At 39.4% G+C, this 133,310-nt stretch overlaps 3 protein-coding genes across 4 annotated transcripts; 1 reads left to right on the forward strand and 2 right to left on the reverse strand.

Annotated features, from left to right (window-relative positions):
• Positions 1 to 7,644: 7,644 nt before the first annotated feature.
• Positions 7,645 to 9,890, reverse strand: LOC127449175 (cyclin-dependent kinase 5 activator 1-like). Its single transcript, XM_051712418.1, has one exon. It carries the CDS (start codon positions 9,191 to 9,193, stop codon positions 8,258 to 8,260), a length of 936 nt encoding a protein of 311 aa, XP_051568378.1. The 5' UTR covers positions 9,194 to 9,890; the 3' UTR covers positions 7,645 to 8,257.
• A 17,329-nt stretch (positions 9,891 to 27,219) lies between these two features.
• Positions 27,220 to 37,332, forward strand: LOC127449196 (chondroitin sulfate synthase 2-like). 2 transcript variants are annotated; one of them, XM_051712456.1, is made up of 4 exons: positions 27,220 to 27,521; positions 29,163 to 29,730; positions 34,642 to 34,824; positions 35,798 to 37,332. In XM_051712456.1, exons 1-4 carry the CDS (start codon positions 27,220 to 27,222, stop codon positions 37,058 to 37,060), a joined length of 2,316 nt encoding a protein of 771 aa, XP_051568416.1. In that variant the 3' UTR covers positions 37,061 to 37,332. The 2 variants fall into 2 exon arrangements, with proteins under 2 accessions (XP_051568416.1, XP_051568417.1); XM_051712457.1 differs by lacking the exon at positions 34,642 to 34,824.
• A 1,515-nt stretch (positions 37,333 to 38,847) lies between these two features.
• On the reverse strand, positions 38,848 to 89,793 carry LOC127448859 (acid-sensing ion channel 4-B-like). Its single transcript, XM_051711724.1, has 10 exons — positions 88,707 to 89,793; positions 52,831 to 52,975; positions 51,786 to 51,913; positions 42,390 to 42,543; positions 42,042 to 42,095; positions 41,617 to 41,770; positions 41,018 to 41,109; positions 40,741 to 40,820; positions 39,839 to 40,018; positions 38,848 to 39,711 (listed from the first exon to the last, which is right to left on the reverse strand). The coding sequence occupies exons 1-10, from the start codon at positions 89,298 to 89,300 to the stop codon at positions 39,604 to 39,606; spliced, it is 1,689 nt and encodes a 562-aa protein (XP_051567684.1). The 5' UTR covers positions 89,301 to 89,793; the 3' UTR covers positions 38,848 to 39,603.
• Positions 89,794 to 133,310: the final 43,517 nt, after the last annotated feature.

A 133,310-nucleotide genomic window follows, 5' to 3' on the forward strand; every position in this document is an offset into this window, starting at 1 on the left:
CAGAATTTGGTGCAAAGTTCTTTGAAAAGAGAACAGTGGCTTACTTGAATATCACCAGTAGTAATTGCATTTGATCACTGATATGATCAATATCACTAAACTTACCAAGATTGTCAAAAGTAGCTGTTCTTTAATTAAATCTACTGAATTAAGTCAGTTTTCTTTTTATTATGTTTAAATGAAATCATCGAAGCTTCATTGATGACTCGCCCTCGTTCACATTTTCTAACCACTGTGTGGGTGAGTTGTTTTTGTTGCAAAGTCGTGTTAAGGGATGATAATTCCTGTTGCAAAGAAAAAGAAATAACACATCATTGCCCACATTTTTATTTTGCATGGACGCTTGTATCATAAAAAATATCTTCTAAACAATTAAACAAATAAATCACATGAAAGTGAGCAACAGATCTAAGCTTAATTGAACTCCTCTTCACATGGCTTCACACATGTTTAATGTATATATGATATTAATGTTATTTAATAAGAAAAAGGACGATTATTGGAATACTTTGAACAGATCCCATACAGTATTTTATATTCCACATATAATATAATTGCAATGTAGTTCAGTTCCATTTAAAAATAAAATTGTATTACATGCCTTGGCCCATTTGTTATTTTCATACATATTGGATGGATTATGTCTTCTGCATTTAGCTGAGTGTCTCAGAGGAGCTAACTGCATGCACAGAGAGAGTAGAATAATCTCATTGCCAAGATTAGCCTATACTATTATAGCCACAGTACAGAAAATAGACATAAGCCCCCTAGCACTGAAGCCCTCAGACAGATATTAGATAATGTAATATCTCAAACAGTGAATAAGGAGAAAGGTACCATATTAAACACATAATTACTAATGCTGATGACACAGAACATGAAATAAACTGATAAATATTGCTTACCTGAGACTGTATATGTCACCCCAGCTATACTGTATACAGGAGGGCAGCTTAGTATATTATAAAGGATCTACTGTGCAATATAAATGTATTACAATGTCAGTTTGCATCTGAATGTTCTGTCAGTGTTTTGAGAGAGAGAGAGAGAGAGAGAGAGAGAGAGAGAGATAGATAGAGAGTGGGTTAAAACAATCCTGACCTGAGTTAGTATTCTGCTTTCTGTTTGTCATGGTGCTGTAGCTTTGCTTGGTGATTTCACAGGAAATCAGCACGTTAGTTCAGAATGTTTTTCCACCTTAAATCGAACCCAATGAGCCGAATTCCAGACAAGTGCCACCATGAAGCATATATATATCATCCTGAGACCAGAGCGGGACTGCAGTGTGCATTTTCCATTTCCCTTTTTGATTTGTAACTAGTAGCACCAAATAAGCATGCGAAAAAATAAATAAATAAATAAAAAACAAAATTCTAGAGCAAATAGTTTTCCTAAAAATGGATGGCCACATATGTGTACAGTAGGACTAAGTTGTGAAATTTAAAATAATACCAAGCTAAAGTCAGATTTTTTCCAAACTTTTGTTTCCTTGAGTGTTGGTTATTCATGTTTTTAAGGCGTTACAGACATTACAGCTGATTTTCTGTAAAGCTGTTTTGGAACAATGTCTATTGGGAAAAGCACAAATAAAAACTATTCAAATGAAAATGATTTGATTTGATTTGATTTTTTTTTCTTTTTTTTTTTTTTTTTACTTTGGCAAATAAATCTCAATGTTCTCTCTTTGCACTGTCAAACAAACAAGTTATAGCCGGTGCTGAAGCATTTTACCAATCAGAAAATAGCATAAATAATTCTGAATTAATTAATGAAGTATTTATGGAGTGGTGGTGGTGGCGTAGTGGACTAAAGCACAGAACTGGTAAGTAGAAGGTTGCCGATCCCCACAGCCACCACCACTGTGTCCTTGAGCAAGGCACTTAACTCCAGGTTGCTCCGGGGGGGTTGTCCCTGTAATAATGGCACTGTAAGTTGCTTTGGATAAAAGCATCTGCCAAATGCATCAATGTAAATGTAAAATATAATGGTCTGCATCAGTCAATCACTGCCAACCATGTTAAAATAAAATTATACATTATAACTTCTGAATATATGTTCTGATTACCATTGTCCCACGTCTGCCAATCATGTTGAGTGGTCCAAACATAGGAAATCTATAGGATGCTCCCTTGCTCCCTAATTAGTGGATGATTTAACCTCCAGTGTGCTGTCTGTCTGCACTGGTCTCAGAACAGTTCGAAATGCACCTTATTTTCATCCTAATTCCATATAAAGCCTCTGAAAGCAACATTTTTCTGATTTTGGATGAAAATAGCACTATTGTACACTGTTGTATACATTGTATTTAACAGCATGCCATTTCGTAATAAACTGCTCAAATTTTAAAAATGGCATATCGGATGAAACTAGAGACTTATTTTTGACTCAAACTGGCTTCAATAAAAACACTTAATGAGGTTTCTTACCAGATAAAGACAAACTTCGCTGTGATCGGCGCCATGCTGTTTTGTCACATGACTCCATGCTTTGAAAGTTTAACACTTTACTGACAGCACAGGGTTTTCTGAACTGAGATCAGTTGGTTCAAATTCATTTAAATTATGCGTTGTGTATAGCGAAGCCAAAATCCAACATCCACGAATGTGTACACGAGGTCGCACAAGAATTTATATGCTTTTGACGTCACACCCTTTTGATCTCCAACTCGCAAAATACTACATTTGCACAGAAGTAAGTTAAATAATGCAGTTTCGGTCTCTGCACTGTTAGGGTTAGGTATAAGGTTTGGGTTGGAGTATCCTACTGTAATTACTACTCACATGTTTCCGAAAATCGGACTCGCTGTGCCTTTCACGTCACACCCAGTCAAAAAAGTGTTTGTTCATGTTGTCTTGGACATACACTGACAACTAGGGGCATGGATGCAGCATCATTCAAACGCAATAGTTTTCAGTCAAAAATGCCCATGTAGAAAATCACTATTCAGTCAGCCATGAAAGTGAAAGTGAAAGTGTCCAATTACAGGGCAGTTACTGAGATTATGCGAGTAGTTTTTCACCTGAGGGAACCCTTATCATGTCGAATAAAACTGCTTTTATAAGGTTACTGATATGACTTCATCTCATGTGAGTCATCATCTTTATGGCTATACATATGTTTAAAAATTGCAATTAATCTATGTCGGAGTGAAAACTTTTTTAATGCTGAAAAAAGAGTGCACCTTTAAGTAAAAGAACACAGTTTGGTGCTCCATGCTGCAAGACTACTACAAGACATGGCCACTACAAATTACACCCCCTTTCACATAACCAGTGAAATGCTCAAGTCTCACAGCAGTTGGATGGTAGTGGTATGCTAAGCAAATAGGCTAACTGGTTAGTTTGTGGGCTAACTGGAGAAAACAGAACAGAGACATTTTTAATTTCACCATTTATATCTTCAATTTAATAATATGATATGTCACATGTAATTGAAAATGTATTCTTTGTTATAGTTACACAGTTAAAACAATATGAATCATACAGCGGTTGCATAGGAATTTAAAAAAAAGTATTTTGCCCAAATGCCCAATTCCCAATGCACTCTAAGTCCTCATGGTGGAGTAGTGACTCACCTCAATCCGGGTGGTGGAGGAGGAATCTCAGTTGCCTCCACGTCTGAGACCGTCAATCCACGCATCTAATCAAGTGGCTTGTTGAGCACGTTACCGCGGATACATAGCGAGTGTGGTGCTTCACACTATTCTCTGCGGCATCCACGCACAACTCACCATGTGCCCCATTGAGAGCGAGAACCACATTATAGCGACCATGAGGAGGTTACCCCATGTGACTCTACCCTCCCTTGCAACCGTGCCAATTTGGTTGCTTAGAAGACCTGGCTGGAGTCACTCAGCACGCCTTGGATTCGAACTCACGACTCCAGGGATGGGATGCATTGTATTTTAATATTTTTTTCACCCAATGGAATCGTTATATGAGCCAAGAGGGGGCGTGTAGTGTATTGGGTGTTCCTTGAGTGATCAAGTTATCATCCCTATTCCCTTCGAAGACTTTACCATCCTCTCTGAGAGTTTTGGAGGGCTAAAAGGTGTAGGGCTCTAAAATAAGGTTAATTCGCAACTCACTTTTTAAGTCATTTTTATTGGAAATTCTGTTTGAAGCAATCTTACAGCATGACTATCTTAACTGATTTCCCTTCAAAGTGCCCTTCAGAGGGTGATTTATCCCATTTGGGTCATGCATTTGGAGAACTGTGGTGCAAGTGCACGACAGCAGGTCCAGCTTTGGCCACTTGATGAGGCACTTTGGACATTCGAAAAGCATCTACTTACTTTAGCGAGAAGGGTATAGCACCAAACTAGCTGTGGAGGTGTCGCCCCCTTTTGGAGTTGGCGAAACCCCCTTTTTGAGTAACCCCGCCTCCTTCTGGAGAAACCACGCCCTATTTGGGAGATTTCGCCCCCATTTAGAGATCTCCAGCCTGCAGCTATACCTACTTGATTTTATCAGACAAACCATTGTCGTCCTGTCGCCAATTTTAGTGACAGCAACATTATGCATAAGATGGGTATTATCCAGGGAATTTCAGTCGACTTTTTATGCTTCGGAGGTCATAATAGCATTATTTGACTCTGATTAAAACATGAACCAACCATATGCCCTGATACCTGATGTCTGTTGGACAAAGACTGGTTATACATTTGCTGAGTACGAGTTATTTTCCTCACTTTTAACTTGATAAATTGTCCACTGTAAGCCCCTTCAAGTTCAATACACTGAGTAAATGAATTGCCTCAAATAAATTAATGAATGTCTTACTCACAGTGACAATAGAGGTTACCATTGTGGTGATGAGTACAGTCTGAAGTCCACAAAGGTCAGAAACACACTTTTATTGGACCAGTCAAGTTGGTACATCAATTGTTTATCCTGAACCAATCCTGGTTCACTATATTAATTCTATTTTAAACCCAGAATGTATTAAAAGAACCAAATCTGATTTACAAAGTAGTTGCATATGCAAATAAATGTGATTAATTAATTAATTAATTCCTTAAACCAAAGGAAGCTTAAGAAAACTTGAGTTATTTTTTAGTTTTTAAAGACACTACTTGTCTTCAGAAGTGTGAAGTGACTAATCATGACATTTTGAGTAAATGTAACTACAGAACATTTTTAACTAAGTACATAGCACATCAGGGTTTGCAGTGTCAGAGGTTCTCTGCCAATATAAAAATACAATATTTATTTATTTATTTATTTATTTTAGGTGAAAATTGATATGAATGTACAAGGTGTGTATATTGGGTCTTTTAATTAGTCACCCTTTCTCACACCTTCTCTCACTCTCTTCCTGCCTTGTAGGCTATTGTTTTATTGTTATCCTAAATTCAGAATTAATTTGAAACATTTACGTTTAGGCTATCTAGAGCTTTTCAGAGAATGACTGGTCCTGGATAAGGACTGACAGTCATCTCTGATATAAATAGAAAACTGAAAGAAATATTGTGAATTATTAATTTTCGGCTTCGTCCTCTCTGTGTCCCTGGATCTCGCTTCTTGATGGTGCTGGCGTTTCCACGGCAACCGCATTCCTACGGCTGCATCCGTCTGTGGTTGCTAGGCTCAAGCATACTAGTAAGAAAAAAAAAAAAAACGTACATAAACCGCATACTTTACAAGAGAGAGGTTATCTTTTAAGGTTTAAATTATGAATATATTTTCCTAATTCGTGTTTGGTGATGAATTTCGTTCTGCACATCACCTCAAGGGCTTTACTGCTCCCATAGCCCATTAAAATGCATGTCTGCAACCTCTCCTTCTCCAGAGTCAAGAACATTGATTGAATAGGAGGGGCATCTATGCATCTATTTGATTCGGTCAACATGTCGTGTTGTGCGAGATCTCCCCGCAACATCTGTTTATTTGTTTGTTTGTTTTTCAGCCCACGCGCGAACTGGATCATACCCCTTTTCTAATATACAGTAGCCGTTGCCATTGAGACGGAGCGGAATGCGCCGGCAGAATTCCTATGGCCCGGCACGCGGCCGCTGCTCTGCAGCCTTCCGTCACAATAACACTTCTGTCAGACTGCACCAAAATCCAGCCAATCAAATGAGCGACCTCCCGAACCACGTGTTTAATTCACAAATTCTGGGGGTTCTCTCGTTTCAAACCAGGTGCTTCTTTCTCGCTCAATGACTCATGCACCCCCGAGGCCATTTTTACGCTGTCAAGACATATCACTTGAGGACTACCTGTACCGAGAGGAGAAAGTGAACAGTGTCAGTGTCCTATGAACAGTCCAGTGGTGTCAGCATATAAACGTGTTTCAGATTAAACACTACCTATCATTACAAGAACATGTCAGCTCTCTCTCTCTCTCTCTCTCTCTCTCTCTCTCTCTCTCTCTCTCCTTGGAACGGACCATTTTATTAGCCCTTCTGGGGGTATATTACAATTGCACAAGCCTTTATGGGCTTTTTCATTTTTATCCAGATTGTTATCGGATTCTGTAGCAAATCATGCAAATGATTTCCAAGGTAACTGCATTTTAATTTTAAGTGAAGTCTGTATTTTTCCCCCACAGCCTATTGTTTGAACTGGAAGACCAAGTAGAATATTGATTTTTAATTTACTTTAACCTTTGAAACCTGGTGTGTGAGAGTCGTGTCATGGTTTGTCACGTAAAGTTCAAGATCCCATTATATATCACAGAGATAGACTTACTTAATTGTTTACATAGACACATAACTCATGTCTATGTAGGGCTATCTACGTTGTAGAGACATAACCAATATCAATGTAGGCCTACCGACAGTACGTGATACATAATGAAAGTAATGCGGGAAATGAAGGCGAGTTTCAGCACCAAGGCCAGCACCAACGCACGAACATACGCGGGCCCAAAGGAGCCACTGTACATGTCCCTATAGCCCCTGGGTGTCAAGCTCGGTTCCTGGAGGGCCACAGTCCAGCAGAGTTTAACTCCAACCCTAATTAAACACACCTGTAGCAGCTAATCAAGGTCTTCAGGAGTGCTTGAAGATTTCAAGGAGGTATTTTGGAGCAGGGCTGGAACTAAACTCTGCAGGGCTGTGGCCCTCCAGGAACTGAGTTTGACACCCCTGCAGCCTATTTAGGCTTTAAACAGAACTACTTTAACGGACAGTTGATAATCAGGTATCTAATTTTCTGATGTACAGAATGACAGTTAGATTTTTTTACAGCAATACATAACCTGAAAAAGCCTTTGTGAATTTTACCAGTTGATCCCGGGATGGATTGGTGTTGTCACCGTGCTCATCCGAATGATTATCTTGATCAAGCACACAGTATGCAGTCTTTTGCCTGCTCATGGAAATGACGTAGACTCTCCAGTGAACTATACCTACACTGTTGCCTGTGGTGCTTCATGCATTGAAATTCAGCTTTTACGCATGGCCGAGCTCTGTTCAGAAATTGAAAAGCAACTACACATAATTTTAATTAGGCTAAATCAAATGATGTGGTCCATATCTGCATGCAATATTATGCTTTGCCCGCGCCTGGCAGTGTCAGCAAACCCTTGATCATTTAGCTTTGATTGAACAAGCAAAAACACTTCAATCACAAACCGATGCATAGATTGTGCTTCCTCTTTCATCCCCAAAACTATAAAGAAGCGGCAAAGACTCTGAGAGTATTTGTAGTCATGTATTTTCAAATATACAATATAAAACATTACGTTTTATACTATGACAATTGGCACATATATATGACTGTAGAGAATCGTTTTGTTTGTAAAACAGTACATTCAACGTTCAGACAGATAGCATCAAGCGCCACAGGGGACAAGAGGAGAGAGTCTGTTGCAGGCCAGCGCCCTGGACATCTCAGCGTCTGTGAAAACTAATACAAAAATAAGACCTCAACACTGACGCACATGCTAATAATTTACATCTCTCACTGTAGCCCGGCATCAGATATAGCGTTTTTTTTTTTCTTCTTCAAAAAATCCCACAATGATGATACGAGTAGAATACTTTAAGCATGCATTAAGTAAACTATGACGAAACCCCAGATCGCGCGCATGACATTCACTGGGTCATGATGATTGTATTATACACATGTAATAACGAGAACCCCCTCTCATGGAGGTGAGGCAAAACGCCTGTCCGTTGCCAAAAACTAGCAATAGAGTGCAAAACTCTTACACCTTCACCCGTCGGGCCTTACATTCATTTTTAACCCTTAAAAGAAGGGTGTGGAGACGTATCAGAGAGCTTCTCTCTCCTTTCTCAAATTAGCTAAAATTAGCGGTCCAGGTTATTATTCCATCTTCCGTTCGTGTCATTCGAGCCGCCCTCGTTTTTGAGGTCTTGGAACACCTCGGTGAAGAAATGCGGATCGGAGTTGATCTGCAGCATTTTGGCACTCATTTTATCAATGATTCGCAGGGAGCGCTCCCAGAATACCTCCTTGTTGGTCTCCACTAGGAAGGGCTTGAGCGGGTATGAGATCTCGTTGCCCATGTAAGAGTAAGCGAGGTACAGGCAGGTGAGAAAGGTGGCCTGCAGCTCATACTCGCTGGAAATATCCTCGGTCACCGCTTCCCGACAGAGCAGGTAGACGAACACCAAGTTGGCAGGAGTGATAAAACCCTGGTCTTGCCAACCTTGGATGAGCAGCGATCGGTCAACGTTTCGGAACCACAGGATGATCTCATTGGGGCTCAGCTCTTTGAGTTTGTAGCACCTCCGGCACATGAACTCACTCAGGCAGCGAAGGAGCTCTCCAGTGGAGGCTTGGACGATGACTCGTCTCGGGGAGATGATCGAGCGACTGCTTGGTTGCCTTTGGACCGAGAGGAGCTGTTTTCCGTTCTGGGACGCATTCTGGGTTTGATTGGATCGAAGGCTTTTGTCTGGGACGGTAGGAACTGGCACGGCGAGTGGTCCAGGCTTCGTCTTGCGCTCGGAGCCTGAATGAGACTTCTTGAGATTTTCGGTGTTTAGCTGGTCCACGGGGTTACTGATCTGAGATACGGGTGGGTTCGGGTTCACTTTCTTGGCACTCTTCTTCTTGGCCGAGGCGGCGACTAACCGCTTCCACGTCAGTGCCGATATGAGAACCGAATGACGCTTAAGACTCTTCTCCGTCTTGCCGCTAGCTCCGTGCCCCCCATCCGTCTTCTCATCCAGAATCCCACTTTTTCTGGATGTGGGAGAAATAGAGAGCACCGTGCCCATCTTTTCCGCTGAAGACCAACACCCACCGGCCCTCCGGAATGCTCTGTCTCGCCTTTCGTTTCGTTGACTGCCTCGGGAAGGTGCGACTTGAGAATCACAGGTTCACGTCCATTTATGTTTCGCTTGACCACTGGGTATTCAGTGGGGAAAACAGCTGTTGAGTTGAATAGGTTACCGTAGCAAATAATCGAAGCTTGCCTCAGTCACACGCGCGCACCGCTCCTCCACTCCTTCTGCATCCCACTGCGCGCGCAGCCTCAGACAGCGAGAGCAATGGGAAGGACTTGTAAAAAAAAAAAAAAAAAAAAAAAAAACAACTAAAGGTATAGACCTGTAAACCGGGATAAGCCTCCCTCATCTGCCAATCCTGAGGCGATGTGAAGGACTGATGGCTGGTTTCACCAACCAGAGAACCTTGAAAAACATTTACCCACATGTATGAGTGTGTGAAAATAGGTTAGACAGTCTCTTTCTATTTTTATCAAGGGGTTTGGAGTGTATTTCTGGATTTTTCCCAACCACAGTTTTTATACCTAACCTATAGCCTACCCCTAAACCAAGCCCTCACAGAAACCTGTTAATATCAGGAGATTTAACCCTGTAATGCATACCTCGGGTCTTTGGTGACCTGGGACCTCATTTCACCCCATACTTCATCTATTTTTTTGAAGTAACGCTCACACTTCTAGTATTCCTCAACATTTCTCCTCTAAATAATGTCAATGATTAATGCAAAAATAGATGTTTTTATTTTTATTACTGGTGAATTGCCAAAAATGTATAGGGTTATTAGTGACCCAAGATATGTAAAAGTGTCACTTTTGTGTACTCCAATAAATCATATTTTAATGATTATTTCATATCAAGTTAATTGTGACAGGATTTATTTCATTGTTTATTATAAGACAAATGAGTATATTCATACAAATGATTTTTTTTCTGTGACAATGGTGAATGATCAGTATTCCACATGTGCACGCATACATATTTTAAATAAAGGTTCTTTATCAGCATGTATGGTTCCACGAAGAACTTTTAACATCTATGGAACCTTCCCATTGCAAAAAAGTTTCTTAGTAATGCAATGGGAATATGTTCTTTAGACTGGAAAAAGGTTCTTCAAAATGGTTCTTTTAAGAACCTTTCACTGAAAGCTTCTTCGGGGAACCAAAAATAGTTCTTCTATGGCATTGCTGTGAAACGTAGTTTTTGGAACCTTTATTTTTAAGAGTGTACGTGCTATTTCTTACTCAATTTGCTGCTGTGGTTTCAGTGATTGTCTTGATTTATATTTGACCTTGCTATTTGATGAAGAAGCAAGATGGAAGTAAACTATAGCAAGTATAACACATGAACAGTATGATAGTGACATTTTGGTATACTAATGAAATTATGTAAGTTGTGCATTTACTTAGGCTCAATAAGTACCCGAGAAAATATATATGTGTAGCTCAAAGTTGCGTCTCATGAAATGTCAGTGTGGGAGTAAGGAATCCTGTTCTATTTTTGTTGCATCATCACCTCTTTCATAAATGAAAAGTAAAACATCAAACTATATTCTATCATTTCTTTAGTTGTCTTGAAAATGTTTTGAAAATTTGACACTATCTAGGCATTTTGTAGATCCATTTGTGATAGATATGTGTGGCAGGTTGCTAAAGACCCGAGGTATGTAATAATGTTTGGCAAAACACCCATGCATTCAAGGGTTAAATCAAAACACGTTGTAGTTTATTTATGGGCCTTTTTGAGCGAGGGCCACTAAAAACATCTTCTCGACAATGTAAGTGATGACAGTTTTGGCCTTAACAAGTAGCATTACCTGTGTAAGAAAAGTGCAAAAGAAGGAAATCATGTGAGGTGGAGAAGGAAACAGAGATGACGGCAAAGACCCATAACATCACTTTCTCAGTTTTGTCAGATAGTCTTCCCACAGGTATACATTTGTACATATGGAAATATATATAGCCAAGGAGCAAAAAGCAATGAATTGTTTATCATAGTCATATTTTAAATCAAACCATTTCAATGATTAACATCACCCAACATTTCTTTAATAAATAGGTTACCAAACCACAAATAAAAGGTACTTTACTTTAAACACCTATAGGGGTGCAGGTGCATCAGTATAGCCTCAGACACTATTGCAGCATTGAAGGGCCATGCTTATACTCCACCTTGTGGACATTCTTTTGTAGACAAGCATAAGATAAAACATACATTCTTATCTTATAATATCAGCACTGTGAGAAATCTCCCTATTACAGTATAATAAAATGAGCATATTTGCAACAGATATCTAATTAATTAAAAACATGTGCACTTTGTGCTGGAAAATGTAAAATACACTGAAAAAAGTGGTCACCTGCAATTGCATCAAGGATTTTATTATTATTATTATTATTATTTTAACTTGAAAAATAATATGTTTGTTGGTATCCCTATTTTATTAATTTTTTCAGGTAAATTATTCAGATTAAATAAATTAAAGTGAATTAAGATGTTATCACATGAAGTATATTTTTAGGTTATTTAAAAAAAAAAAAACATGTTTTACAGTGTAGTGTAAATAAGTCACGTGTTACAACAAATGTGACCTGCTCCTCACTAAAATAAAAAGGAAAGAAGTTAAAGCTCAATCGACAGCATTTGTGGCATAATGATGATTACCAAAACAATTCATTTCGGCTCATCCCTCCTTTTCTTTAAAAAAAGCAAAAATCGAGGTTCCAGTGAGGCACTTACAATGGAAGTGAATGGGGGCCAATTTTTGGAGGGTTTAAAAACAGAAATATGAAGCTTATAATTTTATGAAAGCACTTACATTACTTCTGTTAAAACTCATGTATTGTTTGAGCTGTATATAAAATTGGCTATAACTTCACACAGAAAAAGTTTGTAAGTGATTTCATCGCACTAAAATCATGTTTACACAAATATCCTTTACGTCTTGTGGCTAAACTTTTGAAACAGTATTTTAACATAAAAACATTGGCCCCATTCACTTCCATTGTAAGTGCCTCACTGTTACCTTGATTTTTGCTTTTTTAAAGAAATGGAGGAACAAGTCAAAATAAATTTTTGTGTTAATCAATATTATGCCACAAATGCTGTCGATTGATCTTAACTTGCACTGAACCCGGAATATTCCTTTAACTGATTTTATCAGCCATCATTTAAATCATTATGTCTTAACAATGGTTTGGAGTCGAATAATTACATCATTAGAAAGTTGAGACTTTTCTTTTTTACTTTAGTATATAAACTCAAATGTGTTTCTGGGTCAAAGTGACTCAAAATGATAGAGCAGGTCATAAATGTTCTAAATCAGTTGTGTACTGAATGCATCCTCAGCTTTGAGAGGCAAATATAAGTCAGTGATTCAGCACCTTGGACAGTACAGATGACAGTTCATTTCCAGAGAAGGAAATAGCCAAAGGTCACAGATTCCTGTCAAGCATGTCAGTTAGAGGATGTTTTTGTCTGAGGTTTCATTCTCATCAGTCTATTCCCAGATGACAAAAAAGGTATGTCTTCTAATAAGAATCAAGAGAAAATCAATATATCTCTTAACGATGGTAATAAACCAGCAGGTGGCAGTATGCAATTTATTTAATTCTGAAAGTTGCCTGACAATCCTTGACTCCCACCTGATTTACAGATACTGTATTTCTCAGTCTTGTTTGCACTAACCAGTGAAGCAAGAGGATGGCAATCACCTGTTTTCACAAATCACTTTGCACAGGAAAGAAAACAAATATGCTCTACCAGCATTTTTAACCCTTTGAGTGGACTTATAGACAGAGGCTGACCTCTTTTCTCACAGAACATTTCTGGCACTGATCTACGCAGCACCAGTGAAACTGACACAGACAGTTTTCCTCATATTCCAGAGTGTGGTCAGCAAAACCTTTGCCACAACACGGGCTGTCACAGGCTTCCGGCCCTGTCTCTGTGATATTACACACTATACAGGCCCCGTGTGCCTTCTGTACCAGCCCTCTGATTGGCCTAGCAGAAGTCAGGCGACTCAGCTGAATAGATGAGAACGTTAGCATCCAGGGGTGGACTATCTGGATTGATGGGAACAAGTGATTTACCATCATTCCCACCCATCACATGGATGGCCGCATGGAAGCTCTGCATGAGGTGGTCACCAACCTGAAGGAAGAGAGGCATCTTCTTCCAGCAGCTGCGGAGAGCGCAGGAACCAGAAAGGCCATGACATTTACACTCCATCCGCATCTGTATCCGTATGGCATTTATATGTGCACACACACAAAAGTCATGACAAAAGAGAAAAGCAAGTATCTAATTAACAGCGGTAATAAAAAAACTCTTTAGAGATCAAGTCCAAACATTCCAAAATTCTAATGTATATCACATTTCTATGAAGATCGTCACTGATTGCCTCAAAATGCTACAATGTCTAAACATGCTTAACATAAACATAGAGAGCACTGAAAGAGAAATATACAGTATGGGTCATTGACAAATACGGCTGAGATGATAGAAATAAGAAATCTTGTGTCAAGTTCATAGAAATGTAATATTTGTGTCCATGTTGGTTTTATAAATTTTGAAAAAGCATTCATAGCATTTTTTTACATGTAATAATAATAATAATAATAATAATTGAATGGCAAAAAAGTCAAGTGGTGTAGTCATCAAGTAAAAGTTATTAAAATACTTTCCTTGCTCATTTAATACACATGAGTGTACATGACTTGATCATTAATTAAAAAAACAAAACCCCTTTTTTAAAACTAATTTTTCAAGGTATATTTTTAAGTCATGAATATCAAGACGTTTACTCAGGCTTACTTCATTTGACCTGAAAACAATTTGCCTTTTCATCAGATATCTTCTGATATTTAAAGTCATGAGGGTCTAAAGGGGTCCTCTATGTTAGAAATGGCATTTTTTATGTATTTTTGAATAACTTGGATCCAGACAGAAATTTTCATCACATCATTGAGCCATTCTTTAAACAAAATGCCAAAATGCAGTGTGTGCCAGGGTAATTCAGTAACTTGTGAACAGTTCCTATTGACCTGTTTCATGTGACGTCACTACATGACCACGCAGCCACGTTTGTGACCAATATTCCATATAGCCTGTGGCGGAATGATCTGCCCCTCTGGCATGTCTTCATCGCCCCGCCTCTTAGGGCCGCCTTTCAGCCAGGCTCACAACAGGAGTTGGGCAGGAGAGCGAGAAGAGGTGCATAATTAATAAGCCTCATTCTGTCAGCGGTGAATGAAGCACACCTGATGGGAATAATGCTTCATCACCGCTGTCTTTAAAAAGCAGAGCGCATTTTTCTCGGGGAGCCGGCTTCAAATCTCCATGTGTGCACACACTGGCATCCTCGCACGCCTAGGACCAGAGCTGGGAGGTTTCAGAGTTGGACGTGCTGCCAGACCCGTTCCTCGGACCCCCAGATGCATTAATGAGTCGCCGGGGGTGAACAGCTCACGTCGCCGCCGACGAGCTAGATGCTGGGCCGCCTTCCCCTCACACCTGCCATGGGCCTGGGAAGACAGGCTGCCAAGGATGCCGCCGCCCCTCATGCCATGGACCCTAGAGGGGAGTGTGAGCGGCCGACGGACCCAGCTCATACCTGGGCCATTCTATGGACACTATCGCGCCCTTCACGGAGCCCCGTCTCACCGCAAGGATGCCAGATTCCCCCTTTATTATGAACACCATTCCCCCTTGGACACTTTATTACCCCTTTTATGGACTTGTTATTTTTATTATTATTTCCAATAAATGCCTCTCCAAGGCTTGACGCCACACCCAGTGTTTCTGTCTCTTGCTCACCCCGCCACAAGCCTCATTGTGCTGCGCTGTGTGATGCGACAAAAACCTTCTTCAGGAGTCAAAAGCAGCTCTTACATTTATAAAACTGTGACTAAATCAGACCAGAAAACAACACAAAAACATTTGTATCTTCTGAATGAGAGATGTTTGCGGTGATGTACCAGTGGGTGTGTGTACTTACAGGTCACATATCAGACTCGCCGGCGAACGGAGATGAATCATAGAGAAAATATCTTTAAATATTTTTAATAGCAAAAGTTCAATTTGGCAATATCTGTGCTGTCTTCAGACCTGTATGAACCTTTCCTGGGACTGGGCATGGAGCAAAAGCCATTTGTGATATTTGATGTGGTTTCTTGGGTGTTTTTCCATTCACAGCCATTGTTTCCTCCTGCTGATGGTCACAAATATGGTGGCTGTGGGGAAAAGTGACGTCACTGAAACAGGTCAATAGTAATGATGTTAAGCTTGCCTGAGTAAGGATACTTAGTTTTAACTGTTGTTGTGGTCAGATATGGAAAATCATTCTGGTATATATAGGCTATTTTATGAGCAATTTTATTTGACCATGTAGCTTTAAAGATTAAAAGTGCAGGATAAAAAAGTGCTTGTTATGACTGCAGTTGGTAACAGAAAGAGAAGTCAGTATGAATATAATTTTTTATTATTTATATGTACCAGCCGTCCTGCCTCATTGTTGTGCCGATCAATGAGAGTCTTGATGTCACTCTTCACTTTTCACTGCCTGATGTCCGTGAACTGCTTTGACTGCACTGATTGAAGTGTATTTGAGGCTGCAGACACAAGTCTGTTTGGATATGTGGGGATATGTGCATTCCTACTAGGACTTATTTAACATACAACAATGACAAACCATGGTTTACAGCAAAACTCAGGCAGCTTCGGCAGGCAAAAGAGGATGCTTACAGAAGTGGGGATAAAATCTTGTACAATCAGGCCAGGAACACACTGAATAAGGAAATCAGAGTGGCTAAAAGAAGCTACTCTGATAAGCTGAAAAACAAGTTTTCAGCTAACGATCCTGCATCAGTGTGGAGTGGCCTGAAAGAATTTACTAACTTTAAGACACCATCCCCCAATACTGTAGGGAACTAACAACTGGCTGAAGACTTGAATGTGTTTTACTGTATATTTGAAAAGCCCAGTCTCACACCCCATACCCGCTCTGACCTTCAATTCACACCAACACCTCCTGCAACCCCCCTCCTCCCTCCTCCTGCTACTCAACCTGCACTTAAAATCTGTGAAGAGAATGTGTGCCAGGGCTTCCAGAAACAAAAGACAAGGAAAGCACAGGGCCCAGACGGTGTTTCACCCACTTGTCTAAAATCCTGTGCTAACCTGCTGGCCCCCATCTTCACAAAGATCTTCAATGATCACTGGAGCAGTGTGAAGTTCCATGCTGCTTCAAAAGGTCCATCATCTTTTCTGTCCCAAAGAAACCCAAAATCACAGGACTTAATGACTACAGACACGTCGCTCTGACGTCTGTGGCCATGAAATCATTTGAAAGGACTGGTGTTGGCCCACCTGAAGGACATCACTGGACCCTTTCTAGATCCCCTGCAATTTACTTATTGAGCAAACAGGTCTGTGGATGATGCAGTCAACATGGAATTGCATCATATCCTGCAACATCTGGACAGACCAGGCACATATGCAAGGATCTTTTTTGTGGACTTCAGTTTGGCTTTCAACACCATCATCCCAGCTATTCCCTGGACTAAATTACACCAACTTTCTATTCCCATGTCTATCTGTCAGTGGATCACCAGCTTTCTTACAGACAGGCAGCAGCTAGTGAGACAGGGGAAATTCACTTCCAGCACATGAACAATCAGCACTGGTGCCCCCCAGTGATGTGTGCTCTCCCCACTACTTCCTGTATACCAATGACTGCCCCGCCAAGGACCCCTCTGTCAAGCTCCTGAAGTTTGCAGATGACACTACTGTCATCGGCCTCATCCAAGATGACAATGAGTCTGTATACAGAAGTGAGGTTAAATGGCTGGCTCACTGGTGCAGTCAAAAAAACCTGTAGCTGAACACACTCAAAACAGTGGAGATGATTGTAGACTTTAGGAGGAACACCTCAATATTGACCCTGCTCACCATTCTGAACAGCACTGTGGCAGCAGTGGAGTCATTCAGGTTCCTGGGCACTACCATCTCACAGGACCTGAAGTGGGAGACACACATTGACTCCACTGTGAAAAAGGCCCAGCAGAGTTTGTACTTCCTTCGCCAGTTGAAGAAGTTCAACCTGCCACTGGCGCTGCTGATACAGTTCTACTCAGCAGTTACTGAGTCTGTCCTCTGCATTTCAGTAACTGTCTGGTTTGGTGCAGCTATGAAATCGGACATCAGCAGACACAAAGAACAGTTTGGACTGCTGAGAGGACTATTGGTTGCCCCCTGCCCTCCCTTGAAGAACTGTACACTTCCAGAGTGAGGAAAGGGGCTTTAAAATCACTCTGGACCCCACTCACCCAGCCCCCTACCTTTTTGAACTGATGCCTTCTGGCTGGTGCTACAGAGCACCGAGCACCAGAACCGTCAAATACAGGAACAGTTTTTCCCTCAGGCTATCCATCTCATGAACAGTTACAACTGCCCCACTGAGCAATAATTTTGTATAATACACAGCTTAGTATATTTATATTTTATCCAACATATCCTACCTCTTTTGCCATACATTCCCTTGCATCTGTATATAGCAGATTGTATCTGTATACTGTACACACACACACACACACACACACACACATATGTGTGTGTATATATAATAGCTATATATTGTCTTATTGTGTATTTCTAAATTTAATATTCACGTTTTATTTTTATTCTATTTTTTGTTATAATCTCTGTCTTGTTGCTGTATTGTTTGTGCACTGGAAGCTTCTGTCACCAAGACAAATTACTTGTATGTGTAAGCATACTTGGCAATAAAGCTAATTCTGATTCTGATTGTGATTTTGATGAGACTTCTCGTAGCCAAAGTCTAAATCATCACCACAGCCCCCCCATTCCCAATGCCTGTCTCGGACAGTTGAAACATGGTTGGGCACCTCCTCTGCTGGGGAGTTGGGGTGAGTTTCAGGGGAACTTTGAAGGGTCACACAGCTGCACTGAGCCAGCTCTCCCTGGCTGCAGGCTTGTGTTACTGCATGCAGCACCTCGGCAGCTGTGATGGCATACACAAACGCAGTTTTGTATCTAGGGAACATTTCATAGAACCTTATGTTATGCAGTCTGTCTGCATCTAAAACCTTACATAATGTCTCATGAATCTGAAAAAGTACGTTGTGTGGTGATCAACTCTTTGTATGTGTGATTATTATCTCTATCCGAACTCTTGTTTCAGTGCTACTCCCTCCTCCCACTTCATAGATCACCTAAATATAGGTAGTCAGCATCAATACTTGCTGAGCTACCCAGGCCCCTAAACTTTGATTTCTGAAAGTGTGAAAGAACTGTTTGAATGTGCCATTACTCTGTTTGGGTGAATACTTGGCCCGTCCATTTCTATTGAAGCCCACCCAAAAGTAATTTCCTGGCTACACCCTTGTACACAAGCGAAACTGATAAACTGCTGAGCTTTGGCATGTCACATCTGGATATAAAAATATTTAATCACAACAGAAGTAATGTTTTTAATGTAATATTTAAGAAGCCTCATCTCAAGTCTCATTCAGACACAAAAATAGATTCACTGTAAGGTCCAAAGCTAATAACAAAAGCACAAGCTCAACTGCTTTCCCCCTTCACTTTCACTTATATTCTGTATTACATTTTCAAGTTATCATGGTCAAAATGATATAGAACAATCATGCCCTCTAATGGCCATGTATATAACTACATAGCCTACTGTAGATGAGGGCATCCATTCAAACCTACCTACTGTATGAAAACATCAGCCCATTTTCCTGAGAATCCCAACCAGAGTATTATAGTCTGAAAGAAATAAGTGTGCCTTTAAAATTCAACAGAACTGTCATTTTGCCAAGTCAGAAAAACCCAGCCAAAGAACACACACACACACACACACACACACACACACACACACACACACACACACACACACACACACTCACATGTTGGTCTACCTATCATTATGAGGACTCTCCATAGACATAATGATTTTTATACTGTACAAACTATAGATTCTGTCCCCTAACCCTAACCCTACCCCTAAACCTAACCCTCACAGAAACCTTTTTGCATTTTTACATTTTCAAAAAAACATAGTTTAGTATGTTTTTTAAGCGATTTAAATTATGGGGACACTAGAAATGTCCTCATAAACCACATTTATAGCATAATACCCTTGAAATTACCAGTTTGTAACCTAAAAAATTGTCCTCGTAAACCACATAAACATGCCCCCCCCCACACACACAACACAACACACACACACACACACACACACACACACACACAAAACAAAACATGTCTTTCTAGGAAATTAGGCAGATCTGAATACTGGGAAATATTAGGCTGTCTTTTGCCTTAAAATGCATCTTCTACCTATTGGGGGTTTCTATCATGGCTTTATGATGAGGACTTATCGTATTGATACTCATCTTGTTGCAGGATCTTGGCCAAGCTTCTGCTCTGGCTAGTGCAGTTCCAGCAACAATTCTGGAACTGATGTTGGCATTCTTGGATGCCCAGCCTGGCACCTTTTGCCATTTCCTGAATTAACTCAGGCTGAGATTGGCACAGGTCAGCATGTCTGCCCACCATAGATCTAGTCCTATGGCAGATTCTCATCACTAAAGGGTTGCCATACACCCTGTGGTGCCAGAGAAATAGGTGCACAGGTAAATACAGACTGAGTGAAGACACTCTAAACAAATCCACACAAAAGACTTAGTTCCAATTGAACACCTGAACCCCTTCTTAGACTAAGTAACTAGGTAAAGTTTTATTCTTGGAAGTGTTAGGTTCAGAATATCAGAAAGCAAGCAGGTCAAGATAATCCCTAAATATTTGCATCCTACAATTTTCAAACAACTTTAATGTGAGTTTGATTTGACATAAACGGAATGGTTCCAAATCATTTACAGTAAATGTGCCATGGAGATTTAGTTTATGTTTATTTAGCTTAGTATTCTTTCTCTCCATCCCTTATTCCTTCATCCCTTTGGAAATAAAGAACCTTTCACACACAACCTACCCTCATAATGCTGAGTCCCTTTAACAAACTAGTTCTTTCACATCTTGCATTGTTTGTCTGTTGTTATTTAAAAGTGCTTGATAAAGCTAAATGCAAAGTCATAAATTCGCACCTTTGTTGTAGCAAGATGCAATCACCTTTATTGGTGTCAGGGTTGTTCTTTAATTACATCAGAACAATATTTTGAGTTCCAATGTCCGGGGGGCCACGGCCACAAATCCCTGTCAAGTCCAAAGTTTGTGAACAAATGTGCAGAAACCCTATCTGACAGTCATTTATATATGTCAAGCCCTACAGCCATTATTTGTTTTGGAAACTGAAATTATACCCATGGATTTATGTGAAACAGAAAACTCGTCTGATTTTGTTTTTGTTGTATTGGCGGTTTCATCAGACCTTAAACTTAGATTAGTGATATGATGTCCAGCTGTTGTTTTTGATATGTTTTTCATAAAGTGTTCCCCTGCTGCCTGTGTTGACCTTGGCAATCCTCTTTGGCCCTATGGCTACATCAGTATCGTATGCTATCAGCCAGAATGTATCTGTTAGAAGTCAAACAGAATGACTTTCATAAGACCGTGCCAAATCTCTTAAATTCTCATCAAATTTCAGGAGCAAAGAAGAATTCAAATTTACTTTGCTGTGTCGTTTTCTTCTTTATAATCTTGTTTTTACATAAAACTCTATAAACTCTATAAATAATAAATTAAATAATATAAAGTTAATCGATGTCTTAGTGAAATGATGGCATGGACTGAGAAGTTCTTCTAAACAATTTCATGCATCTGTCTCTCTTGTTTTGTAAGACAGAAATGCCAGTTTACTGGAGCTTCAAACTGGCAGCTACTAATTTAAATGGTCAGACTGTTAGCTTGGTCTTTAAAGTTAAACTAAAAAGAGGAGTTTCACTGGAATATGTTAATCTTGAGAAATAGATTAGATCTGCAAAATTAAAAAGTATGCTCATTATGAGTGATTTAGTGGGGGAAAACTTCATATATCTGAATCTGAGTTCAGCTACAGAGTATTTATTTGAAATGACGCAGAGGACATATAACACAACAAAACTGTAAACATTATATTCAATATTATAATTTTGAAAAGAACAATTACAGTGCCATAATCAATGACAATTATATCAGAATAAGTTTTGGGTAGCATAAAAAAAAGATGTTCACATTTAAGTTTCATAACAAAATTCCATCTAATTTAATTGAGTACACTTTCATAAAACAAAATGACAAAACCTTAATATTTTAGGTTTTATTCATTTAATTTGGTTAAACATACTGTAATGCATTGTTAGAGTATTTTACTATCATATTGATATATCATATTGCCAAGGACTCCTCTGTCAAGCTCCTGAAGTTTGCAGACGACACCACTGTCATCGGCCTCATCCGAGATGACGATGAGTCTGCATACAGAAGGGAGGTTGAACAGCTGGCTGTCTGGTGCAGTCAAAACAACCTTGAGCTAAACATGCTCAAAACGGTGGAGATGATTGTGGACATCCCAACACGCCAACACTGACCCCCCTCACCATTCTAAACAGCACTATGGCAGCAGTGGAGTCATTCAGGTTCCTGGGCACTACCATCTCACAGGACCTGAAGTGGGAGACACACATTGACTCCACTGTGAAAAAGGCCCAGCAGAGGTTGTATTTCCTTCGCCAGTTGAGGAAATTCAACCTGCCACAGACGCTGCTGCTACAGTTCTACTCGGCAGTCATTGAGTCTGTCCTCTGCACTTCAATAACCGTCTGGTTTGGTTCAGCTACGAAATCAGACATCAGAAGACTACAAAGGACAATTCGGACGGCTGAGAGGATTATTGGTTGCCTCCTGCCCCCCTTCAAGAACTATACACTTCCAGAGTGAGGAAAAAGGCTGGAAAAATCACTCTGGACCCCACTCACCCTGCCCACTACCTTTTTGAACTTTTGCCTTCTGGCCGACGCTTCAGAGCTCTGAGCACCAGAACCGTCAGGCACAGGAACAGTTTTTTCCCCCAGGCTAACCATCTCATGAACAGTTAAAACTGCCCCATTGAGCAATAATTAATGTGCAATACACAGCTTAGTCTTTTCATATTATCCAACACATCCAACCTCTTCTGCCATTACATTCCCTTGCACTGTATATAACAGATTTGTATTTAGATTTGCACTATGTATGTGTGTATGTATGTGTGTGTTTATATATATATATGTACATATATATATATATATATATATATATATATATATATATATATATATATATATATAGTCTATTGTGTATTCTATATATACTTATTCTTTTCAATATTTATCTATTTTTTATTCAATTTTAATTAATTTTTAAAAGTCTTGTTGTTGTATTGTTTGTGCACTGGAAGCTCCTGTCACCAAGACAAATTCCTTGTATGTGTAAGCATACTTGGCAATAAAGCTCATTCAAATTCAGATTCTGAAATTGGTAAATCTTACAAATAGGCTAAAATGTTTTTTTTTTTTGTTGGTTTTTTTTTAGTAAAGAGGTGATGCATAAATGGCTTTTGATCAAAAATGTATTTGTTTGGGGGCCTGGGTAGCCCAGCGAGTGTTGACGCTGATTACAACTGCGAGTTTGAATCCAGGGTGTTCTGAGTGACTCCAGCCAGGTCTCCTAAGCAACCAAATTGACCCAGTTGCTAGGGAGGGTAGAGTCACATGGGGCAACCTCCTCATGGTCGCGATTAATGGTTCTCGCTCTCAATGGGGCGTGTGGTAAGTTGTGCATGGATCAAGAGTAGCATGAGCCTCCACATGCTGTGAGTCTCCGCAGTGTCATGCACAATGAGTCACGTGATAAGATGCGCAGATTGACGGACTCAGAAACGGAGGCAACTGGATTGAGGTGAGTAACCGCACCACTACGAGGACCTACTAAGTAGTGGGAATTGGGCATTCCAAATTGGGGAGAAAGGGGAAATACATTTTTTTATTTGTTTCTGTAATGTTGAAACATGACCATTTTTAACAATGTTGAGCCAGTACACCGTAGGATACTTCTCTGACTACTTGCATCTCTTTTCTGAAAATGGAATCGATAGACATAAAATTACTGCCAACTAAAGCCATATACGTGAACTTCCGCAGTAAATTCGGGATGGACTTCAAAGACACTTAATAATTAATCTTACAGTTCAGTCAATAGTTTAAAACATTGCCCACCAAAAATCTACACATTTTCCTAATTACCACTTGTATTACATATAGCTAACTGAGATTGGCATTATATTCATGCTGTATTGGCAGAGGGGAACTGGCTCCCCCAGCTGAGCCCAGGTTTCTCCCAATGTTTTTATTATTATTATTATTACTTCTATCATTTATTTATTTTTCTCCATTACTAACATCTTGTGGAGATTTGGGTTCCTTGCCATAGTCGCCTTTGGCCTGCTCTTTGGGGGCCTTAAGATAAATAATTTCAAAGATCAATAATTTTGAGGCATGTTTTTCAATTATGTTTTTTTTTTTATGAGGACTATAATAATACATAACAGACAATACAGCATGATTTGCTGTAAAATGTGAAATGTGCTGTACAAATAAAACTGACTAGAAAATAAGCCAATTTTCTTTTTTTGTATTTTTTTTTTTTTGTATATGGATTTACACAAAATGTGTTCCATTTAATTATAATGTATATTATGTAATCAGACACTTTCCATTGCTTGGTCTCAGTAAAGAAACACAATAAAAGCTTTTATGTTGCTACGGCCTTTTAGAGTCCTGCAAATAATTGCAGGTGTGTTGAAGAGGCAGAAGCCTCTACAGTCATGTGATCTGGGCTATCCAAGGGAGGTGGTGGCATAGTGACATTATTTGGTAAAGTCTGCCATACATTCCTTGTTTTTATCCCAGAAACAGTAAACAGCCTCAGTGTTTTTTTTTTTGTTTTTTTTGTAAGCTGTGAATGCACAATGACTGGCTCAGGGCCCCCTACACTATGATGGCTTACTGTGAACATCACAACTGTGAGTCTGGACAATCATCTCTGTCCACTCAGAAAAGTCTCTGACCTTCAAACCAACCCATATTGTTTCAGTCCTTATAATTCAGGTCTTTTTCATTGAACAACTATTGTAGACTTTGGGAGATTTAAGTTTCATACAGTAACATTGGTATTCTTCGTTGTCTAGATATCTAGATATTTCCTTTTAAATGATATAGATATTGTAAAAAGTGACATTTAATATGTAAAAGTATCACATGCAAAGTTCTGTCAAGTTCAACATTGTCAAAACTCAGTATGTGAATGTGTTTACATTGCAAAATGTTAAAGAACATCTATGCATATTTAAAAATGGTATTCAAAGACCTTCCTCCTAAAGGTTATTTTGTTGAATGTAGTCTTTAAAATCCCTTGAAAGCAATCTGGGGCCATTTGGGTCTACCATGCAACAAAGTACTGCCATCTAGTGGGAAAATAAACTACATTGAAAAACAAAAACAAAAAAAAAACAGTGAACTGTTCTTTTTACATTTTCTCAAAAAAAAAAAAAAAATAAATAAATAAATAAAAAACAAAAATAAAAAATAAAATATATATATATATAATATATATATATATATATATATATATATATATATATATATATATATTGTCTAATGAAGTTCATCTTATACCATACCAGGTCCTTATGATGCCACTTGAACCATGGTAGCAGATTATTGCCAGAGGTCAAAGGCAAGTAAGGGATCAGATCAGTGGCGTAGCCAGAAACAAGACATTGGGTGTGCCAAGAACTAAAGCACAATGAAGTGAAATATAATAAGATGATCATTAACAACCATTGCATCAATTTCATTTTGGCTATAATTTGTTTAAGCACTGTGTAGTTTAAGTGACTGAACGGTAACTATCCCTGTTAATATATAAAAATATGAGGCTTAATAATTTGTCCCAAAATCCCCTAGCGTTTAGGTTTTCCATGCTAAAGGCGTTGAAAACAATTTCTAACGATTACCTCCAGGAGTAAATTTCACACTTTGCTTCCTGTGCTACAAGTAAAACACAAAGCCATTGTCCGAATATTCATTGTGTTATAACCACCACATTCAGAGACTAAATGTCTTCTCTGTGACAACCGTGGACCTGCAGGGCACAAAGCTCAGAGGAGTCCATTTTCCTCTTCCAAAGCAGCTGGAGAGCAGTAGAAAGAGAAAACAGATGTGTTGCTCCAGGGGAGAACAGAAATACAGAGAAAGAACTGAGCAGTGATTTTCTTTTAAGCAACATATGAGTGTGCACATTTAAAGTCTAAGTGTAGTATGGTAATTTGATTTGATTAGCTGATTTATGGGAACAATATGTTTTGTGTATACAAAGTATGGCATTACCGTGTTTGTGTATGCTTGAGCTTTTTACCTCACACATCAGTGTGAACAGGAATCAAATGAAAATAAAATGAGGGACTTTCCATGAAAGTTCATTAACCTGGGGATGAAGTAATGGTTTCTTACCTGAATGATATAACAACCATGGAATTGTTAGTTTCTCATGCAAAAATGCCTTGATTCAGTGAGAATGATTTTGATAAATACTCAGCTGGTTTCAAGCTTTTTAAATCAGCAGCTTAATTATTATATTTACATTTCTCTTTGCATCTTAGTGTTTTAGTGTGTGCACACTCCTGGCTTCATACACCCACATCTAGCTGTAAGTGCAGGGTCAGTGATGAATATGTTAATTTTTTAGTTCAAAGTTATTTTGAGAATATTTTTGAGGTCTTGAAGTAAACAAAATATCTAAGTGGTGAAACTGTCCGGAGAGAGAAAAAAATTAATAAAATAAAATAAAATTACATTAATTAAAATAATATACAATTGAATAAAATAAAATAAAATAAAATAAAATCACATTAATTAAAATAATATACAATTGAATAAAATAAAATAAAATAAAATTCAATAAAATAAAATAAAATTACATTAATTAAAATAATATACAATTGAATAAAATAAAATAAAATTCAATAAAATAAAATAAAATAAAATTATATTAATTAAAATAATATACAATTGAATAAAATAAAATAAAATTACATTAAAAGTTGACATTTTAAAAAAGAAAGAATGTTGGTGTAAGTAGCTTGTATGGAACATAAAAAAACATAAAACAGAGAGGACCTCTTTAGACCCTCATAACTAAGTTCTAAAAAAAAAAAAAAAAAAAAAACATTTTTAAATTAATGATTAATTAGAGTCATGTGTTGGCAGTTCAAGGTGAAATATATATTTTAGAGTATTTTCAGGATTTACGCATGAGCAAAATCAAACTGAATTGTTTAATATTTAAAAAAATGTAATTAATAAAAATTGTAATATTTCGTTTTTACATTTTATTTTACAGTATTAAAAATTTTTATTTGATGAAATTTTGTTTTGAAATTTAAATGCGTAAATCTTAACTTCACATTTTCAATGTGATTAAATCATGTTTGTAGAATTTTTGGAGAGCATGTTATTTCAAGAAATGAACAAACATGGACAGAATGATTACAGTTAACTTTACACATGTGTTTTAAACTAAAATTTAAATTTGGAAAGATTTCTCATTTTCATCATCTCGGACAACCAGGTCCACAGTCTCAAACAAAATGATCGCCCTCTAGACAAAGAAAGATCATAAACATCCCAAGCCAAACTGCTTTCCTCGCAATATCCTCGGGGAAACGACCGAACTCGCTTTTTACCGCTAAATTACAGCTGGCATTAATGGTAAGTTTGAAGACGGTACCTCTTCCGTACATTCCTCTATCAATGCAGTTATGAGCGCTTGAGAATTTGCATTGATTGACGTCTGGTTCGTAGAGGGCGGAGTCCGGAGCGATGACACGTCAGAAGACAGCTGAAACGGGTGTCTAGGTGTGCGGAGGGAGAAAGCGCCGTTATTGACGGAACTCCTCAGCATCTCGTCATTGTGCTGCCCCAGCTGAAGAGTGCACAACAGGCAACACGGCTGAAAGCATGAGGATTTCAGTGCTGATGTCTCTCATCAGGGCGACAGGGCCGATTATTGTGGGCATCTCTCTGGGATTCACCCTGAGTCTCCTTAGCGGCACCTGGGTGGGTAAGTCCTGCGACTCTGACGGGATAGGAGCCGCCGACGAGATGCTCATAGAGCAGCCTGAGAGTTTAAAGGGGGCCCGTAAACCTAGTTCGATATTCAGTGGTACCACTGACAACGGAAATATCGAAGAGGATTTTAAGCCCAGAATAGTGCCTTACAACAAGCCCGCACAACAGGGTCCTCCAAAAAAAGTTTTCAGGTTGGTGTACCATGTAGTATAGTTAGTGACTCTATGCATAGCCCATAGAAAGAGCAGTCTGTAGATGTACTTTCAGCATGCACACGAGATTGTAAGTGCTTTGCAAAACTTTAAGGATACAGACAGAACATTTTATTAACAAACCACCAGCATCCCAAGTGGATAGGTTTGATCTATTCTCTTTGTGGCTGTGGAACACTTTGCAAGAGGACTGCTGCTTAACTGTTGAACATTGTTTTATTCACACTTGTAAATGCACATGAATATGCTATATGTAGGAGCAGGGATCCTGAGTCGTGATCTTGCTCCTTGACCTCTCCAGCAGTATGATGTCATTAGGGCACATTAAGCGCGCTGTCAATCACGGATCAGTGTTTCAGTAATCTGAACTACAGTGCGTCCTGAATAGTGACCATAACAAGACAACAGCGTCCTTAAAGAAAACAAGACACGCGTAAACAAATATTGTTACTTATTTACCAAGTGTTAGGCTACTTAATTATTTTACTGATTTACCATGGTAATCAAAGTATTTGACAAAATATCATAGCTAATAAAATTATATAGGCCACAATTAAACCATATTAAATGATTCGAACTGTGTAAGAAGCTTTTGGAATCTTTCTGTTATTTGTGCATATTTAAAACATACTGTAATTATTTTATGTAAAAATACATACTTTACAAAGTTATGATTATTAGTCCCCCTCGTGCCGCCAAATAGCATTCTGAGATGATATTCTTCTTACCACAATTGTACAGAGCGGTTATCTGAGTTACCGTAGACTTTGTCAGTTCGAACCAGTCTGACCGTTCTCCATTGACCTCTCTCATCAACAAGCATTTCTGTCCACAGAACTGCCGCTCACTGGGTGTTTTTTGTTTTTGGCACCGTCCGGAGTAAATTCTAGAGACTGTTGTGTGTGAAAATCCCAGGAGATCAGCAGTTACAGAAATACTCAAACCAGCCCGTCTGGCACCAACAATCAATCTATGCGATTATCTAATCAGCCAATCGTGTGGTAGCAGTGCATTGCATACAATCATTCAGATATGGGTCAGGAGCTTCAGTTAATGTTCACATCAACCATCAGAATGAGGAAATGTGATCTCAGTGATTTGGAGCGTGGCATGATTGTTGGTGCCAGACGGGCTGGTTTGAGTATTTCTGTAACTGCTGATCTCCTGGGATTTTCACGCACAACAGAGCTTAAGTATAATGATAAAAAGCTTTAAAATATCATAGCATAGCATTCTGTACACATCATGTTGACTTTCAAAATAATGATCAAAACATGTTTTCTACAATACAAATTTGTGTTCGGCACCACAAGCATCATCCAATTTAAATGTAAAAGTTTTAAGTAGGTTACCAGAGAACATTATTGTTACTACTTCCACTGTAGGAGTAATGTGAATACTAAAAGAACTTTGCAGTTTGCAGTTTGCAGTTTGCACTTATATTAACATGTTATAGGTAACACAAGTAAGCTGCTTATTTTGAACTGGACGTGCTTGCAGATGTGTGTGGTATGTTATGAATTGTTGGGGCGGTTCATTTGATTAATGCAAACACAGCTTCTGACTTGCAAATCCAACTATTTGCTGTGATTCATATTTCTTTACTCGTTTATTTCTTAGAGCCAAGTATGCCAGCACAGAGCTTGGAATTCGTGAGCGTCTTTTTGCTTCAGTATTTACCTCCAAAACCACCCTGAACACTTTAGCTGTGGCCATCAACCGGACACTCAACCACCACCTGGATGGCCGACTCATCTTCTTCACAGGCACTCGCAATCGCAAACTCCCACATGGAATGTTTGTGGTTGCTCATGGTGATGAGCGTCCAGTCCCAAACATGTTCCACTCTGTCAGATATCTTCTAGAACACCACATCGCTGAGTATGATTGGTTCTACCTTGTTCAGGATTTCACCTATACCCAGCCCGATAGGCTGAAGACCTTAGTAAGCCACCTGAGCATGGACCTTAAACTTTACATGGGCCATCCAGGAGAGTTCATTGGAGGTGAAACACAGGGGAGATATTGCCACAGTGGACCAGGATTTCTACTGTCACGTGCACTACTTCTAAAGCTCCAGCCTTTTTTAGAGCAATGTAGGACTGACATCGTAAGTGTCAGACCTGATGAGTGGCTCGGTCGCTGTATCATTGATTATACTGGCATCAGCTGTGTGGAGGAATATGAGGTAAGGGGTCATAATTAGTAGGGAATTTATAACAAACATTCAGTATTATTAAAATATTATTTTAAGTCCAGTCCTGGAAACACAAATGGCATCAATAGTAAAACAATCAAAATCTTACCAATTATTTTTCTTTTCCATTTTTTTTTATTTCCTTACATTTGTTTCTCTTTTGCTTATTCTGTTCACACATTTTAATGAAGATAACATAATTTACCCACTGTAAATCTCTTTGTAGCAGAAAGTGGCAATAGCAGTGTTGACTGAATGGCTGTACTGTGCACTGTACTTTCTACAGAGTCGTTTCTGCATCTGCGTTGGCACACGAATACAGTTACATTTCTCACATCATGAGATTCCAATTAGCCCCAAGATAAAATAGTATCTATCCCAGGACAAATGTGGCAGAGAGAGAGTTGTGTGTGTGTGTGTGTGTTGGGGGGGGGGGGGTAAGTGCCTGAACTATGTACAGATCATCCTGGCAAACTCTAAAAAACAGGCCTGTGTAAAGTAAACTTTTCATGTAGCTGGTTGGCAATGTTTTTGCTGGTCATAAATGACTACATTTTTCACCTAGGGTCTCAAGTTTCAGCAGGAAACCACATTACCCAAGAGCCCATGCTTTATTCAGAGGGTGTGCTGTTTTATGTTGAAGGGCTCAGTGCAACAGGAGGCCAAATGATCAATAGTTCACAGTATTTTTCAATTCGGAGGCAGGTACACTTACGCACTCAAACAAGGTCACAGTCATGTGAAAATATTCTGCACATGTTCAAATCATGTTTCTCTTAAAATCAGCACCAGAGACAGTAGAGAACAGTGCATGTACTTGTTAAGATGTCATAAGTGTATTAAAGGAATAGTTCACCCAAAAATGAAAATTTGCTGATAATTTACTCACCTTCAGGCCATCCAAGATGTATCTGAGTTTCTTTCTTCATCAAAACAGAATTTAAGATTTTTAGGATTTCATTTCAGGCCTCCTCCTTTAAACAATGCAAGTGAATGTCCTCCATTTTTTTGATGGTCCAAAATGCATATTTAGGGTGCATCAAATTAATCCACACGACTCCAGTCAACAAATAAAGTCCTTCTGAACCCAAACGATTGATTATTTTTAGAAACAAAACAATACTTATATATTTTTTAACTACAAATGTTCGCTTCCTTACATCTCTGTGACGCACGCTCATGAGAGGGATGAAGTAAGCTCGTTGGTAAGGTCACACGTCACGTGGAGGAGGAGGCAGGAAGCGCGTCATTGTTTACAAGCGCAGGAGCGCTGTACAAAAGTTGAATTGCCTTTGCTGTAGATTTGTATTTGTATAAGTGTATTGTTCAAAATGGTCATTTGGCATGTGTATCCTGGATGCTTCAACCTTCAGAAACCCCAAAGAAAATGCATACCGGGAAAAGTATGAGCTTTTCATCGATTGCCTATACATGATCATGAGCGACTGAAGCTCTGGCTTATCGCGCTGAACCTGGATATCAGTACACCCCTACATTCTCTCAAATATTGGAGGGTGTGCAGTGAACATTTTACCCCTGAGGATTTCAGATCATCGAAAGAAAAAACGGTCGACATCTGAATTCATCGGCTGTGCTCGTGCTGTTTTTCCAGTGAACTCAGGTATGTGTGAAAACTTCGTCATTGTCACGCCTCCCTCGGGCCCTACACCTCCCTCAGCGCTCCGCTCCTCATCACCCGATTTCTAATTCACCGCACATGCACTCAATTCACTCGCTCATCACTGCCTGCATAAATAATCTTTCACGCCACTTCACAGTCAAGTGTCACACAAAGGACTCTAGTTTGACTGCGCTGCTCTCACGCAGTATTTATTTACCTGTCTGTATTTGCTCTTGATCTTCGTTGATATATGTTTAGTGCTTACACTGCTGTTTCGTCCCGTTACCTCTTCTTCAGTTTGTGAAGCTTCTCTTCTGTGTGATATCACCTGTACCATTGATCTCACTGTGTAAACCCTGTAAATCTTGTGAATCTCAGTAAACGCTCTCACACTTAGTTTCACTAACTACAACTTTTGTGGCTTGAATTCCTGACAGTCATATAGCTTATATATTTTTGCTAAAGAAAAAGCACAAGTAGATAACGTAACGGCATTGCTCCGAAATAAAGGATGGTTATTTACTGCAGTAAGGTTTTTTTTTTTTTTTTATTATCATTTGGAAATTATTTTATTTTATTTTATATTGTTTTGAAATTGTTTTGGACTGTTTTGGTTTGTTAGTGGCACTTGGTCTGTGGTCTGTGCAAGTTTCTCTTGTAAACAATGATGCGCTTCCAAAAATCATAAATTCTGTTTTGATGAAGAAAGAAACTCAGATACATCTTGGATGGACTGAGGGTGAGTAAATTATCAGCAAATTTTCATTTTTGGGTGAGCTATTCCTTTAAGCAGTGGCATGCACTGTAAGTGGAATGTTTGAGTTGGTGTGTTAAATGTGATTGGACATGGGTGGTGTCTACTGGCTCCTTTGAGGATTATACCCATTATCATTGCTTTGCCATAGTTAGGGTTTGAGTTAGGACCTTTGCACTTTAAATAGACTGATCTGATTGAATGACTCACTCTGTACCACATGTTTTAAACAAAATATATCTTTAAACTAAATTTAGGAAAGAACTTTAAACTGAATTTAGTAATTAATAGTTACTTACTCATTAATTAATTAATACAATATCTTTATTGGAAGGTCAGCACAGAAATGCAAAATCATGATTACTCCAAAGATCCCCAGAGAAACCAGAATCATTGGCTCCCATTAGGTAAGCTGACAGTCACATGCAGGGACATCATATCATTAAATTAGGTTTAGGACAGTCCCTTTCAGTTAGAACAGTTTCGAGATCATTTGCACATTGATGTAAAAGCAGTGACCTAAACATGAAACATCTGTATTTCCAACTGATTTTTACATGTTGTTGGAATACATTAAGCAAGTGAGCCTCCAGATACCAGGATTACTTTACTGGAATTATGTACATGGACTGCTGCTGAGCCACAGAATAAATGACTTCCTGTTCTCAGCATGGCCAGCTGCAGACCTGCTGAAAGTTGTTAAGTTAATTAACATGATTATTACAAGATATTAAACAGCATTACTGCACATTGCAGGGGTCTGCTGACCACAGCTGACCAGAATTAACCCAGAGGTGCTGTCTGTAAAATATTTACATTTAGTGCGAAATGTTGTTAATGTATATTAAAATAAATAAATTAATGTGATTATATTGACATACTATACAGCATATACTGTATTTCTATCTACTGTATATATATATTGAGCCCTATTTTAAGAGCGCTAGCCCTAAGAGCAGCACTATGCTCAGAGTCATAAGTACAAAGTCAATGGGCATGGTCATGAAGTTTTGGTATTTTCATGCCTAGGCGCAAGTGGGTTTGGCGAAATCACACGTGCAACATGTTAATGGGCTGGGTTAAGTGCAATTTAATTGTAAGGCTCTCTTCCGATTATTGCAGCGTCTGTGTCCTATAATATAGTCCATTCCCTCAAGCACCAGCGATATAAACAAAAACAGCAAATTCATTAGAAGTTGGTAATGTAAATGGGCTGACTGTATGCAATGAATTAGAATAATAGAAATATAGACACGCTCCTTTTATATGCTTAAATTGTTATTCTCATCATGATTTGGATGTATGCTCCATTAAACTGTAAGGAATGTAAGTATTATTAATAATTTTCATCTACTTACACACAAGTCATGGCACATAATAATAGTGATAGTATCAGCATGCACTTCACTTCTACCGGTCAATTTTGAACTATTTAATTCATTTATTGAAACACAAAAAAATGAATCCAAAAATATTTCTAAATTCAAATTACACTTAAAACTAAACAAAAATATATTCAAAATAACAAAAAGGTAAAAAAAAAAAAAAAAAAATCATACTAAATCCAAACATTTTATCCTTTGCAACTTCTTTCACTGGCACCTTTGGCATTGACATCACTCTATGACAACAGGTGGAAAAACACCAGTACAATTAGATCATAAATACAATTGTAAATGTAAACTTAATAATAATATATGAAAAATTATCCAAGACCTATGGGTACTTTAACACAAATCTCATAAATTTTGTCTTGTACAAAAACAGACCTGCTTTTGGGGCCTGGGTAGCTCAGCAAGTAAAGAAGTTGACTACCACACCTGGAGTCGCAAGTTCGAATCCAGGGCATGCTGAGTGACTCTAGCCAGGTCTCCTAAGCAACCAAATTGGCCCGGTTGCTAGGGTGGGTAGTCACATTGGGTTAACCTCCTCGTGGTCGCTATAATGTGGTTCTCGCTCTCGGTGGGGCACGTGGTGAGTTGTGTGTGGATGCCGTGGAGAATAGCATGGGCCTCCACACACGCTATGTCTCTGCGGTAATGCGCTCAACAAGTCACGTGATAAGATGCGCGGATTGATGGTCTCAGACGTGGAGGCAACTGAGATCCATCCTTCGCCACCCGGATTGAGGCGAGCCACTACGCCACCACAAGGACTTAGAGTGCATTGGGAATTGGGCATTCCAAATTGGGGAGAAAAATAAAAATTCTTTAATAAAAAAAAAACAAAAAAAAAACAGACCTGCTTTTGAAACATCTAGCGCAATGACCTGTTTCTCAGGAAAATAGCAAATTGTGCTTCATGCCACTTCATTTACATACAATATACCCACAGTTTGTGTGCATACACCCACAGATAGCGCAAACCCTTTCACCCACACCCACTCGTGCTTTGCTCTGGCATGAAAATTGCAATTGAAAATTGCACTTTGTTCGTACTGTAGCTCTGTGCTTTGCGCACTCACGAAAATAGAGCCCAATGTATTTAAATAATTTTCTGATCTAGTTTCAATTTTGGTTTATCTCAGGGGCTGATTTATAATAATTTTGCAATGGAAAATAATATAGACCTTCACAGAATGGGGGATGATGCATTCCAGAATGCTCTCACCGTTTATCCTGTGACCAGTGCAGATCTTATGTACCGTCTGCACAAAAATTTCACGGAAATAGAGCTGCAGAGGACTTATGAGGAGATTGAGAAACTGCAGGTTAGAGTGCACTACACTTCTTATAAAAACATGCAAACATTCACAGAGTTCTTTTTCTCATAAGTTTAGATACCCCTTACAGAACATGGACTATGTTTATCATTTTGTTCAATCAGAGGGATTATAAAAATTGCACACAAAAAATATATATTTTTTATTATTATTTAGTACTGCCCTGATAAAGCTTTTTTATTTTTTATAAAGCTAACATTACATATATTACATAAAGTTGTGTTGCGTCCTTAAGCATCAATGAATGAAAATTGAGGGACCCATATCTGTACACAAAATGTTGTATATACAGATTGATCTCACAGTGAAATCGGAAATAGTAGGATGACTTTTTTTATTATCATTAAAATTGATCTGTGCTTACTGAAATTTGAAACACTGCCCCCAGTGGCCAAAGCAGTAAGTGTTGTTGGGAGTATGGGCATGTGTGAGCTCCATTTTCCAGGTTTAATGTTCAGTGAGGGGCATCAAAAGCGAGTTGTGAAGCAAATTGTTTTTGCCATGTTTCCGTGTGATCATGTTGGCATATAGTGTTTGATGCTCAAGGAGGCAACACACAATATTAAGAACCAAGGCCATGTAAACTTTTGAGCAGGATAATTTGTGTAAATTAATTATTATCCTGTTGTGTGGAATATACTACTATTATACATTTTAAATGCTAAAATGTAGATTTTAGCATTTAAAAATGCTAAAATCTACAGATTCTGCAAGGGATGTGTAAACTTGCGAGAAAAAAAAGGTATGCAAACTTATGAGCACAACTGCATATTACTACTTTAGTACTATGCTATGTAACACTCACGTATAGAATGACATTTTGTTTACAAAAAGCCATCAAAATAACCATTTTATTTTCACCACAGACATTTTGAATGTGTTTTATAATACGTAATAGTATTTTTATTGTGTTAATTAGAACTTTTTTTAACAGTTCATGCATCTTACTTTTTTCCCACAGTCTGAGATAAAGAATGTCAGTGAAGTAGCAGTGGATGGAAACAAGAGCGCTTTGTGGCCCGTCGGCATTCAACCTCCCTTTGAACCCAAGAGCCGCTTTGAGGTATTACGCTGGGACTACTTCACCGAAGAGCATCTGTTCTCCTGCGTGGATGGCGCCCCCAAGTGTCAGCTTAATGGCGCGGATCGTGACGATGTAGCTGATGTCATCAAGGTTGCCCTTGCAGAGCTTAACAAGAAATACAGCCCTGTTGTACAGCTAAGTGCTCCACAGCTGGTGAATGGTTACAGACGTTTTGACCATACACGTGGGATGGAGTACACCCTGGACCTGCAGTTCCAGGCCATGACTGAGTCTGGTCACCAGAAATCTATAGCCCGGCGTGTGCACCTTGTGCGACCCCTCAGCCAGGTAGAGATTATCCCCATGCCTTACGTCACTGAGGGTACGCGGGTACAAGTTCTCCTACCCCTCACCAGTTATGAGTCCCATATAGCGCTGCGCTTCTTAGATCACTTCTCCTCCAATCTGTTTGAGACCGGTGAGAATGCAGTTCTTAACCTGCTGTTCACCTACGAACCTGCTGAGGCCCAGAAAGTGAGTACAAATGATGTCTTTGCAGAGGTCAAGACAAAGGTTGCCGTTGTTGAGCACAGATATCCCAGCGTAAAGGTGTCATGGATAAGCATAAAGACAGAGAGTCCCGGTGTCCTGCGGATCCTGGACATTGTTTCTAGGAAGCACGCCGTGGACACACTCTTCCTTCTGGTCACATCAGACACCGTACTCAACTCGGAATTCTTGAATCGCTGCCGCATGAATGCCATCAGTGGCTTGCAAGCTTTCTTTCCCATCCACTTCCAAGATTTTGATCCCCGCGTAGCTTATCCAGAACAGACGCCCCCGGCCTCACCAGACCTTGTCAGGGAGGCAGGTCATTTTGACCGCTACACTTTTGAGGAAGCATGCTTCTACAACTCGGACTACATGACGTCGCGCACACGGATGCCTAGGGATCTGCAGGAGAATGAGGAGTTGCTGGAGAGCTTGGACCTTTATGATGTGTTTGTGCAGTACTCGGGACTGCACGTCTTCCGTGCTGTCGAGCCTGCTTTGCGTCAGGCATATCGCAACCGTACTTGTGATCCACGACTAAATGAGGATGTGTTCCACCGATGTCTCCAGAGCACTTTGGAGGGCCGGGGGTCGCGTTCCCAGCTGGCCATGCTAATATTTGAACAAGAGCAAGGCAATAGCACCTGAGGAGCTTCACAAGTATAAACAGTGGGGTACCTCTTAACTGTAGATTGTCTAAATGCTAGCAGTATTACTTCTCTTCAACATCTAACAAGCAGTTTTCTAGTAAAAGAAGACTGATTAGCCAAGAGTTATGTTTGACTATGAAGGGTGGAAGATCTAAAGAAGTATTCTGAGACCTTGAAGTGTCTGAAGTCACATCTATTCAATGAGCAATTGATTCACTAACTGTTAATGCACTAAAGAAATCTAATTTTCATCTCTCTTCTCATTTGTACTTTTTGGAGCAATTTTTGAACTTTTGTATTGCGGCATCTGTCATTTTGCTGCATCCTAAGGATGAATTGCTTTTTGGGGATGTATTCCTCATTTGTAAATGTAATGTTGGAGTTTGTGGCGGAGGTTGGAAAGAGAATGTGAATCAAAATGTTCAGAAGTTATAGTGAAAGGATTTGTTTAGCATCTTTTATTGTGGCAGCAGCTAAGGGAACAGAGGATAATGTATGTTTACAAGATAACTGGACAGTTCAGAAAGGGCAAATGTATCAAAGTATTTCCATAATTTCTTTTGCATTATTCCAGTTTTCTGAATCCGCCCGTGTTAGAAATGCATTCCAGTCTTCCACCCACACCTCATTTTCTGGTTAGCTGTGGCTGACTGAGGCAACCTAACTACTATATTGTCCATGTACAAATCCGTGCCTTTAAATCTGCCCCTTCACAGTGAAATTCATCTCAGCTATGCAACTAACCTATAAAATGAACATAAAAACCCTTTTTGTTCCCCTGTCTTGCACATGAACCAAAGCATGAATATTTATAATGTCATATGATGTCACGTTTTGGTGGTTAGTTTGTTTTTCTTTTCTTCATCAAAACCTGTTTGTTAGCAGAATACCAGGTGTTGAGCTCTGTGGATCTGAAATGCTGTAATGAGATTACAGAGTTAGTGCATTGCACTGCAGATGTTTACTGTACGCACCAGGCTGCCGTTAACAGAAACGATTACAGATAACGATCTTTAGAGGCTCAAATTCTATTTTTGTTGAAAGTCTGTCAATATATGTGAGGGTCATTTTTTATCTATTGTTATTATTATTATTATTATGTATGGTCGCAACTCATTCACCACAACTTCTGTTATACATGCAATGAATTGTTTTATCCATGTGATCCTTAGATAAAAACAACATTTATTTACCAAATACTTTGACTGTATTTGTTTATCTTGAATTACATAATTCAATATGACAACTCTACCCTTGAATGTCCACCATTATGGATCCACCAGTGACCAGACTGTGCTTCAGTTGTTGTTGTTGTTCAAGTATGATGCCCATTAGGTGGCAGTAAAAGCAGTTTTTTTTTTCCCTCAATGCAACATTGTCCTCATGAACAAGGTTTATCTGTGGTAATTCGCAATTACATTAATCAAGACATGCAATTGTATATATATATATATATATATATATATATATATATATATATATATATATATATATATATATATATATATTATAATTAATTAGATTAGATTAATTAATTAGATTAATGTAATTGCACATTTCCATTTAGAAACAATATAAACTCATGGCAGTTTAAGGTTTTTCATTTTCAGCTGCAGTTACTGTGTTCTGGTCCATTACAGACTGAACTTTCTGATTTGTGACAAGATGGAAATGATGGTAAAATATATTCAGCGAATGTTTCTACAATTTTCAGTTTTCCTTTTCTATTTGAATGTGTTTCACTTTTAAATGTTAATACAAAAGAGATCGTTTAATAGTGTTTTTTATTTCCTTTGTAATTTTTACTAGAGCTGTTTTTCAGTGAACAGCTCTAGTGTGTTTTTTTTTTTTCACATTTCAAACCTTAAGACAGACTGCTCTGTTTTAAGGACTACAGCACAACTGAAAAGTTACATAAGACTGAACAGAACATAACACCTACTCACAGAGAGACGAGTGGCATATTTTAGCTGTTCTCCTACAGAGAAGTCTCATTACGTTCTTAAGAAATGTAAAAAGGTGAAATGGTGAAAGCACTGCACATTACCACAGGGAGAAACCAACTTTTACTGCACTGGAGAGCATTTGCTTCAACTCTCTGTTGATCCTAACAACTTTCATTCAGTTGCTATTTGAACGTCATTGAAAAGGGAAAGTTTTAATTAGATTTGTGCGGTGAAGTGTTTTCTTCTTGATCTCTCAAAGTCCATAGTAGGTCCATCCAGACAAAAACAAAAAAACAAAAAACAATGTCATCATAAAAAACAACAAATGTGCATATGAAAAACACATTGTGTGTTTTTTTCCTCTGGTACAGACATGAAACAATGAAAACAGTTTCCACTGATATGGTGTGACTGGTTTGAACTGGTTTCACATGAGGTCCTGGATTAGACTTTGGCTGTAGCTTTTATTAGTGAACAAAGTAAATAAAATGATGTATATTTTAGGTGTATGAGGTCCAATTTAGGATCCCAATTTCAAGTTCAGTGATTTGAAAAAAATACAATAAAAATAGATGCATAGAGGAAGATGAATCCCTTAGCAAGCAAAGTCCTGCTGTACGACTGGTTGTGCGTTATGATGGTTTGGTAGTATTGAAGTTGGATGTGCACTGTGTGGTTGAGCCATTTTTATATCATTAGCTGCCTGTTGACAAAAAAACACATGATATGGATTTTTTGGGTACATCAATTATAAGGTGTGGGGTGCATAAACCAAAAAAAAAAAAAAAATCAATTTTCAGCAAGTCATTGCTTCAGTTTCTATGACTCACCTTAACTTTGACATCTTCAAATCTGACTGTAGCTATAGTTCCAGCAGCCAGCTGAGCTCTCAGGTTCTGTTCTCGAAGGTTCTTTGTTCTCTGGATCTGCTCTTGGATCAAGTTCCGTTGGTTCTGATGTTTCTGGCTTTTATTTGGTTTCAGTAGTCGCTTGATTTTGTATTTAACCACCTAGAAAAGTAAAGATCAAATTCAGAATGAAAGAACAAAAGACATTATTTAGATAGTTGATTAATAATGTGTCAATGGGCTTTTTATATCATTCACATTTATGCATTTGGCAGACATTTTTATCCAAAGCAACTTACAGTGCCCTAATTACAGGGACAATCCCCCTGGAGCAACCTGGATTTAAGTGCCTTGCCCAAGGACACAATGGTGGTGGCTGTGGGGATTGAACCAACAACCTTTTGCTTACCAGTTCACCACTCCACACCATATCAACATCAATATTTTCAATTAAAATGTATATGAATGCATAAGGGAAATTGTGCATCTTAGATCCTGTAACTGGTCACTGGTTAATTTTTTCCACACCTTTTTTACCTTTACAAGTTCATTTTGAATGATCCTGACCAGGTACAAATATAGTCTATCAATTACAGCGTTTGGTAGTTTTGGACTGCAGAATTGTATTAGCTAATCAGATTACAAATATCAATTACTTGTTATTAGATTACTTTTTAAACGTGCATAATCCGATTTTTTGTTACTTTTTATGGATTACATGATTACATAATGACATTGCCATTTTAATACTCATAAAATGTGATTTATCAAAACATGCAATAAGGAATACAAAAGTAATCATATTGCCTTATAAAAGAACTTGCATATTGCTGTTTTTAAATATTTTTAGAAGGAGCATAGCACTTCACACTGCATGAAAATACCTCATAGATATAGTCAAATATTTCCAGTATAGTAAGGATACTGGCTCCAATGAAGAGCCCCATTTGTCCACCGATGTCTCCTGGAAATGTAAATCAAAAAGAGGCAGCATAAAAGAGAGAGTGAAGTCTGCGTTTCACAGACAGTACTGTAAATTGATTGTCTAATATTATTCCTGTCATTAGTAAACCTTAGTACTTCTTTGAAAAGGTGGATATGTTACACTGTATGAATAGCTGTAGTATGAATGGTTGCAGTGTGTGGTGATTACAAGAGTACCTAACAGTCCAGCAATGTCGTACGCTTTCTTCTGTTCTATTGTCTCATAGTTAAGGGCCTCAAAGAAAATATCCAATATGAGAAAGTTGTCTCTGCAAGTTCATAAGATGTAACAATGAAAAGTTTAATGAACATGTTAAAATCTCATGCAGGCCAACAGTATGGAATGAGCCCATTATTATTTGTATAATGGAAAAAAAGGATTAGCACCAAATATGGTCAAGAAAATAATTAGTGAAATATCAGAATGCAATTTTAGTGGAAGCTATTAAAATGGCTTCTCCCCTTTTATTAAGCCAGTGAATGGAGGATCACAATTAAATTTTTCATCCCATTATATAACTGACCGAATAGAGCCTGGAGTTTGGACAATAGGAATTCTGTAATAATTATAAGAAAAGACTGAATAGAATTTAGGAGTGAAGCAGATTTTGTAAATGTGCTGTGCAGGTATCCTAGCATATTTTTGTTTCTTTGGAAACAAAAGTGCAGAGTTTACTTTCTCTTTGGTCTGTGCTGTAGGTAAATACATAATGATGTTCAAATATGTTCAACGGCACACAAAAAAGTGAGTGTATGCCTTTATGCATGAGATTTACCTGATGTATTCCTCAGATTTCTGGTATTTGCGAGAAAGGTATCGAGCAGAGCCCCTGCTGGGGATTTTGACCATAGAGAGCTCTTTTCCATACCGAGTCATATTACATGGTGTCTCACAGGGACATAAGTCACCTGTGCTCTTCTGTAGTAAAGCTGGAGAGGTGTACAGGAAATACGGATGACTTATACTTGGTGAGGAAAGTACTGAAATGAATGGTGATGTGGTTATCAATATACACGGATCGATAACCAAGCTCTCAGTGTCATTCAATAGTTGTAAAATGCATGAAGTTGCTTTTAAAACCTCAATTAAGTCAAATCAATAGAGTCATCAAAGATCACCATTTAAGAAAACATAGGATCTTAGCATTTACAGTGAATGGACTGAAGTAATGTGTTAAGGACTCTTCTTAGAGGATCTTACCTAATGCTTTGTCAACACACTTGATTTTACTGGGTGTGCAGAAATCAGCATCACCTGTAGAGATACTTGACTTGTGAAAATTGAACCAACACATCAGTATGATGGCTTGTAGATTATTTACAGAAATGTGCTCCAAAAAGCATAAGAATACTAATTTCCAAGAAACCCACAATGAAACGGTGAATGATGGTATACATCTGATGGTTTTCTGTGAACACCCGACAATGTGACAGCAGCTGTATTTTACAGGTGGTGTGACAAGTACCGACATGGCGCATTTGTTCATTCGGGTACTGTACATATGGTTTTTATGACAAAAATCATACTTTCAATCTACAACACACGCACCTGGCATGTGCACCATCCTGCAGTTACACTCTCTCTGCACCTGTGTGCTCTCACAGTGCAGTCTGCAAGCGCTGATGCTGTAGGTGTCATATCCTGGGATCACAGGCTCAGACGAAGTCCGACAGTTTCCCCACGGCTGTGGCAGGTACGTTAGCTAGAAAGACATCAGAGATTTAGAGAAAGTCTGAGTGTCTCTGCTTATTTGTGTGCCAGTGTGCAACCTATGGCTCTTATATAATTAGCACTTGAGTTGATTTTCTAAAATGAAATACTTTGCCCATGCAGTCTCAAAAAGAAAAAGAATGATTGGCTATGGAACAAAATCCAGGCCCAATTACAGTGCTTTTAATTGTATACCTGTCGGTACCAGACATTTCTACTTTATGTAAATTAGGTCATAATTCATAACTTCTTAAAAGGGTCATGACATGAGGAATCAAATTTTCCTTGATTTCCTTGACCATTGTATTATCAAAACATACTGTAAGTTTCCGAACTGCAAACTTCCTCCTTAACAGAAAAAGAGCATTTATTTAAACCAGGCTCCAGAAACGGGTACATCTGCAAATACAAATACATCTGCATATCTTCAGCAAGACATCAATGCCTATTTTTCATCATTGCACTCTTGGACCCACCCACTGGAGCTTACTGCTCAGTTTCAGGTGAAGAGGAGAGAGGGCCTGTGATGCGAGATTCATCCAAAGGGGACTTACACAGGACACCTTCATGTGCCTATCTGGATTTAAATGTTTTCTACGTGCCGCTTTTAAAAGACGCATTGTCAAGTTATAAATAAAAAAATGTAAAAAGTTCCTTGCTGTTTTGAAGGCGTCCTGGACCGTTTTTGCACCCCTCTGTGCTATTTTTAATTGTTAGTCTTTTGTAAACATGCACTATATGGATGACTTTGATAGTTTTGATGCGTTTTCCGGCGATGTGCGCCGTGTTTTAAGAGTGGTACAAGTGCAACTTTTAAACACAAGTCTCATTCTGCTGCTGCCACTGACTGGGAGAAAATTGCTGTTCCTGTGTGTAAACAAACATGGAATATGTGAGATGTGAAGACCAGCATCTCTGCTTTGGCCTGTTGAAGCACCTAGCATCACCATGGATTGTATTAAGTTAGCATTTTCAGAACATTTCAGCATGGATTGTATGTTCCCTATCTGTCACTCACTCGATGTTGTGTCAATGTAGTGACACTAGGGGTCACTCTTGGGAGCTGTTTGAAAAAAGGCCAATGAGAATTGGTGAGTGGAATTTGCATGCCACTCCCCGGGACATACGGGTATAAAAGGAGCTGGTATGCAACCACTCATTCAGATTTTCTCTTTGGAGCCGAGCGGTTCTATTCATTGAAGCTGAATTCATCTGCGAAGTTCATTCACCTCATCTGCTGGTTTCTATGGCGCATTTCGGCGACTTCTACCCCTCTGCACCCGTGGAGTGCAGAGAACGCTCCTGGGCGCTTCGGCAGAAACAACTAAAAGTGTATATTCTAAAAAAAAAAAGAGTATATTTTCTTTCTAAAAGAGCGGCACACACGGAACATCTTTTTAAAGATGCCTTTCCGTCTGTGTGTTATTCCTGGTTGTGGTCGATATCTCTGTGCTTCTGATGGCCACGATCGCTGTCTTACGTGTCTGGGCACTTCCCACGCGGAGACATCGTTCGTGGATGGGTCTTGTCCTCACTGAGAGAACATAACCATGGCAACGCTGTGGTCGCGGCTTGCATTCGTAAGAAAGCAAGCCACCCCAGCGGCTCCCCACCTCGGTCCTTCTACCTACGGGTATGAGGCCATGCCGGTTAGCACTGGGGGTGATTTGGGGACCTCAATGGTACCACCTCCAACGGGTATCCCCCCACGGCCTCCCATTCCCAAACATGCTCACTTGCTCTGGTCAGGCTCGTCTCAGGGCGAGTTCGACATCTCGTTCGGAGCCCGGGAAGAAGACAAGTTATCGAGCGCAGCATCGGAGAGCGGGCTCATCCAGTTGGACACAGAGGCTTCGACTGGGCTTCCTCCTTTGGGAGTGGTCGCCCAGTCCCAGGCTGACGCGGAAATGACGGACATGCTTTCCCGGGGGGCCGCGAGCGTCAGGCTAGAGTGGTTTTCTTGTTCTCTGGGTCACATGTTCGGTGTGCACGGCCGTCGTCACGACCACCGTCCACCGACCCATCTTTGCAGGTATGGCGCCCCAGCGGCGGTCCACCCGCCTCTGTGTGCCCAGCTGTGGCACAAACACGCCCACGCTGGATTTGGTCCGGTAGACTATGGGGATGAGACTCCTCCTCCCCCCTCCTCGGCCAATCTTATGGTGGGCGGCAGGAGCCAGGTAAGTGCTTAGATGTCCCTGGACTCAGCATGGCCACAGGGCTCGAATCCACTCGATGTGGCACCTCGAGCTCTGCCCCGCAGCTAGGCCCCATCCGCCGGTACGTCCGACATGATCATTCCCTTTGTCCCCCTCGCCCGGAGTTTGGACGCGTGGCTCACGCTTTCCAACCCGTCGCGGTGTCTGAGCCGGACCGTCCAACTCGGCTACGTGATTCAGTTCACCAGGCACCCGCCCAGGTTCAGCGCCGTCCGCTTCACGTCGGTGAAGGACGAGAACACCGCTACCTTGCGTGTGGAGATCGCTACCCTTCTGTGCAAGGGCGCGATAGAGCCTGTCCCTCCAGCCGAGATGAAGAAAGGGTTCTACAGCACTTATTTCATCGTACCGAAGAAAGGCAGTGGGTTGCGACCAATCCTGGACCTGCGAGTACCGAACAGGGCTTTGCACAGACTCCTGTTCAAGATGCTGACACAAAAATGCATTCTAGCGAGCGTCCGGTATCAAGATTGGTTCGCAGCGGTAGACCTGAAGGAAGTGTACTTTCATGTCTCGGTCTTACCTCGACACAGACCCTTCCTGTGGTTTGCCTTCGAAGGCCAGGTGTACCAGTACAAGGTCCTCCCCTTCGGCCTGTCCCTGTCCTCTCGCATCTTTACGATGGTCGCAGAGGCTGTCCTTGCCCCGCTAAGGGAAGTGGGCATCTGCATCCTCAACTATCTCGATGACTGGCTAATCCTAGCTCACTCTTGAGAGTTGCTGTGCGCACACAGGGACCTCGTGCTCCGGCACCTCAGCCGACTGGGGCTTCGGGTCAACTGGGAAAAGAGCAAGCTCTCCCGGTTCAGAGCATCTCTTTTCTTGGTCTGGAGTTGGACTCAGTCTCGATGACAGCGCGCTTCACGAACGAGCATGCACAGTCAGTGCTGAACTGTCTGAAGGCGTTCAGATGGAGAGCAGCGGTTCCACTGAAACTTTTTCAGAGGCTCCTGAGGCATATGGCATCCTCAGTGGTGGCCACACAACTTGGGTTGATGCATATGAGACCGCTTCAGCACTGGCTTCAGACTCGAGTCCCAAGATTGGCATGGCGCCACGGGACACATCACGTGGCCATCACACCGATCTGTTGCCGCCTCTTCAGCCCTTGGACCGACCTTGCATTTCTATGGGCAGGGGTTTCCCTAGAGCAGGTCTCCAGGCATGTCGTGGTTACAACAGATGCCTCCAAGACGGGCTGGGGTGCCGTATGCAATGGGAACACAGCCACCGGCTCCTGGACTGGCCCGCGGCTACGTTGGCACATCAATGCCTAGAGTTGTTGGCAGTACTGCTCGACCTGCGGAGGTTTCGGCCATTGATCCAGGGCAAGCATGTGTTGGTCCGGATGGACAACACAGCATTGGTAGTGTACATCATCCGCCAAGGTGGTCTACACTCCCATTGAGTGTCACAACTTGCACGCCGTCTCCTCCTCTTGAGTCAGCAGAGCCTCAAGTCGCTACGAGCCACTCACATCCCGGGCGACCTCAACACTGCAACGGACGTGCTGTCACAGTACCCTCAGGGGAGAGTGGAGACTCCACCCTCAGGTGGTCCACCTGATTTGTAGTCGATTCGGTTGAGCACAGGTAGACCTGTTTGCTTCCTGGGATTCCTCCCACTTCCCGCTTTGGTACGCCCTGACCAAGGCATCCCTCGGTATAGATGAGCTGGCACACAGCTGGCCTCCTGGACTACACAAATACGCATTTCCCCCAGTCAACAGACCCTGTGCAAGGTCAGGGAGGATGAGGAGCAGATCATCCTAGTAGCACCCTACTGGCCCACCCAGACATTGTTCTCGTGACAGCCCCCCCCCCCTGGCGAATTCCCCTGAGGTAGGACCTTCTTTCTCAGGGATGGGGCACCATCTGGCATCCATGACCAGACCTCTGGAATTTCCATGTCTGGCCCCTAGATGGGATGCGGAAGACCTAAGTGGATTACCACCCGCGGTGGTAGACACGATCACTCAGGCTAGGGCTCCTTCTATGAGGCACCTGTACGCCTTGAAGTGGTGTCTGTTCGCTAAGTGGTGTTCTTCCCAACGCGAAGACCCCCAGAGTTGTGCAGTCGGATCGGTGCTTTCCTTCCTGCAGGAGAGGCTGGAGGGGCGGCTGTCCCCCTCCACCCTGAAGGTGTATGTAGCTGCTATTTCGGCGCATCACGATGCAGTAGATGGTAAGTATTTGGGGAAGCACGACTTGATCATCAGGTGCCTGAGAGGCGCTAGGAGGTTGAATCCCTCCAGACCGCGCCTCGTCCCCTCATGGAACGAGTCCTTCAGGGTCTACAGGGAGCTCCTTTTGAGCCCTTGGAGTCAGCTGAGCTTAAGGCACTCTCTTTGAAGACTGCCCTCCTGACTGCGCTCACTTCCATCAACAGGGTAGGGGACCTGCAGGCGTTCTCTGTCAGCAAATCATGCCTGGAGTTTGGTCCGGGTTACTCTCACGTGATCCTGAGACCCCGACCGGGCTATGTGTCCAAGGTTCCCACGACTCCTTTTAGGGATCAGGTGGTGAACCTTCAAGCGCTGCTCAAGGAGGAGGCAGACCCAGCCTTGGCGTTGCTGTGTCCAGTGCGAGCTTTACGCATCTATTTGGATCACACGCAGAGCCTTAGAAGCTCCGAGCAGCTCTTTGTTTGCTTTGGTGGACAGCGGAAAGGAAGCGCTGTCTCCAAACAGAGGACCGTCCACTGGGTCATCGACACCATCACGATGGCATATCAGGCTCAGGACGTGCCACCCCCTGCGGGGTTACGAGCCCACTCCACCAGGAGTGTGGGCCCTGGCCAGTGGCGTCTCTTTGGCAGACATCTGCAGAGCAGCGGGCTGGGCAACACACAACACCTCTGCGAGGTTCTACAATCTCCGGGTTGAGCCGGTCTCGTCCCGTGTATTGGCAGGCACGAGCAGGTAAGTTACGGGACAACTTTCCGGGTGTACCGCTTGTGCATAACACCTTTCCCTCCCTTGAGGTGAAGACGTGCACTCTTGACTCCCAGTCGTATTCACAGACTGTGATCCCTGGATGACTTTCCTCCTTAGCCCTCTGGCAGCTGAGTTTGCGGAGAAACTCGCTGACCGGCCCAGTACGTGCGCTAATGAGCCCCTGTACTGAGGTAGGTGCTCCATATGTGCTGGTTCCCCAAAAGCGACCCCATATGATATCTTCCGCAAAATTGTTTCCCTGACGGCAAACTGCGTCTTCCTTGGACAGAGGCCACTCTGCCCCAGTCACCATGGTCTGTAGAAACTCCTCCCCCTTCGGGTAGGTCCTACCATGAGAACTCTCCACATGACATACTTCCGACAAGACTCGGTAAGACCATATGACGTATTCCACTCAAAATACACCCCCCCCCCCCTTTTTGGGTGGGATGTGGGCTCCACGGTGTCTTCCCTTTGGGATGGACACCCCCCGACGCAGACACTTATGGCTCCCAGTCAGTTAACAAATTCCACACTTTTTGGGGAGAAAATAGAGGGAAAAGAGGCCTCGGCTGGGCTAGCCTGTCCCTATAGTTGGGCAGTCGACTTGTTCCTGATGGACCGTTCAATGCTCATAAGAGCGTTGGGGGAGGTTACGTGACAGCCTGGTGCGCTGGCTACGAGACACACAGCAGTCTGCCCGTCACACACCGCCAGATCACGCAACACAGTTCAGCTAGTTGTGGCATTTTGTATAGGGACCCCTAGTGTCACTACATCGACACAACGTCGAGTGAATGACAGATAGGGAATGTCCTGGTTACTTTCGTAACCTCCGTTCCCTGATGGAGGGAACGAGATGTTGTGTCCCTCTTGCCACAACGCTGAACTACCCGCTGAAATGGCCGGGACCTGGTCTCGGCTCCTCAGCACAAAACCTGAATGAGTGGTTGCATACCAGCTCCTTTTATACCTGTATGTCCGGGGGAGTGGCATGCAAATTCCACTCGCCAATTCTCATTGGCCTTTTTTCAAAAAAGCAGAGGTGTTTGGGGCTCCCAAGTGTGACCCCTAGTGTCACTACATCGACACAACGTCTCATTCCCTCCATCAGGGAACGGAGGTTACGAAAGTAACCAGGACGTTTTTGGGCTCATATCAGCATGGATTGCTTGAAGACTTATAGGGCCAGAGAGCTTAAAACCGAGTGTTTCAGACAGAGGGCCAGAGACAAGATAAAAAATTATTATATATTACTAATTTATGACTGTTTTGGTGCAAAAATTAAATTCCAGAGTATAGAACTGGGTTGAATTCAGTGCTGGTTTTCAGACTACAACGGCTTTTTGCTAAACATGATAAACATGATAAATTCTCAAGATGGTGCCACTGATGGCCACCTTGGTGTGCAGCTCTCCAATTATTTTGTTGTTTTTGTTTGTTTGTCCTGTGTTTAGTAATTTTTCCCAATCAGTTTTACCAGGGACGATCTGCTGAACATTTGGCAGCACATACCAGACAATCTTTTCCCGGTTTTGGACTATTCAGACTTTTGCTGGACATTTTAGTCAGAGGCTCAGCTGTGTTGTTAAAGCACGCTATGAGATGCAAGCGAGGAAATTGAGCCGGCACACTGGTCACGTTTTGACAGTGGGGCTTTCGAACAGCACTGCCCAGTATTCATCTAGCAAATCTCCACTCTCTCCCTAGCAAAACGGCCAAACTACATCTCCTCACCCATACAAACAAGGACAAACTCTACTGCATTGTGCTTCACAGAAACCTGGCTGAGTGAAGCCATTGCATTGTGCATTGTGAAGTGCATTACAGCTTCCAGCTGTTGAGAGCAGATTGCATTGTGGAGTTAACTGGAAACAAGAGAGGTGGTGGAACATGTTTTACATCAATGAAAGTTGGTGTACAGATGTAACAACATTAAAGAAGGTGTGCTGTCCTAATTTGGAAGCGCTCTTTATCAACTGTAAGCCTTTCTACTCGCTGTGGGAGTTTTCCTCGTTTATTCTGGTGAGAGTTTGTATTCCTCAACAAGCGTGTGTGAGTGCAGCGCTGCAACAGCTGGCTGATCAGATCACAGACACAGAGCAACAATACCCACACTCACTAATTATTATTCTCTCCAATTTTAAAATACAGACAGCACATTACATGCCCCACCAGAGACAGAAATATACTGGATCACTGCTACACAAAATTAAAGGATGCATATCACTCTGTCCCTAGATCAGCTTTGGGAATCTCTGATAACTGTCTGGTTCAGCTTCTTCCAACCTACAGGCAGAAACTAAAATAAGCTAAACCAGTAGTAAAGACTGTAAAAAGATGGACCAATGAAGCACATCTGGAACTACAAGCCTGCTTTGATTACATTGATTAGAGTGTTTTTGAAGCTGCAGACACCAATCTGGATGAGCTCACAGATACTGTAACATCATATATCAGTTTCTGTGGGATATGTGCATTCCTACTAGGACTTATTTAACGTTCAACAATGACAAATCATGGTTTACAGCAAAACTCAGACAGCTTCGTCATGCCAAAGAGGATGCTTACAGAAGCGGGGATAAAATCTTGTATAATCAGGCCAAAAACACACAAAGGAAATTAAAGTTGCTAAAAGAAGCTACTCTAAGAAGCTGAAAAACAAGTTTTCAGCTAACGACCCTGCATCAGTGTGGAGAGGCCTGAAAGACATTCCTAAATTCATGACGCCATCCCCCAACTCTGTAGGTAATTAACAGCTGGCTAACAACCTGAATGTGTTTTACTGTAGATTTACTGTAGTTTTACTGTTCCAAAGAAACCCAAGATCGAAGGACTTAATGACTACAGACCTGTCACTCTGAGGTCTGTGGTCATGAAGTCATTTGAGTGACTGGTGTTGGCCCACCAGAAGGACATCACTGGACCCTTTCTGGATCCCCTTCAATTTGCTTAAGAGCAAACAGATCTGTGGATGATGCAGTCAACATGGGATTGCATCATATCCTGCAACATCTGGACAGACCAGGGACATATGCAAGGATCCTTTTTGTGGACTTCAGTTCGGCTTTCAACACCATCATCCCAGCTATCCTATGGACTAAATTAACCCAGCTCTCTGTTCTCATGTCTCTCTGTCAGTGGATCATCAGCTTTCTGATGGAGAGGCAGCAGCAAGTGAGACTGGAATTCACTTCCAGCACATGTACAATCAGCACTGGTGCCCCCCAGGGATGTGTGCTCTCCCCTCTACTCTTCTCCCTGTATACCAATAACTGCACCGCCAAGGACCCCTCTGTCAATCTCCTGAAGTTTGCAGATGACACTTCTGTCATCAGCCTCATCCAAGATGACGATGTGTCTGCATACAGAAGGGAGGTTGAACAGCTGGCTCACTGGTGCAGTCATAACAACCTGGAGTTCAACATGCTCAAAAAAGTGGAGATGACTGTGGACTTGTGGACTGAGGAGGAACACCCCAACATTGACACCGCTCACCATTCTAAACATCACTAGAGTGGAGTCATTCAGGTTCCTGGGCACTACCATCTCACAGGACCTTAAGTGGGAGACCCACATTATTATCTCTGTCCTGTTGCTGTATTGTTTGTGCACTGGAAGCTTCTGTCACCAAGAAAAATTCCTTGTATGTGTAAGCATACTTGGCAATAAAGCTCATTCTGATTCTGATTCACTCTGATTCTGGTTCTGAAACATGGTGCCTATGCCACAGGTTGGACATCAAAAACAAAGTGTCTCGTAACCAAATGTCATGATATCAGTCCTGCTTCATAGACACCATATTTGTTGCGGAGGTGAAGATTTTCAGTGAACAGTGCCTTAAATTGTGATCTGTTTATTACACAAAGCTATCCTATGGCTTTAGAACATTCCGAAAATAGTGCAGAAGTCATATGGACTACATTTATGGTGCTTTTACAGTGCTTTTTTGTCCTTTTGGAGCTTGACAGCCATCTTCTAAAAAAAATAAAAAATACAACATAAAGATTTGGAACAACAAGAGGGTGAGTAAATGATAACATGATTTTCATTTTTGGGTTAACTGTTCTTTAAACCTACCCTCTGTTCCTGACAGGAAACAAATGTCTGGAATCCCGGAGAGACCCCAAAGCCCAGCTGGTGGATGTACGGAGGTTCATCCTGACTATGGATCTGAACACGAATACCTGCCTCCAGAGTCGTCTCATCTGAAAGGTAAGAACATACAGATCAAAGTTACCTTGCGAAGTGGGTTAAAATGATATCTGACAGACATAGCATTTGCTTGTACTCAGAGGTTGCGCTATAAATAATCATCATCCGTTACTCTGATGGACTCTGTTATCCTGATTTCCCACATATTTAAATAAACTTATGTCATTCCATTTGCGCACTGGATGTACATTTGGTATTGTCCTGATATAGCCATTATTAACTTTAATTTTCAGTACTTAAAAGGCAATTAGGTAAAGACTATTTTACCTACGGTAGAAGCAGCTTACCTTAAAATGTAATTCATCTAACACATATGGTTTGTCATTTATGCTTTAACAGTGATAATTTGGGCCTGTATTATAGGTTTAAATGTTTTTATTTCCATTTTTTTCATGCCATCCATTTAAAAAAAAATAAACGTAACCTCTGCTAGCACTTTTAAAGATAATAATCTCACATGAATCTTAAAGGTGCGCTCAGTATTCCCTCTCCACCCCCCTCTTTACTCCTATAGAAATGAATTATAATTTAGGAACATATGTTTAAAATCATGACCACTCATATGAGATAAAAACTAACCTTATAAAAGCTGTTTACATATAGAGGGTCTCCATGTTAGGATCTCATGACCAGCCGAATACTACTAGCGTAATCTCAGTGACTGTTTTGTTTTTGGACACTTTCACTTGTGGATTAAATTAATCATGGCTGACTGTGAGTAGTACATGTCTACAATTGTACATGTAACAATTGGCATTTGCATTTGAATGATGCTGCATCCATGCCCCTAGGTGTCAGTGAAAGTCCAAGAAGACTGCAATATCGACCAGCACAACATACACAAAGTGCATTGCACCTTTAATTAGCTGTTAATGTGTTTATAAGGAGCCATACATGCAGTTTCACTCACTGGTTTCTCTCCAAATTGGCAGATATTCATCTTGTTCAATATCCAGCATCAATTCCAGACCGTTTCCTGTGCCGCCCTGCCTTACTCGCTTGGGTGAAGTCTTATTGCCATTAAATGTGTAACATTTTCCATACCGCGTATAAACCTGTAGACCACAAACACAACCATGTATGAGAAGAGAATGCTTTTTGTTCTTCAGGAATATTTGATCTTTTGAAATAGCTTCATGTTTTTTTTTTTTTTTTAGATAAATACAAACAAAACAGACATTAATAATGCAAAATCTATCCAGTATAGCAGGCAAGGTTTGTTTTAAGTTGAGCAATGCATAAAACATTACCTCTGGATCTGGAATGATCATACTCTCTTTTTGACTGATGTTTAACAGCCCATTAGGAATACTGTATATAACCCCTTAAAATTGTTGTGCTTTACTATTTACAAAATGAGTCTTCATTTTAGTGAATATTATACTAAGTCACACTAGACAAGGAAGGTTCATCAAGACAAATGTTAAATGTTGGCATGTCAAAGCCTTAACTAGAAGTGTAAAAAGTTTAGGGTGATCTGAGTAGTTGCCAGGGCATGTTATGCAGTTGCTAGGGGATGGATGGACATATAGATAGATAGATCTCTATCTATCTATATTTACTTCTATATAGCTATTTCCTGTTGGGTGAGACTCGTGTTTGCAATTGCATGTGACACATGCTTGTGCAATCACCTTTGTATGTCAGTGACCTTTGTTTGAGTCTAACATTTGTTTGTGTGTGACCCGTGTCTGGCAGATAATTATGTGCATCTGTAGTAATCCACAGTGAGACAGAGTGGATTAAAGCTCAGGACCTAGTAAAGACAGCAGGGAGACAGAATTTTGACCTACATTAATGTTCTACCCTTGCCTTACCCTTTTTTTTTTTTTTGGAGGGACGAAGTGAGATATTCTTATTCAGTGGTCAGATCCAAAGTTGAGTATGTAATACGTATCTGCCAGTTCTTGACATCTCCTTTTCTTTGACAAGCTGATTACAGCTGATTTACTCCCATGGATTTCATTATACAGTAGCTCCTCCGCAGGGCTTATTCAAAGACAGGAAAGAGAGCTCACCCCAAGGTTTAATGTAAAGGTCAGGGAAAGTCTTCTGTACTGAAATAAGGCCTCATACAAAAAAAAAAAAAAAAAAAAAAGACATTGTATGTTATATATATTGTATGTAAAAGTTAGTCTGGGTCCAAATGGAAAGTTAAGCTGGCACCTCACTAGCAGACTCCAAAAACTTGATTTTGGCCGAGGATGTTGCATTTTGCATTTTCTTCATGGTTCGGTTCACTTTCACAAGGTAATATTTCAAAACGGACCAAAACTGTGTTAATAAAAGTCACATGTGAGCAAACTGTCCCCTCATTGGTCAGAATGTCTGTGCGCTGTTCCGGAATTTAGCTCATACATCGAGATACTGTACCTGTTAAAATGATATACCTGTAAAAATGTGTCACCGGGTAAAAATCTGCATAGCATGCATTGCATGGTAATGCAAAACTTCATGGTACAGAATGTGCGCATCAGAGGTTGTGCTGCAAATAAACATTATCCGATACAAGGATGGGTATAAGTTGTAAAATTTCCATCATGGTTATTTTTTATCCGTTATTAGTTGCTTTTGCATTATTTCTGCATTGAAAGTGCCTGTTCTCATTGTAACAGTGCTCTCTCTCTCTCTTTCTCTCTCTCTCTCTCTCTCCCTCTCGCGCATGCACACAAACACACACAAACTTGCACACACACATGCACACAGAAGCCACGTTTTTATCTGTAAAAAAGTGTCTGTTCTGCCGCTATCCAAATGAGAGATGCAATCATGCTAAACGATTATTAAATAACTGGCAATTTAAACGTGCAACTACATTTAATATAGGCTATATCTGCGTTTTCATGATGAATTGCAATGACGAGCTGACATACAGATTTCTTCTGCGCAGATCCATGTGGTATGTTCCTGGTTTTATAGGGATATTGTTTGGTTCATTGGCCCGTTGGTTCAAATTGCATTCTCACCACAAGCAAACTGGCCCCGAGTTCGTTATTTTGGTGCAGATCCGAGTGCAATTGCCATGTTCATATATGCCTATACGGACTGAAACCAAGAGATAAAACGCACCAGGTTCTAAAACAAATGCTGCCATCAAGCAAGGTTTGAAAACTCCCGGAAGCAATTCATGGAGTAACTTTGCGAAAGTGCCTGATTGTGTATTTATCCCCTCGAGGCTTGCCGAGGAATGTGTATGTCTATATGAAGCTTTCATTGAGTAAAGAAATTACGTTCAATACAAATAGACTGTTGACTATTTCTAATGTCATTTTAGTGTAGGAAAAAAGGCAGGAAAAACGCTTGGTGACAGAATCACTATGCATTACTAATGCGTTTGTGAAGATATACAGCTGATGAAAATGTTCAGGGATGCGTTTCCCAAAAGCATCGTAAGCCTAAGTAGATCGTAGAAACCATTGGGCCGAAACGCATCTTAATACCAGGTGTAAACTGGGTCACAGTCTCCAGTTACCTTGATCAGTTTTTGCAAGGCGGAGGATTTTGGCTAGTGAAAATGCTGAGTGGCAAGTGGGCTTGGAACACTTCTAGCCATAGTTTAAACCCTGTGTGTGATATTCAGAGATTGTTACATTCCTAAATTAAGCATGCATAGCTGCAGAAGTGTGGTTATGAAAAACAACATGCCTCATGTCTGATGTTAGTAACACAGAGATTAATCTAATTGCACATTTCATGAGTAATCTGCTAGAGGTTATGTGAGAATGTATTCCAGAGAGAAGAATTCCAAAGCTGAAAGTACGTAGAGGGGGAGAGAGAGAGAGAGAGAGAGAGAGAGAGAGAGAGAGAGAGAGAAAGTGTGCTTATACATTAGATTAAGAAAGAGAAAGCATAACAGTGTGTTCTTACACTAATTCTCTCTGACAATTGATGTGTGTAGACAGTGTAATCTTTAATTGTGCCTGTGGTAATGTTTGTTACTGTTACTGAGCTATTTTCCTTTTGGTTGTGTGTGCTGTAGACGATAAATACATATCACAACACAGTGGCATAACTTGGATCTTGCGGTCCCCAGTGCAAAGAAACTGTTGGGTTGATCGTTTTTCATCACCCCTCGGGCCCACGGTCATTTTTATGGTTTCTTTTGGTCGACTGTTGCGGGCCCCCTCTCACCCAGTGCCCAAGGGCTGCTGCCCACATTGCCCTCCCTCTAGTTATGCCCCTGTCACAACATAAACATCTCACTACACACTTAATTTTCTTTTCAAAAACATTGGTGTAACAGTAAAAGGATGGCATGGAGGAGGCGGGAACTGGCTGAACAGTCAAGAGACTCAATATAAAACAAAAATAAATAAACACAGACACACATGCAACGCGGCCACGTGTGTCTCTCTCTCTCTCTCAAACTGGTGCCTCTGGCTTGACTTTATCCCCCTCCCGGCTGATTAGCCCGATCCAGGGCCGACCGAGTATCCTCAAGGCAGGTCTTCCCCACCTTTTGGAGCCCTGGGAGAGATGAGGGGAGGGAAAGGGGAGAGGGAAAGAGCGAGGCGGAGCAACAGAGAGAGAGAGAGAAAACCATACATTCCCCTGCTGAATAGACCAGCATTCTGGTCTAAGCTGGTCTTTTCAGGGTCAGTACTATTTATGCATTTAATTTGAACATAAAATCATGAAGTATTGTTTATTACTGTTGATTCAAATGTGAGAGACCCCCTCATCCATATAGATGTAGATGTAGACATATTTAATGAATGTGTTGTGACAGTATATATCTTGTTTCCCTGCTTATTTGTTCCAAAAGCAGGAGGGTCTACATGTGGATTCTTTATGCCGCTATGTGTGCATTACCCATGGGGCACCACTGCTGCCTAGCTTTCCTCAGGCTTTTTACTGATTTCTGATTTCTCCTGTTTTTAATTAATGCCTCACTTTCAGTAATACAAATTTCTGTTTTGTTTTTATTATTATGCCATTTCATTTACGTTTTGCATTATTGCAGAAAAAAGAGGCTATAAGATGATGTTGTTTAGCCAGTCACAGAATTATCTGTGCTTTAAAAATGCAAGATTTACTCTAGATCAGGGGTTTTGAAATTGGGTGAAAGTGAGCCTCCCTCTAGCCTTCTGAACAGAATCCTGCTCAGTCAAAAAACTAAACGAAGTATTCTCAACAGCCCTATAACCAAAGAGCCAACAAAATCAGATATAGAACGAAATCAGCATGATGGACAGCTCTATTTTCTGATCACTGAACAGATAACCCTCGACAGTCAAATAACTAAACTGGAAACATGTTCATTAACAGCCACAGGCTACTAATGTTATCTCAATTGAATAAGAGCCATTCTGGAAATTTTAGGCTACTTAAGCCAATTCAACTTTGAAAACATCAACATCAGACATCAAACAACATCAGCACGATGGACAGCACTGTTTTGTCACAGTATCAAATGTGTAAAAATCACTTTAAAAAAAAAAAAAAAAATCTGATTGCCGATTTTGCCTCTTCATTTTCATCGCCCCTACATCAGTGGGAACAATGAGTCTGACTTTTTGATGCGCACAGGTGATCGATGCGGGGCTGCACGGTAGAAAGGAATAAACGTAAATCGTCCTCCACCTGCAGCCTTGATCAGTATTTGCTTTTAAGCAGGGTCAAAGTGGAAAACCCGCACTCACATAAGTAAGTGGAAGTGAAGGGAATCTGCCTCCTCTCCTGTAGACTTTTGTATTGTAGACACTACAAAGCGATCTATTTTGCAACACGCATATGCATAACACGCACTTTAACACGCAAGCTAGCAGAACAGATGTGTACAGACGTGAACCGTTATGTTTTTTTTCCCCACGCTGCACCTCCCCTGGGGCTCTCTGGTGCCCCCCAGGGGAGGCGCGCCTCACCAATTGAAAACCTCTGCTCTAGATGTTACCATTTAATACTATACTATATATATATTTATATACATATATATATATATATATATATATATATATATATATATATATATATATATATATATATAAAGAAATAGGATAGTAGGACAGAGTCATTTAAATGAAATATTGCCTTGAAGGATCCTGCCATGATATTTATGTAAGGAAATGGCAATTGAAATGACATCTTCATATAGCACAGTGCACATATACTCCTGAAACAAATAAACACACGTCCACAAGCATGCAGTCTTGCAGCCTTGCCCTGGGTTTTCTGCTCCAGTGACCTGAACCACTGTAATGAAATGGTAGTTCTGTTCCACGTTCTCTGAAACCCTTCACAGACACTGATACGTTCACCAACCGCATGAGTGCCCTCAGATTTGTGGAGACAGACACTTCATTGAGCCATGTAAACCTACACAAAATAAAAGCATCTTTCTTTCCCTATTTCACCTTAATACAACATACTGTATGTGTGTCAGGATGCCAGAGGGGGCCCATAAAATACCATTCACAGGCGCCAGGCAATTGGTTATGCGCACTGAGGTACAGACCTAATTTATCTTGATGAAAATGCGGATGTGCAATTAAAGTGTAAATTTGTGAGTGCTCATGGCCATGCTGTAGGTTTGTGGTGTAATTTCATGTGTGTGTTGTCGGTGTTTATGCTTAATTGATCTGGGTCCCCACTGAGAGATGTTCAATGAGAATGTTTCTGTAGATTTAACTAGGCCTATGTGATTAAAGATTGTTTTATCTAATGTTCACCATTAGACTAAAAGCTTGAATGTCTCTCTGATGGAAAAGCTGCAGAGGGAGGCAACACGGCCATGTAAACACAAAATGAAACTATCCCCACACGCAAACCATCATTCCTTTACACATACTGCATGTGCGCTCATGTGTGTTTCCGCTACTTTTGGCCTTGTGGACTTTTAGAAATGAAACTTTATAAACTCACTAGTTCATGTAATTTGTCTATTAACAATGTCTTGCAATGGATATACATGCACCATGGGAGAATTCAGCCTTTTTTTTTTCTTTTTTTTTTTCATGAAAAAGTGTCATTTCCATCATATCTCAAATCATCACTTAATTTTGTCTTTTTGGTGGAAATGGTTTTGAAACTGACATTTTAAATATTTTTGGAATAAAATGACTAACTCTTTTGTCTTTCTGAGGCTAAATCATTTCACTTTTTATGTACCATAAATACAATTAAATGATATTTGGAGAACTTTTGCAGAATTTGACAAAATGACACTGATTTATAGGAAATTACGTACAATAAAAATATTCTTTTCATGAATGACATTTACCTTGATTTTTTTTTTTTCTTTCCACATCACGTCTCATACTTAAAGGAAAATTCTGGGTTCAATACAAGTTAAGCTCTATCAACAGCATTTGTGGCATAATGTTGATTACCACAAAATATTAATTCAACATGTCCCTACTTTTCTTTAAAAAAGACAAAAATCGAGGTCACAGTGAGGCAATGGAAGCCAATGAATGGGGCCAATTTAAAAGGTTTTAAAGCTGAAATGTGAAGCTTAAAATTACATAAAAGCACTTTCATGAATTATTCTGGTAAAAGGGTTGTATTATTTGAGCTGTAAAGTTGTTTAAATTGTTGTTTTTATGGTCATTTTGGGGTTTTAGTGTTTACGGTGTTAAGTTGTCATGGCAACGAAGTTGTAAAATTGGCTATAATGTTACATAAAAGGTTAGCAAGAGATTTTATCACACTAAAAACATGTTAACACGCATATTGTTAACATAATGGGGCTATATTTTTGAAACAGTGAGAATTTTAACGTTTACAGATTGGCCCCCATTCACTTCCATTGTAAGTGCCTCACTGCAACTTCGATTTTTGCATTTTTTAAAGAACAGGATTGTCAAGTCTAAATCCTAAACTCATTTATACCCTGTATATTTTGTTTATACAGTCTATATTGTATATTGCACTCAGCATATTGACACTTACTATTTAATATTAATAATAATAACATATTTGTCTGTCTCTTTCTTCTGCGCTAAAGCTTCTATACTACTCTAGCTACTCTTGGAAGTTGGCAGTACTTCAGACATTATTGAAAATTTGTATAACAAATTGCCTGTTATGTTCCACATTTGTAAGTTGCTTTGAATTAAAGTTTCAGCTAAATGACTAAATTGAGTCTATTAAAAAATATTATGTCAATCAGCTCCAATCCGATCCTGTCCTGTTCTACTGTGATCCCATAACAGGACCACTTTACCTAAATAGACAGAATAAATTTCCTGTGTTTTAACAACATAGAAGAACAGGATAGCTGGGGAAAACAGTAATAGCATGTTAATAACTAAGTAATTACTTAGTTACTAATTTATTGTAAAATTGTGGGAGGATGACAATTCGATTGGTGTTTTGCCTCTCTGAAACGTGGGTTCACATTTAAGGTTATGAGTGAAGTCATAAGGACAAACAGAAATAAACTTTGCACATTGCATCAAAAGGTTTTTCTGTTTGAAGTTGTTTCTTAAAAGTAAACTCTAAAACACACCATTAATTAAGCCTTCTGGCCCCATTCTGCCTGAGTGGGTCGGTCAGTCATGTTCTGTCCATCACACACATCATTATGTGTGTGTCTTGATATCTGTATGAGTGTGTGTTTGTGTGTTTGCACACACTAAGTAAACCAACATTGACTTGTTTCATTTTCACCAGTGTGAATGTCTGAAGCTGAAGGTTATATGGAATCTAACCATCACTCTCTCTACCTCACGCTGAGGATAATCAATGCACAAAATCACACTTAATGATCGCTTGATTGATCCCCCGCTGAGGTTAGAACCTCTCTGTCTCTCTGGCATCCTGGCTGCTCTATGCACTGTGTACAGAATGTTTGCCTTATGCACAATATGTGGTTTATATATTATAACAGCTTCAGAAATAATTTTGTTTAATGAAGCTCTAGTCAAATCTGGTTTATATATTTATATACAGTATAACAGTTAGTGTCCGAACCCCACCAGAGGACATACACAGTTTTTAAAAGTGTACTTTCTTTTAATTATAAAAGACATTCTTATTCTCAGTTTGGCTATCACATAGCAATAGTACGTACAAGCCATTTTTACAAGCCATTCATTCGTATCTGTATAACTAAGATACTAACTAAACCTATAAATCACTTTCATTTGGATGTGCAAGATTAAAAATGTATCAAATTATATACAGTATGCTGCATCACAGAGCAATCGCTTTTCTCTCTGCTCATTTGGAGTGGATAAGGACTTTGCTGTGCTGTGAACTTGTCATGTGGACTATTATGGAGTAAAACATTGAGTAGGCCGATACACACATGCACGCACATGCACACACAAACAGAATTTAAGAATTGGCCTTCAAGGAAGTAATCACATTTGCATAATCAGTGACGAGTGCTATTCGGAGGTTACGTTTTGAACCCTGACATTACATTTTTACTACACTGATAGTTAGGTTTAGGTTTGGGGTTTGAGTTGGGGAGTACAGTTTATAAAATATGCATTCAACTTCAATGTTTTACATTCTTTACAGCTGAAAATAACTCACTTTTGGTGCCCCTCTGTGGACATTTCATCCAGAAAACGGAGCTCACACGTACCCATATGCCCAACAGCACTTACCTCTTTGGCCACTGGGGGCAGTGTTTCAAATTTCGGTAAGCACAGACCGATTTTAGAAAACTCAAACTACTGTTTCCAGTTTCACAGTGAGATCAGTCTGAAATTAGAGCATTCATGAGAAAGTATTCTTCTAAATATCAATAAAAGGAAAGGTAATTCATTATATTGAATGAAAAATCAAATGTGATATTAAAATTCATTATATGAAAGTCTGTCCATTTTAATTCTAGTTACTTAAATTCAAATTACAATTACAATTGCGTCCTGTTTGCTACTTCAATTATAATTCAGGAATTGACCCTTCGCTAAGGGCCCCCCCCCCCCAACATAATTATATGAAATTTTTTGTAAGAGAAATTGTTAAATTACACAGTAATTTGATTAAAAACTGTGGAGACTGTGAATCAGAATCAAGGCAAACGATTATTACGGTCACTAGAAAAGAGAAAAACTTCATTTAATAGCGATTACACATCTAATAACATTAGCGTAAGTGAACAGAGCTGCTCGTAACATCTCATACACTCATTTTGATGCTGTGAACTATTTATTTGGCAAGACACTGAATCCCAAGTTGCTCCCAATGGCAGGCTAGCGCCTTGCATGGCAGCTCTGCCGTCATTGGTGTGTGAGTGTGTGCGTGAATGGGTGAACGTGTCACAGTGTAAAGCGCTTTGGAACCACTAAGGTTAAAAAAGCGTTATATATGTGCCGACCATTTACCATTTATTTACTATCGCTTTAACTATGACTTGAATCGATAAATGAATTAATGTTCAGTTATTAGCTATAATTTACCTTGGAGATAATGTAGGTGTCGTTGCAGATGTTATACTGTATGTTCATTTGTGAATGAGGCCTGACACAGTTTAATCCAGAACATGCTCTTCTCCAGATTTATTTAAATATTATTTAAAAAAAAAGAAGAAAGAAAAACACTGCGGGTCTCCTCTCCGTGTAACTCTATTACAAATGACCCGGCAAAAAACATGTTTTAAATTTTTTTGATTATTTTGATAAAATCGCATTTAAAAGTACTCAAACACACATTGCTTCCGTAAGCTGTCATTGGAAAATAGCAAACACGTGTCAGAGTAATGGCGGCAGGGCAAAAGTTGCTAAGACAGGATTGGTCAGAAGCACTTTTAAGGTGGGATTTAGCGAAGGGTCAATTTAAATGGATTTTAAAGAAATATTCTAGGTTCAATACAAGTTAAGCTTACAGTGCATCCGGAAAGTATTCACAGCGCTTTACTTTTTCCACATTTTGTTATGTTACAGCCTTATTCCAAAATGGATTAAATTCATTATTTTCCTCAAAATTCCACAAACAATACCCCATAATGACAACGTGAAAAAAGTTTGTTTGAAATCTTTGCAAATTTATTAAAAATAAAAAATGAAAAAAATCACATGTACATAAGTATTCACAGCCTTTGCTCAATACTTTGTTGAAGCACCTTTGGCACCAATTACAGCTCGAGTCTTTTTGAGTATGATGCTACAAGCTTGGCGCACCTATTTTTGGGCAGTTTCTCCCATTCTTCTTTGCAGGACCTCTCAAGCTCCATCAGGTTGGATGGGGAGCGTCGGTGCACAGCCATTTTCAGATCTCTCCAGAGATGTTCAATCGGGTTCAAGTCTGGGCTCTGGCTGGGCCACTCAAGGACATTCACAGAGTTGTCCCGGAGCCACTCCTTTGTTATCTTGGCGGTGTGCTTAGGGTCGTTGTCCTGTTGGAAGATGAACCTTCGCCCCAGTCTGAGATCCAGAGCGCTCTGGAGCAGGTTTTCATCAAGGATGTCTCTGTACATTGTTGCATTCATCTTTCCCTCGATCCTGATTAGTCTCCCAGTTCCTGCCGCTGAAAAACATCCCCGCAGCATGATGCTGCCACCACCATGCTTCACTGTAGGGATGGTGTTGGCCAGGTGATGAGCGGTGCCTTGTTTCCTCCAGACATGACACTTGCCATTCAGGCCAAAGAATTCAATCTTTGTTTCTCATGGTCTGAGAGTCCTTCAGGTGCCTTTTGGCAAACTCTAGGTGGGCTGTCATGTGCTTTTACTGAGGAGTGGCTTCCGTCTGGCCACTCTACAATACAGGCCTGATTGGTGGAGTGCTGCAGAGATGATTGTTCTTCTGGAAGGTTCTCCTCTCTCCACAGAGAAATGCTGGATCCAAACTTCTTCCATTTGCAGATGATGGAGGCCACTGTGCTCATTGGGACCTTCAATGCTGCAGAAATTTTTCTGTACCCTTCCCCAGATCTGTGCCTCGACACAATCCTGTCTCGGAGGTCTACAGACAATTCCTTGGACTTCATGGCTTGGTTTGTGCTCTGACATGCATTGTTAACTGTGGGACCTTATATAGACAGGTGTGTGCCTTTCCAAATCGTGTCCAATCAACTGAATTTACCACAGGTGGAGTCCAATCAAGTTGTAGAAACATCTCAAGGATGATCAGTGGAAACAGGATGCACTTGAGCTCAATTTTGAGTGTCATGGCAAAGGCTGTGAATACTTATGTACATGTGATTTTTTTCGTTTTTTATTTTTAATAAATTTGCAAAGATTTCAAACAAACTTCTTTCACATTGTCATTATGGGGTATTGTTTGTAGAATTTTGAGGAAAATAATGAATTTAATCCATTTTGGAATAAGACTGTAACATAACAAAATGTGGAAAAAGTGAAGCGCTGTGAATACTTTCCGGATGCACTGTAATTGACAGCATTTTGGGCATAATGTTGATTACAACAAAAAAGTATTTTCAACTTGACAAATATCAAGGTTACAGTGAGGCACTTACAATGGAGCCAATCCATAAACGTTAAAATACTAACTCTTTTAAAATTATAGCCACAAGATGTACATTATATGCTCCTTAACTAGATTTTAGTGTGTCAAAATCACTTACTAACCTTTTCTGTGTAAATTTATATCCAATTTTACAACTTTGTTGCCATGTTGACGTTACACTGTAAACCTTAAAACGTCTATAAAAATCAACGATTTAAACAACTTTAAAGCTCAAATAAAACATACATTTTAACAGAAGATACAAAATTCACATTTTTGTCTTTAAACCCTCCAAAAAGTGGCCCCATTGACCTCCATTCTAAGTGCCTCACTATAACATCGATTTTTGGCTTTTTTTAAAGAATACAAGTGATGAGTCTAAATAATTTGTTGTGCTAATCAACATTATGCCACAAATGCTGTCAGATGAGCTTTACTTGTACTGAACCAGGAATATTCCTTCACAGGGCATTCTCGATTCAATGCTGAATGGTTTGCAATCCTCAGAGTGTCATTATGGTGAATTCTAAATCACAATCAATAAAAAGCAACATAAAACAACTGTGACGTTTTAGCAGCAAACTCCTTAAATTGAGTCTAAAACATAATCAAACATCTCATCAACATCCGATGCATATTTGCCAGATTGCTAATGAGAGTCAATTGTGTGTGTGAGCATGCAAATACAGTCTAGCCAAGTAAAGTTCATGATGGGTTCGAATAGCTTTGTGTGTTCTTGGTTTTTTTTTCTTCAGAAAGTGTATTCTCATCTTGCCTCAGGCAGTGTAAGACATCCAAACTCAGTGGCAGATGTTGCATCAGAGCTGGAGGACAAGGCTATGGCTCAGTTTTTTAATTTTCTATAACAGTCGGAAACAGGTCTTGACAAATAAATTTTTTTTTTTTTTTTTTTTTAAGATGGCACCAGTAGCAGTCCTAATGACATGACCAGAGAAAAAATATATATATATATATTTTTTTACAACTTAGTAGTTCTGTATTTGACATATAATGTGTTAGTCTTGGGGTTAGGGTTTTCATTTTGCATGTAAGGGGAAACATTATCAAATAGGAAGTCAGCATGTTGCTTCCGAATGTTCCAGTACCCTGACATTGGCCCCATTATGCTGAGTTACTCACAAGCAACATCTCCCATCAGACATTCTTGCATCAGTTCTAGTGTATTCATCTTCTCTTGTGACATGACTGATAGCTTGTTGCATCAGCAGCATAGGACAGCTGGGATCTCATCCTGTGTTGAAACCAGGAACTGATCACGTTATGCACGTTTGTGTGATTCGGAGAATCCATTTTCTCTCTAACATAAAATTTTTACTCCACTCATGGTTAGGTTTAGGGTTGGGGTTTGGGTTTAGAGGTATAGGTAATAAAATATTAATTCTTCTTCACTGTTTTACATAATTTACAGTTTAAAACAACTCACTTTTGGCACTCCTCTGTAGGCATTTCACCCAGAAACTCAAGCTAACATGTTTCTTTGCCTATAAAAACACTTCCTGCTTCGACCACTGAGGGCAGTGCTTCGAATTTTGGTTTGCAAAGTTTAGCTCAGTCTACAAGAGAACCCAGGTTCAAATCTTGATCTAACATCTAATTGTTTTTTTTTTTTTAATAAACCAAGCACAATTGCAACTGAAATTGACAGCCAGTGTATTTTTTCTCTATGTCAGCTCTCTAAAATCCTTTTGTGTTTTCAACGGGAGAAGAGTCAAATAAGTTTGAAGCGACATGAGTGTGAGTTGATAACGACAGAATCTTCAGTTTAAAGCAAATGATCTGCTAAAGGTGTGACTGAATTGGACTGACCGAATGTAGACATGTTAACGTGTGATTTCTGCCACAGCGTTCTAATCATACAATTTAATGTTCAAATGCAATTGTTTTGCAAGTTGCATTCAGAATCGACTTGGCTCATAAATCTGAGGGGAAATTGGCTTGACGCATCAGCTCACACAAGCACAACTGTTTAAACCTTTTAGTTTGAAAGATAAAATCGAAGATTTGAAAGTTTTGTTTTATTTATGGCAGGCTCTATTTAGATATGTTTAATTGCATTCTGAACCATGCTCAGAGATTTGTTCATCTGCAGTTTGAGATGTACAAAAACACCTCAGTGTCTCATTTTGAAACCATCTGGATATTATTCTCTCTCTTTCACTTTTTCATGCTCTCTCAGTGTGTCTCTCTCTCTGCCTGTCCTTATAATGACCTCTCACTGGGACAGCCATTACACATTTATCCATCTCTGTTTGTTGTTTACTCATAGGTTTTTTTTTCTTTTCTTTTCCTGGGCACAAAGATCAGCGATCATCTCATCTGTCAGTCTCAGTTCTCATTCCAGCAAACCTTTCATTAAAGAGATAATGTCTCATCGATTGACACAAAGGTTAGACCTAACGTTGTGTCAGTTACATCTCAGTGCTTACCAAACACACACACACACACAGAGAGAGAGAGAGAGAGAGAGAGAGAGAGAGAGTGAGAGAGAGAGAGAGAACACAGATACTGCGGCAGACCAGGATCAGTAAAAACAACATTCTGCTCATGTATTGTACCTATTGGGACCAGCCATTCGGGACACTGTACTGACATCACAGAGAATAAACCTAGGGTAAAAAAAATGTCAGCAATTCTGACACAGCCATTGAAAGGAGGGGAAATTAAATATGGACTGACCACATGAATCACAACAGGGACATTAAAGAGATGCTCTACCGTGCTTTTAAACAAAGAAGCATAAAAGTTCCACATTTACAGTTTTATGGGGACACCAGAGAGCTTTGCAACACGAGCAGAGTTATAATACCAAGTTTTACCAATCAGAATCCAGCTACAGGGGTGAAATCATATCATTGCTTTTCCCAAATGTTCATGTACTCTAAAATTGATAATAATTTGCTGATTTACTGACAAGTGCCATCTCCTATCAGACATTTTAGCATCAATTCAAACTTCATTGTTCCCTTCAGCACTACTGCTAGCACATTGCGTGAGCAATCTCTGAGACACGGGTTCTGGTCCCATGAAAACCAGTAAGTAATCACATTCACGTAAACAATGGTGCACATAATGCGGAGGTTTGAATTTCACTCTAAAATTATATTTTTACTTCACTGAGGGTTAGGTTTAGGGTTGGGGTTTTGGTATCGGGGTAATAATATATGCATTCCTGTTGCCTGAATTACATCTTTTACAACTAAAAATACAACTCGCTTTTTGCGCCACCCTGTGTACATTTCAACTCAACAACACTTCCAGCTTCAGCCACTGGGGGCAGTGATTGAAATTTCGGTAAGCACAGATCGATTTCAGCAGCAGAATTTTCGGCCTCCTGTCAACAAATTAACAGTGTGATCAGTCTAGCTGAGCTGACTGTAGAAGTTGTAAGTCTCTGTGTAAAAATATAAAGTATTTACAGGACAAAAAGTACAAAGTAAAATTTCACATCTGGTTTATAATTTTATTTGCATTCATGTAAATATGAAATCATCTGAATGAGCAGGATCTTTTGGTTAACTAGATAAATCCACACAAACATTGTATATACATTTTCATAAAAATAAATAAATAAATAAATAAATAAAAATAGGTAATGTCGTGGCTGACCAGATGGGGAGGGTTGTAAGTACTTTTACTGGGCCTACAATAATTGCAAAAATTAATTTGATTACCACTATAAAATCCAAACTGATTAAAATGTTTTTGATTGGTGTTACAATCCACCCTAGTAGTAGGGTTAGTACTCTTTGTACTAATTTACAAGTTTAGGGATACGTATAGATTTCTTAACTAATCTGTAGCAGATAAAAATGAGAATATTATATCTAAGTTTGAGCATTAACACATATCACATAGGACAAAACACACACATACACACTCACACACACAGAAAGAGAGAGAGAGAGAGAGAGAAAGAGAGAGAGAGTTACAGACATAAAAAAATTTTTTTTAATTTACAACACTTCCCAGTCTCTCCTATATATAGAAAATAACTTAAAAGAGAGCTCTGAGACCCAATGTCTTTTTCAGAATTCCAAACATTAAAACTCCCTGAATTTGTTCTGATCTGAAAATGATTTCCTTCAGCAATTTAAAACCTGTCTGAACAAGAACGCTTTCAACAACATATCAGGCAGCAGATCAAAGCATCCAGTGACAGTGTGAAATCTTTTGTGTTTGTGTCGTACATAATAAGTCTGCTTGGTGACAGGTCATTTCTGTGTAATTATGACAACTGTGGTTGGTTACAGCCATTTGGGTGACAGAGGATGTCAGCGTGCCACAGCACCCAAACTACCACATCGGTGATATAATGGGTTATTTACACTGCTATCTTAGAGAGGAAAAAGATTGCAAAATAGGCATAGAAAAACAGCAGAAAGACAGGAGCATGAAAAAGAGAAAGTGAAGCCTCGGAAACACAGAGAGAGAGAGAGTAAAAGACGAGTAAACATTTTCCAGAGAAATGTGATATTAAAGCAATCTTGCCATAACACTTAGTCGATTAATTACTCTCAGTCACAAACACACCGGCACAGTCAGGCTTATCACACTAAAGAAATATGGAGCAAAAATAATTTAGTAAAAAGGGGTCTGTACAGTCACAAAAACAGAATTCCAATCAGTTTGTAGTTTAAGCCTTACGTGATTGGAGCAGTGTTGGGTGTAATCTGATTAAAAAGTAATTAGTGAATGTAATCTAATTAAAGTGAAAAAGTAGTGTAACGTTACGTTTTAAATCAGATTACATTTACTGACTTAAAATTACGTTAATTACTTTTAAGTACATTGTTTGGGTTACACATTTCTAAAATAGTATTATGTAGAATTTAAAACATGAATTACGTTCTGTAGTGAGGAGGAGGGTGGCCCATTCGGGCTAATCAGCCGAGGAGAGTGATAAAGACGAGCCGGATGCACCGATTCGGGAGAGAGAGAGCCACATGCAGCTGCCATATGTGTGTTGATGTTTGTGTGTATTTGTTTAAGTTTTCATTAAATATTACTTTGATGGTTTGTCCGGTTCCTGCCTCCTTCTTGTCCGACCTTTAACAATTACATGTTCATGTGCACATCTGTTTTATGTTGTGACAGCTGAAGGGTGTACGCCCACTAATGAGTCATTATGAGGGAGAAACGTGTGGTGCCGAGTGTGTGACTTGCATGCAACAATGAACAAGGAGGAAATATGGTAACACTTTACAATAAGGTTCCATTAGTTAACACATTAGGTATCATGAATGAACAAGTTTCAAGTGTCAAGTTTTCTTGTCATTCCAGCCATTATACGAGTATATAGTGGAACGAAATGCTGATTTACCAGGTCTGCAGTGCACAATTACAGACAAAACAAGGCACACTTCACAAACATAATAAACAATAAACAAGAGCTTAAGAAACAAACAAAACAATACGTTTTTTTAAAAAAAAAAATTTTTTTTACAGCATTTATTAATATTAGTTAATGTTAGTTCATAAAATTACAATTGTTCATTGTTAGTTGATATTTGTTCATAGTGCATTAAAGGGGTCAGTAAATGGAAAATAAAACTGTCCTTGATATTTAGACATATAAGAGGCAACTAAAAACATACTGTAAATTTCAGAACTCAAAACTTCCTCCCCAGTCTAAAAAAATCATTTTTAGTTCCACCCTGCTGAAACATCTCATTTTGAAACCGTGTGTTCGTGACCTCATGAGACATTGCTCAGTTGTATTTACACGCCCCACAACACATGTCATCACACCCTTGACCTCGCCCACTGGTGTTCAGTTTGTATCGTAAACAGAGAGGGAGAGAGACAGGCATAGTGTGACCAAGTGTTCTTGAACACCAAATGAGACCCATCTGGACTATTTTGAAGTTTTTTGTGCATATAACATGCACAAGACAGACATCTTTGACCATTGTCATGTTTATCACGCCACTTTTAAAAGACGCAGTGTCAATTACAACTCAGAAAAAGAGAATCCATTCGGCTTCATTCAGCTGCTCTGCGTCTTTCTGTTCTTGCATCCATTTGCGCTATTTTTAATTGTTGGTGCATGTAAATAAGCACTAGCTGGACGTCTTTGAATGTTTGGATGCGTTTCTGGCGATCTGCGCCTCAGTGCATCTATGTATGTGCGTCACCATGCTATGGACTGTGTTTGTGCGGCTAATATCAGCGTGGACTGCTTGTGAACCAGTCATAATACGATTCAAGCTTTGCAAAGGAACTGCTATTGAAGAATGGGGCAGTTAAAACACTTAGACTTGACAGCGAAACCGTGAGTAAACCATTTAATTCATCAATATTTCAAATGTCATGACTGTTTGATAGTTATGGTGCTGATGTGCTTGAGTGAAGTTTAAAATATTCGGATGCAATGTGTTAGATGTGCTTTGTGTGTAAACCCTGAAATTTAGTTTTATAATGTTGTGGAGAGCTTGTTTATTCTCTTCCGATTGAGTTTCAAATATAGCTGAATTTGAGGGGCTGCACGATGTTAGCCAATCAGAACAGTGGGTGTTTACAGTGAAGTTTAAAGGAGACCCTGTAGCCAAAATCGAGCGTTACAGTCAAAGGGCCAGTAACAGGGTGGAAAATGATCATTTATTACTAAACTATGACAGTTTTTGTGCAGAAATATTACTGACATTATCAGTGGACCTCAGGAAGATAATAAAATTATATATATATATAAAATAACAACATTTCATGACCCCTTTAACTAATGCAAACAAGTACAACTTTTGATTTTACAATTAATGGTAACTCTTTACAATAAGGTTCCATTTGTTATCATTAGTTAACAACAAAAATTAATATGAACTATGAAAAATACTTATTAAGTATTTATTAATATTAGTTCATGTTAATTGCAGCATATACTAATACATTTTTTAAATCAAAAGTTGCATTAGTTAACATTAGTTAATACAATATGTACTAGCATGAACTAACAATGAACAATTGTATTTGTATTAATTAACATTAACAAAGATTAATAAATGCTGTAAAAAAAAATATATTGTTAACAAATGGATCCTTATTGTAAAGTGTTTCCAGAAATATAGACATTATTTTAAAACCACTGAACAAAAAAATCTAAACCTTTTTTGAGAAGCGTTTTAAAAGTAAAGTAATTAGAAATGTGATTACTTTTTCAATTAAGTAATCAGTAAAGTAAGCTGATTAAAATGTTATAGAAGTAATTTGTAGTGGATTACTTTTATATTAACTTACCCAACATTGGATTGAATTTAGTGATTGTCATGCAAGTGACAAATGATTGGATGTTTTACTACATGTTAATAAATCATGTTCTACAATTAACAATATTAATTTTAAGCCAGTTCTATTTAGAGCCTTGATCATCGTGGTTACATATCTTTTCTGATATTTTTGATGTTGATAGCTTTGGAGAACAAACAGATAAGTGTGATTGGGTGATATTCATCTAACAAGTTTTGATATATCTGTCATTACAGAGTATTTTCTAGTGTGTGGGTTAAATGTTTGCACATGCTTCATCAAACAAGCAATCAGAATGGAGAAGCATAAAATTTGTTCTTTCAGGCAGTTAGTGAGTGCATTCAGACTGTTTACACAGAGAATGTCAATACATCACATAACACACACACACACACTTTTTCGTTTCTGTCAATATTTCTTATAATGCAATGTGCCAAAGAATGTCTTGAACATTGTCTTACAGAATAAAATCTTTGTACACTAGAGATATTGGAACATGATTAGACATTAATTAAATGCCATTTGAAAGTGGTTGTATTAGGAGCCTAGTGATTTTCTTTAATCTCAAGCAGCCATTGATAGGGATGTGATTAGTATTATAAGCCATCTAAAGGCAGTAGTAGAGTTCATCAGCTTCATCTCTCGCACTCTTCCTTTCTTTCTATCTATCCATCTCTTCCTTTTCCCCCTTCTTGATGCCCCCCAATTTGCATGTTGCTGAGTTATCAGAAATGTTGCATTCATACTAAAGCAACTTCAAACACGCAAATGATTTAAGTGCAAGCCCAGAATGTAATCTCTAAATCCTGTTACTATACTTAAAGTTGTCAGGAATGAAGAAAACCATGCAGCAGACATCATAATGCAATTCCAACGATATAAGTGGGGATATACTGTTGCCTTATGTTGCCCTAAATTAGAGACGCTCATATAGGGATGAAAAAAAAAAAAAACACACACATTTTGTGAATATAAGTGCTTAATCTCAAGTGCTATAATCATTATATAGTTCTGTATATTTTTGTCATGATATATTTCCACAACCGTACTCACAATGGGATGAAATGACAATGACCACTATGTGATCTCAATTATGCTTCTATTAAAGCCATACTGCAGGCATTTTGCTAAACTGACCTGTGTTTAACCTCTCATGGATTTGTGCTTTATTGTCCTTTATTGCTCCATCTCTCTGGATCGGTTTTTAGTTATCATGTCACTATCAAATTTAAACCTCTCTTTCTGAAGATACAGCCCATTGCATGCAAATGGTTTGTAATGGCTATTGGTAGATAGCCTGCAGGTGTTTGTTCATGTATGAGGAACTAAATAAAATCTCCCTGCAGAGAATGTGTCTTTAGTGTCATTTTAATGTGTGTGGGTTTTGTATTTTTATGTTGTTTAACAGTTCTAATGATATAGCAAATATTGTGAAGATTTTTTTTTCGTAATTTTAACAGAAAGGAATGTAAAAATGCTACAGTAAAAAACTGTTAATTGCTTAACTGATAGTTACCTTACCATGTACAGTGAAACATTATGTTAAGACAATACATGGAGTTTTATGGCAAAATAATAAAAAGACATATGTTTTTAGAAATAGAAAGTACAATTTACCTTATAGTTAACAATGAAAATGCATATTATATTTAACAAAACAATACATGTTCTATTATGGTAAACTATTGTTAAAATTTCGGTGATAAACAACAATTGGGCATTCCTAAAAGTCCCTTTGTGACCCATCACTTATGATTATATTTTATTATAATATTTATGTTTCTTCTGGTATCAGTTATGAACAATGGAGTGTTTGTTACATTTTATAAACTGTATACTGTATAAAAACCTAGAGCACGCCTCTCTTGGTGAAGCCAGCTTCTATCACCTCATGTGCACACACTAGCATCATCACAGGTCCAGGAACAGAGCTGGGAGGGTACCGGTCGAGTGAAGACAGGCCACCACAGAACCTATGAGGAGAGCGTGTTCGGCCTTCGGATCCCCCTTTATTTTTTCGAAATTACTATTTGCACCCTGGTGTAAATAGCATCTGCCACACAGTGCAGCTATTTGCACCCCAATAGTCTTGTGAAATCACAGGTATATAGAACAAACTAGACAATATGTGTCGCTGCAGTAGCGTGGGGTGTAAATACAGTGTAAATGTGTAGTGTTGTCCTAGCGACCGCTGTTCGAATCCATGTTTTGTCCCACTCTTTTTCCCATCCGATTTCCTGTTTTCACTCTTAATATTTCCTTTAATACTACTTAAAATAATAGATAAAAATGAATATAGATGTTGATTTAATCACCATGATTTGGTCACGGTGAATGGCGGGGAGTGCAAAGAAGGGTTTGATCCGGAGGCGGGGATCAAAGCATATTAGCATCATTATGAAAAAATAAATAAACAAATTGCAGATTTTTGATAACTTTGCAAATTTATTAAAAAGAAAAAACTGAAATATCACAATGACATAAGTATTCAGACCCTTAACTCAGTACTTAGTTGAAGCACCTTTGGCAGTGATTACAGCCTCAAGTCTTTTTGGGTATGATGCAACAAGCTTTGCACACCTGGATTTGGGAATTTTTTGCCATTCTTATCTGAAGATCCTCTCAAGCTCTGTCATGTTGGATGGGGACCGTCAGTGGACAGCCATTTTCAGGTCTCTCCAGAGATGTTCGATTGGGTTCAAGTCTGGGCTCTGGCTGAGCCACTCAAGGACATTCACAGAGTTGTCCCTAAGCCACTCTTATGTTGTCTTTGCTGTGTGCTTAGGGTCATTGTCCTGTTGGAAGGTGAACCTTCGGCCCATTCTGAGGTCCTGAGCGCTCTGGACCAGGTTTTCATTAAGGATATCTCTGTATTTTGCTGCGTTCAGCTTTCCTTCAACCCTGACCAGTCCCCCAGTCCCTGCCGCTGAAAAACACCCCCACAGTATGATGCTACCACCATCTTCACCGTTGGGATGGTATTGCGCAGGTGATGAGCGGTGCCTGATTTCCTCCAGACATGACGCTTGGAATTGAGGCCAAACAGTTCAATCTTCATTTCATCAGACCAGAGAATCTTGTTTCTCACAGTCTGAGAGTCCTTCAGGTGCTTTTTTATGTGTCTTGCACTGAGGAGAGGCTTCCGTCTGGCCACTCTGCCATAAAGCCGAGATCGGTGGAGCGTTGCAGTGATGGTTGTCCTTCTGCAAGTTTCTCCACACACCATCTCTCAGACCATTGGGTTCTTGGTCACCTCTCTTACCAAGGCCCTTCTCCCCCGATTGCTCAGTTTGGTCTGAATACTTATGTCAGTGTGATATTTCAGTTTTTTCTTTTTAATAAATTTGCAAAGTTATCAAAAATCTGGTTTATGCTTTGTCATTATCGGGTATGAAGTGCAGATTGATGTGGAAAAAATAATTTAAAGCATTTTAGCATAAGGCTGCAACATAACAAAATCTGAAAAAAATGATGGGGTCTAAATACTTTCTGAAAGCACTGTATGTATATATATATATATATATATATATATATATATATATATATATATATATATATACACACACACACACACACACACACACACATTATGTGCAACATCTGTATAATCTACTAACATCTAAAAAAATATATTGTACCATCTCAGCAGCAGAAAGCTCTGATGAATGTTTCTCATGAGTTTTACTAATCTATGCCATTCTTCAGTGGAAAATCAAACATGCAAAATTATTATTGAGCTAAAGGATGGATGGAAAAGGGAGAACTGATCCACTGACCTCAACTGGGCTTGTTTATTCTTGTTCCCCCAAGGTCGTTGTGTGTGGTCATTATTTACAGCAATGTTTAATGCTGACTTCCTTGTATGCCAAAAATAGTAATTGCATTTATCTCTGACAAAGCAGTCTCTGCACCAGAACCACGGGCTGCTTCAAATATTTCAACCAGTTTGATTTGAATGGAAATGGAATGGAAATGCAAATGGGAACTGTTTCCTGAGTGACACTGTATAAGCAAACTGGTTTACATATAATAATGTTTGACTACTAATGTAATTATAAAGCATGCAATTATTGTTGAGTGCATGAAATGTGAAGTGTATCTGTAGTAGGGGGAAACTGTCAGACGTTTTCACCTCTCTACTAATTAAAAGGGGCAATTAAAGAGATGTACATAGCTCCTGATGGACATGAATACTGGAGTATTTCAGTACACAGTAACATCTGTTTCAGGAGACTGAAACAACTTCTATGTGACAATTATTGGTGTACTATGGATTTTCAAGTCTCATGGTCAAGAGAACCCTAAAGACTAAGACTACATTGTAGTTATTTTTCCATTTAAACTTGGAAATACACAGAAATGTATTAAAAGTGACTTAAGTTACTAAAAATGTCCTTGTTTCAGACAAGATGCTCTCTGGAACATTCTCAAATCCAACATAATCACACAGGAAATCATCATGTTGCTTCAGAATATTCATGTATCCTGATATCGAACCCATTCTACCAAATTACAGTTTTCCCTCAGCTTCAACCATTGGGGCAATGCTTTGAATTTTGGTAATCAAAAACCGATTTCAGCAACAGAACTTTCAACATACAGTCACTGAATTCACAGTTTGATCCATGCCAGCTTTTTAAAATGTTTTGACTGACAGTGAACAGTTATTAGCCGTTCTTTGAACAGACATCATGATTATGCTTTAGCAGTGCCAGAAGGATTGCTGAAAGAATGATAAACACTGCACAAACTCTCTTATTGCTCAGCTCGTGGTCATAAACCTTACCATGGTAACCTATTTTGGTGCTGGAACAAAATAATAATTTAAAAGCTCTCTAATTGCTTTATACTATAAGATGGACAACTAGACTTGTCAATTTCTGTGAGAGAACCATATAAAAAGAACAGTATTATGGTCACTGAAGACAGGAGATGGATAAACTTCCAAGTAACTGAGTGTTTATGCATGTAGATAGACGTCCATATCTAGAAACTTTTCTGAATATTGATCTGAAAAGGTTTTGGATGATTCAATGAGTATCAAGGAACATGAACATTTAGTCAGCACCGGATACTTTGCCTGTAAATTACTGTATAGTATTAAAACTAAATAAAAACTAAAAACCTTAACAAAAACCCTTACAAAAGTTTTTTTTTTTCTTTTTGTAATTTCTGACTAGATTCACATTTAAGAATGCTCTAATTTAATGCTTTATTGGCACAATGTGAATTGCTTTTATTCATATATTCATATTTTGATTTACAATCGAGATGAATACCTTTCAGAAGCTGATAATAACTGCAGTCAAAAAGGAAAGGAAGAAAGCAAGGACTGCAGTGATTCTTCAGAGAACAAAATAAAGTATATTGGAAGAAATTGCCATGCTTAATTGACCAAAACAGTAAAGATTCTTCACTGTGATTATTTACAAATATCTTCACACCGAGCATATTCTTGGGTGATAACACAGCATTCGGGAAACCTTAGAGACAGTAAGCCAAAAAAAAAAATAATAATAATAACACACACACACATACACACATGTTTTTACATGATGGGCAGTCAAATTTTAAATAGATGAGAGGCATGGTGCAGCAAAGTGGAAGCTCACTCAGATAATGGCACAGCAATCTTAGCAAATGGTTGTAGCGGCCTGGGTAGCTCAGTGGTAAAAGATGCTGGCTACCACTCCTGGAGTCTCTAGTTCGAATCCCAGGGTGTGCTGAGTGACTCCAGCCAGGTCTCCTAAGCAACCAAATTGGCCTGGTTCCCAGGGAGGGTGGAGTCACATGGGGTAACCTCCTTGTAGTTGCTATAATGTGGTTTGTTCTCGGTGGGGTGTGTGGTGAGTTGAGCATGGATGCTGCAGTGGATGGTGTGAAGCCTCCACACACCCTACGTCTCTGTGGCAACATGCTCAACAAGCCATGCGATAAGATGCGTGGGTTGATGGTCTCAGATGTGGAGGCAGCTGGGATTTGTTCTCTGCCACCCGGATTAAGGCGAATCACTACATGACCATGAGGACTTAAAAGTGCATTGGGAACTGAGCATTCCAAGTTGGGTAAAAAAAACAAAACAAATGGATTTAGGGACAATGTGCTGTCTATTTCACACACAAAAATTGGAAAACAAAACTTTTAATACGGTTGTGCTTGAGGATGTCCTGCTTACTTGCTACCAAATAACACAAGCAAAAGTACTTGTGCTCAGTGGAACATTGAGAATAAATAGATTAAAGATATGTTGATTTGTATGGCTTGTGTCCATTTTTTAGCACTAAAAATCCATTTTGACATAAAATGCCTTTCTGCTAGTGTGCATTCAGCCCCTTCCAACCCTTCAGTGAAGGGGTGATTAAAATTTGGAAACAATATTCAATATTCAATATTCAAATTATGAAACATTCCCCCCTTAAAAAATAAACATTTATACAATAATACAAAACAATACAGTAATGTACAACTAAATAGCCAATCACAACTGCTTATTATATAAATTTTTTTTGCTGTGGTCTCAAAGAAAGTGATGATTGGCAGCAAATTAATAATTGCAGGTTCTTGCTGTCATCACAGGTTCTTTCGTGAATCAAACGGTCAAAGAGATCAAGAAAATAATATGTTTGGAATGAAACTTGACAGTAAAAATGTACCAGTTCTTGCCGGCAGGAGAAAGTACACCACCATTAACCTTATCTGACTCAGTTTAATTTTTGGTAAAATGTCTTGGGTAATTCTCGATGTTAATGATAACTGATATTACTGATATACTCACTTTGAAACTGGAAACATTTTCAGAAAAATTAACAGAATGCTTGAAATAGGTCTTTGACAAAAAATGTGTAAACTAATAAAGATTTGCAAGGTACAACATACAGGCTTTTTCTTTTTTTCATTGTATTGACTGAAACTGAATTTAATAGAAATTGTCAAACCAATGACATTAGAGGGTATGTGTTCATTTCTTCTAGAAAATTAAACAAATTGAATCTTCCCACAATATATTTGCCCCATATCAAACATTTTTGTTTAGAAACATTTGACAACATTTATGAAGCAAAGTTGGAAATAAACTATACTTTGAAGAAATAAACGCAAGCATCAATTAAACATGCAATTCAATTAAGTATAGGCCCTATGTTAAAAAAAATGCTAATATACTGTATGTTAGTTATTAAGGTTACTTTCACTCATTTAAGTATTAGTTCTTTTTTTCATTAGTTAATTGTTTTATTTCACTTCAATCAAAATGTAGTCACTTCACTTTGCCTAAAGAAAAACAAAACATTTGGATGTATTTTACGCATGATTTACACATCTTCAGAAGCAGGGGTACATTTTGTTCATATCAAAGAACATTTTGAAAATGTCAGCAGCTCCTCACCGCAGGCAAAATCACATCCACTCGCTCAACCTGCGAGAAAAAAAAAACCCCCCACTGCAGGATCTACTCTGCACCCCTCTTAAGTCCCTTAAAGGCAAGTCAGGTTACTAGGCAGCCATATTATAACACCTCCTGGTAACTATTTTCTAGCCATGCAGGTACAGCTCCTATTTACCAACAATTCCCAAACTGTTGGGCAAGATTACGTTTAAATGACATATTTCAAATAATCAACGAAATCTGACAACATTGGTAACGTAAATTGTGCTTCTTTAGCTCAAATAATGAAAAGGGAAAAAAATTGCCCAAATAATGCACATGCACGCTCAAGTAAACTGACAGGCAGTGTTGTAATATTCGAGATCGGTCTTGGTCTTGAGACTACTTTTTGAAGTTCTCAGCCTTGTCTCGGAATCGACCACATTTTTACTCCGTCTTGTCTTGGTTTCAGACAAAGAGGACTCAGGATTTTATTTCAAGACCAGTCAAGACAACAAGATATCATTAAATCGCCTGTGCATTGTCTGATTTATTTGTTAACATCATTACTGTGATTTGATGTAAAACGTCCTGCTTCAAATGCAAGCAATAACATGACTCATTTCTAATTTGAAATTTGTGTTATTGTTAACGGCTGTCGCCCCTCCCCACCCTCCTTCACATGCACTCCAAGAAATTGAATGCGGGAGACAGTAGATGAAATTGTGGCTGTCTGAGAGATGTCAGCCAAATCTTCTGTAATACAATTTGGCTACCTAAACCAGGGTTTCCCAACCACTGTGCCCACTCTAGTGTGCCGTGAAAGATTATCAGGTGTGCAATGGAAAATGATCAAAGTCCTCAAAATAAATAAATACAGTTTTTTCCCGGTATTTTAATGAAGGCATATAGACGGTAGAAGAGTTTTAATGTTGCCAATTCAGTATATTTTCCATTAAAAAGTATTTTATGCAACCAGTTTAAATATTTTGTCCATCATAACATTACTGCTCCAACAAACTCTAGTCCGCTGTCAAACGCAACTCCTCACATGCCCATAAAATGATGCTTCATCATCACACTTGTAGTAAAATCATCCAGTAAGTGAACCGAATGAATGAATAGAATACAACAGGTGTATTGTTTTACTCACAGACTAAAAACTGTTTATTTGTGCACAGCATAGAGTTACAGATGTTATGAACAGATGTGGCTTACTTGTCATGTTTCTCTGCTAGAATATGAGAAACTGTTACATACGATTACTAAGGGCAAATTCTCCTGTTTTAAAGAAGTCCAAAAACATGTGATACGATGTGTAGATTCTGAGGTACTATAATCTACATGGAGCACATTTGACATCTGAACCTGTGAATGGAGGCCGGGCAGCTGCTCTCGGGTCCTTGCCAGATCCAACCTCTGTCAGTGAGACTTATGTGTTTTTATTCTCTATCAACAACACGATTTTGACCCGGTGCGACTTATAGTCAGGTACGACTTTATTTCCGGAAAATACAATAAATAAGAAAATCATTTGACTTAATTTAAAAGAACAAATCTACAAATTGATAAAGGCACAAATTTTTTGGTTTTCCATAATACAATTAGCACTCTTGGCATCTGTGACCTCATTATACAGCGTCCCTATGTTACTTGTGTTTTTTTGCATAGCCGAATTTCAAACATTACGAGTTCAAGCTACTAAGACAGACAGAAAACATGGACAAGTTCTTGAAAAGGAAAACAGTCGACGATGGTTATGTGGGATAGTGGTGTGCCATGGGATTTTTTTAATCATAAAAAGTATGCCGTGGTAGAAAAAAGGTTGGGAAACACTGACCTAAACCACAAAGAGTTCATCTGCAGAAAAGCGTCCAAAAGAAAACACACAGCAGTATGTAAATTCTGTAATGCAGTGCTTACCGAGACGGCTGGGACCACGTCAAACTTTTATCAGCACTTAGAAAGGAAGCATAAAGAAAGGTTAGCTAGCTAACGTTAGCAATCTGCCTCTTGCTGCATTCCATTCAACTCGGAAAGTCAGATTTTCCCAACTTCCTACTGGGTAAAGTGCAACGGAACAGCATTTGAAGTCATAATTACAACTTTGAAAGTCGTGCAGAAATTTTAAACTCCGAATTCACCGAGATGCAGGTGCGTGACGTCACACAATCTTGTTGGCACCCAGAATGATGTACAAAATAAGTGATAAACATTCACTTTTATTAAATAATATCGATAAATTAGTCAAAGTTCCTACATTACATGATATTAAAGCTTGTTTAACAAACGATAGCAGAGTAGCAGGTAAATTATACCCTCTTTTGATAATCGTACACCTGTAGAACAAATGCTAGCGTTGCAGATTGTTTCTAAATTGAGTTGCTAGGAGACATCTTTGGTGACAGTCAAACACCTGCTAAGCTAACAGGAGCATTGCAGTTTTGTTTCCTTTAACGCCATCTTCCGATCATATGGAATTGGAATGCCTTTAGTCGGAGATCATTTAATGTTTTATAGGGCATTCAGTTGCTTTCCAGCTATTGTATATAAAGTTACATCAATGTTAGCTAATGTTAACTCCGACATAAATGCTACACGCAGTGGTAATGCTCCCTCACTTGGGTGAGAGAACTGGAGATGTGACAGCAGAGAGTAGAGACCAAGTAATGCGCCTCCACTTAAATAGGCTGCTTTTCTTATGTTTGGCATTCTTTGTTCTATTTTTTGGATTTACATAGCTATGTGGTTAGCAAATTGCACACATTTATACAAGGCTTGTTGCTGGTTTAAAAACAACAAAAAAACATATTATATTGTTTAAGAAAAGACAGAGAAAAGTGGAGACTTATGTACTGAATAATTGTTTGATATATTCTGTACTTAATAATGGTTTCTAGGTGAAGAGTCATCAAGAAAACCAGATGCGATGCTTGTACAAAAAATTTATTGTTTTAGGTGGATGGTAAAACTTGGAAAAGTAGTGTTAAATAAAGATGGTTAAGTTGATTTCAGCTCCTTAGTGTTTGTTTGTATTTGTTTGATCATAGAAAACAAAGGAAAATTCACACACATAAAATGCACCTCTGCAATGCCTTTTGATTATTTTATCAAGACATTTCTCATGGTACACTGACACACACACACACACACACACACACATATGGCAACAAAAGTGGTGAATGAAGAGGAATCATCATTTGTTTTCTGTGGGTGTTTTTATGGGAATGTGGATCTTTGAGATCATTTGAGGAGTGCCTATGGTTTGCATGTTCCACATTTTACCGTAAGTGTGTCACGCAGTGTGGGACTTGCACTGGTCTGGTCTTGGTCTTGACTCGGTCTTGCCCTGCCTTGGTCTTGGTCTTGACATGGTCTCAACCCCTCAAAGTCTTGGTCTTGGTCTCAGTTTAGGTGGTCTTGACTACAACACTGCTGAAAGGTGATGCCTCTGTTAAAAATATTATTGGCTTTTTAAAGTGTAAACAAGTGTAAATAGGATTTTCATTCCTATAGCCACCATATTTAACATTACAATTTCTCCCATTCATATATGACCCTTCTCATAATGTCTTTGACGGCTCTCACGCCACAAACACAGACAAGTGGAGCAGAAACAGTGAAGCATGCTTGTATTGTTATACTGATTATGGAACAACGCTTAGCCAAACAGCTTCACTGACTGGAACTAACCATTGTATAATGATATTTAAAATAAATTTGACTTATTAAATTCACAATTAAATTTGTAAAAGATCAGAAAGATAAAATCTGCTAGTGGCTAGTGATCAAAAAGCATGTAATGTTAAACAACGTAATGTTAATAGATTCGAGTAGAAAAAGAGATAAACTACACACATTTAAGAAATAGTAAGCCAATAAGTGTCAAAACTGTCCACCAAGTGACAAATGCAAGCAAAAACAGGATTAATGAGGAGTGAATAAAACAGAGCTACTGGACAGTAGGCTTTAGGACTTGCAACATAATACAAGGTTTAAATCCAACATAAGAACAATAGCTTTACCCTCGACTGTATCAGAATCAGAATCAAAATGAGCTTTATTGCCAAGTATGCTTACAAGGAATTTGTCATGGTGTCAGAAGCTTCCAGTGCAAGAGATTGCAATGTATATACAGTACATACATACATACAAACATATACATTTAAACATATATACATATAGTGACATCAAATAAATAAATAAATAATACGATATAACAGATAAAAAAAAGAGAAATATACAATAGCGCAATAATGTTGTTAGAATATTTTATATACAGATATACATTTATGTGCAGGTGAAGTAATGTATTGAAGAAGAGGTAGGATATGTTAAAGTATATAAATGAAATATGGATATAAGTAGGAATGGATGGATTGAATATTGCACATGGTTGTATTGACCAAATGAAAGTATTTAGGGATAGTTTGAACTGTTCATGAGGTGGATGGCCTGAGGGAAAAAACTGTTCCTGTTCCTGGCTGTTTTGGTGCTCAGTGCTCTGTAGCGCCGGCCAGAGGACAACAGTTCGAAGAGGAATTGTGCTGGGTGAATGGGGTCAAGAGTGATTTTACCAGTCCTTTTCATCACTCTGGATGTGTACAGTTCTAGCAGGGTGGGTAGGGGGGTGCCAATAATCCTCTGAGCAGTCTGAACTATCCTTTGAAGTCTTCTGATGTCTGACTTGGTAGCTGAACCAAACCAGACAGTTATAGAAATGCAGAGGACAGACTCATTGACTACTGATAAGAATTGTATCAGCAGTGCCTGTGGCAGGTTGAACTTCCTTAACTGGTGAAGGAAGTACAACCTCTGCTGGGCCTTTTCAAAATGGAGTCAATGTGGGTCTCCCACTTCAGGTTGTGTGAGATGGTAGTGCCCAGGAACATGAATGACTGCACTGCTGCCACAGTGCTGTTCAGAATGTTGAGCGGGGTTAATGTTGGGGTGTTCCTCCTAAAGTCCACTATCATCTCCACTGTTTTAAGTGTGTTGAGCTCCAGGTTGCTTTGACTACACCAGATGGCCAACTGTCCAACCTCCCTTCTATATGCAGACTCGTCATCATCTTGGATGAGGCCGATGACTGTAGTGTTGTCTGTGAACTTCAGGAGCTTAACAGAGGGGTCGTTGGCAGTGCAGTTATTTGTGTAGAAGGAGAAGAGTAGTGGGGAGAGCACACATCCATGTCATGTACAAAACATGTACAATCAGCCAATGCTGATTGTACATGTGGAGGTGAATTTCTCATTTCTCACTAGCTGCTGCCTGTCTGTCAGAAAGCTGGTGATCCACTGACAGATATATGTGGGAACAGAGAGCTGGGTTAATGTAGTCCATAGGAGAGTGGGGCTGATGGTGTTAAAAGCCGAACTGAAGTCAACAAATTGTATCCTTGCATAAGTCCCTGGTCTATCTAGATGTTGAAGTATGTAAAGCAGTCCCATATTGACTGCATCATCCACAGACCTGTTTGCTCTATAAGCAAATTGAAGGGGATCCAGAAAGGGTTCAGTGATGTCCTTCAGGTGGGCCAACACCAGTCACTCAAATGACTTCATGACCACAGACGTCAGAGCGATGGGTCTGTAGTCATTAAGTCCTTTGATCTTGGGTTTCTTTGGGACAGGGATGATTGTGGAGTGTTTAAAGCAGCAGGGAACTTCACACTGCTCCAGTGATCTGTTGAAGATCTGTGTAAAGATGGGGGCCAGCTGGTCAGCACAGGATTTTAGACAAGTGGGTGAAACTCCATTTGGGCCCTGTGCTTTTCTTGTCTTCTGTTTCCGGAAGACCCGGCACACATCACCTTCACAAATCTTAAGTGCTCGTGGAGTAGCAGGAGAGGGGAGGACGGTGGTGGCAGGAGGTGTAAATGTTTGTGTGCTGTGAAGGTCAGAGTGGGTGTGGGGTGTGAGACTGGGCTTTTCAAATCCACAGTAAAAGACATACAGGTCATTAGCCAGTAGCTGATTCCCTACAATGTTGGGGGATGGTGTCTTGTAGTTGGTAAAGTCTTTCAGGCCTCTCCACACTGATGCAGGGTCGTTAGCTGAAAACTGATTTTTCCGCTTTTCAGAATAGCTTCTTTTTGCCACTCTAATATGTCAGTCTGTATTTAGCCTGATTGTACAAGATTTTATCCCCAATTCTGTAAGCATCCTCTTTGGCCTGACGAAGCTGCCTGAGTTTTGCTGTAAACCATGTCCTCACAGAAACTGATATATGATGTCACAGTATCTGTGAACTCATCCAGGTCTTTGGCTGCAGCTTCAAAAACACTCCAATCAGTACAGTCAAAGCAGGCTTGTAGTTCCAGCTCTGCTTCATTAGTCCACAATTTTACAGTCTTTACTACAGGTTTAGCTGATTTTAATTCTGCCTGCAGGATGGAAGAAGATGAACCAGACAGTGATCAGAGAGTCCTAATGCTGCACGTGGGACAAAGCGATATGCACCTTTTATTGTTGTGTAGCAATGATCCAGTTTATTTCTGTCTCTGATGGGGCATGTAATGTGCTGTCTGTATTTGGGCAGGTCACGTGTGAGATTTGCCCTGTTAAAATCTCCAAGAACAATAATAAGTGAGTCTGGGTGTTGTTGCTCTGTGTCTGTGATCTGATCAGCCAGCTGTTGCACCACTGCATTCACACATGCGTGTGGAGGAATATAAACACTCACAAGAATACACAAGGAAAACTCCCACGGCAAGTAGAAAGGCTTACAGTTTATGAAGAGCGCCTCTAAATTAGGACAGCACATCTTCTTCAGCATTGTTACATCTGTACACCAACATTCTTTGACGTAAAAACATGTTCCACCGCCTCTCGTTTTCCCCATTAATGCCACAGTGCAATCCGCTCTGAATGGCTGGAAGCCAAGATGTAATGCGCTGTCCGGGATGGCTTCACTCAGCCAGGTTTCCATGAAGCACAATGCAGCAGAATTTCCAAGTCCTTATTTTTGCGGGTGAGGAGAAATAATTTGTCCATTTTGTTAGGAAGAGAGTGGAGAATCGCTAAATGGATGCTTGGCAGCGCGGTTCGAAAGCCACACTGCCGGAGTTTGACCAGCGTGCCGGCTCGCTTCCCACATTTGAGTCTTTTAACGCCCTTGTACAACACCGCAGCTCCTCCGATTAAAATATCCAACAGAACGTCTGAATAATCAAAAACCGGCAAAAGATTGTCTGCTGTGTTCTGCCGAATATTCAGCAGCTCGTCTCTGGTAAAACTGATCGGAAATAAATTACTAAACACAGGACAAACAAACAAAAACAGCAAAAGAACTGGAGAGCTCCATACCGAGGTGGCCATCTGCTGCTCCATCTTAGATGTCAAATTATTACTTAGATGTAATAATAAACATAAATAAAATTAATGAGATACAAATGGTCTGCTGAGTACAAGCATACAACATTTTGACTTTTACCTCTGTAGAAAATTTACCATCAGATTTTTTTTCTTTTGTTGTCGTTGTATCATGGCTGTTAAAAAATTAAAATTCCAGTTGTTTTAGATAACTATTTGTACATGTTCACTAAAGGCAGACTAATCTGAAACAGATCTGGAGTTGGTTGTATTTCTTTGGCAGTGAGTTTACTTTAGCTCTGCTGAATGCTAACAGGAAAATGCTTGTTTCGTAGGGGCAAGTTACAATGTCAATCACTGCCAAACAAAATGTCAGCAGTATGCACAAAACTGCAGTAATTTGCACAAAACCATATGCCAAAAGAGAGCACAGACACACCACAGACCACCTTATGAAAGCAGTGGAAATTCATAATTCATAGACCATGGGGCAAAATCGACACTAGTAAACATTTTTGTAATTAGGATAAGACATGAGACTAAAAAGAGTGAAGAAGGGAACTGAGAATATAAAAGGAGTATATCAGTTATATGGTGTGGGCTCAAACCCGAGAAAGAACTGATATCCTTGATAAGAGTTTCATAAGGTCTGTCACAGAACATCTTTCTTATCTAACTCTCTTTAGACTACTAGAAGGAGCCCTAAGAGGAAATTACTGACTGAAATTACAACAATAACAAGCATTACACCATCCTGATGAGCCAAAAAATGTCTAAGGTAGGAGGGGAAACTTTCTTTGGAGAGTTGAGAATGTGTCTCTTTAAGGCTGATTGGGCTAATGCAGGAATCATGTTGCTTGTCCATCTCCTGAATTTTTCATCCATTCCCTGGCAAAAATAAGACTCAGCATCAGATGGAATAGACTATGATGTCACAGGAAGAGAACGGGATGGAGAGAAATATGGCAGGTCTGAGAGAATGCTCAAATTGAGATGGCAAAAAAACTGCATGTTCAGTTGTCTGTTACCTCTTTATGGCATCTATGACCAGGGTTGGGGAGTAACGGAATACATGTAACGGGATTACGCATTTAAAATACAAAATATAAGTAACTGTACTGGGTAGCTCAGTAGTAAAATACGCTGGCTACCACCCCTGGAGTTTGCTAGTTTGCTAGTTCAAATCCCAGGGCGTGCTGAGTGACTCCAGCCAGGTCTCCTAAGCAACCAAATTGGCCAGGTTGCTAGGGAGGGTAGAGTCACATGGGGTAAACTCCTTGTGGCCGCTATAATGTGGTTCATTCTCAGTGGGGCATGTGGTGAGTTGAGTGTGGTTGCTGTGGTGGGTGGCGTGAAGCCTCCACACACGCTATGTCTCTGTGGTGATGCGCTCAACAAACCACATGATAAGATGTGCAGGTTGATGATCTCAGACACAGAGGCAACTGGGATTTGTCCTCCGCCACCCGGACTGAGGCGAATCACTATGCGACCACAAGTACTTAAACGCACATTGGGAATTGGGATTACTGCAGAGATTACTTTGCATTTTATTGTCATTTGTTTCATTTAATATTTAGTCCTTTCAGATGGAAAAATCTATACATATAAATGATGCGATCCAAAGTGCATTTGAACAGCGGTGAAACACTTTCTTATGATGTGTTACATTCATACAAGCAGACATAGAAGTAAGTTTGAAGTAAGTTTGGAGCAGAAGAAATAGAAATAAACCTTGTGTAAATTGTCAGCTTTACGCTAAGCTAAAATGCTATTTCTAGCCATTTTACATGCACGTTACCAGACACGATCATATTTTGTTATCAAGAAAATTCACGTTAGATCATAATTTCTTTTTTCTAGTAAGATCTTTGATATTAGGGCAAAAATCATATTCTTGATAATAATTTTTGTATTGATTTCCTGTGAAAATATCTAAAAATCCTTAAAACAAGATCAGTTTGATTTATCTTGTTTTAGAAACAACACTGCATAAGATATTTCGGTTTTTCAGAGAATGTATTTTTAACATGTGTATTTTGTCTTACTGTACTGAGTTTTTATAGTCAAAACAAGTGAAAAAATCTACCAGTGCTGAAGAAGTAATCCAAAGTATTTAGAATACGTTACTGACCTTAAGTAATATAACAGAATACATTATAAATTACATTTTACAGCATTTATTCTGTAATCTGTAGTGGAATACATTGCAAAAGTAACCCTCCCAACACTGTCTATGACACAGATAGATAAGGCTTCATTTCCTCTTTCCACAAAAACCTTTAAGCTTTTATCTGTCTCTCATTAAGTTTCATACTGGAGGTATTGTGCTTAGAGTCATCAAACAAAGAGAGCAATGCAAATAGAAAAATTTTCCAAGCAGCAAATACACAATCATATCTTTCTTTGGTAGGAGTTGCCTTGTGTTTTGTAGCCAATCAAAGCTGACCAAAACCCTTGACAACCAACCGCAGCCTGTGCTACTCACCACGCTGAAGTCTTCGGTTGAGCAGTTCTGCCCGCTGAAGTTGCAGCTTTTCAGCATATCCTCCAGCTGGTGGCCAGTCCGCTGGAAAATGTCTAGCATGTCAGGGGGTGGGTACTGGAGCTCACTTGGCCGGTGTCCTTTACGGCTCTTGGGTGGCAGGCCGGTGAGGTTAGCCAAGTGGTAGATGTCCGCATCAGTGAGGGCAGAGAAGCGGAATCGGTTGACATTACAGAGCGTGACGGCTGGGAAGGTGAGCTCACGGCGGGTCTCTTCCCTCACTGTCGTCAGATGGTGGTGCTCTAGATAGGTTGCCGTGCTCCATGTTGCTTGGTACAGGAAGAGACTGAGAGATGCCAACAGGGCCAGTGCCCAGAGGGTCTGTCTCAAACCCATGCGCCCTGAACCCGAGGTCCCCAACACCCGAGCCAGACCATGTAATGAGGAGGAGCTTGCGAAGGATGCCAGATCAGCCATGCCCCCTCTTTGCCGCTGAAGGCTGTCATCTAGCACGCCTGTCCGGTCTGCTTCCGTTGGGGCCACGTTGTCTTCGTCACCCTCAGCAAACTTGATTTTGCAGACAAATTCGATGGGCATGTGGGTGGCCAGGGCTGTGTGTGTGTAGAGCCCTTTACAGACTGCTCTGGTCTCTCTTGCTGATCTCTTTCTGAGGCTTCGCTCTTTTCCTTTCCACCAGCTGTTATATCACACTGGAGCTGTTAAAACATTTTGATAGAGCACTTCTTAAACCTGTTCTTCTCTTTGATTTTCTCTCTCAGACCAAGCTGTGTACTGTCCTATTTATAAGAAATTTTGCTTTTATCAGTTTCAACTGGTATCAGTTTCCTCATCTCATTTCTATTTCATTCTTTTAATACTATTTCTTTACACACTTTTTCTACTCTTTCCCAGCACTCTGTCTGTCCTATCTCCACACAGTACTTTTTCCTCAGGTGCTCTTTCTCATCTATCTTTTCTTCTTGTCTATCCTTTGAATCCACTCTCTTCTTCTTTTCCCGTTGGTCTGAGCTGTGGTCTAATGCTGCTGTTGGAGATGCAGAGTGCAGATGTTGAGAGGAGAGGAAGGAGGTGCTTCGTTCAGCATGTTGGTGCCCCAGGATGTGCCAGAGAGTCCAGAGAGAGTAGAAGCATGTGCTGTGCTGAGAGAGACAGAAACACATGTGAGTTCCACAGCTCTCCTCAGCTGCTCACTGCCAGCTGACGTAGCTGCTGCTCAAACTCCTCTCACACACTCAGGGAAAGAGAGTGAGAGAGACAGAGAAAGAGAGAGAGAGAAAGAGAGAGAGAGAGAGAGTTTATATGAAAGATAGGGAGTAAGGATGCTGCCCTCTCTACAGTGCATGCCTTACAAGAGAGAGGAAGGGAGGAGAGAGAAGTGGAAGGAAAAATATTTAATATTACACGAGAGGAGAAGGCAGGGTTTATTTCCCCCTCAGTGGAGAAGAGCCCCTCCTCCAACCCAAACCAGAGCTTTTATTTCTCTCACAGCAGCAGGTTGTTACATGCACTTACAGCGGTCGCTCACTGTCTCCACCACTGTCACAAGCTCTCTCTCTCTCTTTCTCTCTCTCTCTCTCTCTCTCTCTCTCTACCTCGCTCTCTCTTTTCCTTTCTCTCTCTTTCTTTTTCCTTTTCATCTCTCTTTTGCCCTGCAGGTGTTAAAGAATGCAGGTGACTATGTATGGAAAGATTTATACTGTGGTGTTTGAAGGTCTGAGACCAAAATGAAAATCTGGGATTTTGATTTTCCTTTTAACCTGAAAATTATCTGAATATTTTACAAATTTTATTACATAAAATGAAAAACAATTGTTTAAGAGTCTACACTTTTTCTAGGTAATTAATTAAATAAGTACATTTGTGACAATATTACAGTAATAGTTTCCTTGCTTCCATTGAAGCATACGAGATGCTCTATAGAACATTCTGAAATCATTCTGGGAGAACATTGCTCAAACTTGTGGAGTCCATGCCAGTTCAAGTGCATGCTGACATTAAATAAAAAGGGGAATATTCCAAAAATGGGAGATCGGGGCTAGTCACACTTTTCACTTGAGTGAATATTGCTCAGGGTAGGTTTTATTCAGGTCATTGTACTCCAAATTGAAACGTTTTTGTAAACTGTCGCCAAATTGCATTCTTCAATAAGCAAACTGCAACCAGATGTCCAACACACAAAGTTGTTTTGATCATGTTGAAAATTACTACCTAGCACCAGTGGGTGCCTTTTTAAAAAAATATGGCATCTAGGCATAGGCGAACTAGGCGATCATCTAGGGCTCTACCTGCTGGGGGGGCGCAAAAGAGGAGACACGCACCCCATGCATCTCCCTCACTCCCCATCCTCCAACAGAGGCACCAATGGGGATCTTGCCTAGGGCACCAGAATTGTCTGAAATTGCCCTGTGCATGCACATATATGAGCAAGTCTTGCCAAGTTGCATATTGTAGTTTGTTCCAATCTCCATACATTTGTTTTGTGTTGTAGTGTTAAAGAGTAACAATGTGTGACTAATGACGGTGTTAATGAAGACTGAGAGCATTGTAACGAGTGTAGGGCGACTCCTGAAGATCAATCTCCCTCCCTGCTGGAAAAGAGAGAGACTGACAGAACATTGATTAGACAGATGCATGAACAAGTGATTAAGGAGTAGTGGGACAGCACACATACACACAACCATGCTCAGCTGCATACACTCAGTCCCTTTGGAAAAAGTCTTCATCGTGAGCACAATATACATGTTCTTCATTGTTGTTTGAACTGAAGCACATTAGATAACATAACACAAGGAGAAATTCAATATTCATCAACACAATAAATGAAAAGTACTTTAAATTCAAGGCTGCCTAACAGACACAGAGTGCGCCCAGTATGGATGCTTTCTGTGTATGTAGTGCATTATCATACTGTGATAAAAAAAAGGCTTTCAAACAGGGTTGACATGACGTCTGGCCACATCTATCCACTAAAAGAAAATCCTTTGGAAAGTGCCTAACATGTTTTGTTCAGTTTTGTACTACAAAAATAAATGGCTTTTCCATTGATCAGACTCATCCACCTCAACAGAGAAAATAGAAGAAAATTGGAGGGCACTGGGGTGCTGCTTACTGATCATCAGTCTTTCAAAAGCAAGTTTGAGTTTTGAACAGAATTGGTTCTGTGAATTATAAAGTAATTTAGTCAGGCAGCATTTCATTCAAGAAAAACAATGAGGTGGGTCTCAGAGGTGAATTGTTGAGCTTTTCTCGGACTTTGAACATAAAAACAACTCAGTCAACTGAACTCAACCTTGTTGACTTTTTTTTTGATAAAAAAAAAAAAAAAGCTGAGAAGTCCCTCATCTACTCTGGACACGAAATCACTCGAGACGTCCCAAAGCCTCAGTCGTGACAGACCCGAACACAGAATATCCATCTCATATTTATGAAAACATCTAAGAGCAGTGAAAAGAGAAGAGAAGTGGTCCTTCATTTGTCCTCACAGTGTAGGGAATGTTATGCGGTGCACCATAGCATTGAAAAATGCAATAACGTGTAGCAAAGTCTTGACACACCAGGAGAATATCTTTGACTCGCACCAAACATTTTATGAATTCTTAATCACACCCCAGGTAACAACATTGACAGTGATCCACTCAACCCTCTCCAAACAAACACACATTTGTACACACACACACATAGATTGAGAAAGATTTAAGGTGAAAGTAAGTGCTGCTTGAGTTCTCCTCCAAGCTGCTCTGATAGCGCCCCACTTCTGACTTCTTTCCATGCATCAGCCACTCTAAGGCACTCTGAGTGACAGAGGATAAGTTTAAAATGCCTCTCACACATGATTTACTCTTCGATGACTGTCCCTGAATGCCTGTTCTCAAACATATTTGGTAAATTCACTGTGAGTGAGTGCTTCAAATTTCGTCTGTGATCTTCTCTTTGTCCTCCTTGTATCTGTTCTTCCTTCCCAACAAAAAATAAAACAAGAAGTTCATTTTATTGACCAGCATTATTAGGGGTATTATTATTATTTGACATCTGATTTTTTATCCGACAGAGAGATGTGCTGTCCTAGACTAGAGAACAGTGCTATTCGTGGTGAATGCCTGTGCTTTTCTGAGCAAGTACACTTGCTAAGTATAGCTGCAATGTGTGTATTTGAACAAACAAATCCAGGACTAGAGCATTAGAAATTAAATGGATTGGCAAAAGAACTGCTAAACAGGCCCAGCTCCAGCTCTTAGGTTGGCCATAGGACTTTCCAGGTGGGCCAGCCAGTCGGAGAGGTGGGTCTGGGTGTGGTTGTCAAGGTGGGCTAAGTTCATGATTGGATGGGCCAGGCCCACCCAGGCCGCCCTGTGGAGCCGGGCCTTCTGCGTTCGCGAAGCAGAGGTCATCATAGTTGGGTACGCAACTATGGCTGTGTCGAGGTGTATGTGTTTTCACAGTCCTTAAAAGTTTTGCCGGCATTAACATTTGTAGACACCGCATCGTCCAAATGAATTCATCAACAGTTACAGTAAATCAAAACTCAACAAAGGTTCCAAGTTGTTTTTCAAGGGTACTCTGCATGACTACGAAGGTAAGTCGATAAAAATGAATTATTGTTGAGACGTTGAGTGTTAAATCAATAGGCACTGATTTATTTATTAAAAGAGTAATCTACAAATCTTTGGCATAAATTGCAAAAAAGAGGGTACAGTGAAAAAATCTGTGAGTAGAACTTGGTGAAACTAATACCTGATGATGGGAGACGCAGGATGTGAAGGAGTGGAGAGACCCATGTCCTGCTCCATCTGACTTCTAACCCTGTCAAACACACACTTTCGTGTTGGTTGTGATGTGTAATCATTCCATTGAAACCATGACAGTACAGCTCAGATTTCAAAGCATTTCACAGTTTCACCTGTGAGCGTCTGCTGTAAATCCTCATCTTGAAAATGCTGTCCACAGACAAAAGTGCTTTCTCATTTAATAACAAAGTTCTCCTAAGCGTTTAATTGCTTGAACCCACAAGCTCGTACAAAGTTTAGCATCTTTTGGAAATTAATGAAAAGACAAATCCAGACGTTTTCTTTTAGAATTTGTGCAAATAGGAACACTGTAGTGACACTGGTTATTCCTATTCTTCTCGATTGTCGCCGTAGTTTACCCAGCTATGATGACTTCTGCTTCGCAAGTGCGAAAGTATGAAAAGGGTCCATCCTTATTCATTTTTTTTAAACGAAGATGGCAAAATCCTATCCCCCTTGGACCCCAAGAAATTTGTCAATCCAAAACAGACTAAATTATGGTGAAAATAACTTGTTCTAGATAACCATATTTGTCTATAGCATAGAGTATCATTAAAAGTTCTTTCATCCTATAGAATTGCAGTGTGTTCTGTTGGGATAGGCTTCTATGGGGGATAAAATTTGCACTGTGCCGGCCTAATTGAACCCCTGGAAAAATTATTTATAGGCTTGGGATTGATACTTATTTCATGCATCAATAATCAGAAAATGTTCTAGATGTCAATTAATTTATTTCTGAATTTTTTAGGAATAAATAAGGCTAATCATCACATCATTAAGCATTAAAACCTCTTCATGCTTATTTCTCAACACAACTTTGTTAAAATATAAGCGGCAGGGTAACATAAAGGGGGCTACACACCGGACTTGTCAGGTGGACAACATGGTGCTTTCTAATATTAAAAACAATTATTTTCTATGAAGGATCACACACCTCCGCTACCACTGTGTATACAGTATGTATCATTCATATAGCCCACAAAATGTATTTTCTGTTACAAGCATGTATTGTTATGATTTGACAGCTTGAATAAAACCTATTCAAGGCTACACAGAGAGAAACTGCAAAATGAATGTCGCCATTTCTAATCGTTCAGTTTGCTCAGTTACACCAGTGTCATACACTAACCTGCAAACTCATCAACGTCACTTTGTTCATTCTTGAAAAAGTACCAAATCCTTTGTAACTTTTGTGTGTATTTTGACTAGTTTCAAAACTTTGGATTACCACCCGCACCGCATTGGCATGTGCTTTAATACTAACCACAGTAAATGTTATATCACCCCCTTGTGGTCTCCCAAAGCTATTACGCCAGACTACATTAAACGCAGTGTTGGGGAGTAACGAAATACATGTAACAGGATTATGTATTTAAAATACAAAATATAAGTAACTGTATTCCACTACAGTTACAATTTAAATCATTGGTAATTAGAATACAGTTACATTCAAAAAGTATTTAGATTACTGAAGAGATTACTTTGCATTTTATTGTCATTTGTTTCCTTTAATATTTAGTCCTTTCAGATGGAAAACATTTATACATATAAATGATGTGATCCAAAGTGCATTTGAACAGCGGTGAAACACTTTCTTATGATGTGTTACATTCATACGAGCAGACAGAGAAGTAAGTTTGAAGTAAGTTTGGAGCAGAAGAAATAGAAATAAACCTTGTGTAAATTGTCAGCTTTACGCTAAGCTAAAATGCTATTTCTAGACATTTTACATGCACATGTTACCAGACACAATCATATTATTTTATCAAGAAAATTCACGTTGGATCATAATTTCTTTTTTTCTAGTAAGATCTTTGATATTAGGGCAAAAACTGTATTCTTGATAATAATTTTTGTATTGTTTCCCTGTAAAAATATCAAAAAATCCTTAAAACAAGATCAATTTGATTGATTTGTTTTAGAAACAACACTGCATAAGATATTTCGGTTTTTCAGAGAATGTATTTTTAACATGTGTATTTTGTCTTACTGTACTGAGTTTTTATAGTCAAAACAAGTGAAAAAATCTACCAGTGCTGAAGAAGTAATCCAAAGTATTTAGATTACATTACTGACCTTGAGTAATCTAACGGAATACGTTACAAATTACATTTTACAGCATGTATTCTGTAATCTGTAGTGGAATACATTTCAAAAGTAACCCTCACAACCCTGATCAAATGGATGGCCAACTGACAGCAAGTTTGAAAGCACACAAATTAGGCTTCTAATTTAAATGTCGGCTAATGTTAATATATCTACTCCTCAAAAACATACTGAAAAATAACGTGCCAATCAATACTCAATGTATCGATTTTGGATGACATTTCTCATCATTAGTGACAGTCAGCAAGAAAGTGCTCAAATCAAGTCAAGTGTGTTAACCTCTAAAAAGGCTAAAAGGGGGAATTTGGTTAATTTGGTTGATTTTTTTCTCCATCCCAAGCTAGTTAACATGTTAACATTACCATATTCTAGCTGGGTTGTCATTTGATTGAGATTTTCATTTTTTATTTATTTATTTATTTTGTCTGGAGTGTCAAAAGTGCAAAAAATGTCCCAGATTTAATTCACCTATTTGAAATCAGTTTACCCATCAACACCCATTGTGACATCTACCATCTCATCTGTAATCTGAATGTGATATGTGATCTCACTCTTTGCTTTCTTTTTACTTCTTTGCTTTTTCATCATGAAGAACAGTGAGATGAGTCAGAGGGAAAGAACATCAGGAAAGAGATGAGTGGGAGAGGAACTGAATGTGTGGATTATGAAAAGAATGAATGAGTATGGAGAAGAGCAGCATGATATCTCCTGCTGTGTAGTGCACAAAATGTTTGAGTGTATCGTGGTCCTATCTATTAGAGTGTGATTTACAAAACACATACATAGGCTACAGTGCAGCTAGACAGATGTCTTTGGTGTTGGAAAGAACTTGACTTCCTTTTTGCATTACCTAGGGTATTTTGAGGGGGTTGCAATCACTTTGAGCAACTGAGACAACTGACACAGTTAATGCAGTGAGAAGAAGATTCTCATGTCTCCTGGGAGAGAATATAAGTTACTATCAATCACGCCTGAGATATACAACAAAGCAGGAAAACTTCCTCTGAAACTCTGGATTTATACTTGTACCTGTTATCTATAACTGCTCCCTGCTCTTTTCCAGGTGTCTAGGTGTGAGATCAGACATCAGGTGTAGTGAGATGAAGGATGCCTACTGCATGCTGGTCTCACTGAATACTAGAGTAGGAAGCCGCAGTACAGATCGAGTGTAGTTCATGTGCACTTAGCAAACATACTTATCACCAAGAGGAGCTAATTAATCTTGAGGTGTGTGAAAGTGTTTGGGGCGAATTTACAGAACAGTTGCACCACTTTTGTGTGCATTATTTCAGTGCAAAAAAAATTAAATAAAAAATAAACCCAGTTCCTTATTCACTAACCACCTACAATCCAGTTTAATCAGGTACTAAATACATTGAAATAACACTTTACTTTAAAAAAAATAAGTTACTGTCATTTATTTGCAGAACAAAATGTAGCACTATTTGCCTGGTGCAATTAATGTTACACTATGAAGCCATTCACGGCAATCCCATTTTTGGGTTTGTCAGCACTGTTTTTCAATGTATACATGCACTAGACAGACGTCTTTGACCGTTATGTAGTGTCTTGCTGTTTTTTTTTTGTTTGTTTTTTTTTTTCAGTCTTGCACAGGAACTGCATGTTTTTCTTTTTTTTTTTTTTTTTGCCACAAGTTTGAATGCAGACTAAATAAATGATAAAAGGTAAAAATCAACATATCATACACACTTAAAAAAATAAAAAACCATTCTATATGACTGCCACAGTCAGAGTGATGGAAAACAAACTGTCTGTCTAATTTGGGAATCAATCTTGTTCTTTCCACACCCAGGAGAAAGACGGTTCATTAGATCACCCCATGCCACTCAAAAATGGGTTGTTTCATATTTATGCAAATGCTTTCTGTTTATCGGACTGCCTCAGGCACCATGTCTAAATGAGATGATGAATGCCATTATTGATGTTCGCAATGCAGGAAAAAATAAAGAGGTGTGGGAAAAAAACACCTGAATATTAACTGGGGAAAAAAATTGTGGACCAATTTAGCTCTTAACACACTTCTAGCCTGTCAGTATAAGAGAGCACACTGAAATACAATGAGATGTTTTATTTTCTTAAATTAGGCATTTTTACAAACAATCAAAATACATACGATTTTATAACAATAGCAATTGAGTCATCCTTAAACTGTATCGTAATCTTTTAAAGATTTTTGATTAAAATGTATCTTCTTCCTTTCTCTTTTCTATAACACAGATAACCCAGGTGGACAGTTGCCTGAACATGCCGTGTGTATATTTTGGGCAGTCTTTGCTCACACTCATCAAAATTGGTCAGAGTTTGTTTGCAGCTCCCCATGCAACTATATCTGTGCCTGTGGAACCCCTACATCTTTCGGCACCTTTTGGAAACCATCAAATCATCTTCTGTGTGAGAAGATAACAGAGGAAGATGAGAAAGATGACTTGGCCACACAAATGCAAATTTGATTTATAAAAGCCTTTGCTTTTCCCTGGGGTGTATTGTCAGTTAAAATGTATTCCCCCTGCCCATCTATCTGTCTATCTCCTTTCAGCCTGTGCATAGCCTCTCCAAACATAATTTGTGTGGACACAACAGCCATTTGAGGACACTTGACTTTGGACAAGGTTGATGGTGAAATTGTATTTTGCAATGGTCTACTGAAGTAAAATAATTTTTGGCCTTGGGCATACCCTAATGCAAGAACTGTAAAGCATTTTGTTGAATGAAAAGCTTTTTATTGTATTCTCAGTGATTGGACATCTCTTAACAAAGACAGGGCCACAGAAAACATCAACCTGAACATATTTTTTTTCAAGGTCATCCTGAAAGTTTGTTTAATTAAATCTGTCTCACATATCCACCTATTTGTGCATTTAAGGGTTGACAGTCCCTCAGTGAATAATATTCATCTTCAGAACTATGCACTACATACGTATCTTTCACCCATTTACTTGTCTTTTAAAACTTGTTGTGTCTGCTTATTAGTGTAAATGTTCAGTATCTCAAGAGGAACTGTTCAGGTCTGCGTTTCCCAAAATCATCGTAAGCCTAAGTAGATCGTAGAAACCATCGGTGCCAATAGTCTCTATGATCAACTTAGTCTTGCGATTCTTTTGGGATGCACAGCCCAGAAAGTTGTAATACAAATGGTATAGATAATCGGATAATAAGCATGTATGACATTGGCATGAATAGTAAATCCGCCTCTGATATAAAGCTGTTGTTAGCACTGCCAGGACCCAGAGGAAGCAATAGAAGGTAATGGAGGACATAATGACACACACCTGCACACTAACAGGCACCCAGTTGCAACTTCTCACATCTTTATAACATTCCATCCCCACCTCTATAGCTTATTATGTGCTGCAGACAACTTGTGCTGTAAATTGCAAGTTATTAAGTCATCTTCAAGTCAGCGAATGGTCATGATGAGGCAAGCATATGTGCAGAGAGACTGTTTCCAGATCTGTGACCTCTGTAAAACCTCTGTATACTATATACTCCCAGCATCCTCTCTTGTAATGACTTTGACACAGGGTTCAGATATATACAAAGCGAACCTTGAATAACACAAGCTCAAGCACTTCATCTCTGTCAAACACATAAAGACAAACCACGCACAGCAATTGTGAAATCCAGACAATAAACAATAATGTGCTGGTCCATTTCAATAGTACTACAATGGTTACAGAGGCAAGTTCATCAAACAAGGCTCAATTAAGCACAAAAAAGTAGTTGAAACACCAGAAAATTGAGATAACAAAAATATATATATTTACATTTCATTTAGCAGATGCTTTTATCCAAAGTGACTTATAAATGAGGAACACATGAGGCAATAATATGTGAGGTGCTGCAATACAAAGATCCAAAACTGCTCAGGGAAGTACAAACTCGACCAGAAATGAAGATGAGAGGCAACAGTGAAAGAATAGTTTAAAGGGGTCAGGCGAAGTTTCAAGTCATAATGAAGTAAACAAATTAAGTCATAATATAGTATTACGTTACCATTTTTCACCCTGTTTCTAGCTCTCTTTCTGAAACGCTCTGTTTCTGTGTACTTCTCCTTAAAGACACGCCTACTGTTATGATTGGGTAACATGATCTCCCAGCTTCAATATGCATCCCGTGTCAGGAAATATGGGATGTTCTCCAGGTGGGGAATTTCCCTTGAATGATTTGTCGGTTGACTGGGAAACGAGGTAGGGGGTTTACCTCGATAAATTCACCTCCTATTTAAGGGAAAATGGGCATCCTGATGTGTTCATTTTGGACAAAATCCAGGACGTCAAAGCTAATTCGAGACGGATGAGAAATCAGACATCTTTACTATCATATTCTTCACCATTGTTTTTTTGTTGTGAGCCATGCAATGTGTTCTTCTACCCAATTTAAATATTTCAATTTCAAATCAATATTACGTGAGGAATAACTGTATGTATTTTTTTTGGGTAAGTACCCATGTAATAAGTACGATCTGCTCCCCGTTGTAGTCCTAATCATGATTTATTTTGCAATAAAAATGGGTGACTGTACAATTCCTTTTCCTCATTCCTATAAGATCTGAGGAGCTTGGAAACCGAAGATGATTAAGAGAAATTAACACGAGAGGCCCCAGTAATTCCTCAAAGGTTATAAATTACGGACTCTGCCAAGAGGACGCCAGTCTAGCAAAACGAAGCGTTAATGAGCTAAGAGTCCCAAAAAAGCTCAGAAAAAATTATCTGTGGATTGTCAACTGTCTACGAACAAAGAACAACACTGATAGCATCTCGACCATCGGCTGAAAAAAATCCCCACTCAGAACAAAGATATTCTTTGTTCTTCGATACAACCAATTTGCTACACTTAAAATTTAGACTAATAAAGGAGCATAAGACATTTCCTGTGGACCATCTTTAAACCATCACATGCTAAAACTCATTGTCCAAGACAGAGAGATTGAACAGACACACACTAAATCTGAAACTTTGAACTGTTTTTAGTTGGACACAAACGTTAAAAAATGTTTTTATCATCTCTACAAAGGCACAAAATGAACTTTCTTGTGTTTTACAATGCATATACAGATACGATGAACTTTGACAAAATCACGAGAGTGGTTTGTTTTTTTTTGGGGGGGGGGGGGTATTTTTCCCCCTTTTTCTCCCAATTTGGAATGCCCAATTCCCAATGCGCTCTAAGTCCTCGTGGTCGCATAGTGATTCGCCTCAGTCCGAGTGGCGGAGGACGAATCCCAGTTGCCTCCGTGTCTGAGACAGTCAACCCGTGCATCTTATCACATGGCTTGTTGAGCACATTGCCACGGAGACATAGCATGTGTGGAGGCTTCACGCCATCCACCGGGGCAACCACGCACAATTCACCATGCACCCCACCGAGAACAAACCACATTATAGCAACCACGAGGAGGTTACCCCATGTGACTCTACCCTCCCTAGCAACCGGGCCAATTTGGTTGCTTAGGAGACCTGGCTGGAGTCAGTCAGCATGCCCTGGGATTCGAACTAGCGAACTAGCGAACTCCAGGGGTGGTAGCCAGCATATTTTACCACTGAGCTACCCAGGCCCCCTCACGAGAGTGATTTTGATCACACGGACTGGGAGATGTTCCGGTCCGCCTCTGATGACGACATCGAGCTTTACGCTGATAGCGTAATGTGTTTCATCAGAACGTGCGTAGAAGACGTGGTTCCGACCAGAACAATATGGATTTATCCGAATCAGAAACCTTGGATTAATAGCGATGTTCACGCGGCACTTAATATGCGGGCCTCCGCTTTTAATTCCGGGAACGCGGAGGAGCATAAACAAGCCAGTTATGCCCTCCGAAAAACTATCAGAACCGCAAAACGCCAGTACAGGAACAAGATTGAAGGACAGTTTAACACCACCAACTCTAGAAGCATGTGGCAGGGAATTAACATCATCACGGACTTTAAAGGGTATAAAAACTCCGCCATGAACACCGCTGCCTCTCTCCCGGATGAGCTAAATACTTTTTATGCTCGTTTCGAGGGAAATAACACCGCCCTCGTGGAGAGAGCTCTCGCGGCTGAAGCTACAGAGGTTAGTTCACTCTCCGTCTCTGTAGCGGATGTAACCCGATCCTTCCGACGGGTGAATATCCGCAAAGCCGCGGGCCCAGACGGCATTCCGGGCCGCGTCATCAAAGCGTGCGTGAACCAGCTGGATGGTGTTTTTACGGACATTTTCAACCTTTCCCTCTCTTCGTCTGTAGTCCCCACATGCTTTAAAACATCCACCATTGTGCCTGTTCCAAAACAATCAAAAATAACTTGCTTAAATGACTGGCGTCCTGTTGCTCTGACCCCCATCATCAGCAAATGCTTTGAGAGACTAATCAGAGATTACATCTGCTCTGTGCTGCCTCTCTCTCTTGACCCGCTGCAGTTTGCTTACCGCAACAACCACTCCACTGATGATGCCATTGCATCTACAATACACACTGCTCTCTCCCACCTGGAAAAAAGAACACTTATGTGAGAATGCTGTATGTAGACTACAGCTCAGCATTCAACACTATAGTGCCCTCCAAGCTAGATGAGAAACTCCGGGCTCTGGGCTTAAACAGCTCGCTGTGCAGCTGGATCCTGGACTTCCTGTCAAGCAGACGCCAGGTGGTTAGAATAGGCAGCAACATCTCCTCCTCACTGACCCTCAACACTGGAGCCCCACAGGACTGTGTTCTCAGCCCACTCCTGTATTCCCTGTACACACATGACTGTGTGGCAACACATAGCTCCAATGCCATCAAGTTCGCTGATGACACGACGGTGGTAGGTCTGATCACTGACAATGATGAAGCAGCCTACAGAGAGGAGGTGCACACTCTGACACACTGGTGTCGGGAGCACAACTTCTCCCTCAACGTCAGTAAGACAAAGGAGCTTATGGTGGACTTCAGAAGAAAAGACAGAGAACACAGTCCCATCACCATCAATGGAGCACCAGTGGAGAGAGTCAGCAGCTTCACGTTCCTGGGTGTCCACATCACTGAGGAACTCACATGGTCCATCCACACTGAAGTCGTTGTGAAGAAGGCTCATCAGCGCCTCTTCTTCCTGAGACGGCTGAGGAAGTTTGGAATGAACCGCCACATCCTCACACGGTTCTACACCTGCACTGTAGAGAGCATCCTGACTGGCTGCATCTCCGCCTGGTACGGCAATAGCACCACCCACAACCGCAAAGCACTGCAAAGGGTGGTGTGAACTGCCAGACACATCATCGGAGGTGAGCTTCCCTCCCTCCAGGAAATATATACAAGGCGGTGTGTGAAAAAAGCTCGGAGGATCATCAGAGACTCCAGCCACCCGAGCCATGGGCTGTTCTCACTGCTACCATCAGGCAGGCGGTATCGCAGCATCAGGACCCGCACCAGCCGACTTCATGACAGCTACTTCCCCAAAGCAATCAGTCTTTTGAACTCTTGATCTCCCACGATCAATTACATCAGCACTGCACTTTATTAATCTTATATCTCACACCGGACTGTCATAAATTATATTATTATTATATTATATTCTCTCTTAACAACTTACTATCAACCGACAGCCTGAATGTCAATACAGTACAATACTGTACATTTTATATATACTATATATACTTTTTTATATATTTTTATTTTTATTTTTTATTTTTATTGAATAATGTGTATCTATATTGTGTGCATTGTATACTGTACAGTGTATGTTATTATTTGTATATTGTTGAGTGTAATTATGTGTATAACAGATGTTTAATTGTGCTGTGTTAATTTGATGTTATTGTAAATTGGTATATGTCTCATCACTGTCACAACTGCTATGTTGATTGGAACTGCACCCAAGAATTTCACACACCATTGCACTTGTGTATATGGCTGTGTGACAATAAAGTGATTTGATTTGATTTGATTTGAGAGTAATTTTATCATCATTTTACACACACAATGCACAGCCCATTTTTCTAAACCAAAAATTGACAAATTCATCTTACCCAAATGAATATAACCTGACTGTAATGACTTGTAATCACTGTTATAACCGACAAATTTGAGCATTGTTGTTTTTATCTTGTTTTATTCATGTTATATCAATAGTAAGGTAAACATTTATTGTAAGCGCTTCATGCGTTCTATCGTTGAATTTCATTTTGCATGTCTCGATTACAAGTGAATGTTGTTTTCTGATATACCTTAGTTAAAATGCAGGATTAAGCATTGCACTACTACTTATTTATTTAATTACCTTGAGATAAGAGGTGATCATGTGACATAGCTCAAGACACCTTTGGGTGCGGCCAACCTCAACTGCACAAAACCTCCCCACTTCGAACAAACACTATTCTTTCGTTCTCTGTTCTTGGTTCTTTGTTGTTCTTCTTCTTGGGAAAAGGGCAGAGGCCTGGCTCTTCTCTTCGGAAAAGTTCCAGCGAGAAGAGTTCTCATGATACCATGTTAGTTTCCAAGGGAAGCTCCCTTGAGACCACAAGGCCCTCGCGGAATCCTCGTTCTCTATGTCCGTGAAGTATCTAGAATGTAGTCGCAAGTTGCAAACTTCGTCTGCATCCTCCGAGGCTCTGCTGGTCTTTCCATCATCAATCCAGCTTCATCAGAACTTCAAGATCATTGAACCAAACAAAGTTCCACAAGCCAAACCAAAGGATGTCAAGGACTTCAATGCCAAACAATGTAACGTAAGTACAAGTACCTCCAAACTTTCGCTGAAAGAGCTGGTGTTTCTTTAATATAATTTGAGTAACCCGATCTCAAATCATGCCATACTAATGAAGTATTGATGTTCTTAAGGCAATGTCTATAGGCTCATACATATTCACTTTTCCTGTTACAGACCATTCCCATTAATTATCTGTCAAAAATCATTCATTAAAATATTTTTATGTTTTGTCTGTGTGTTAGTTTAGTTTATGTTGAGAGAGGTTGACTGTGATATATTCTGATTAAATAATTCTTCACTTGAATCTTAAGATCTGTGCTCCGTGCTCAAACAATATTTCAACATATTTGTGATATTATTTTCATGGCCATGAGAATAGTATTACTCTAAAAAGTTAACAGATATGTCAAATCTACTCCATGCTGGCCACAGGTTGATCAGATATAAACCTTAATTCTTTCAGTATTTCCCGAATTAATCATAATTCCCTTCTTGATACAACGAGTTTTGGACTCGAGTCGCATGACTTGGACTTGACTTGGACTCGAGTCACAAATTTGATAACTTGTGACCTGACTCAACGTAATCAAAGAAGGCTTGCGACTCGACTTAGACAACAATGACTTGCGACTTGACTAGGACTCCTAGGATGAGGAGCCCTCTGACTTGGAAAGGAAATACCTTCTAAAACCAAAGATCAGAGTTGTACATTTAAAAATGTGCAGCAAATCAAAGATTCATTTCCCCAGTAAACAATTCATTTGATTTTCAAATCCGCATTTCCATGCTCCACATTCAGCCAATCACACAATCAACCAATCAACTTCCACGAGAGTAGGACCAAGTTTGAAAATCGCGCATTCAAGGACGACACAGCCAAAATGATAACACAAGTAATATAATTTGGATATTAAGAATACAATATTGAAGGCAACAAAAGGATTGCAACATGTAGAACCTGTGGTTGAAAAATTACAGACATTTTATCAACAACGTCCAATTTTGTGAGGCATCTGAAAACCCACAGACAAAGGTATGTTGAGATTGGTAACTGTTACAAGTCAGCTTTGGTTCGGTAGCATTTAACTTATCATGTTAGCTAGGTTAGCTAGCTAGCTAATGGGACAAAAGGCCTATATTGAATTTCGATATATTGCGAACCAAAAATAATTATGCACCATATCGAGGCAAAACTCGATGTTTCAAAATTTGCGACAAACATTAAAATCTTTCTATTGCTTGGTTTTACCCTTACTGCGCTTTTTTCTACACTGTTTACAGGGTTTGCACGAGGTGCTTTAAGTTAGCTTTTGGGAATCTAAGTACTTGAATACCTGGAAAATTGCAGTTTTTGTTGAAAAGTGCTTAAGATTAAAACAGAACATGTCTTCCGTGTAATGTGTGTCCATCAAAGATGAGATCCCGCACTCCAATTTCATTGAATAATGTGTATTTTAATATCCTTTCTGTTCATTATGGTCAGATAAAAAAGTAAAAAGAAATATTAATTTTAATCACAAATAGCATGACTGCGCTAAAAAAGAGAGAGACTTCTCTCTTTTTGTAATATAAACTGGGACACCTGCGTGAGTCTGTGAGATGCTCGGTGCTCTCTTAAAGTGACAGTGCCATTTTTGCACGTGTTTAAGGAATATTCCAGGTTCAATACAAGTTAAGCTCAGTCGACAGCATATGTGGCATAATGTTGATTAACATGTAGCCTGTAGGCTGCAAATAACCACACTGGACAGAAAAATATATTTTTGGGGTTTTCTTCTGACGGCTGTTTATTAAAAACACAGCGGTCGATGGGGCTGTATTGAAAAAGGGGATCAAACAAAATATAAAAAATGATATAAAATGTGTTTTCGTACTTATTTTGAGAATGAAAAATGGTCAAATGAAAAACGGAAATGAAAAAAGGTTCAATGAAATACAACAAATGAAATACGATAGAGGCTAATGTCAAAAGAAAATATAAACAAGGCATTAATCTACCCATATGCTTCAGCATACATCACCTTAATACATGCTTCTATCATTCACATCATTTTATGCATTTAACACATGCTGAAACACAGGCTTTAAGGACATAGTTCAAAACAATAAAATTCTCATTACACATGTGTTCACATATAACACATATTACAGTTATTCACTAAACTGGAAAACACTCTGGGCTACAAATCATTAAATAAGATATGATTAATACCAAGTACACATACCCAGTTCTCACATGTATGCACCAGAACGTGGTCAAACTCCACACATGCAATCCATATGCATCCTTCAAAAATAACCCATAACAAATGCTACATTTTACATATGACTCTTGTGAACACATATTTAATGCAATATAACAACATTTTGTGTAGAATTTAATATTTACCCAAAGAATTCTCAATTGAAAAACAAAACCAGGAGCTCTCCTGCACAATGTATAGTCTCACGTCTCTAACCAGCACGCGTGTGTAACACAGCGAGCGTCGCAAACTCAGGTGTCGCAAAGCTCCGGTCTTAAAGGGGCCACGTCCAATTTATGACCAGAGTTAAATTACATGAAATTTTTCCACTTGTCTACAAACACAGAAATGTTTTTTATTTTTATTTTTTCATTCTTTTCTTTAAAAAAAAAAAAAAAAAATCTGGGTTTCAGTAAAAGGGGAGCAATTTTAAAATCACTTACTAAACTTTTCTGTGTAAAGTTATAGCCAATTTTACAACTTAAAACCTAAAACCCTAAAATGACTGTAAAGATGACAATTTAAACAACTTTACAGCTCAAATAATACATGAATTGTAACAGAAGGATTTATGTAAGTGTTTTTATAAATTATAAACTTGTCATTTCTACCTTTTAAACCCTCAAAAAATTGGCCAGATTACCTTCCATTGTAAGTGCCTCACTGTAACCTCAATTTCTGCTTCTTTTTTTTTAAAGAAAAGGATGGACGAGTCGACATGAATTTTTACGGTAATCAACATTATGCCACGATTTCAAAACAAGTCATTTTAGCAGAGTGGAAACATTAAACGCTCTTTTTGGACTGAAAAATAAGTTTTGAGTTCTAAACTTACACTGTTTTTATTGTACAAAATGTCAAGGAAAATGTGATTCCTCACGACATGACCCTTTGAAAGAATTTGTTCTTAAAAGGAGTTTTAAGAAAAGTGCATTAACAAGATTGAGTCAAGTGCTTACGTCTTTAGACTCTCTTTTATCTGATGTGCCACTTGTGAACATCTACTCAAAAATGTCTCTGTTATTCCCAAGCATAATTTTTGCAAAAGATGCAGCTCTTGCTCTGTTATTACGTTAAAAAAGAAGGAATGATAGACAGATTGAAAGAAGGAAGCGAGTACCATGTAAGGGAAAGTATGGAAGATGTTGTTAAGCTGTTACATTGAGCAGAATAAGCTATAGTCATTTATGCTCGGTTTTATATTTAAAGCACTTTGTGCTACATTTCATCTGGTCATCTTGACATCAGAGTTGTCAGTTTCTATTTTTTTGCTTCATCCTTCAAAAGTGTTTAAAAAATGTAGATAATGTCTCATGTACAACCACCAGCCAAAATTTCTTTCATAGGGTCATGTGTGTGTCAATAAAAATGATACTGTTCTTTGACTTTTCCATGTTTTTTTGTTTGGCCATTATTTTGAATTACATAATATTTCTTCTATTTAATATGAAAATGTTCATTCATACATGGTTGCTTCATTTTAGTTCTACTTATTAAATTATATATCATAAAAAAGTGCTGATGTTTCCTAAAAGTTGTGCTGATACGCTTATTTTCAAATGATATCACATATTCTTAAAAACGTAATACATGCTCTAAAAAAAAATCACATATTCTTATCACAAATTCTTAAAAATACTTTAAACTGTCATATTGTGAAGAGGCTGATGAGAGTTAGAATGTGCCCCCCCCCCTCCCCCCCCCCGAAACATACACTCTCCAGATCGCCCTGAAACTACTTACAGTATATATTTGTATATACTGTATCTGAATATTTAGCAAAAACATGAAATATTTTGTTTCTGTACTTGCAATCAACAACTTCAAATCAATAGGTTTATCTGTTCCATCGTTTTCATTAAAATACTTCATTCACAGTGCTTCATGGGATTATAGTTAATTCCCTCATTAAAGATGTTAAGTACACAGTCTTGTACCTTTGTCTTTTTGTCTGATTTGTTTTGCTTCAGATCAAAGTTTATAATGTTGTGATTCATCTCAGAGCTGGCTGGTTTGGTTCATGTTGGTTGTTTTATGCAGTACTTTATGAAATCCCTATGGAAAAAAATAATGGGAAATAACACTTCCGGAACCATGACGGCTAATGCAGTGGTAAGGTACTGTTGTGCTCTATTGCAAAAGTAATGGCATATAATGGCATAATAGCAAAAATCATGTGCAACTCAAGCCACTGGTTGAGCCATTGTTGCTATGTCTAACTCGTCGGGATCCTCAAACAAACAGAGTTTTTATAGTGCCACAGAACAACAGTATTTTTACTTTGCAGGGGAATCAAATTTAACATGCAAAAATTACATACATCAACTTAATCGGTTCTCACTGCAGCCAATTATGAGAATAACATGTCTGAGAAAATCATGCTTAGAAAAGAGAGAGGGAAGAATCAGACACTCTTGATCTAATTTGACCTCTTCTCTCTCTTTCTCTGTTTGAATATTCAGTGTTTCTGTTGGATGGCAGTGCTTCAGTACAGGGTCATTGACTAAAACAGACACCCAGTTTTCACAGCACGCTGTTCTGACAGTTAAGTAGTCACTGTGGGGAGAACACCATTGATTTTCTGTCACAGAAACACACAAACAGCATCATCTCAACAACCTGATGACTGATGGACACTCTCAAGTGCCCAAAGGCTGGTGTGCAAAATTATACACCTGTACACACACACTTACAAACACACACACAAGGGTACATACACAGAAATGCATGTGGCCATATTATGATTTCTGATTTACCATTTTCTCCTGTTACTGCAAACTCTGTCGTGAGGAAGATTCCTTTGTCTACTGAAAACCTCTGAAACACCAAACATATGATAATTTGACATTTTATGCCTGCAATGCAAACTGATCTATATTGACCTTTGCCATGAAATGTTACGCAAATATGGGCACAACCAGACCATCCATATCAATGAAACTGTAGATTCAATTAATTAATTTTCTCATGAATGAGAAGAGATCTTAACCTGAGATTAAATTGTGTAGCTTTTGCCCCTCAAAGCAAATTAAAGGCTGTTAAAACGCTTAATAGCTTGCAATCACCTTCATAAATTGCCTATGGGCAAAGGCAACGTGCCAAGATACTTTGATTGAATTATTCTGAAGATTACACTTTTGTTTTAGGGAGCACCTTGAAAAACAAATGGTTGCTTAAGGTAAAAAGAAGTTGTTGGAATAAATGATCAGATACAGGGTGGATGGAAAAAAGGTTAACACATATTTCATATTCAGTACAGTAGGGTTCAATAGTCTGAGACCATACATAGAGTACGTCAGAAATTTTCGTATTTGGTATGTCCCATTTTTGCCTTAATGAGAGCACGCACTTTAGCTGGCATGGATTCAAAGCCTGACGATCCATGTTATCCCAGCATGATTTGAGAATGTTCCAAAAAGCATCTTGGTTTCAGTGGAAGCAAGGAACTCTGACCTTTGGTTCAAAGGATTTACCATGATAAATGTCCAAACTTGCTTAGTGACTTGAAATAGTGCATCTTCATTTGACGTTATATTCTGCGTTTTTTTTTTTTTTTTTTTTAAATAATTGTTTAACATTTTTCAATACCCTATAACTTTTTTTATTTTTTGGTGTAAAAGAAAAAAGTGATCTCTCTCTTGGACCCCATTGTATGTATTTGAATAAAGTGGACATGGTCTAAGCTGCCAATGAACAACCCTTTGATTGTTGGCATGCTTTTCAAAGCAGTTACTGGTATATTTTGATATCAATGGCTGTGGCTCGTTTCGAATGTTGCGTGCTAGGTAAGACGCATCCTTTGAAGGCTGCAGTATACCGAGTGTCCTCCTTTATACAAACTTTGTTTAAACGAGACAGCCTTCGTAGGACAAACGGAAACGGAACGTAACATGGTTGCTATGACAGCACGCCACGCTTTAACAAGCGCGAGCGCTTTGAGTGAGAAGGGAACAAAGTCCCTTTAGAAGGGAATGTATGAGGTACATTTTAGGAGAGTTATAATGATGTAAAGAGATTTTACAGGTGTACTTTTAGTCTAACACTTTATTTTAATTATATATTAATATAATTATACATATTATATACTCTGCACCCATCTACTGAGGTACTTCAACTTGGGAATTAACATTCCTTGCATTTGAATATCATATTTACGGGCAAACTGGCGTCATTTGGTCCGTTGAAGCAAAGAATTGTGGGTTGTGAGTGCCCACGAAGGATACACCTCATGCATCCTCCAATTCTAGCAATATTACTGAAGATTTATCATTTGGAGACATTAAAGCTGAACAATGTAAGATTTTTTTGGTTAAAAATGAACATGTTGCCATTAGTGATTGAGCACATAAAAAATTAGTGTTCAAAACAATGTCCTTACCTTACCCGATTCACTACAGTAAGCCTATACAAATTATTTGTATTTTGAGCTGTCGGGTCGGATTTGGCGAGAAATCGCTGGATTATGTCGTTCATCCTTACATCATTACGGCACGTCTGTAAACATAGAGAAGAAGAACCGGCTATCATGTGTTCCGGCAGGAAGAACTTCACACTTCAGTTCAGTCAAACTCACACAGTTCAGGACAGCATCGCTGCAGTCAGGGTGGATGTATATCTTCTATCCATTTGGTGAAGTTGTTTGCCTGCACTACAAGTGTAAAATTCATTCATTCATTCAAAATATGAAAATAAGAGTGTTTTTTTATCTTCATCAAAGCAAGTAATATTTCAGTTTTAAAAATTTAAAGCTACACTCTCTAAGATTTTTTTGTTAGAAATGAAAAAAAAAATCATTAATGATCAAGTACACCAACAATTCGTCTTCCAAACCATGTATTTGCAATATCCCTATTCACTATGGTAAGCCTATAACTATTATTTATATTTTAGAGCTGTTGGGACGGATTTTGCGGGAAATTTCAGAGTTCCGTCAAGTCATCCGTGCATGTTGGCGTCATGTCCGTAAATAAAGAAAAGAAGATCTGGAGCTACTACAGCATGTGTATGTGCGGTGATAGGTGTGGTAGTAGTTTGAAGCTGAAAGCTTGTATTCACAACACATGAGCAACACTGACCATGGATCATTCAAAAAGTTAACCCTCTGGGGAATCACCCTTTTTCAAAATAAAGAAACCTCAAACCAAGAAGAGTCTGCAAGCAAAAAAGGAAAGCGACAGAGCCCGTAATAAAACACAAAACAGCATCGGCTTGGCTTTTTCAGAGGTGGTGACCACTCCGAGATCTGAAAGGATTTAAAACCGACCCAGAGATGGAGGTATTCTCACTCGACAGGTAAGATATTTTATTAGACCAATAGTTAGCCAGGAAGCTCTCTTTGCGCAGTAGTTTGTTAGATAACGTTAGCCACTCTAATGAGGCATTTTATTATGGATTGTGGTACTGCAGTGCTTGATTTCATTTTCAAGGAAGGACAATCGAATAAAAAAAATTTATGGTGGTAACAATGCCAATCTCTATACCAGTGTAACAAGGTTAAAATGGGAAAGGAGGAGGCAGGAACCAGCTGAACGGTCAAAATAATATTTAATGAAACAAAAAGACACACAACACAAACGCACACATGGCAGCTGCGTGTGGCTCTCTCTCTCTCAAACTGCCACATCCCGCTGCACTTATCCCTCTCCTCGGCTGATTAGCCTGATTGGGGGCCGGGTGTGCATAGTCACGGCCCGGCCCCACCCTCCTCCTCGTCACAGCCAGTTACAACCTTGGCCTATTTGCCTGCTAGCTAAGTTATAATTTCCACCCTTTGCACCGTTTCCACAGTTTGACTTTATCTGACATGACCAGTAATCTTTATGTCTAATGTCATCGTTGCCTAACTTTTGTAACGTTATTTATTTTGAAATTTATTTTGTTTTCAGTAAGTCAAAACAGCAGCGGAAGATATGCTACTTACTTGCTAATGAGACATATTTTTTGGATATCTGTCTTTTTCTTCCTTTCGTTATTTACTTATTTCATTTTTTGAGGGGAGGGGGCTAGTTTTGTTGTTGTTAGTGACATTCGCTCTGACAAGTTGATCATCTGTATGCATGGTTATAGAAAATTCCTCAAACCATCAGATTCATCCATGCAGGAGAGCAGAGCCAAAGCCTGACTGACGTAATTACCATAGCAAAGTTCTTCCACAAGTAACTTGCAGTTCTACGTTTAAACCGCTAGAGGGCCAAAAGTTACATAGTGTAGCTTTAATTGTATAACATAATATCAGCATGAAAATCGCACCTTATGACTCCGGCTCTGAATATCTCCCAGTCATGATCACACACAGGCAATGTCCAGGTAAGCTCAAATCATGAGATTCATCCACAATGAAGAGCAGTGCTGAAACACGACTGATGTAAAGTGTTCTTCTGCAAATTGCTAGCAGTTTTACATTTCAACCACAGATGTTGCTAGAGAGCACAAAGTTACGTAGTGCAGACATCAAGTTGCACTTCATTGTGGTTGCTCACCCACAACGCTCAACCCAAAAGCTTTTTTCCTTGACTGGCTGACATTCCTCCACACCTTCACAAACATTCAAAGTGGTAGTAAAGATACATGGGGGGAGGGGACATGTTGTACTTACTATCAGTTATTTTTTAAAACAACAGCTCCAAGGTCTTTGAGGTATTTGATTTCTGCTCTAAAATCACTCTATCGTACAGAGGCTGCAACCTAGTCTCATAGAATGAACCTTACTATAAATAAATTTTTGCGTGTTTTACATGCCGCATTCTACTTTTCGCTGCAGTTTCGCTCCTGGTGAAACTAACACTACAGGCACTACAATAACGTTGTTTTATTCACTATCACACAAATCACGAATACAACGGCAGATTATGACTTTATAAACACTTATTTTTGACACTATTACTCACACACTGCTATTTTATGATATTGAAACACTTTTACTATAACGCATCATATGAAAAACAAGACATTTTAACGTGATTCCAACATGATTCGTGACAACGTGGCTCAAGCCCAGCCAAACACAGAAGCTGGCACGCGAGATGAAAGAGTCATTGAAGCTACACGAAATGACATGGCTGCTTCAGAAAATGTGCTTTTCACATCTCATTTGCGACCAAACACTATTGGTTAGGTGTTGGTTTAGGGCAGGGGTTGGCAACCTTTTTGACATGGAGAGACATTTTTTTTTCCTGGTCAATGGCTGTGCCGAAGCATCTTGATGTGATCCTTCCTCATGATCACGCAGCATTTTTTTATCAGCCGAATGGGAGACTAAACACTATTAAAGTGGGCGAGACTTGCGCTACGCATGCAAGCCATTCGTGCATCACAAGCCGATCAACTATTTTGAAATTTTCTGTGAATCACACCTACAAAATCCTAAAACTTTATTTCCAGGTTTAATTTATATTTTGAATAGACTTGAAAAGATTTTTGAACCCCATGATGTGGGTTTATGTTTTCTCTTTTAATCGTTTAATGTCATTTTGAGTGTGACCGTGGTTCAAGGAGGGTGTACCTGTATGCTGGGTTGGAAAGCTCAAGGATTAATATTTCTGTTTTCCTTATTACATCACGTGTGAATGCAAAAAGAAACAAATGAAACACGGAATGTAGGCTGTCATCTGCACAGCCTGACCGAATTAAAGCGGGCACGTTTACTTGCGCGATTAACTGAAAGTGAAACGCTGCTGGCTCGTGATGTGTGAATGGCTTGCACGCGCTGTACGAGTCTGTTGGGTATACTGCAGTCTCATCACATTTTAACTTTTTGTTTAGCCTCCCATTCAGCTCATGAAAACATGCTGTATGGTTATGAGGAAGGATTACATCAAGATGTAGATTGGAATGCTGGTGCAGAATTTATATAATAAAATAGTCAACACCTCTCTCGCCGTTGCTGCCGTGCCAGTTATTACCCCTGATTATGCGTGCCATAGGTTGCGACCCCTGGTTTAGGGTAAGGTTGTGTGTTTTGTTCACCTCTTATTTATCTTTTACGACACTAAATGGTTTACGCAAAAGTGTTAGGTTTGAGCATTACATTTTACTCATTAAAATATCCATCAAAAATTCATCTTAAAAACCTCATCTGATTACAACATCATTTGACTCGCTTTTGGCACCTCCTGCTGGAAATTTTACTGGGAAACTGCAGTCAAACGTATAATACAGCACGTAATTTTGGTTTGCAAAAATGTTGCCATGGTCATGTAAATTTCATGAGATCAGGCTGTGAATATTGGAGGCCTTTTTAAAAACTTTCTGAGGAAGTTTGAGTAGGAAATTACCTTAAAATGCCCTTGGTCCAATTCAACCCAAATACTAATGAGATTAAAATTTTTAAATAGAAAAAAGAACGTAATCATGTCACAATAAGCAGCAAATTGCACAATGAAAACAGGCATTTAATTAGTGATTATGATTGCTGGGGTGATGAAGGCCAAACACCAGCGGCTAATTACAGAGGGAAAGGAGTCCTGCAGCACTGCACAACAGGAGAGTTTCACAAACCACATGGAGATAACAACAAAAATCACAATATGCAGATCAGAAGGAGATTACCCTAATTAAAAGTGATTTAAAAGTTTTTTTTATTAATAATGTGTTGATTAAGTACAGAAAAGAAACTCAGCGACTCTCAAAGGTTTTTTATGAGGCAGAACTGACCATTGTATGGACCGTTTGATTTAAGCTGAGTACCTATTTTAAAGTCGGCATGAAATGAAAATTCACCCTATCTATTTTCTAAATGCATGTTATTGATCTTATTGTGAACGATTCATCCCTGCATATGTTTATATACATATATATATATATATATATATATATATATATATATATATATATATATATATATATATTTGACCTCATAATCTTTAATCAAATATAATAACTCGGTGAAACGACAGACTTCTCTCTGGTGATGTACAGGTATGCAGGACTTCTCCAATCATTTAGTCCGCTTAAACCCTGCCCCTTTCTTATAAATACCACAACCTTGTGTAGAGTTGAACGAAGTGTCAATCGCATGTTGGTGAAGATGGCAAGGTGTATTTACGTCTGAACTATCGTTCCTTAACCCAAACTTCCTTGGAATTTCACGCCTGAATTGCTGAGGAGATCACTAATGAATACAATGCTTCGGATGCCTCTGGAGTTTATTTATATTTTTGAATGCAGTTATCTTGGGATGCACAGCACGGGTAAGTGTTTATTTTTTCCTTTAATTTAGTGTATTGTGATTCAAAACATTAAAATATAGTTATCTTTTACTCACTCGTTTTTTAACTTCTACAGCCTCTTCGTAAGCAAAGACCTCTATGTGCTCGTGCATTTATGTTGTCAGTTTGATCATAAATATGTTGAGATCGCTGCTCAATTTCACTGATAACCGTCTCTGACTCGAGTAGCATGGTGGTAGGGGTGTGTGTGTCCACTCAAACTCACATTCAGATCTGCCTCCGTTCCGCTATGCAACGCCCATATTTTCACAATACAATCAACAACCCATGGATAAACTCCAATCCCCGCCCCATAATTTTTCTTGTTCGATAAGCTGTTTACCTTTGCTAAGAAAATTATTTATATATTTTTGAGGGGGCACCAGTGGCATTAGAGCTGCACAATTCTGGATGAATTGAGAATCACAATTTGTTTGCATGGGCAGACATACTCATGTGAGCCTTTGAAGTAGCTAGCTGAAATCAAACAGCGCATGGGTACCGAACTGAGTCAGAGCTTGATACTTGCAGTATTTTTTTGTATTGGTAGCTCTTGAAATATTGAACTGAGCAGAGATTTCATGGCACCCTTAGCGAGTTGTTGCGGCACCCTGCAGTTTGGAACCACTGCGCTAGACTAACGTCTTTGGCCGTTGCGTATCCTAGTTTATTCAGTACCACGTTTTTTAGATGCCATATCAACTTAAAAAGAACTTCACCCTTTAAAAGTGCATCTTAAAATTTTATTTGACCACCTTACAAAGGCATGCCACGGGAACATTTATATACGTAGCTGAATCGTTGTCATTTAGGAATAAGATTGCATGGGTGTCTGATTCGAGATCGCGATCTTTTACAATTAATCGTACAGCTCTAAGTGGCATTAATACATCAATGGCACATTAATGCACAGGCTTATGTGGGCTGAAGCTTAGAGGCCCCTTAAATTCCAGGGGGGCCCTATTCGCGGTGTCCGCCACCCTATTCTCCCCCACCGACTTTCACAGGAGGAGTGCATCTAAACGCGTTTAGCAGGAGACACTGATATAAACACGAAGACCATGCACAGCAAAGAAAGCCGTCCCTGTAGCGCATTGTGGTGTTCTATAGATAGCCTCTAGAGGGAGCTCTCAGCTAGAGAGACTGGCAGAAAACACGGAAGGGTAAAGAGAAGGCGTTGATGTCATGCACATGTGGAAGTAAAGAGAGTGAATTGTTCTAAACTGTAGTTGTTGCCTGTTTTCTTTATTAAATGAACCACGCCAAATATTGGCGATGAGGTTGTCTCTGAGCTTGAGCCAACCTACTCTGTTCCTGCAATCGCCTATAGAACTATAGAGTAAAGGCAGTGCGATATCGCAGCAACACGGACCTTCCAAAACCACACGTGGACTTACCTGCTGCCGATGTGGATCCTAGCAACACACAGCTAACTTTCTTGGATGTCCTGCTAAGGATACGGTGTGCAGGAGCTGTAACAAAAAAGGACATTATCCAAAGGTATGTCGGGGAAGCAAACTGGTGAGTGAGATTACGGTGCCAGAAGTGACCGTGTTGAACATTGAACATACAGCACGTGACTGTGGAAAAATAATGTGTTCGGTACAGATAAGTGTCAACACAGGAAAAAAAATGTGAGGTTGAGATAATGATAGATATGGGCTCAGCGGTGTCCATATTTCCCATGTCCATTTACACTGAGTCATTCAATCAAACTCCGCTCTCACCACTGCAGCTCAGTTTAGTTCGTTTTGGGGGAGATGCAATTCAAGTTAAGGGATGTCTCAATGCAACCGTTTCATTCGGTGACCATAGTACTGTTATGGATCTTTACATTGTGCAACGAGAATCAGCTATGTTACGCAAAGACTTGTTTAATGGACTATGTTTACAACTATGTGATGGCTGTGTCAGCTCAACCCCATGTGCAAACACAGTCTCAACTGTAACTTTGGGACAAGACAACATGCTTGGGTGTGCAATAGGGTTTGTACACCATGTGAAAATCCATCCTGAGGTCCACCCAGAAACTGAGGTGGTTACTGTTCGTGGTACGCGACGATGTGTCCGAGGAACTACAGAATCTAGTACAACAAGATGTAATAGAGCCTGTAGATGCTTCCGAGTGGGTCTCTCCAATAGTAGTTACCAGAAAAAAAAGTTTTTGGAAGAAAAATTAGGTTGTGTGGACATACGTGAACCAAATAAAGCAGTGGTAGTGGACAGTTTTCCTCTTCCACACATGGAGGAGATGTTTGCAAAACTGTGTGGAGCAACATTGTTCTCTACGTTAGACCTTGCATGCTGCACAAGTACAGTCGTAATTTAACAACATTCATTACACATGATGGACTTTTCCACTTTAAAAGGGTTCCATATGGACTGGCTTCAGCCCCAAGCTGCTTTCAGAGGATGATGTCTAAAATCCTTAAGGATCAGCCGGGAGTCTAGTGCTACCTGGATGACATCATGGTGGCAGGAGTGGCAAAAGGGGAACATGACAGGAACCTGAAATCAGTCTTACAGCATATAGACAAGTCTGGGCTCAAACTGAACATGTCAAAGTGCCACATTAGATAATCTGAACTGTCATTACTGGGACACACACTGTCTGCAAAGGGACTACAGCCTGATGCTTTGCATATCTCGGCGGTGGCAGAAGCACCACCACCCGCTGATGAGGTCAGTCTTTGTTCGTTTCTGGGCCTTACGTCATGGTTTTCTAAGTTCATACCAAAATATGCCACTGTGGTGGAGCCACTGCGCCACTTATTATGAAGCTCTAATTCATTCACATGGACACCTGAGGCTCAGGAGAGTTTTGAGACAGTAAAAGAACTGATTGTGAACAGTGCTGCCCTAACACTTTTTAACCCAGATCTGCCTACGATTGTCACTACTGATGCATCAGATTATGGAATAGGATCTCCCTAATTTGGAATGCCCAATTCCCAATGTGCTCTATGTCCTTGTGGTGGCGTAGAGTGACTCGCCTCAATCCGGGTGGAGGAGGATGAATCTCAGTTGCCTCCGCGTTTGAGACGTCAATCCACGCATCTTATTACATGGCTTGTTGAGCGCGTTACCGCGGAGACCTAGCATGTGTGGAGGCTTCACGCTTTTTTCTGCGGTATCCATGCACATCTCACTATGCGGCCCACCAAGAGCAAGAACCACATTATAGCAACCACGAGGAGGTTAACCCAATGTGACTCTACCCACCCTAGCAACCGGGCCAATTGGTTGCTTAGGAAGCCTGACAGGAGGCACGCCCTGGATTCAAAGTTGCGACTCCAGGTGTGGTAGTCAGCATCTTTACTTGCTGAGCTACCCAGGCCCCCCGGAATGGGAGGTGTTTTGACTCAGTTGCATGCAGACAAAACAGAGAGAACAGTAGCATTTGCATCACGCACACTCACTACAGCAGAAAGAAAATATTCTACTGTGGAGAAAGAAGCATTAGCATGCGTGTGGGCAACGGAGAAATGGAGGACGTATTTGTGGGGACGACATTTCATGCTACAGATGGATCATAGCCCGCTGACCACCCTTTTGTCATCCAAAAGCCAAGGCAGAGCAGGTATGCACATAGCAAGATGGTCAGCTAGGCTAATGGCATTCACATACGACATTCAGTATAAGCCAGGATGCGAAAATGTGACCGCATACTGTTTGTCTCGCCTACCATTGTAGGTTTTCCAGTCTAGTCTGGAAAATTATGTTGAGGTGGTTGCACTCACCTCCACCCTCACTGCAGTAACAGGGGCTGAGTTCAAAGCTGCATGCATGTCGTGTCCAGTTCAAACTAAGCCGCATGAAGTACTTACTTCCAGATGGCCCAAGTCTTCAAAAACACTGAACTATGCCTTACAACCACACTTTCAAATACGATATGAATGGTCTCTTCAAGATGGCTGCATGGTAAGAGGTACCAACCGCCTCATAGTACCAGAAAGCTGTCAGCCTAAATTCATATTGCTCGCTTATGACACACATCAGGGCATAGTGAAAACAAAAAGGAGTCTGACAGAAATTTACTGGTGCCCTGACATGGATTAGAAACAGCTGTCAAATCATGCGTCACATGCCAATTACATGACAAGTCAGCTGTCACACATAGAACACCACTACAGCCGGTGCCATACCCTACAAGTACTTGGGAAAAGTGGGCTTGAATATAATGGGCCCTTTTGATGCAGCACCTGTGGATTGCCATTTTGTGATCACACTTGTAGACTATTACAGCAAATGGCCTGAGATTACATTTGTTTCACATGCTACCACTCATACTGTGATACAGTTCCTGTCAACTGTGTTTAGTAGGGAGGGAAATCCTAAAGAATGGATTTCTGACAATGGAGTACAGTTAACTTCACACAACTTCAAACTGTTCCTACAGGATAGAGGAACTGTGCCCAGGAGAGCATCTGTGTATTACCGAAGAGCAAATGGGGAAGTTGAAAGGTTCAATCACAGCTTAAAGGACAGCTTACAGTCAGCTTCACTAGAAGGAAAAGCATGGAAGGAGTTTACAAAAGACTTTTTGCAAGCATACTGTGCAACTCCGCACTCCACTACACAGTGCACTCCAGCTGAACTTCTCCATGGTAGACCAAAATGAATATCGCTGGTCTTCACTTGTCATTTGACTACGTACCACCTTCACCTCAGGAGCTTGCTTCAAGAGTGAGAGAAAACAGGCGAAAAGTAAACAGTACACTGACAGGAAGCGCGGAGCCCAGCATGTTTCTTTTCAGTGTGGGTCCTATGTTCAGGTAAAGAGATCAGATATTTTGCCAAAGACTCAGTCTTAGTTTGTAAAATCTCTAAAGGTCTTAGTTGGGTAGGAAAGGACTGTACACTTACAAACTGTCAGATGGGTGGTGCTGGAACGCGTCTCATCTGGCACCTGCACTCATATGAGGTGAGAGGGATGAGTCCTATGAACTACCGCTGTTGGATTCGCTGTTGATTTCATGCGCCTTACAGTGCAGTGTGTAGAAAACATTGACTTGTTCTGTGGGTATTGTTCTGTGATTATTAAGTTGTATACCCGAGAATTATGTAATCTTATAATATAATAAGATTGTTTGTTATTCATAAGGTTATGGACATCTAGTCATGCTGTTGGTAAGAGTCAAAGAAATGCTGTCGATAAGATGGTTCGAGTAAATATTGATTCATGCTTTACAGTACAGTTATAAGTTGCTGTTATAATGTTAACAATTAATTTGGGTTAATAACGTAGCCTATTATTACTTATGAGGTACGTTACTACAGGTAGATTTGCCCTAAAGAGAGAGGGAAATGTGGTGTTCTATAGATAGCCTCTAGAGGGAGCTCTCAGCTAGTGAGACTGGCAGAAAACACAGTAGGGTAAAGAGAAGGAGTTGATGTCATGCACATGTGGAAGTAAAGTGAGTGAATTGTTCTAAGTTGTAGTTGTTGCTTGTTTTCTTTATTAAATGAACAACACCACATGCATGTTCATAGAATAACAGTCCGCGCACCATTTTTTACACATACACACACACACACACACAAAATACACAAGTTACATTCAAAATCTACTTGGGTAAACAAATCTGAGGGGGCATGTGGCCAACTGACTGGGTGTTTATCTTTTGCAATAAATAAATGTTTCAATTAAAGCTAGTGTCAACACATGAGTTTTTGCATGTTTGGGAATGTTATTGACTGGTTTGGGTCAACTTGCTCACCGTCAGCACTATTTTCAGCCAACACAGCATTCAGAACTGCTAATGCTATAGCATTTTTTCCCTGATTGAATGGTGATTCATTATGCATCATTAAATATATGCTCTGCATGCATAGCAGAGCACTCTCAAGAGTGTTTCATTTCTGGCTGGTTACCTCACACCACTGGTCAAAGGTCATTACAACTACTGTACTAAGAACATTACAGATTAAAAAAAACAGTTTCAACCTCCTTGGCAATATTTATGTGTTTCCTTTATTTCTCAGGTATCAGTTTTCAAACTACATAAAACTTGCATTGAACAGGTTTCATTCCAATGTCTATGCATTTATTTAATATAAAGCGTTAATATAGAGTATTGTGCAAGTCTTAGGTGCATTATATTTTTCACAAAAAGATTTGTCTTAAAACAGATAATATATATATTCTGCGTATAGTTGTATCAGTAGAAAATATCAATTTTAGATTTCAACATTCCTATTGCAAATAGAATTAGAACAAATAAGAAGAAGAACAAGGTGCCCTACAACAGATGGTATGGCCTCCACAGAGCCCGGATCTCAACATCATTGAGTCAGTCTGGGATTATATGAAGAGACAGAAGCAACTGAGACAGCCTAAATAGATAGAAGAACTGAGAAACATTTATTTTGGATGTGTCCTACTTGCAATGTGCTAAGAACAAAAGAGTGAGCTACATAACACTAAGAGCATTTGGAGTATACCGTGGATTCACTGACTGGGCAAAAAGTAAGTTACTTTAATAGCCAAATAACAAAAGTGTTAAATTTACATATTTCCGAGCTCTCTATCAACTTTCATTGTTGAAACATAAAATTACAAGTTACTTGCGGAGGAACATTGTTTTCATTATATGTCTGTTGTGTTTCAGTACTGCTCTTCTGCACAAATTAATCTGGTGATTTGAGATATACTGTACCTATTGTTGCCTGTGCCATATTAGAGTGGATCTGACTAGCTACACCTAGTGTCACTGATAGTAAGAAGAAAGTTTTCTCAGAAACATTTCTCATAATCTAGAACTCTGCAATAAATTGAATGGCATCTATGCTAATACTATTCTATTTGTTGCCTTGTTTTAACCTCAGTATTCATATTCCTGCTTGGTGTTGGACTCCACTGCTACGTGTCGCTGAGTGATGATGACTAAATGCAGCCTGTGCCAGCCAGACTTTACTACAGTCTATTACGATGGACTTCAGAGGATGAACTGATGCCAACTCCAACTGTAAGACATGGGATACTTCATATGCCACTGCCTTGTACTTAGGATAGACCTCACTGAAATGACCTGCTCATTGAACTGTGATGCACCTCATTGATCTCTGCCTGCATCACCTTGGTCTAATGATGGACTACACTCTTATAATGGAATACATAGACTATCATGTAATTGCCAACAAAAGCCTTCATCAGCCAAATAAGAAAGGACAATTGCATCAGTGTGAACTTCTGCAGTTAATCCAGGATGAACTTTAAAGACATTAGTCATTAATCTTACAGTTCTTACAAAATCTTTGTTTAAACACTGGCCCTTAACACCCACAGTGAGTCTGGTTTCTCCCAAGGATATTTTTCTCCATTAATCAACATCTTATGGAGTTTTGTGTTCCTTGCTACAGTCGCATTCAGCTTGCTCACTGGGGTTCTAAATACAATTATTATTTAACTATTTAATTATTTATTTTTATACACAATTTACAATTACACAATGATAACTCTAAGACTTTATAGATATTACAGTTTCATTTTCTGTTCATACATGATTTTCTGTGAAGCTGCTTTGAAACGATGTGTGTCGTGAAAAGCGCTATACAAATAAAAATGACTTGAAAGTTCTACAAGATCTACGTGCAAAAAAAAAAAGAGAAAAAAAAAGTGGTCTGAGCAAGTAAGAAGCAGACCTTTATTTTATTCTGAAGGTCTGCTTCTGCCGCCAGACCTTCATTTATTGTTTACGGATGTAAACACGCAATGACAAATGACGGAAACCTAACATTTCTCGCCAAATCGAAACTGACAGCTCTTATTGTAAAATCATTATTTGTAGGTTTACCGTAAAGTGACTCAGGTATGTCAAGAAGGTGGTTTTGTTCAATTCTAACAAAAAATAAAATTAAACAGGAAATCCTTTGTAATCCACCAATCAGAGATCACAGAATCCCAGCGATGGAAAAAAGTGACCACCCGCCTGCTCCCAGGCGCGTAATTCAACCACTGTTGATTCATTTTAATGTTCTGTTAATGTTTTGTACCATAAAACACGATTCCACTGTTTTTCTTTCCATCTCAGATGAGACCGAGCCCAGAGAAGGCGCCGGCATTTCTGGACAGTGTTGATGTAGGGCTTCTGCTTTGCATAAAAAAGTCTTAAAGGTGCACTCCTGAGAAACATTGTTTATATTCGAACTCAACTGCCAAAACAAACACACCCCTCCCTTCAGTGGTCCTTTGGAAGCTCCGCCCTCGACTTATCATAATCCTTCTTTTTTAGTTTATATTCATCTGACCTTTTTCTCTTGGTCTGTTTCTCAGCCATTTGTCCTCCTTGGAGTTTAGAAAGTTCACATTAGCCAGATTTGCCGTCGCTCTTCTAATGAATTTCCCGCTCGCTCTGCCCCCACCCCCTATCGTGTGCATGCGCAAGAACCACCCCCTGTTGTTGACTGGCTGGAGTAGTGTTGTGTGGATCGGTCCAATCCACTTTGTTTTTGTCCCATTTACAGAGCGAGGGAATTACTGAGTGCACCTTTAACTTGCATCTATGGATGCAGCGGCGGTATTCCCAAGCCCATGTCATTAAAACAGTGACAGCTGAGTGATTGGAGATTGCGCATTCAGAAGTGGTTTTCGCCTTTACACACTGAGAAAGGATTCCTTAAATCCTTTAACTATATTGTGCACTGTAGAGGGTCAAATGCCCAAAATCCTAAGCAATTTGTCTTTGGGGAACATTGTTCTCAAAGTGCTGAATTATGAGCCTCTACCCATCCTTGCTCTTGAAGGACTCAGCTTTTTTGGAGCGTGTTGCAATTGTCTGGTTTGAAATTAGTGTATATTAAAAAAAATAATAATAATAATTCACAAGGTAAAACATAAAATGTGTATTTGTAATGCTTTCAGTATTGGGTGAATAGTATTTTCAAATCACTCCCTTTTGTTTTTATTTGCATTTTCCATAATGTCCCAACTTTTTTGGAATTGGGGTTATACATTGACAAATGAGCTGTTAATCATTATATAACATTGTAGGAAGGAAAAAAACATTTGTAGTTAAAAGGTGCAAGGCCATATATGAATGAAAGCTCAATAACATTTGTAAGTATTTGAATTTACATTAACTAATGATCTGTTGTTCAGCATTATGTAATGTTAGTTGAATTCATTAGTAAACATTGACAAGTGCATTATCTCATATTTCTAGCTATTTGAATGTACAGTATATTAACTAATGATCTGTTAAGCATGATATAATATTTGTTAATGATTTATTAATGAAAGTTATTATAAAGTGTTACCAAGTTTGGGAAGGTAGAGTTTACACTGCACAGTAATATTTTTGTCCTGTGTCTTCTTTAAAGTGAAATGATTTTTGTAAATGATCAAATCAAAATGGTCAAATCCTAAAAGTGAGACTGCTCCATCTTCAGTGGGATTTTAGCCACCAGGTTAGTGGCTAGCATCAGGTCTGTGTGTGCAATTCCACAACCCTCCCCTCTCCTCCCCTCTCTTCTGAAAACATCTGAAGGCTTACTGAATGTATACCAAACATATATCTGATTTAGAATGAAAAAGAAAAATTTAGGATTAAAAAAGGAATTAAGATCAATAAATTAGGAACAATTTACTGTAAATGTAATTTAATCTAATTACAGGTACTTGATTTTTGTAATCTGATAACATAATCCAGATTACAAGTAATCCGTTACTGCCCAGAACTGCTGATGATGACAATGTAATTGCATGATGACATAAAACAACAACATTTTTTTTTTTTTTTTTTTTTAACCAGTTCATTGTGGTTCAACAGCCAATGGAAATAGAGCATGTGGGGTGATGAAACTCAAGAAACAGAGATGGACAAACACTCAAAGTGGAGCTAATTTTTAAAGTCACGCACCTCCAGCTCACACTGCAGTCTCTAGAGGCCATACTGGCCGCGTCTTTCCACCCAAGGCCGCACCCAAACGCATTTGGCCCATGTTTTTACCGATTCGAAACATAGAGGAGCAGCAACTGTATCAGCAATGCTCCTGTACATGTTCGTTTACATCTGTCACGTGTCTCCTAGAATGGGGAGGAGCGTGTTTTTATTTGTAGCCATTTACAAAATCGGTAAGTGCATCGCACCTAGTATTTTTAGAACCTGTTCAGATTTTAAAAATCGTGTAGTGTGTTTCAGCCTTTAGGACATAGCATAATTATGCTGAATCGTGGCTGCGACCAACTGAATTGGCACATGTGAAATTACAATAAACACTCTTTTTCATAAAACTTAATTGCAAATCATGTGCATCCAATGATCTGCACACGATAATGATATACCATAAATCATAGTGTTAATTTCTTAAAAAATTGTGTTTTACTGTAATAACAGCTAGCATCCTAAAAGTGATTTAGAAGTTGAAGTTTGTGCACTTTTAAGATGATCAGCTGAAATGACATTTCCACAGGCAGCTGAGAGCATTTCAGGGTTCAAGGCCCTTGTCAGCAAAGTTAAAACAATCTGTCTATTTACAGTTAGTTAGCTTTTTTTTATCTTTACTTGACAGTAAAATAAAGTGGAGCTGCATAACAAACTTCAATGGACCACAGTGGAACACATTTTGGAAAATTGCACTGTTCCTATGTATTTATTTATTTTTAACTGAACTGATGTATATCAGGGGCAGCAGATGGATAAAAAAAAGTAACAAATGTAAAGTTTTGTTTTCACATCCATATGTTTTAATATAAGCTCAGTTAGTAAAACTAAAAGCAGCCATTCATTGCCCAAATTTGTCAGCCAATTTGTGTCTTTCTCTTTATTAAAAGCCTTCTGTTCGTGTAAAAGCTCAGAACATACAGAGACAGGTGAGGCATGAAAAAACAGATTGTAGGAATCTCAAACTATCAGGATCAACTAAACAACCTGATCTGCTCTCACAGATTTTACGAGGGTACGTTTGGTCTTATTCTACAAGCTTTCCGCTTCATGTTGTTTTCATTTATGAAAATGTAAGTGCAAATGTAAATTAGTTTGTTTCTCAGACAATCCTGCTTTCTACCATCCCATCTCCCTCTCTCTCAGCATCTGATGAGGGCTGCAGACCTTTCCAAACAATCGCTGCTCTCAGGATTTAATTTAACGACAGGATTTTCAGGATTTCCTTTAGCTTAAATGTTTTCTGCCGGGTGAGATCATACGATTAGCAAAGTGACAGTTGGGCTCTTTAAACAGAAGTATGTAGATGATTCAGAATTTCAAGAATTATTCCTCTGCTTCTTAATAATTCTTTGAGTCCATTAAGAGGATTTTATTGTGGTGGAAAAGAACTTTGGGGTTGAAGATTATTCTGAAGATGCCAGGTCTGTGAAGTGGAGTGTTATAATGTGTTCAGAGTGCAGACTCTTTGGGCTTTTTACTTAACACAGATTGCTGTTCACAGTCTGCAACACAAGCACAAGATAAGCCTACATGCTAAATGTCCGATATGCATGCATGACTATATAGTCCTGTGTAACGGGTAAGGGATGGGCAAGGAGGAGGCGGGAATTGGCAGAACAGTCAACGTAAACTTGAATGACAGACATAAATTAAAACAACATAAAATAAACATAAACACACATAAACAGCACGGCCACGTGTGTGTCTCTTTCTCTCTCAAACTGCCGTCTCCGGCTCCCCTTTATCTCTCTCCCCCGCTGATTAGGTGACTCAGCGCCGGCCGTGCCCACGCCCTCCTCGCTCATTCAAAGGGAAATAACTTGATGCTCACTCTGGATAGTGTGTATATTTGGTGCTAAAGAATGTATTACTGATTGGTTATGTGTGCAAATTGGAAGATATTATTGAATAATTGATAAACCACAAGCGAAGGTCTCAGGAATGTCACTAATTTGTGCATCTTGTTTTGTTTACACTGCAGAAAAAATCAGATTTTTCCTCAAATCCGATTTTTTGAGTGACTGTTCAAACTGCAAGTTATATGGGGCCAGATCAGAAATTACGACGTCTCGTACGGGACACCTTTTATCTTGGGGTCCTATATTTTAGCAGAGAGCGAAACATCCCGTATTGAAGGCTTTGTGTCCCGTATTAAAGCATAAAAAGGTTGGACGGTGAGACGAGGACCCACATCCTGTGATGAAACGCTTAAAATGCTCAAGTGTCCCGTATCACGTGACATTCGATACTTTATTGCGTTGTGGTTTCTCACAATCGGTATGGGTTACTGCACCTTAGCGCATCTCTTTGGGTAAGTTAAGCCAATGTCTGTATAATTATAAGAGGTTTGCAGTGCTTTGCATGCCCTGTAACATATATATGACATATGGGTGTGTTTCATTCAGAAGTGATGATCTCTATGCCCTGTTTACCTTCCACTGTGAGAGTTTAGTAGGGCTGAAACAAGCTGAACTCACTTTTGAAATCGTTTTTATTGAAAATACTTTTCAAGTAATCATTATTGTATTAAATTCGAAGTGCCCTGTGAAGGCATTAATTATGCCATTCGGAGCGCAGTATGTTTTCTCATCACAAAACCTGACGTATAACAACCGTCGTGCACAGCAATTGACGGGAAAAAAAACACAAGAAATTCGATCTGACCGTTCAGACTGAGACGCATTAAGAATGCAGATTTTAATCGGATTCCAAACCACCAACGAATGTGGTTTGGATGAGGCTTGTAAAATCTGATTTAATTTGTTTTTGTCCTGTTCAGACCACAAAAATCTAAACAGATTTGAGTGACAGCGTCCAAAAAATCAGATTTTTTCAGCCTGTGTGAACAAATCTAAACAGATTTGAGTGACAGCGTCCAAAAAATCAGATTTTTTCTGCCTGTGTGAACATAGCCTTTGTGTTATGCAAGCTATTAAATGAGCCAGTTTAACCTACAGCAGTCCTGTCTGCCATAGAAAAAGAGACAATGCTCCGTATGTTAGGCCCTTGCACATCACTACACACTCACTTTCTGCATCTCTTTCTTTAAGTGCTGTCACCGCTTTAAAAACACATTATTTTCTCTTCAGCAGACAGATGGACACAATTTATATCTCGCCATCTACCTCCAACTGAGCCATTAGGAAAGGCAGTGAGTAGGCGAGGAAGGAACTACAGTTAATGCTCCATTTTAAATCTTTAAAAGCTTTGTGTTATGAAACAGTCAAGTGAAGCCCCTTGTTCTTACCTCTGACTACTTTCTTAAGAGTTATTGGTGAAGAACTTTATTAGATGCTTTAGTTAAAGGTGCTGTAATCGATTTTTTCATGGAAAAGTATGCAAAAAAAATTCTACTCCCATAAAGATATTAATGAAATAAATGTCCTGAGATATCTCACCGGTCTCTGTGACAGCTGTTGACTTTGTAAACAGCAAAGAAAATTGTGTCCGCAAACCGCAGACATTGACGCTTTTCTCCTGTCAATCATTTTGCTCGTTCTCATAGTGTTGTATATGAAGGGGATCATTGAGGCTATGATTCATATTGTTTGTCAGTTGAGGACGCTATTGTGCCACTGTTGAATTTGACAGCCACAGGAACAAACAACGCTGCTCTTTTGCTCAGATTTGGTCTCAAAATTATCTTTGGAGGGCAAGGTTTTGGAATGAGGGGGTGTGGCTAATTCATCTGCTCAGTCACGTGAAAGCTTCAGAACGCTAAAATCGCTTACAGCACCTTTAATACTTTTATTAAAGGATTTATGATTTTAAGATTAAAACACAAAAACTATTATGCAAATTAGTCTCTATCTAACTCTAAGGCTTTGTGTCCACCAAGGTGTTTTTTTCCTGAGGCCAGCATATTTTTTCAGTTGTTTGCAATGGGAGCGCCACGTATTTAAAAAAGCCAGCAGTTTGACAAGGGGCTATTCCACGCTGAGAGCTGCGGACTTGCCGTTTTTTTCTGGTCGCCAAGAATTAAAAATTTTCAACTTTGGGTAAAACGCAGCACTCTTCATTGTCTTTTTACCCAGCCGTCCAATCACAGTGGAGGAGGCGCGGGACAAATACCACACCAACCAACCGTCACATCCTACTTGTACAATGACTGAACAACAATGGAGAAGTTTACTGGTCTCTGAGTATTCATGTCTGTACCAGATGACATTCCCAGACTACCACAATATTAATATGAAAAATAATGCTACAGCCTTCTCTTCATCCAGAGCAAGTGCCAGAGCAAGTACTTTTCCTTGTGCCAACATTTTTACATTCAGTACTTTTTGATAACACAAACTGTTTGCGAAATTAGGTACTTGCAACACATTACTTCCGTGGATATTCCGTATCATAGCAACCAAAGTGTCTCAGCTGAAAAAACGCTGCGCCTCCAAACCGCTCTCAAGCATTCCCAGCTGGGCATTTTCAGAAGAGTGCCTGGCATTTTCAGCTGGCAAAAAACGCTTTGGAGGACACACGGCCTAAGGATTCTCAATTAGTCATATTTACTGATCTAAAACTAATTAACTAATTATTTATTTAATTATTAACTTAAAACAAATTATTTATTGATCAAAACTAAGTTAATATACATTCAAGTATGCACGTGTGTGTGTTTGTGTGTGTGTGCATGTTTATACTACATTGTGGGGACCAAATGTCTCCACAAGGATAGTAAAATCTGAGATCACCTACATTATGGGGACCAGCCAGCGGTCCCCACGAGGGAAATGGCTTATTAAACATACTAAATGATGTTTTTTTGAAAATGTAAAAATGCAAAAAGGTTTCTGTGAGGGTTAGGTTTAGGGGTAGGGTTAGGGTTAGGTGATAGAAATTATCGTTAAATCTGTATAAAATCCCAAAAATGCATGGAAGTCTATGAGAGTCCCCACAATGATATAAAAACATTGTTTGTGTGTGTGTGTGTGTTTGTGTGTGTGTGTGTGTGTGTGTGTGTTTGTTTGTTTGTTTGTTAGAAAATGTCCCATGCTCAAGGGAATTAGACAAAGTGGTGCCAAAAGTGTCATGACATGGCTCATTAGATTCAATTACAGCTTAATTTAAGCTAATTTAAAACCCCTTGATTCATCACAATGGCATACAAATTTTAACTATTAAAATACATGACTAACAAAGCAAATAATGTCAATGACCTAAATCAAAATGGTACCCTAAACAGGAGCAGAGGTGTAACGTTCCTGCTAATCATTGAATATAACTCTGAATTTAGGATTAGACCAAATGAATAAACAAACTGCCACTGGGCCAGTCTGAAAGCATCACTAATGTGTTCACTGTTGTGAAATGGCCTCAGATAAATGTCGCCTTAGTAAAATAAAGCTCCCATTAATGTGAGAAAAACAATGATGAAATAGGACTTTGTCTAAAACAATTGCACTCACTTGAAAAAAAAATTATGTTTCAAATTCTTTTCTGTTTTATAAATACAAATTATATAGTTAGTTCAAGTCCTCTGATTTGGGAAGGACAAGCAGCATTCCAAAGTGCTGACATTTCAACATGATCACTTGGAAAATCGACACGTTACTACCGAATGTTCCAGTACTCTGATATTGACCCCATTCTGCCGAGTTACTCAAAATTGTAATCTCCCATCAGACATATTTGCATCAATTAAAATGTGTTTACTCTTTCCTGTGGCCGTATTGATGGAGTGTTGCGTCAGCAGCCTCAAAGACACAGGTTCTGGACCAGCTTGGAGCGTGCTGCTTAAATATTCCACACAATGAAAAGCAGGATAGGGTTGGGCTCTCCCTACACCCAAACCACCCATCCACCCACACAAACCCTTTTAAAACCTTATTCATTTCCACTTAAAGGGACGTTTCTTGCCATTAGCGGTATAAGCGGCCACTTAGGGCCCCTAAACCACCAGAGGGCCCCGCAAAGCATGGTGTTTTGTTGTGTAAGACTGAGTAAGACTCAGGCAGGTGTTATGGCTCAGTTAGACAGTTATAGGGGGCCCCCTTGTGGCCAGAGAGGGAAGGGAGAAATTGGGGGAATGGGGGTGGGGGGGCGGGGGTTGTGCCTCCTAGTAGGATTTCACTTAGGGTCCCCATTTGCTTTGAAATGGCCCTGTCCACTTAACACACCTATCTCTAATGGTGAACTTCACTGTTTAAGTACAGCTTTCTATTCTCAAAACATGAATAGATGGATAAAGCTCTTTCCTTGCCCACAGTCAAAACTACAAAGGCAGGAGACTTCAATTAAAATTCAAACTGAGCCATGGGAACTAAAAGCCTTACAACTCAGAACTATGACAGGGACCACTGGAAGAGTGAGTTAAGCACTATGGACTAAAGTTATCTACACTAGAGAGAAGATAATCATGCCTGACACCCTCTGATCTCCAATCAAAGACAGAGAGTTTGTAAATATCATGATAAAAGGAGATACTCCTGCCAAATCCACACACCCTGAAGCTGTCAGATTAAGTGATTATGTGGAGAAATATGCTTAAGAGAAGGGCAGAAAAAGCTGTCTCATCAAAACAGGACAGAGAATCCAAATGAGGACCACTGTACTAATCTAAATGCTTATAAATTCACTGGCTTAGGAGCTAGCTCATGTGAACTTAGTTCTTTCAAAAGAGGAAAGTTGACGAAGAGTGCTGATGCCTCAAACTAACTGGCTTGATGATCGTATTTGGTGTCAAGGGAAACTAAAGAGAAGAATTCTAATGCTCATCAAACTTTATGCACATCTAAGTGCACAGATGCATCAAGTTAATGCAGAATAAAAGTAGATTTTTAACATTTTAAGGTGTTCTGTGAGTCAGGGGGTTTGTGTCATTTAGAGAGCCCAGAGCATAACGTGTGGTTTTTACATCATAATGATGTAATCCTTAGATACACCTTTGTTTCTCATGTGCATTTAAAATTTTTGAGTTTTTATATAACACCTTCCTTCTGTTACTTTTACATGCCGACAGGTTTTTTTCTCTCTGTGTGTTTAGATTTATTAATGTTTCATGATAAGTCTGCCCTGTATTGTATTTGTCATGGAGTGCAGCAATCTTGGTGTTTGCAATTACATCAGGATATGTTTACTTAACTCTTTCATTCCCAGCCAATGGCCTTAAAAACACATCAATTATGAAAAATGAGAAAAGACCTCATCTATTAGTAGTTAAACATTCCTAGCTGAAATATCACCATTTTAACCTTTTATTTTTTTATTTTATTTTATTTTTACTTCACACCCTCGAAAGTCCATTCTTTATGAACTGATCCTCACACTCACATGTGCGATTCCCCAACTGACCATCAGAGTTTAACGTCCCCAGTCCTTTTTTAATTTTCTCATTAACACATAAATAACACTGTTGTGTTTACTGAAATGTGTTATCTGGGACATCCCATGGCCAGTAGTGCTGTTAACCACCCATGCAATTGCATGATGCCCCAGATATACAGTTTCTTACTGATAGACAACCCAGTCTCATGAAAATTCGTACATATTTTACGAGTTGGCTATTTCATATGATTTCGTATGATTTCATCACGTGCAAATACCCGGGTGTCTAATGCGGAAGTAAGCGCGAGTTTCACAAACGAGGCGTTAAGGACATACTTATTAATATTATGCCCTTACCCAAACCCCTATCTAGACTTAACCGATCAGTAGAGTGTGTAAACATGATAGGA

The sequence above is a fragment of the Myxocyprinus asiaticus genome, chromosome 12 (assembly GCF_019703515.2).
Source record: "Myxocyprinus asiaticus isolate MX2 ecotype Aquarium Trade chromosome 12, UBuf_Myxa_2, whole genome shotgun sequence".
NCBI classification, from domain to species: Eukaryota; Metazoa; Chordata; class Actinopteri; order Cypriniformes; family Catostomidae; genus Myxocyprinus; species Myxocyprinus asiaticus.

Coding starts and splice junctions, on each gene's coding strand:
- LOC127449175 (XM_051712418.1), bottom strand. CDS start 9,193: ATGGGCACGGTGCTCTCTATTTCTCCCACATCCAGAAAAAGTGGGATT.
- LOC127449196 (XM_051712456.1), top strand. CDS start 27,220: ATGAGGATTTCAGTGCTGATGTCTCTCATCAGGGCGACAGGGCCGATT. Junction 29,731..34,641: donor GCTGTGTGGAGGAATATGAG/GTAAGGGGTCAT, acceptor GGTTTATCTCAG/GGGCTGATTTATAATAATTT. Junction 34,825..35,797: donor AGGAGATTGAGAAACTGCAG/GTTAGAGTGCAC, acceptor TTTTTCCCACAG/TCTGAGATAAAGAATGTCAG.
- LOC127448859 (XM_051711724.1), bottom strand. CDS start 89,300: ATGCCCATCGAATTTGTCTGCAAAATCAAGTTTGCTGAGGGTGACGAA. Junction 41,771..42,041: donor GTGTGTTGACAAAGCATTAG/GTAAGATCCTCT, acceptor ACACCTCTCCAG/CTTTACTACAGAAGAGCACA. Junction 39,712..39,838: donor TTGAAGATGTCAAAGTTAAG/GTGAGTCATAGA, acceptor TTTTGTCAACAG/GCAGCTAATGATATAAAAAT.